The sequence below is a fragment of the Astatotilapia calliptera genome, chromosome 15, assembly GCF_900246225.1.
Source record: "Astatotilapia calliptera chromosome 15, fAstCal1.2, whole genome shotgun sequence".
Taxonomy (NCBI): Eukaryota; Metazoa; Chordata; class Actinopteri; order Cichliformes; family Cichlidae; genus Astatotilapia; species Astatotilapia calliptera.
In genome coordinates this window covers 23,992,700-24,117,758 of record NC_039316.1, presented here as the reverse complement: position 1 = coordinate 24,117,758, position 125,059 = coordinate 23,992,700, and the positions used below count along the sequence as shown (strand labels likewise).

Here is a 125,059-nt window from a genome sequence, read left to right as displayed (position 1 = left end):
AACTAAGCATCTGGCTTATCTTGAGTTTTACATTATAAAAGAAACCTTTGAGCCAAACACATAAAGCCTGCGTATTTTCAGTTTTCTAGGCAGAAGTGGCTCTACAAAACCAGTTCCTCAGTTAGAAGCGGTATAACTCTGTGGTGTCACACGGGTGGCCAGAGTCGTATCATTTGTTATTTTGGTGGTGGCACATAAACAGATTTTTCCCTGCTGGAAATTACTGTGGACCAAGTAGTATATTTACATATTTACATACAGTAGTTCATATAGCCTATTTTATGTATTTTCTATATAATCTACATTAATAAAAAATCTGAAGGAGCTGCTAAAGTTTAAAGGTGTCAATAAAGGTTCTAAGATTACAATTTAAATGTACTACAAGAGCAGTTGCTGTGAGATATAAGCTCTAAGACCTTCCATCCGAATAACAGGCCAGTCATTGTGAGGTGGCCAGCATTTTCCAAGTTTCTTTTCATTGTGTTAGTTCTCAGAAGTCTCTTTATAATCCCAACATTCTATAAAAATTGTTATTCATGATTTATGCTTTTGTTTTGAAGGGGTCAGGGTCAGAGGCACCCATGGCCACCCCTTAGCTGCGCTTCTGGCCAAACCGGTGCAAACAAACTTCACTTTTCCAATATTTAACAAACAAATGAGCCAAGCACTTCTGAGCACTGCTTTGTGAAACAGGATTCTGGCGTGCTGAAGTCTGTCTTTATACCTCAGTGTGGTTATGTTTGATTGAGACTACATGTTGGACTGAAAGATTGCTATAAGACAAAGTTTATTCAGCCATTAGTCAGTTCCAAATTTAAAAAATATCCTTTCTTGTGCTGAAATTCAGGCTTTACTCTCTTCTTCTTTCTTTCTTTGTTATCTTAAACAACACACACAAGTACACACACATATGCATATACATACACACACATATGCATATGTGTGTGTGTGTGTGTGTGTGTGTGTGTGTGTGTGTGTGTGTGTGTGTGTGTGTGTGTGTAGCTGCCTGCTGCTGCTGAAGTTCTGCCTCTGTTTGCGTGTCATCATGACCTGAGCTTCTAACTAAAGCACTTGCAGACTTTGTGACCCTGTCTCTGGGTGTGGATGTACATTTGTAAAGAAAGGTTACAAGTAAACACATTTAATTACATGTAAAAGTGAAGATTAGATCATATTTGTGGCTTTCTGGTTGTGTTATTAGTTCTTTAACCACTGTTTGCAGATTTTTTTTGCTTCTGGTCAAGTACAGTTGTTCTTTTTAAATTTGAGTCACAAAATTATCATTAAAATATCACTAACTCAAACAGGTGAGTTTGAGTTGCTTGAATTTTGATTTTTCAAATAAAAGAAAGTTTCAGTTGTTATTTTTGAAAACAAAAAATGTACAAGAAAAACAATTAAGTGTATTTACATGCATATGAAGAGACGTATCTTAATTTTACACGCGTTTGATCACTTCTACTGAAACACCAAATGACTAATAGGCTGACTTTTATTTTGAAAGTAACCTACGGATGTTCAGCTTTCCATTATTTGTGAATTGGCCGACTGCTGACCTACACATATATCGACATAACCAAATACAACTTTTTTCTTTTTTTTAAAAGGCATTTATCCTGAATCCGTGTTTTATAGATGTTCACTCACAGATTACCACTTAGTAAAAATAAAAGTAATGAATTAGTAATAAAACAATAAAATAAAATAAAAACCCGGCAGGTATCCCAATTTTAAACAAGGCAGTATAAAATAAAAATAAAACAAAACAAAACAAAATAAAATAAAATGATTGTAATTCTGAAACCAGAATTTAAGAAAAGAAAAGCTTCTAGACTGAGGTAATGTGACAAAAATATGACTTCATTTTAAATTTCTATAACAATTCTTGTCAGAGACAGGTGTGTTGATTAATGATTTATCCTGATAGGTCAAAAGATAAGATTTCCCGCTTCCCCTTTTATTCTTCATGCTGTGCACTCTGTAGTTTCATGAAGAGACGGCGACGATAGCTAGATGGCGATGTTCCTCATAGATCTGAGACAAATTATGATGTCATTGCAAAAATTCCTGCACAGTGATTTCACACTCTGCCGCACATACAGTCAGAGGCACTTTAAACTCCTCGTTTTCAGATTTAAAGATGTAGCTGTATTTGACTATAATACTAATAGATTTTCAAAATAAACTTTACAACCCTCTTAAAATTAAAATAAATAAATGTCGTGACTGTGAGACCTCTTCTCTGTGAAATTTAAACAGTAGAATGAAGGGAAAAGAGGCAAAAGGTTGCCCATCCTTCCATCCAGCCTTTCATCGATCCAGAGCCGGCCCAAGGTTTTATGGGGCGTAAAGCAGAAACTGATTTTGGTCCTGCTTCTAAACCTACCATCAGAAATCTACCCCAGCACTACCAATACGTGTCAAGGGCTGTGTGCGGCAGGCAGGAATGGACCCAAAATGCAGACTCCAGGAGGCAAATGTGAACTCAAATTTAGATTTATTGCTACACGGCAGAAAACGAACTAAACTGTGACTACAAATAACTAAACAGGCAGGCTGGCAGACACAACACACAGTTTAGAATGATGGAGATTGTGACACAGACCAAGGAAAACACAGGGCTTAAATACACAAAGTTGGTAACACAGCCTGGACAAATCAGAGCTAACAAGACACATGAAGCAAAGCAGACTTAGCTGACAAAGGACAAGGACTATCAAAGTAGACAGGAAACACACAGACTGAACCAAAGACATGGCTAGACGCTGAGAGAGGTAAAATTTAATCACTAAATGCAAGGAATAAACAACCTAACATGAACCACTCAGATAACCTAAACTTGGAATATTCCTTTAACCCACTAGACAAAGAAAACTAGAACATAATAAAATAAACAAAATCAAACAACCAAAAACACGAAACACTGGGTCGACGACCCAGGCAACCTAACAATACAGATCATATGTACTGTTAATGCATTACACATCAAACACAACCGTTATCATGGATGACTAATGAGAGAAATGAAATAAACCTGAAGATGATACATTTTAAAAACAAGTTCACTGTTTTAATTGTTTTATGAGTGGTGGAAAAGACAGAAGATCCATCCAGGAGTTTGAGCACAGAAACCCAGGCTTCCCTCACCCCGGGCACCTCTTCCAGCTCACTGAGTCATTCCCAGGCCAGTCAAGACATGTAATCCCTCCAGCGAGTTCTGGGTCTTGAAGCTCTGAGTCCCAGCCAACTGAGCTCCTAATCTTATCTCTAAGGGAGAGTAGGAAACTAATTTCAACCACTTGTACCTACGGTTTAATTTTTAGTCACTACCCAGAACTCATGACCATAGGGGAGGGTGGTCCCCCCTGTGAATCGCCACCTTATTGGAGTGGAGGGGTTTGTGTATATTGTCAGAGGCAATTTGTCCTTGGCAGGGTCTTCAAAGGCAGATTGAGATAAAGTTCTTTGTCTGGGTGAGGGGACAGACAAAGAGCAACTTATATCACCCAATGAAATAACAGAAAATATGAAACTAATTAAAAGAATTTACTGACTGGATCACTAACAGGAGGTTTTAAAGCATAATGCCTGTGGTTTCCATACAACATCACCTGAGCTCATTACATGTTCAGTGAACTGAAGGCATGGTTGATGCTTTTGTTGAACTGATTTCATGAGACTTAATCTCTCCAGCTGAACAAACCCAAGCATTTCATCTAAGAGGCTTCCAAAGGGCATCTTGGACAATTTCAATTTCAATTTTATTTATACAGCACCAAATCACAACAACATTTGCCTCAAAGCACATTATATTGTAAGGTAGATCCTACAATAATACATAAGACAAAAACCCAACAATCATATGACCAAACACTGGGTGGGAAGGAAAAACACCCTTTTAACAGGAAGAAACCTCAGAACCAGGCTCAGGGAGGGGCGGCCATCTGCCACGGCTGGTTGGGGAGAGAGAAGGAAGACAGGAAGAGAGTGGAAGAGAGCCAGAGATTAATAACAAGTATGATTCAGTGCAGAGAGGTCTATTAACACATAGTTAAAGAAGAAGAAACACTCAGTGCATCATGGGAATCCCCCAGCAGCCTACACCTATTGCAGCATAACTAAGGGAGGATTCAGGGTCACCTGATCCAACCCTAACTATTTGCTTTAGCAAAAAGGAAAGTTTTAAGCCAAATCTTAAAAGTAGAAATAGTGTCTGTCTCCTGAATCCAAACTGGAAGCTGGTTCCACAGAAGAGGGGCCTGAAAACTGAAGGCTCTCCCTCCCATTCTACTTTTAAATACTCTAGGAACAACAAGTAAGCCTGCAGTGTGAAAGCAAAGTGCTCTAATGGGGTGATATGGTACTACAAGGTCATTAAGATAAGATGGGGCCTGATTATTTAAGGCCTTGTATGTGGGTCAGATGTTCAAACCACCACAGCTGATGTGGAGAAGCAGAATCTGTACTGTGAGCTTGTACTAATCACCATCCTATGATGGTGCAGTGGCTTGTGTGCCTGAGTGTTCCCTGGAGATATGATGTCGTGGGAAATTTCCCCCTGGTAGAGTCTTCCAAGGCAAGATGGGCCTCGGTGAGGAACCCAGACTAAGCCAGTCCTGGTGGTTGTTCCTGGCCAGCTCAGTCTGAACAAACAAGGGGGGTGGCATCATCCGTCCTGTGGACCCGGCCTTACAAGTCATTAAGTGTTTATTTTTTTGTTTTATAACCACATATTTTATCTTTTATTTTGAGACCAATACCATTTTAACCCAAAGCAAAGCAATATTTGCTTATAATATACACAACATTGTGTTTTCTAAGCAAATATTTGCTAAAAATGTGTAAAATGCAGCAAAAATTTCTTTGTATAACTGCATAATGTATCCGTGTGCTAGTTTAAGAAAAACAAGATGATCAGTGAGTTTCGGTTGGTGTCATTTCATGTTGGTTGGACCTTACTGTGAAACTGTTTTTGAAGGATATTAAAAAATGTAATTCCCAAAAAATGTTCCAGCAAATTTTGATATCTCCAGCTGTCCTGCCACGATCCTATTCCTCCTCAGGTGAAAAAAGAAAAGGTTATTACCTCAGTCACCTGAAGTATATTTAGTCCTCTGCAGCCCTGGTTATCCACAGCGATGTTCAGAGCTCATTACAGTAAATTGAGTCACTGCCTTCCTCTGTGTGGAAGCAGTGAGATGATTATCACATGGCAGCAGTTCTCTCGTTCATCTGCGGTCCCCGCAGAGGTTCAAATTAATGGAACATTACAGATAAAACACGAGCTGTGGCACCAAACTGTGTGAGTGCAGGAGGAAGGTTGGGTGTGACGAATGAGTGAGCGACGGCGCTGTACCAGTATCATGATGCAAAGATAAACCACAGCATCTTTAACACTTTCCCCACCAGCGTCTTGTGTTGAACTTACCAGCGATTTCTTCGATTTGTTGTGCTGGAATATCTCACCACTCGCAGTGATAATGTTAACGTCAACCTATTCTTCTTATTTCCACGAAAGTTGCTTTGCATGATTCAAGGTTCAAGATAACCCTTCGTTACCTTACACTGACCCTGTTCCATTGCAGCAGTGTTTCCATGGGACTATATAAGGAAAGCAGAAGACATTTATTTTAGCAAGTAACTTCTATGACATGCAAGCTAATTATAGATGAGTGCATCCACACATCAGGTGGCAGTATGGCTGGTTTGAGTCAGACTCGTGAACGTGGCCCAGAGATAGCTGCCGATGTGGGCCACATTTGGACCGGACGTTCCTTGCTGTCTGCAGAGCGCACTCAGACATCCATTAGAGTCAAGGCCTCGCTTCTGAGCTTTAAAGAAAGAGATCCAGGTCTGCACCAAAAGGTCTAATAGGTTCTCTTCTCCACCTGCTTTGAGGTAATCTTACCAACAAACACGTGTGAGACTACATACCTCTTAAGGCATGAAATAAGTTCCCACATCTCAAAGGGTCATGACTGGATTTGGATTAGAACTTTCTAAACTCTTTCAGTTTGACATGTATTTGAGAAGATGTTTTCAGTTTTTCTCCATCTTCCAAAAATTAAAACTTCTAAGCTGAACTAACTCAGTTCTTGTAAAAGTCTCACACAAATCCATCTGTATCTTTTTGAGTGATCCCACTAAGAAACAAATTCGAAATCATACGTTGACGTAACCTGAATTAAATGGGATCTAAACTGCACACCAGAGTGACTTTAGACCTGCTGATGTGTGTCTGGATGACAGACACACATCAGCATGACTTTCGGTTTTTTGTTGACTACTTCATAGTTTATGTACCTGGAAAAAAACAACTCCTTGCAGCATTTTCTTTCTTTTTCTTTTTTTTTTTTTTAAATCTGGTTAATTTGATTGGCTGTGCTACAGCTCACGCACACATACGTACGGAGTGTGGTTTGAATAAATGAAGTGAATTAATGGTAGACACTTTCCATATAATATGAGTGTTCAATTTTATATTTGGGGTGAAATATCAAGTCTTTTCAAGTAAACCGGTTCAAGTCCAATTCATGTCCCAGGTCATTGGTGTAAAAGTCCAAGTCAAGTCACAAGTCTTAGAACATTTTTTCAAGTCAAGTTTAAGGTCATAAAATTAATGACTCGAGTCTGACTCGAGTCCAAGTCATGTGACTCGAGTCCACACCTCTGCCGGATGACTCCTGAAACAAAAATGGACTGACGCTTACCTCCTTTCAGTGTGTGGGTGTGTGAACATGTCACCGTCCAGCAACTGTTTTATTTCATGGATTGATCCTTCACATGTATTTGGCACATTTATAAGACTGAATATTTCCAGGAAGACCAGGCTGATCTCCAGAACATGAACGTGTGTGTGTGTGTGTGTGTGTGTGTGTAATTATGCAAGCCGTTTTGGCTTCGCTTTTATGAAAGGCGCTGACAGGATTCAATATGTTGAAGGATAAAACTAAAGCTCCTTTAACAATGTTTGTTCATGAAAACATCTCAGAGAGATCACTCCCTGATAAGAAAATCACTTTTCTTAAAAGCACAAACTCAGCTGTGTTGTGTCTGCTGAAGCTGGTTGTCAAACTTTGCAACAACACGCAGCTCCGGTTCTCACTCTTCCTCATTGATAAAGTCAAACTCAGAGCTGCTTTATTAGGAACAAATGTTGCTGTGTTCACAGCCCTGAATAAATCACGTCGTGTTTGAAAAGCCTGGTCTGATCCAGCCTCAGGATGGCTGTTGAAACAGTGATTTTACTTTACATCTGAAAACAATCAATGACGAGAAATTAGCGCGCAAACACGCCCATTGTTGTACACAGCTGAGCCAGACTCAAGCTGAGCCGAAGATCACTGAAAAAATAACATTTACAACCTCATTGCTGACTACAATAAACCACAACATGATTAATAACACTATTACAAAGCAGTCGGTCCAAAAAGTGTTTGTTTTCCTGTTTCAATTGAGTCATATTACAAATACATGAACTCAAATATTTTCCATATGCACATCTTTAAAAGGCTGTTAAAGGTCTTAAATTGATTCTTAGAAATTCTCAGACCTTTAAAGTTTTGTCTGCTTACGTTAATGTTGGTCATATCCCGTAGCTTTAAGGGAACAAAGGGATATTTGGTGGAAAAATGTTAATAGTTTTTTACGTGTGCTAGTTAGAAGGTCTAATTTTTGTAACCCTATTAACAAGATTCTCAAGGGCAAATTTCAAACTGTGAAAAATCACATTTTCTGAGAACTTAGAGTTAGTTTAAGGTTACCAGGTAGGGCTTGTGTTCAGCATTAAGGTTCAGGGGTTACTTAGGGATTAAGTTGTGTAACCAATGAGAATATTAAGTAGTATAAATAAACATATACATGTGCCCACAGATTGGATATGCATTGATTTAGAGGTACATGGAAACACATCTTAAAAGCACGGGAACAGTATTATAAATTAGAGCAACTCTTCCTACACATGGACATAGAACCTGAACGAAGAGCCTAAAACACACAGATTAGGATTAAAGATTAGGGGTAAAGATGACTTTGCAGACGTTCCAGGCACTGGTTGCCTAGGTAACCCTCTAATGCATCAACAACATCCTCCACTCTTATTGGTAGTTACTCTTGTTTACCTGAGGACTTGCCCACTTTGAGTGTATCATTACACTGCAGCTCCATCTGAATCTGCACAGGTGCAGTTCAGCAAAGTCCGCTGACTTGGTTCAACATTACTTGGCAACAGGGAAAGTGAGGCAGGTTGCACTGGTGCATTTGTGACAGCTTCACTTGAAATGCCTTCACTGCATCATACATGCCATGTCCATGAACTGACAGATTTCCTTGCTGAGCTCAAAAACTTTATTGAGAATTTTTATCCCAACTCAGCCAACGGACCTCTGTCTGATAAGGAATGTGGGCAAACTCTGAATCTATTTCCCACATAAAAGACTGAAATTGACGGTGATTTAAACTTTTAGCTCAGATAAAATTTACGGTCTGCGTTACGGTGATCATTACATGCTCCATTTTTAGGACTTTACCTTTCCTGGTGTATGATGCAGTGATATGCTGTTAACTCACTGGTACAGTTCTCCTCCTGCATCTTTACTCGCATCCTGCTGACTAGCAGATGGAGCGCCGGTGTTGTGTGGCTTATTTCACCGCACAACACCGGCGCTCCATCTGTTGTAAGTCCAACAAGTTTGTCCCAGGGCAGTTTCTTTTCCTGTCGTTGTCCCGTGCATTGATTTAATGTTCAATATTTCCTCTCCACGGATGAAGATGGCCAGCTGTGCAATGTCCATCATGTCTGTACTTTCATCCACAGCAAGAGAGTATGCAATAAAGTTTTTGCTTCTTTCACACAACTGTGTTCTTAAATCAGTGGCCATCTCACAAACCCGATCAGCAATCGTATTTCTCCTCAGGCTCACATTTGCCAAAATCTGCGTTTTGTCAGGACACAAGACAACGCACAGCTTCATCATGCAGCTCTTCAGAGTGGTACCGGGCTGATTTGGCTGTCTCCTCTGCTACAATAAAATTTTCTTTCACAACAGCTTCACTTTGTGATTTTGCTCTGGTGGAAAACGTCTGCTGAAATGTCAGATTCTTCTTTAGCTCTTCTACTTCTGTAGTTTCTGATCTGCATTTAGGTTTTTCAGCTTATCCTGACGTTTTGTCTCGTAGTGCCGTCTTAAATTAAATTCCTTAATTACAGCCACATTAGCTCCACTAATAAGACACACAGGTTTACCAGCAATGTCTGTAAACATATATTCAGTCACCCATTGGCGCTGAAAGGCTCTGCTTTCAGAATCAACTTTTCTCTCCACCATTGTGAGCGGCTAGCTTCGCAATAACAGAAGTTTGACTTGATTGACGCAGGAATGTTCCCAGTTAGCCTAGCGTTCAGCAAGGAGGCTGCAGCGCTGCATTATGGGAAGATGCTGGATCTAGGTTTAGGGGTTAGATTCATGGGGGTTAGGGTCAGTGATTGTGGATAAATTTCAGGGGGTCAGGATTAAAAATTAGGAGTCAGATTAGAGATGGTGGCACTGTTGCATTACCAAGTTCCTGCTCTGAATGTTTAACTTGTTTAAATAGAGAATACATGATATATGTTTGTGTTTGTGTACAGACATATTCACATAAATAAAATTATATTTAGCAGCAGTCGGGCAATTCTGTATTCAGAATTATTCAATGTGAGCAGGACAAAAGTGGGTCTAAAAAGCTAAACGTTACATAAATTATTAAAAAAGAGGTCAAGTTTAGTAAAAGTGTGAGGATTAGAAAGGTTGGGAATAAAACTGAGGTTAGAGAAGGGGTGAGAAGGTCAAAGAAATGATTGTCAAAGACACTCGTTAGGGTTAGGGAAAGGTGAGAAGATGGTGTGTTCAAGTTTAGGGTTAGGGTTAGGAAATAAAGAAGATGGGGAGTGCTTGGAAGAAGTGAATGAGACAAACTGACTATTTAAGGTAAAAACACATGAAAACAAAGCAAATCTGAGAGCTGATAGTTCACCATGAATACCAGAAGTTTACTGATCTTGTTTATTCAAGTTAAATCCACTTAATTTTGAGTGATCAACTCAAGTACAGTGATGTCACATTAACAGAGGGGCAGGAACATCTGGGTTTCATGCTGTTAAGAATAAAAATATTTTGGAGTGAAACAAAACAAACCACAACTCAAGCCAAACGCACCCAAACCTAGTCCTTTGGCTGTGAGAGGAGGAGAAGGTGTGGTCAGGGCTGATAGCTCAGCTGTTGGGGGTTTGGACGAGCCTCAGTCAGTCCGTCAGTCAGTTGAGCTGCTAACACAGAGTGAGAGCACGGGTTAAATATAGAGCAGAGCCTCAGTGCTGATGACCGGGAACAAGCAGGCGTAAAGAGAGAGGCTGAACATCCTGCGGCAAAAAGAGAACTTATTTTATTTCAGCTCAGAGAAAGAGTCTGTTTATTCTCATCTCTGCCCTCGCACGATCCCCTCCCCTCTCTCTCTGTCTTTAGTTCTCACTCATACTCTCTCGGCCAGTGAGCATACAGCCCAAACTTGGAGAGGACAAAGCTTCACCATGCTCCAACTTTGGCAGAAAAGGAGACACAGTGAAGGCTGGATTTAAGATTTAAAGGAAAGAAGACAGACACGCTGGTGTGGTGAGTGCTGGAGAAGAAGTGAAGTATTAATAAGGACTGGAGTCATTTTGGGACCGAACAGCTGTGACACTAAGAGCTACCAGGTTTGTAACTCTGATTTCTGGCTTGTTTTGATATATTTGTTTTAATTTGCCACAAAGAAATCTAGAAAAACATCTGACCACTACTGAAATGGGTATGTGCCATCATATTTGCCAACATGCCAATATCATAGACCGATAATTTTGAAAATATATTGGCGTATACCATTACTGAAACACCTTACACTGATGGAAGCAAAACAGTATTTATAATTTTTTTGCGCATTTATTTATTGTTTGCAGTTATTATACAAAAAACAGGACAATCATATAAAAACATACTTTTTCCTCAAATATTCAGAAATGCAAAGATACAGAGATCTGTATAAAGAGTTGGTGAATCACAACTGCTATTAAAGAAAAAAAAAATCCAGACAAGATCATCTGAACTAAATTAAATGTCAGCTAACAGAAAAACTGAGATAAATATAGGTTTTATATCACCAAGTAAACAGTATGAGAAGTTATCAAAATGTTTATTTGAAATTAAAAAAAACTCCACAACAAATAAATATCCAGAGTCCAAATATAATGATTAAAATAAAGAAATCAGGATATTTCAATAAATAAAGCAGTTTACATTAAAGATTTGTTACAGTAGTTTATATCAGCTAATTACTTAAGGTAGTTTTGAAGTGTTGTTCCATATTATTGGCAGCTGAATTATTTCCCGTTTTTTCATCAGAAAAAAATCAGACAAGCTTGGTGTTCTGCTTCCTTGTAACTTCATTCACTAAATAATCAAAAATACTAATAATCAGAAGTGTGGAAATGTTATATTTAAAATGTGTCTTGTCGATGCACAGCAACATCAGTCATACAAATGACGTTGCAGAACCAAATAGTCAGCTGAGGGAGGAGGTCAGGGTGGATGGACGGGTCAACAAAACATCAGCAGTGACTCAAACCAAGCTATTTATGGAAGCCTGACTCATGACGGTGGATTTGATCTGTAATGGAGTGAAAAACGTGATCTAAGCTAAGTGTGATGTGTGTGCGTTCAGTTTAGAAATGATAACATTATTAGTTATTATTAGGCAAAAATATTTTAAGGTCATTGCTGTAAATCCAGTTAAGATGGTCACTAATTAACATTTGCTGCTTTGCGACTTTTATAATACTGAAAAATCAACAGGATTTCCAACTACCTTAAGACCTCAGAGACAAAAATATGAAGCACATTTTTATGAGGTTGGGGTCAGGTTTGAGCTCACAGGCTAATAAACCTCTTCATGAACCTTTTACCTCACCTGTAAATGTTTTATCAATTAAAGCATATCCAAATAATTCATGATGAATGATTAAACTTACTCAGAATTACTGAAAGCGGTAAAATGTTTTTTGTTTACAATTTAACGGGTTTAAAGGCCTTCCTTTCCAAACTTGATTATTTCATCACATACTGCACATTCATGATGCAAATTCTAGACTCTAAAAGGAGAGTGGGAGGCCATGCTCTGGTTTCCCACACGGATCACTTTAATAAATGTCCAAAGAAAAACTGTACTCTTATCCCATGCCAGGTTTTTCTAATAGATTTATTAATATAACCCCCAAATCATAAATTTGTTTGCACAATCTCTTCAACAAACAACATCCTTTAACCTAGAAATGGAAAATATGACAGAAGCAGATGATGCAGTAGATGTCTGCGCGAAGCTGGCAAAAATAGAAAGCGTGTGGAGTTACAAAACAGAGACACAGAAAGGCTCAAGTGTCACAAATAACATTCAGAGTTCAGTTTGTGCAGCATACCACACCCTGCATCCCCCAACCCTTGACTCTGATGGGAAATCTGGCCGAACAGTAGAGGGGACAGATGTGTGCACAGAGAAACAGTGTAGTAGATTTGCACCATCAACAGTTGAGAAAGAACTGTTGTGAAAATGATTGTGTAGGACCTAAACACCTACTGCAAACCAACCACACAATTCAGGTATTTAATGGACAAAAGGATGACGGTGCTGCTAGACAAAGATTGAGATCAAAAACATCTGAATGACCCATGATACCTGATGGTCCACCATGGAGAACTGAAAGAGGAAAAGAGTGAAAAGAAAAATGACAGATGGCGATGTGACTAAATCTTGGGTGGACAAGTGTTCGAGTATTTAAAAAGTCTAGGAAACAGACTGTAGTGTCACTGACTGAAACCATAGTCTTCATAGCAAACACCAGGGTCTCACTATGTTATAAACTCAGGGATGGGATTAGTAAGACTGGCACAGTCACTGATCCTAACTCATAGGTTTTCGTGCAGGGTTAATGTTGTGAAGAGGTGCATGTTAACTCAAACCACCATCTTCAAACCTAACGTTGTAGCAAAGAAGTCAAATGGCAAGTCGGGGGAAAAAAAGTAGAAAACAAAAATCTCCAAACCAGATGTTTGGCTGTTTGGCTGAGAAACCTGCGGGTTAATACTACCCCCATGCTTTTAACCTTCCAAAACTGGCGTGGTACATCTTTAATACAAGACTGTTGTCTCCACCTAAACACAGGGAGGAGCTAAAATCCTGCAACATAGTGATTTGATGGTCAACAATCAGGAGGAGGAGCAGGCCATCCGCTAACTGGAAAGTTGGTGGTTCGATCCCTGGCTGCTCCTCTCTGCATGCCAAAGTATGCCAACATACTTCTGGTTCTGGAGCATGAAGCCAACAATCTGCATAAACCTGCATGGTTTTTAAAGGCCAGCAGGGGGTGACTCCTCTGATGGCAAAAAGAAATCTGTCCTTAACTTGGTTTCTGTGTGAGCTTAGTAAACACTTTCCTGATGAGTTTATGGTCTCCGTCTCTAGTTTCAAGTCTTACTTAGTGCAGGAGGATTTTCAGTTTGTGCCTTTTGGTCCCACTTGAGTTAAAAAAGCAGGGTTTGGTTAATGACTGGCCTACACTGACACGTATTGTCCCTGAGGTTCTGAGGCACCCCTTGCTAGTCAGCTGAGTTTTTGAAACTGAAAAGACTCAGGGCTTCTTAAACTCTCTCGAATTCTTGAATTTGATTGGTTGACAGATTATACAGCCAAAATTGATCTTAAATGCAACAAAAGCGAAGTGACCTTAATCATCTCCTTTCCAGGTCCTGCTGTTACACTTGGGATCTATTAGAGCAGCTTTGTATGATTCACAGTTCAAAATAATCCTTATTTATTTCATACTGGGCCTCAGTACAACCTCTCATTTCATGTCATTTCTGTAACAAGCCATTTTGGCTCTTCCCCCTTTGAGACAACTTGATTCTGATTGGCTGTCTCTTGCAAACAGAGGGATTTAAGATGGGATCATCAGGGATATCCACTTCCTGTGGCATCATAGGGGATTGCAGGGATTTCTTGAACATGCTGTACGCTGACTTCTTCATTTGGAGCAAGAGATACATGACAGAGAATAAGGAAAAGCAGACTCGGCTCAGCTTTGTGTAGGTGCTGTGTGTAAACGAGAAATTATCAACCTTTTAAATAAGGCTGAAGTGGGGCCAAAATAAAACCTTCAGAACTAAAGTGTAAGTGTGATCAGTTAAATGCTTTCAGGCGTCATTTAGATGTATAGTGACGGCTTCAATAATGAGTTACTGGAATGGAGCGACACCCACTGAGCCACGCTGAGTGTGTCGTTACTGAGTCATGAAAGGATCGTCTGTGAGACACTCGCTCAGTGAATCAGTGAGTTATGACTCCCTTATTCACAGCCCAGTAAAGGCTGGTTTCAGGAAGCAGTACATCAGGAGGCATTAATTTAATAGATGTTTTACCAGAGTGCTTAAGCGCCGCTCAGCTGAGAGACAAGCTCTGCTCTTTCCGACACAGTTTCTACAGCAGCTGGGCGGAGATGCTGCAGCAGGAAAACAATTTTCAGTCACACAAGGTTTGTTGTGTCCAGACTGAAATATCTATAAGCAGCTAATGAATGGAAAACATGAACGTTTGTGCAAGTATGCTCTGCAGTCAAGTGCCATTAGTTTTCCTGAATGAAAGAAAACTTGTGTTACACTAATAGTAGTAAAGATGTACTGTGTTATGGTTTTATGGTATTCCAGAGATGTAATGGGATCATTATGAGGGGAACGTAATTGTAAAACGTTTTTTGAATTATAGCATGTTACTTCTGGTGGAGGGAAAAGCCCCGCTGGGTTGGTTCAAGCCTGCCCAGGACCTTCGTGCTGCACCCCCCTCCTCGTCTTCCTCTTGCTCCTCCTTGTCCTTGTCGTCCTCTTCATCCTACTTCTTCACCTCCACGTCCTCTTCCTCGGCCTCCTCTACTTCTCACTCTTTCTGCTCCCTCCATTGTACTCCGCACACACAGCTTACCTGTATTATAGTGCTTAGACTGATTGCAAAGTGAACTAATTATCTAAAGAGGTTTTCACATGTGAAAGTGTGCCAGACAGTTGGCAAATTAGTGTTAATGATAGCCATACATGTGTATACTTTTGCTAGGAGTGTGTTGGAAATTTGGTAATTGAGTGTTGTGCAGTGAATTGTGCCTACAGTTTAGCAAAGTGTGTGTTACAAAATTGCAAACTGAGTGCAAAGCAGTTTTTGTGCTTTTAGTTTTGCAAACTCAGTGAGTGGTTTTGCTATAAGTCTGAATAGTTTTAGAGGTTGTGCTACAGGAATCACAGTTAGGGTTTAAGCATTCAGAAAAAACTGTAAGCAATCAGAAAAAACTGTAATCATTGAGAGTCAGTGAGAAGTGTTTAGCAGTGGTGCAGGCTTGTTGGTCTGACTGGCACTGACTGTATAAAAAATGCACATAGCGATAGTGATGTCACTCATTGGTGTAGTACCCCTTATTGTGTAGCTTCAGTGTTTTAGGATTCTGGTTGCATCATGTCAGGTGCAGTAGGCAGAATGAAGGACCCAAATGCAGGACTTGTACTTGGAATGTAAACTTAAAGCAGCAGCTTTTTTCGTTGGGAAAAATCCTCCATAAAATAACTTACAAAAACCAAAACCCTGAACATGGAAACTAAGAACTTAACACTTGGAAACAAGGAGCAGGGAACTAAGAATAATAGAAACCAGAAACCTGGAGAAACTTACAGCACATAGAGTATTACAACAACAGACAGAGGAAAACACAGGGCTTAAATTCACAACGGAGTAACGAGGGAATAGGAAACAGGAGGAAAACAGAGCTTGGACTAATCTGACATAACGAGACGTGGAGGAAGCAAAACCAAATGCACTGAACACAGGACAAGGAACTATCAAAATAAACAGGAAACCTTCACAAAGATGCAGACTTGACACTGTGACATGGAGACACGACTGACTAGGAACATGAAACACAGAGACTAGAGTAACTAAACATGGAACACAGGGAAGGCATAGAGACAGAAAACTAGAAACTAGGAATTATAAATATAACACACATAAAAAAAATTAAAGAGAACCAAACCCATGAAAAACAACAAATCAAATAATATAACTTAACCCAGAATTACACAGACCCAGTAGTGTAACACCTCCATGTTGGTTTGTGAAACAAAAAGGGAAAAAACTGTACATACACAACACACCAGCGCATCCGGATGACATTGAGAGAAAATCCTGGAATTTTAATTTCCAAAACTAGAGCACAAAACAGCAGATGTCTGTGAAGGCTCTCAGTCATCCAGGTCATCGTAGTCTAAGGAGCTTGGAAAGAAAAGCGTCTGGACTTCTTTAAGTGGCTTGAAGACGTTTCACCTCTCATCCAAGAAGCTTCTTCTGTTCTAGGGTCAAATGGTGGAGAGTCCCAGATTTAAGCCCTGTGGGAGTATCCCATCGAGAGGCACAATCAATCCCCTAATGATCCTCTACCTAATCACATGAGTAGGTCACAATCAGCCAAGGTTTCGGGTGAGCTCATGGTGAAACCTAGCCCCACCCTATCATGTGATTTCCTGAGGTCAGATGGCCCGGGATGTGGGGGTTAAGGCGTCTGGGAAGGGATCTCAAAACTGTATTATAGATGGCAGACAGTTGGTGTCTTAAGCCACCACCTCTGTTCAAAGATAGTCGCTCACTGTGGACATAAATTGCTTCTTGTGACCTTTGTCCTTAAGATGCAGATGGACAGCTGAGTCTTGTCCTGTGGAGGTGGCTCTTCTATGTTGTACCATGCGTTTGTGAAGTGGCTGTTTGGTCTCTCCAATGTAGAGGTCTGGGCATTCCTCGCTACACTGTACAGCACACACTACATTGTTAAGTTTGTGTTTAGGAGTTTGTGTAAGCGTTCTCGGACATTGAAACGGCTGAAAACGCTTACGCTCCAGTCATGCGCATGCGTGCAATGCAAAACGATTCGACCTGCCTCATTTCTGTCTGCCGTTTATTTACTTTCCGGCTCTTTGAAACATTACGGTAAAATGTTGAGGAAAAGCACCGAGTTTTTTAAATGGACTTACAATGAGGTGGAGTTGTTGCTGCGAGTAACACAAAAGTACAAAGTTGGAAAAGCAAGTGAGAATTAAAGAATTTGAAGAAAAGCTATCTGGAGCATGTACAAAGAGATATTAATATTTAATAGGGCTGTCAAAATTGAGAGCAAACAAAACAACTGCTGTATAATGCCCTCCGTCAATGTCATCGTTTTCGAAAAGGCTCCAGGTTCGCTGTCCACACTGCGAAGTGAAAACGGCGTTTTCAAATGTATCCGTTTTGGAGAGCGTTTTCAAAACGCTGCGTTTTCCTTTACAAAAAACGGCGTCTCAGTGTGGACGGAAGGTCAAAACGGAGAGAAAAAGATGCATTTTCGCAATACCGTAGTGTAGTAGTGAACATAAGTTGGTGGGAGAAAGAAACCACGGGACACGTGGCAGTATCAAACCAGGATAGAGGGAGGAAGGAAGGGCAGTCCTGTATTGGTGTAATGTGGATCCATCCCTGTGGCGACCCCTTGGAAAATAAGGGAGTGGCCAAAAGTGCTCAGTCAGCTGTGTGGAGTTAGTGTTCTTTCTGCACACACACGGGTGCTATGGGTGCTTCCTCCCACAGTCCAAAGACGTACGCATTATTTTAACCAGTGATTCTAAATTTGTTGCTGGTGTGAACGTTTTGTCTGTGTTAGCCTTGCGCTGACAGATGACCCTCAATGACTCTAAGCTGGATGAACATCCATCCATCCATCCATCCATCCATCTTCGTTCGCTTTATCCAAGGGGCAGCAGCCTAAGCAGAGAGGCCCAGACCTCCCTCTCCCCAGCCACCTCCTCCAGGTTATCTGGGGGAACCCCAAGGCGTTCCCAGGCCAGCCGAGAGATATAATCTCTCCAGCGTGTCCTGGGTCTGCCCCGGGGCCTACTCCCGGAGCAGACCCAGGACAAGCTGGATGAACAGTTTTGAAAAATGGTTGAATGGAAGAAAACAGATTTTCTGTAGCACCTTCTTAGGATTAAACCCACAGTAGCATAAAACATGGTGGGTTATGTGGAACTGCCTGGACCCAGGACACTGTCGTAAAAGAGAGTTTTAATCTCAAAAATGTATTTGTTTAGTAAAACCTTAACAACAGAAAGAAAAGGGTGCTCATCTTACTCTTTCTGGTGGCTAACAAAAATGTAAAAAAATAAAATAAAAATAACCCTAAAAAAAATTCCAGGTAAAACAAAATTAAAAAACAGAAAAAAGTAAAAAATGAATACAAAAAATTCCTTCATTTTAAAATCTTACATTGTACTGTATTTTAACATTTTGTTTCTGCACATAAAAAAAATGAAGATTGGAAACCATCTGAAAATATTTTAATCATGTATTATCAGATGAAGTCTGCATATTTGTGAAATCTGGACCGATGTGCACTATATAAGAAGCTTATATATTGTTCCTTTACTCCTTAATGTTTGTGCACTGGACTCCTCGGGCACAGCCGGACCTGACACAGGCTACAAACCTTCACATGTTTCCTTTGGATTAATTTCATGGTTTTGCTTTGGTTCTGATTTTGCTTTGAGGATTGAACTATACATCAGACGTCTCTTCTTCTATTTAAAAATGTTCCCGCTTTTATGTGTTTCAGAGCTGAACATTAAACAGAGAAGGTCTTTAACTCGACCTCCTCTCTGTTGTTGTACTCAGCATACTCCGACCCTGCCCAGATCTCCTGGGACCTTCCCTTTGCTTTGCTAGCTATTTTAAAAAGTGTGCATACAGGCAGCAAAAAACAACAACAAAAAAACAAACAAAAACCAACGGATGGGAATAAAAAGCAGCATAATTAAATTTTTGAATGTGGAAATTGTTTGCTTGACCCGTCCGTCAGCACGTTATTTTTCAAAATTATCAAACATAATCTGCAACATGAAACCACTGATTAGAGTTTGGTGGCGATCCAGATGTTTGATTTGCACCAGTTGTTTCAAATCCTAACAGGATATTAAATGGGTCAACATATGTCTCCTCTAAACTGTTATGATGAAAGAGCGGATGTGTTTGGGTGTAACGGTTTGTGAACGCAGCGCTGATGATGACCAGGATCCCAACAAACATTCGAACCATGCAATTCATAAAAAAGATCTCATCTCAACCCAGCTTTCACAACTCAAGAGTTTCTTCTTATTGTGTCATTTCATCATCTTCTGTGTCTCTTTCCTTTTAATTTCCCAATAACTGGAATCTTTGGGTTTCAGAAGGGGTGGTTCTTCTGAGATTCCTCAGTCATAATCTGGTGCAAAATCAAAAAGTAACTAGTCAGAAAAAAGTTTTGAGAAATCACGTTTTTGACTTCTGCTTCAGGGTTATTGTGCTTTGTGTTGCAAAATAGATCTTAGTTCCTTACATAACAGTGGTACATACATTTGATGCTCCTGGAAGATTTCACCAAGAGGTAAAAAAAAAACTAAAAGAGTTTTGAGGTACACCACAAGCAAACATGGACTGATACACTGACGACGAGGTGGGATGTGAGAGTTTGCATGAAGCTATGTTTCTAAGCAGTGCGAAACATTTATAAATGCAGCTGAATGACAAATAAAGTAGTTGTATATGTTAATAAGAAGTTTATAAATTGAGTATTTTCCAGAACTGGTCAAACAGTCGATTATAGGTATCTCCTTAATGATTTAAAGAGCTGAAAATGACAAATTTAGTGTTTCTTATTAATGTCTTGTAGTTGTGAGGAATTAATCAGTCCCTAAGCATTATTAGATCTTGTAATTCTCCATTATAATCCTTTGATAGATCAGAAACTTGTACCCAAAATCCTTACTGCCTGGGCTCCGTGCCATAGGGTAGGATTACTCCGTTATCTGGATAAGTGAAGTGAATAAAACTTGATGTTTCCAAGTTTGACTCAGCAAACGTAGATAATGGAAAAGATTTGCTTCTAGGAATAGCTCCAATGTTTCCAGTACATTTATAGGTGGACATCAGAGGTGAAAATCGCTTTGCAGATCCAAAGCAAACACAATTAAAGCAAAAGATTAATCCCTCATTTCTTTTTGGCTGTTTTAAAATACCCTCCTGGTGGTTGTGAAAACTTGATCAAATGTTTGACTTGAATTTGGATTCAAGAAAAAAAAATGAGGAAAAACTATAACTGATTTCTAAAACCGTTGCAGATTCTGGTCACATTAGCCTTTAAATTCTCAGCTTCAGCTTGTAACAGTGTGACCGTATCTTCCATTTGCAACCCAAGGCCAACTGATAAGACAGGAACTATGAGATCATTCTGCTAATTCAGCTCACTAATCTGTGTGGGACCAGCGTCCGCCGTCATGTTTGGTTTCATAACAACAACTGCTGTTCCCATGACAGCATAACAGGGAGCAGAGGCGAGCACTGCATTTGTTTGGCTACACTTTTCTGTAGCAATGAGGAGGGCATATCAAACAGCTGATAACATCAAGATGGATCACGCTGGGAAAGATGGGATGTTGATGTTGTGGCAAGCTGTCTGAGCTCAGCCTTGAATTTGCCATCATATTACAAGGTAGACATACTGCACTCTTATCCAAGTTTGAATCATATTTATTTTTACTCTTTCAGAAACCCTGAAGTAGGGACATAATGTCCTCCAATATCTGGACTGAGACTTTGTCTGTTTGATGCATTTGATGTGTGATCTGAACCTTAATATTTACTGCAAAGGCTTCCTTATGACCCAGGTTGTCACACTGTAAAATCCCCCTCTTTGACACTCCTTTGGGTGCTGAAATCCAGCAAGTTTGTTCCCCTCATTCACCTTACACAGTGATTGCTTCAATAGATTAGTCCTAAAAACAGCAGAACCAAAGAAAACTGGTGAGAACCCTAAAATAAGTTAAAAGATCCATCGATCCATCCATGCACCCATCCACCCATTCTCAGGCCAGATGAGATAGTTTGTCTCCAGGGTTTCCTCCCACTTGGATGGTACTGGAAAACCCAGTCCATTCTCATCCACAGGGCATTGGTTTTCTATACATGCTGTAACACAGCGGTGTGATCTGCAACATACAAAGATGGATGTAACTTCTGGGTCTGAAACTAATTTGCAAACAACTGAAATCTTCATTCTTTCTAGGGGCCAGTAGGAGGTGACTCCAGTACTTGCATAAAAAACTTCTGCTTAAATCGTGGAAGTCTGTGGGAAAATGACCCAGTGCTCCCTCATATTTACCTCAGTAAACACTTTCCTGCTAGTTTCCAGGCTTCTGAATAAAACACGAGGTTATTTTTGTAAATAAGGGTCTTTATTCAAGTTAAACTGGAGGATTACTGTGGTTGTGCTCATTGTCAAGGGTTTCACAGTGAGATGGACTGCTGTTCATCACATATGGTTTCAAAATAAACACAAAATGATGCAAGAAACGTCAGCTTAAGCTCACAACAGGACTTCACTAACCAGTGGATGAGCCATGGTGTGTAACTCTATGCTCTGCACTTACCAGTGAATGAAGTGATAACGGCCTCCTCGTTGGCTGAAGAAGCCACATGCTGGCAAAAGACTGATAACGACTGATAACAGCCATTCAGCCGGCTGATAACAGGTATCAGTAATTCAAGGCTCTCATTAAATGTTGATTTAGTTATTCAGGTTCTCCTATCCCAGATTTTCTATTTAAATGTAGATCTTCTTCATTGATGTGAGAAGCCTTACGCATACTTAATAAATCTCTGTCCCCTTTAGTCAGTATGGCTGTTTGTGATGCGGTGGGAGTCTTATGATACGGTCCAAACTTATTCCTCTCTCATGACTCATTTCTCGAGTCATGCATGTGGTGGGCTGACCACCAACCACTTGAGATTGGTCAACGCTCAGGAGCTAAACGGCTTGTAAAAATTTAAAGCGACGTAAAATGAGCAGTGTTCAAACCCTCGTGATATCCTGCCTCGCTCTCACTTCACCCGCACCCTCCCCCTCCTCCTCCTCTCAGAGTTTATGAGTCAAGTGACTTCATACTCAGTCCATTTGAAAGGCATGTGGGACTTGGCTGCTGGCCTACTGCATGTTGGGATGATGTCAGCTCTCTGGACTGGTCACCACTGATTAGAGCTCACGCACAAACTCCTGGGAGGAAACCTGCCTCATATAAACCCGAAGAATTTTAGCCTCGATGACTGACGAGGTCCGAGAATGCACCAGGATTTGGATGGTTAAAACCTCCTAATTTAGGAGTTTTATGGTAGAAGCAACAAGAGATTAGATTTCAGTATGATCATTTATGGTGAAACTACAGCAAACAAACTAAATTCTCCATGAAGCTGAGAGCATCTCAGCTATTTAAGCTTGAGCAGAATTATTAAGTGGATAAAAGCTCCCAGAGAGGAGGAAAAGAGGAGGAGGAAAGTGAAACTGACTGAGAAGATTTGTTAGGTAACAAAATATTTTTTTAATCTAATCTGCTGTCCAAAAACCATAACATTTTAATGATAATTAAAGGGTTCTGACAAATATGTTTAAAAAGAATAACTACCTTGATTATGTTCAGTGCAATCATTTCCTCCTTTCATGAACTGCTGCTTCAACTCAGAAGATGATCAGAACGATAGTCTGTTAATTTCACAACTGACTCTTTGCAAGGCCACCGTAATTATCTAAGGTTACGTGATTTCACTTGGACATGTTGTTAATAGAATTTCAATTCTTCCTCACCTTTATCAGCTGATGTTACAAAGCTTTGCTGTTATAAAGCAGTAGCACATTATATAGTAATTGGAAGGAAGGAAGTTTGGGGAGTGAAAGTACAGTTTATGCTATGTTAATAACTACATAAAATCTTGAGTAATTTACGTTTACATTAAAAAAATACGAGGTACAGACCAGCTTAGAGCTCCTGGTCCTGGAGTCCTTTGGGCCAACGTGTCTGTTTACTCATTGAATAACGTATACATTTTTTTTACATGGTAAATCCTTTTACCATGTTTACACATCATGTTATATGCTATCCGGTCGTTAAGTCTGACGTCACTAGCCGTGTCTGGGTCTAAACTCCGTTGCAGGTCCATATATCAAATGATCACTATGGCATTACTGAGAGTTGAAAAACTGTCTAGTCTTTCATCTTTAATAAAATGATCAGCGTTCTGCTCTACCAGGTGTAACAATTGAGTTTAACATCCAGCCATCCATGAAAACGGAATTTATGATATTTAACGGAGTTAGAAGTTAGCAGGGAGTTAGCTCGCTAGCTTCTATCTAAATACAATATAGCATGTCCTGACTGCGGGGTTTTGGAAACAAATTAAAACGTACAGCTCTGTTATCACTTCCAGCATAAATGAAGACAGGAAACTAAACAGCAGTGACGTTTGTAGGGTTACTGAAGTTTGGCTAGCTGGTATGTAATGATTAGGGTTGCCAAACGTCCCTTAAAATATGGAATCGTCCCGTATTTCGAAACAAAAGTACACGTCCCGTATTGAGCTAATAAGGGACGCACTTTGTCCCGTAATACAGTGAGAATCAAAAGTAGTCTATAACTTTTAATGGAATTAACGCTTTGTTTGAAAACATAATTCCCAGCCCCTCTCCTGCTTTGTGACCAATGAGCTGACAGCACACTTACGAGTATGACAATTCAGATTACCGCTCATCTCATTGGTCAAGGAAAGGTCGCTTACGGAGAAAATACCGGAAGACAACAGATGACCACAACAAGAAGCATGGCCAACAGGGAAACAAACGCCGACACTGCGGTGCAAGTCTCGGACGACAGTACACCTAAAGCTGGGCAGACACTGTGCGATTTTTTCAGTCACGTTATTCAGCTCCTGCTCAAACTGCACGATTGACTCGCAGGGGTTAGAAGTTCATAGGTCACGATGCAGGTCTCACACTATACCGCCCGATGCTCTGATGCGACCTGAGTGCTCACACTGTGCCTCCATAACATGAAGGTTATAACAGAGAATCTGTCGCGCTCTCTCTCTCAGTCTTTCACTCACACAGACACACCACCACCATCAACTTTGCTAAATTGCTAATGAAAAACATTGATCAGGCAGCTGTGATTGAGCAGCAGTGTAGATCCAACTATTTTCACGGTTGTTGTGTCGTGATAATTTCTGAGGCCACATCGAAAAGGCTCGGATGAGCTTTCCAAAGTTCTACAAGTTGTACCTCCATCACTTGTGTCCAGATCACACGCTGCACTGCTGTGTTGCGGCGTCTTTTTCGCCGACATTTGTGTTTGCGCGTGAGCAGTGTGACAAACTGCGGTGACACCCTCCCGACCAAGCGATTGATGATCGGGAGCTGGTCGTGAGGTGTTAATCGCGTCTCGTTACCCCACGTATACTACACGATACACGACGCACGATGAAGGCCAAAATCGGGCCGATCGCCAAAACGGTCGCACGACTCAAAAATCGGCTCAAAATGGGCCAAAAATCGCACAGTGTAAGCCCAGCATTACACTCACACAGACACACACACCACCACCATCAACTTTGCTAAATTGCTAATGAAAAACATTGATCGGGCAGCTGTGACTGAGCAGCAATGTAAATCCAACTATTTTCACGGTTGTGTGCCTCCATCGCTTGTGTCCAGATCACACGCTGCACAGCCGTGCTGCTCCATCTTTTACACCAACGTTTACGTGTTTGCGCGCGAGCAGTGTGAGCGGCTGTGGTGAGACCCTCACGAGCGATTGATGATCGGGAGTTGGTCGTGAGGTGTTAATCACTTCTCGTTACCCCACGTATACTACACGATGCACGATGAAGGCCAAAATCGGTCCGATCACTCAAAAATCGGCTCAAAATGGGCCTAAAACCGCACAGTGTAAGCCCAGCATTAGAGCAGCAATGTTTGTTCAGAGAAAGGGAAAAATGGGAAAAGGAAAACACCTGGCTGGAAAAAGTTAATATGGGCATGTGCAGTGAATATCAGTGCTATGTGGCCAGAAGTGTGATAATATAATTTATTTTGTGTAATAAACAACTGCAAGGATAGATGATTACAACAAATAGATGACTAATACATAAAAGTAATACATAGATGAATAATGATGATGAGTTAAGATGCGTAATCATGGGAACAAGCGGGTTTACAAAGAGGAGCAGCTGATTAGCATTAAGCCAATTGTACTAAATGCACTAAATGTGCACTGTTACAAGAATGTTTTTCTTTCTATTGTTTTCTATTATTTTAAGTTAAGCAGGACAGAGTTCTTTTAAAGAAAGATTTACTTATATTCTCAAAAGTTAAGCATGACAGGCTTCTGTTTAAGAAGGAGACCTGTTTTATTGTGTTAATGTTGTCATTTTGAGCTAAAAATAAATGGCTAAATGATCATTTGTTTCACATGTGTTCATATCACAAAGAATACACATCTACTTAAATCAAATTCAAGTCAAATGGTTAAAAAAATAATTTCACACACAAAAAAAGAGCTAGAAAATTCACCACACTGGGAAGGGTGAAGACAACTGGGTCGCCCGGCCCTGGCCACGAGGTGTCCCTTATTTATTTTTCAGGGAGTTGGCAACCCTAGTAATGATGTGCTACATGACCGCTAGCGACACAGCTATGTTAGCATAATATAAAAAGCTAACTTTTTTCCCACTCGATAAAAGTTAACGTGAGTGTTGTCGGTGGTCAGGAACAAATGTAATCGCATGGCAGGATGCTGTAAAAAGACCAAACTTCAGCCAGGAGAACAACTGAGATAATCCATCCACAATACGAGGTTAGTCATTCATATACTGCTGCATGGGCTGGGCTGTAGTTACATCCTAAGGTTTTAAAAACTGAGCTTAAATAAATGATTAGAGAGAGGTCAACAGTGATCACTGACTGTTTTAGGAACTTTTTGAGACTAAATAGAAGAAAATACAAAACACTAAACATGTTAACAACACAAAAGCCATATTAAACGCAGACTACTTTAGGCCCGGAAGTAGGATTTGTCACGTCATCACTTAACGACTGGATAGCATGTAGGACATTTTTTTACCCAAACGCAAAGCAGAGTTAAAAAACAAAGAAAGCCCCAAAACATAGATCCAGAGACAGACTGGAAACAGCTGGATGATAAGTCACCAGTGACAACAATCAAGACAGTGATAGGGGAGATGAATTAATACTAAACACAAGATACCAGTGAGAAAGAGCTATCAAAGTCAAACAGGAAACTAATAATGTCATAACAGGAACAAGAATTTAACAGAGAGAAAATGCGGACAACTTCAATGTCAAACTAATACCAGAGAGACAGAAAGAGTAAACTAGGCAAACCAAACGTAACAATGTAAAGGACACAGTCATGAATAAGAAAAGAAACCCAAGGACCCAGAAACAAATTAAAAAAACATTTACAAAACCCACAAACTCAACAAAGCTCAAAACCCAAGGATAATCGCATGTTTGGAGTTTCTGTTGCTCAGAGAGCAAACAACATTTCATGATCTTTTTACAAAAAATGAAAATAGAAAAAAATAATTTACATATTGGATTTGATTCAGGAACACGTCTGCGTCATGTAGAGTTTACATCAGTGAAAGTTACAGATACAAACATTTAAGCCACAGTCAGTCTTCAGGTGTAGAATATACCTTGTGCAGACATGTTAGTGAAATCCTTCCTTTGCTTTCATAATATTCCATAATACACAGTATGCTTCTTCTCCTGACTCCTGAATAAAAGATAAAAGTAAGTCATGGATGCTCTGTGATAACCGAACTGCCGATGAGGGCTGTCGGCTGTAAATGAATGGATGAATTACTAAAGCCAGAGGAAGGCGTGTGCAGAGGATGCCTGTGGCTCCTGCCTCACCTAGATGGGTGAGCAGGCTGGAGCGAGCAGGTTAAACTGGGCTGCATTTACGATTTCTATTTTTGTAGCAGCTTCTTTGTGGCTCTGCTGCTCACTTACCAGAGCGGCCTTAAGACTCCATGTAAGGCAGCAGGCAGCGATGGAGAGGATGGATAAAACATGACGATCTAAGAAACATTACCTTTTACTCTGTTCTGCTGGGTGTAAAAACTGAACATTTCCTTTATTTTTCAGCTGGAAAAATGAGGGTAGGATAGATTTAGTGATTTAAAAAGGCCATATTTTGTTCAATAACACACAAAAACAGTGAATATATTCAGTGTATTTGGGCTGAGCTGTCTGTTTACACACCTTATTTCATAATCTATTTAGTCATTCTGGGATGAAACCAAAGGTCAGCCTTTCAGTATTTACAGTGCATACTTTAGACAAAATTACTTTTCCCTCATCTGTTTGTATGTTATTTGTCCCACAATTCACAGACGGCAAGACAATAAGAACACATGCATCTGTGTGCAGCACAACATTCAGTAAAATCACATATACTACATAAATACTACATGAATACTACATAAAGTAAATGTATAAGAGGAAAAGGATGCAGAAGAAGATATGTTAATTTACGTGTCTCCTTTTCTGCAGATTTGTGTAGGATTCTCTGGGTCTATGTAGGAATTTAGAAGTGTAGGAAACATTGGTTAATAATTTTTCAGGCTTGAAGTATGAAAATAAGGATACTTTCAATAAAAACAAGTAAAACAGGTAACAAATATCTTTCTTTTTATACCGACTCAAACACTGAAATACTTACGTAAGAAAAAATATAGATAAGTTTTACTCACACTGGTTGAGTGTGCTGTTTTAAGAAGGATCAGTCACCTGAACTTGACAGTATAGCCACACACTTAAGATTCACTTTATGCAAGCTGAGATTTGCAAAGTGTCTTTGTCTTTGCAAATGCAAACGTGTCTGAACTTAGAAAAACCAGGTATAAATTATTAAATAAAACAAGTGTATGAAGCTATACTCCTCGGTGAGCAGTTAATAAAATAATCTTTAAAACGTTATAAAAACCTACAAATTCTTGTAATTTAAATTAAGTAAGGATACAGTTTGCATTCATAGTGAATTAATGTTCCTTCATAACAGCAACATCTGTGTCCTCAGTGAACTGCCCAGATGTGCATGTATTCTGTCATAGTCCAAGTTATCCATGAATAGCTGTTCCCATGTTGGAGCAGGTTTGGATTATTGTGTCTTTTATTTGCTGTGTTAAGTGTAAAAAAATGACCCTTCATGCTATCAGATTCATCCATATGGCATCTCAAGAAAACCTTATCAGAGTTTGTCCAACAGATTATTTTTTAAAATCACCCACTGATTAAAATGATGGATGCTGATTAATAAAGTGAACTAAGGCTGAATAATGGCTGTGTCAAAAACCATGAACATTAAGATGAGTTCACCTTGGCTGCTCGTTTGCTTGTCATATCTGTGACTTCAGGACAAGGTCAAAGCAAGAAAGTTGCTAATTTAAGCAGCTATGTGGAAGGTATAGAAACAGCATTAAGGATGTGGTTGTAAGGGCACGTGCTGGCTGTCGAGTGCTGCTTATAATTGTTCTATTTCTGATGTGGCTTTGACTGCCTGGTAATAAGGAGGTAATATGAGCCTGCAGCAGCGCTGAAACCAACTGTAAGTGTCACTATTATAAGCACAAGAGCTTGATGGGCTGATATTAGTCAAGCATTTTATCCCAGCCTGCCTTGCTCAGTGATTTTCCATGGACTGAAGCGGAGAATGACACGCTGAGTTAGTGCTTTGATTTTTGTGTTACACGGTCAATTTATGTGGGGATTTTTGTATGCGTGACAGCAAATTAGAGAAAGTGCACTTTGATTGGAGCAGAGTTACTGTGAGGTCATTTGAGTGCATGTGACCCCACCCGACTTGACTGGCTAACATGAGCCAAGTCTGCAGTGCAGGAAATTTTACCCACAGGGAAAAGTGGGTTCATACCACAGACTGTGTATAAGAGGTGGACATAGCCACTGTGACGTCAGTCGTTAACATTTCAATGCTAAGAGAAGAATGAAATCAAAGAACTTCATTAAAATATTAATGACTACCTTTAATGCACCACCAACACTGCAATCATTTTTGAGACCCTACAAGCAAATTTTGTGTCATTAAGTGTGATGGACAGGAAACAAATCCAGGGCTCACACGCAGACAAAGTAACAAAGGGCGAGTCATTTATTACGCTGTTGACATGGCGAGTCGATCCAAGTTGGTACTAATGGAAAAGGGGGTCAAGAGAGATACAAGAGAACGAAGGCTTTACCACACTGGGTAAAATGAACAAATGGATAAAAACAGCGGGAGTCAAAACAAAAACAAAAATAATAGTAATAAAATTTTCAGGAAATTTTCAGTAAACATGTCAGATCATGTAAGACTAACATGAACAGGTAAGACCCCATTATAACAATATTACAAAACAAATAAAAGTAATACAAAGTTATACTATAACATCACCCCATGTGTGATATATTGTTTTAGTAATGTTAGTAAAACACTTAATGTCTGCGTGGTTTCTGTGACGTTAACGCTGTGTTGCAGAAAAACTCTCTGTGTGGATCGTTGTCACATCGTCTCACAAATTACACACCTCTAATTTAAAACCTTCCCTGGATGAGTCACACAATAATTCACATTCACGTGTTTATTTGTATAGTTGGACATTTTAACATATCGTCTGTGAAGACCGACTCCCTGTCTGGCCAGCCTCTAGTGGACATCAGAGGAACTGCAGCTCACCTCAGTGATTTTTATGATACTGCTCCAGTGTTCATTTCATCATAACTTATCTTTCTCTATAAAGGAGACCAGAACCATACATCTTTTAATGACACCCCCGTGATCCTTTTTATGTCTTGTATAAAGTGCTGTGAATGGCCTTGCATTATTGATAGGCCTTACACAAATAAACACTTCTTTGCCTCTTCAGTATGAGCCGAATCCCACATAGTAAAGGATGGAGTTTTATTGGGAATCCAGAGGTTTGTGAGCTCAGCTGGCAGGAAGCCACGGACTTTTCGCAGGATTATTTCTTCACAGCTGAGCTCGTAAAACAGAGCAAGTGGTGAGAGATCTGTGAGGCAACGGCTACTGCTGCCAGTGGACGAGAAAGTTAGCTTCTGATGAAATATCAGCAGTCACCTCTGTGATTATTAGCTACTCAAATATTATGTTCAGCAGTCTGAGCTTCACAAACAGGTCAAACAGCCTTTGAAAGACTGCATTCAAATTTTTCACAAAAAGATTCATGTGACTTCCTGGTTCATCAGCATTTGGAATTATTAATCTATCCTTGAAGTTTAGCTAAGAAAAAATTATACTCTCTGCTTCACACATAAACAAACTTGTTCTTGTCGTTACTGTTATATTCTTAATCCACCCTGCAACACACACAAAACTAAAGAAACCAAAATTAGAGCTAGAGTGGAAAAGAAGGAAACTTAAATATTACACATAAACATTTTACGCAGTGTTCACACAAAAACAGCTTCACTCCTGTCCAGTAGAGTCTTGATGCATGCTCCATCATCCAGGTGAGGAAATCCCAGAAAGTTGATTCAGTTCATCTGGATGTCACGTTTTCAGTGGGAGGAACATTTCATCATCCATCCAAGTGGCTTCTTCAGTCTCAGCTGACTGCAGGTTTCAGTACATTTGCCTAATGACCAACATATATGCAGATGCACTGTCCATAAACCAATTCAAAATCTACAAAAAGTCTTTTCGGAATCAGCCGAGAAAACTGCAGTTGGTGGGGGTTAGGGCGGGTTAAAGCTCTGTGCATGAAGAACAAGACTGAGAATCAATAATAGATATTCATGATCTTTGGTCCTCAGGCAGCGCTGCATTAAAAACATGACTCTGGAAGGAGATCAGTGCACAGGCTCAGGAACACTTCAGGAATCACCGTCTGAGAACTGCTCAGTGTGGTGCTCACACACACGCAGGTTAAAGCTCCATCATGCAGTGAAGAAGCCAGACTGACTGTGACTGTGATGGAGAAACAGCGCCGGTTCCTGTGGACCAAAGCTTGTTAAAATGGACTGAGGCAAAGAGGATCCCAAGAGGATCCCAAAAAAGACACCAGGTCCTCCAAACTAAAGAGTAGAGGGATCATCCTCCTCGTTATCAGTGCGCAGTTCAAAATCCTGCATCTCTGATGCTATGGTGGGGGTGGATCAATGCTGAGAGGTATATACTGGTTTTAGAGCAACACATGCTCCTATCCAGATGATGTGCGATTTTAGGGAGGCCTGCATATTACAGCAGGATGATGCTAAACCACAGACTGCATCTATTCCAGCGGCACGGCTTTGTAAGAGAAAAGTCCGGGTGCTGAGTTGGTCTGCAGGTAGTCCAGACCTTCAACCAGCTGAGAACATCTGGAGCATCATGAAACCCACAACAGGACAAAGCAGAGACAGGACTGCTGAGCAGCTAGAATCCTCCTCAGACCAGAACAGGACAACGTTCCTCTGTTAAAGTCCACAGCTACTCTCCTCAGCTCACAGAGGTTTACAGTCTAATGTTAAAATAAGACGGGATGCTGCACAGTTGGAAACTTTTTTGAGATGTGTTGCTGCCTTAAAATTCAAAATTCTAAAAAGTTTTTTCAAAATGGTACATTTAAACATTTGATATGTTTTCTATGGTCTTTTTGGTTTCTGAGATTTGCAAATCATTTGTAAATCATAGTCTCCCAACTTTGTCAGGTTTGTGTTTGCATGACAGCACTTGTGGTGTTTGTTTCTAATCCATTTAATGAACAAGAGACCACATGAAGTTGTCAGTATGATCTATATTTACTCTCGGACACATCTTTACAATATGAAACCCGAGCCGGTGGCTGTTTGCTAACTGCTCTGGTGTTTTCATCCAAATGTGACCTCTGCTAACTTGGAGGCGCTTCAAGCTCGCCTGATTAACGGGCACTTTGTTTACAACAAATGCTGTTGTGGATGTGTGCGAGAGCTGCAGCTGTGAAGCGAAGTTGAGGTTCAGGCATCTCTGAGATTGCTGATGGCTCATAAAGTGATAGCCCCAGAGTCTCCCCTTGTTGGACCCTGGACATGAGTGGGGACACCCTAAAAATACCTCTTTAAGTTTCACCAAACAAACAGCTGAGACTGCTGCAAGGACGCCCATTAGCTGTATTTACACTGTTAGCGGGCTGCATAGCACATGAGTGACATATCAGGCCTCAGATTAAGTTACACCTGCCCCCGATCAGAGAGCGCTGCATTCGTGCAGCATCAACAGACTTAAAAACTTCAATTTTTCAATGCACACGAGTTAGTGCCTTTTTCCAAGCTATCCCACGCTAACCCCTGTCGGCAACATTAGTGAGTGTCTCCTACCTGACTTCATGTTTGGGGTTCTTATGTGACACAAAAGGTTTTAAATCTGGACTTTTACATTAAATGTAGGGTTATTATTTAATAACACAACAGAAGTGCTCACATTAAAGATTATCTCCTAAAATGCTTTGGAAACAGTTGTCGATCACAGGGTCAATGCTGTGACCTTGTCATTATTGGACGATCTTCTTAAGCACCGTGCTTCCACTCATCCACACAGTCTCATGTGTCAGTCCACAGCTGTCAGAGGTTTTATCCACACCGTCTTGTAAATCAGAGAACATCTTAGACTCATCATGTGTCCAGAAATATGGCTCACAACAGAGGACTGAAAATCGGAAACACTGTTTATTCAGGACCCAGTTTTGTCAGATTTATTTACGTTTGTAGTGTATTGTGGAGGACTTTCTCATCGAAGTGGTTGCTTCCATTAGAGTACATCCTTGGCCCTATGCTTTAGTAAAGCTCTAGTAAACTTATGCATGTCTGCTTACATGTCAGAGGTGTTGTGCAGTCGTTCATGACTTCATGCAGGGCCACATGTGAAAGAAATGAAATGTTTTTATAACCAGAATATAATTCTGTTGAAAAAAGGGTGGAATGGGAGACACTGATAACGTAAGAAAATGAGGAGCTTTAATCAAGCACCGTGCCTCGCCCCTCTCTGAATGACTGCTCTGTGAAGTGTACAGGGAGTGCAGAATTATTAGGCAAATGAGTATTTTGTCCACATCATCCTCTTCATGCATGTTGTCTTACTCCAAGCTGTATAGGCTCGAAAGCCTACTACCAATTAAGCATATTAGGTGATGTGCATCTCTGTAATGAGAAGGGGTGTGGTCTAATGACATCAACACCCTATATCAGGTGTGCATAATTATTAGGCAACTTCCTTTCCTTTGGCAAAATGGGTCAAAAGAAGGACTTGACAGGCTCAGAAAAGTCAAAAATAGTGAGATATCTTGCAGAGGGATGCAGCAGTCTCAAAATTGCAAAGCTTCTGAAGCGTGATCATCGAACAATCAAGCGTTTCATTCAAAATAGTCAACAGGGTCGCAAGAAGCGTGTGGAAAAACCAAGGTGCAAAATAACTGCCCATGAACTGAGAAAAGTCAAGCGTGCAGCTGCCAAGATGCCACTTGCCACCAGTTTGGCCATATTTCAGAGCTGCAACATCACTGGAGTGCCCAAAAGCACAAGGTGTGCAATACTCAGAGACATGGCCAAGGTAAGAAAGGCTGAAAGACGACCACCACTGAACAAGACACACAAGCTGAAACGTCAAGACTGGACCAAGAAATATCTCAAGACTGGTTTTTCTAAGGTTTTATGGACTGATGAAATGAGAGTGAGTCTTGATGGGCCAGACGGATGGGCCCGTTGCTGGATTGGTAAAGGGCAGAGAGCTCCAGTCAGACGCCAGCAAGGTGGAGGTGGAGTACTGGTTTGGGCTGGTATCATCAAAGATGAGCTTGTGGGGCCTTTTCGGGTTGAGGATGGAGTCAAGCTCAACTCCCAGTCCTACTGCCAGTTTCTGGAAGACACCTTCTTCAAGCAGTGGTACAGGAAGAAGTCTGCATCCTTCAAGAAAAACATGATTTTCATGCAGGACAATGCTCCATCACACGCGTCAAAGTACTCCACAGCGTGGCTGGCAAGAAAGGGTATAAAAGAAGAAAAACTAATGACATGGCCTCCTTGTTCACCTGATCTGAACCCCATTGAAAACCTGTGGTCCATCATCAAATGTGAGATTTACAAGGAGGGAAAACAGTACACCTCTCTGAACAGTGTCTGGGAGGCTGTGGTTGCTGCTGCACGCAATGTTGATGGTGAACAGATCAAAACACTGACAGAATCCATGGATGGCAGGCTTTTGAGTGTCCTAGCAAAGAAAGGTGGCTATATTGGTTGCTGATTTGTTTTTGTTTTGTTTTTGAATGTCAGAAATGTATATTTGTGAATGTGGAGATGTTATATTGGTTTCACTGGTAAAAATAAATAATTGAAATGGGTATATATTTGTTTTTTGTTAAGTTGCCTAATAATTATGCACAGTAATAGTCACCTGCACACACAGATATCCCCCTAAAATAGCTAAAACTAAAAACTACTTCCAAAAACATTCAGCTTTGATATTAATGAGTTTTTTGGGTTCATTGAGAACATGGTTGTTGTTCAATAATAAAATTATTCCTCAAAAATACAACTTGCCTAATAATTCTGCACTCCCTGTATGTGGAAGTGAGATCACCAGTTCTGGAAAGTTACAGATGGTGGACGACACACTGCAGGCGACATTAAAGAGGAAGAGGTTTCTAATAATACTCGAGAAATAAATCTGTTTTTCTGTGCTGAAGACGTTCAGTGATGGAAAACTCTTTGAGTAGACTTTTCATCGGTGCTTCATCAGGATGTGATGCTGATAAGGTCACAGTGAAATCATGACTCAGAGCTCCTTCTGGGGAGGTAAACTGTTTATAGGGATGGCTTTACTTATCTGGGACTCGGTGCAACAGTGTGTCGGTATCTGACGAGTGAGAGTCCATCAGAAGCCTGCAAAAGTCTTTGATGTGACATGTAGCAACAGAAATGAAAACAACATGACCTGTAAACAGAGCATCTCTGCTTACAGACGCCGTACGCGCCGCTTCCAGTGAAAGGCCTGCTGAACGTCAGCAACATGTCCCAGGAGCTTCATTGTCCTGTGAGCTTGATATCAGTGCAGGTTTCAGAGTTAGGATTGAAATTAAACCTTGTGGACAAAAACTTTCTGACTTCCATCGATTTTATGCTATTGGTTAAATTTTGGTCTGTTTGTTGCCAAGAGTACACAAAAATTAGAAATAATGTGTTTTTCTTGGTGGTGATCTGCCTGTGGATCCTTTGTGAGTCATGACACACTCGTATTGGGCATTTAGTGTCATATCTGAACTAAAATAGGAAAAAGTGGGAGAGATTGTGTTGGTGTTTTAATGTTGTGTCTATGTACAGTACCATCAACGCTGCTCAAGCAGTTCCTCCTGGGACAGTTTTTCAATGCAGACTGGCAGAATAAGCATTTAACAAAATAAAACTCTACAGGTTAAAAGAATATATCCTTCGAATTTGAATTTTATTATCTCAACTTCTTACTAGCATAACTAGAATTTAGCTTGTTTTTATGGTCTTGTGGTGCAATAGTTGTTTTACTCTCAACGACAGACATAAGAGTAACTGTTAAAACTGTGAACTGCTGTTTGCTTTCTTAAACATGAGCTACATGCTTCAGTCACGTGTAAATGAACCAGCTTTAGATTCAGATTAAAGAACTTGTGATATAGATTAACTCCAGATTGACGATAGAGAATTCATCCTATGAACTGACTCCAGAATCACATCAGAATTCATCATATGGATTGACTGCACATTCTGAGTGTTGAACTCTTCATTTTTAATCCAAATTCAGTATTTAATTTTATGATATAAACTAACTCCAGATGAAGGGTAGAAGAAGAATAAATCATACGGACTGACTCCGGATTCAAGGCACACTTTTTAATGTGGAGTGACACCATATTTGTGGTTTGGAATCCATGATATGTTGATTAAATCCAGATTTGGGGCAGCGGATATAATCTGAATGGATTTAAGATCAGATTCTTTCCCTGAACTTGTCGAAATGTTCTCCATCTGACACCTGGACCTCCAGCTACTGAGATGAGCTTGTCTTGGCTTTAGATTTTGACCCCCTGGTTGAGCCTTTTCTTTTCAGCTCTGTGGTTTTGACACATGGGAAATTTTGGCATCTACCCTGAAACAACTATTAATAACGGGTATCGGTAACGTGGTTGCTACTTCTGGCCTGCCAGGATTCTCTTTGGCTTAGTCACGACCTGCTTTCATCCAGACATCATGAACTTTGGCCTCATTCAGATTCAATTGGTTTTAACTTGTTTTTGTTTTTTTAATTATGCGTATGAATGAAGGTAGAAGTCACAGCCAGGTGACTGCATTTATCTTCCTGTGATGTGATGCCGAAGCTACTTTTCACTTTCACAGTGAGCACAATAGTTTAACCTGGCTTTGGTCGTAGAGGAGATTTGCTCAGACATGGGAAGGTCGGGCTCTCCAAAGCTTTCCCCCATCGAAAATGCACAAAGAACGAAACTCAGTATTCAGTGCAGCAGTAAAGCTTAAATTGTGGCTCATCAAAGTGTGACTTTTTTCTGCCATCATTGCATTTCTGTTGTCTCACTGCAAAGAGCAGAAAAGCTTTCACCTAGTTCACCATTTATGAGGTTTCAACAAGAAAATAAAAGACAGATCTGATTGTTTGAAATTGTTTTGGAAAAATTATATAAAGATAAGATGAAAAATACTGAAAGGATCAATTCAATTGGTTTATTATTTTGTTAAGTAAGTTGAAAAAAAGTTCAACAAACAAGTAAATAAAGAAACAAGGTAAAACAAAGTAAGAACCAAAAGTTAAAGAAACAAGTAAATAAAAAAACAGGGTAAAGGAGAGAAAACCCCAACAATCCCCTCTGAGCAAGCACTGGGCGACAGTGGGGAGGAAAAACTGCCTTTTAACGGGCGGAAACATCTGGCAGAACCAGGCTGGGGGGGATGTCCCTCCTCTGGAACAAGTGGAAGCTTTTTTTCAGGCACTTTTCCACAAGCGCTTTTTTCTCCAGGATGAGGATTTTCAACTCATCAGTTGTTTCAGCATTTTGCTTCTCGGGTTTCTGGTATATTTGCTGCACATCTTCTAATGTTGCTTGTGTGTCTTCAAGCTTTTATCTCAGTTCTTTGGATGTTGCCTCGTGCATTAGAGTCATCTTGTGCATGTCTGTACTTCTCTCTTGTGCTTTGTTGTGCATGTCTTCTAACTGCTCATTTCTTCTTTGGATTTCTTGAAGCGTACGCTGCAGGTCTTCATTTACTTTCTCTTGTTGTTGCTTTTGTGCCTGCATTTCTGTGTTTTCACTCTTGAAGTCACTGAAGTTCAACAACATCCCCTTAATGAGCTCTGAGTTGTTTCTCGCTATTCCGTTGATCCTACGCTGCATCTCTGAACATCGTTTTTCCAGTTTTTCCTTTTCTCCTTTTCTCCTTTTCTCCTTTCAGTTCAGTTGTTTTGTCCTTCATTTCATCACAGAATTGTTGCAGTTGTAGGTTTTTCCTCTCAAAGTCCTGGAGAATAAATTCTTCTTCTTCCTGTCTTTTCTTTTCAGTGTGTGAATGTGTGTGTGAATGGGTGGATGACTGGATGTGTAAAGCGCTTTGGGGTCCTTAGGGACTAGTAAAGCGCTATATAAATACAGGCCATTTACCATTTACCATTTTCTTCTGTTGCTCTTTTTCTTGAAGAAGCTCTTCATTGTTTCACAGTGTTTGATCAAGCCTGACTTTCAGCACTTTGTTTTCTCCCTCCACGCCTTTGAATTTGCGCTCCATTTCTCTCTGCTTTTTGTCCTGTTCTTCCTTCTGTTGGAGGATTTCTTTATTTTTTTCCCAGCGCTTCATCAAGCTTTGCTTCTTCTCTTGGAGAAATGTATCACCTCAGGCAGCGTAATCTTTTTTGCTTAGTTGGCGTTTTTGTGGATACATAGTCTGTACACAGCGACTCTGAGAAGGTTTCCAAATGTATCTTTGGTCAAACGTTTGAAGGCTGCGAACACAACTGCTGTGAACAAATCAACTAAAAATGCTGCGTCTCACTCCCCTTTTGTCCTTGTGACATCATCACTCTGTAAGCCAATGAGATTGTCCCATAACATTTTGGAATGGGAATATTTTTTTAAACTGTTTTTTAAAGTTAACTTAATATGGTCACTTAATATGGATGGACCATCACTGGTCATCAGGTGTATCAATTTACCGTTGAAGAGCCGCGAGCTTCTCCAAGATCTTTCCATTAATGGGTTTAAGAAACCTCGTTACAGGATGCAGTTTCATAAATTGAGGCATGAATGTGACTTCTTCCTCCTACTAAGGATACTTAAATGTCCTCATTGTCTACGAGGGTCACAAAAAACAAACTGTTTGAAAAAGTGTTTAAACCTTTCTAAATTGTTAATTCATTGTATTATATCTTGTTTTTCTTTTTCTCATGAGTCATGTAAAAAGTCCTGAGAGGAATGTGAATCGTTTTTCTTGGTTCATTCAATTGGTGATTGTCTAATCGATGACTGAGCAACATCATTTGCACAGTTCCACCTACAAACCAATCATTGTCAAATACAGGGTAATGCAAGCCACATATGTGAGAATGTGACATGATGCTCTTTGGGATGTTTGCATGATTGCAATATGAAACCAATATGATGAAGATATGAACCTTAGTTCTCACCAACTCAACTCAGCTGCAGTTCCTATAATGGCCACTAGAGGTTGGCTCCCAAAGCCAATTCCCATAGACTCTCATGTTAAAATGTTCAACTTTCAGCAGAAATGAACATTTTTACAGCCTGCTGCAGAAACATTTGGACGTCTAAAGCTTAGATGATGAGTAAATATTTATATGAGTCACCTGTTGTTATTGTATCACCAATGCTGTGCATCACTGAAGGCGTCCGCTATATGACGGCCAAAACGTCAAACTTGAGAAGCCTTCCAAATGTCGTTCGACAAGCCACTGGGTGATCTGTAGTCTGGTGGCCATGATCATCTTTTATATACAGTTAGTGGTTTGGACTTTCCAGGCAGCTGCTGCATCGCTGCCAGTTAGTTTGAATACTATGAAAATCATCTTTGCAGTGGTTGAAATTCTGAAAGGTGAGCTGGGTAATCCATCATGGTTAATATTTCACTGCCTTTATTTTGTTGTCATGCTTTCATCACTTGCTAATGTCTTTGTTGTGCATACAGCTGGAATTTGAGGCTGAGCTGCAAATACAATGATCCTGTTAATGTTGTAGGTGTCCAAAGCAAACCTTCAAGCCAAGTAAATGGGGTGGCTGTAGCTCAGGTGGCAGAGCAGGTCAGCCACTAATCGATCCCAGGCTGCATCCTGGCTGCATGCCAAATATCCTTAGGCAGGATACTAACCCCGTGTTTGCCTACTGGTGGTGGTCAGAGGGCCCGGTGGCGCCAGTGTCCGGCAGCCTCGCCTCTGTCAGTGCGCCCCAGGGTGGCTGTGGCTACAATGTAGCTTGCTACCGCCAGTGTGTGAAAGTGTGTGCGAATGGGTGAATGACTGAATGTAGTGTAAAGGGCTTTGGGGTCCTATGGACTAGAAAAGCGCTATACAAATGCAGGCCATTTTTACCATTTTTAAATCTTTACAAGCTGAAACCCAACACTGATATAAAAAGACAAACATCTGGCTTCCTTGGGTCTTTTTTTTAAACTTAATGGTCTCCAATTTTTTTCCCCTTTCCCACAGGTAAAAACATGCGATCCAGGACCTGCACCATGGAAGGTCCAGATGATGGACACATCCAGCCCAGTAAAGGTTTCATCAAGCAGGAAGATGAAAACATGTCGGAGCTGACGAAGAGGAAGATGAAAGTTCACCGAGAGGAGAAGGATGGGAGGACGGGGGTGTCGGGCTCAGTGAAGAAACCTCAGAAAGCTGCAGAGAGCCAGAAGCCAGCAACACCAGATCTGTCCAAGAAGGACCTGCTTCACCTGCTAGGAGTCATGGAGGGAGAAGTTCAGGTATGAATGACATCAAGGTCATGTGACATATTTTTGTTAATTTGTCCCTTTTTGTTTGCCCCTTGCAGCAGTTGCATTGAAAAATCACCCTTTCCCATTTTTTCCAGTTTGATTTGATTTAATTTAACTGCACGTTTGTGATTATGGTCATGAACATTTCCATACTGTACAGTGATCACATGTTCATACGTATGTTCACATGCATATTATTGCACACCATCTGTACACATTTATGTGTCTGGCAACCAACTTCATGCAAATCTCTAATGAACTGATGGCTTGAGCGCTGCCAACTACATCTGAGAGGGAATACGTGCATTCAGATGGTGGCTGGTTAAAGTTCAAAGAAATGTCCTTATTTAATGAGAAAGCTCAGTAACTCGATTTGGTTATTCATATTTAACCATGTTCCCTAAAAGAAAGTGTATTTTCAACCAAACCTTTGACTCGTTCTCATTCACGGGGCAAAAAGTAGTTTGTCAAAGCCGCTGGTGTGGCTCATTAATACAGACAGCGAAGACTGAGTGGTCACTTTGAACCTGCTTTGGGCAGGGATAGCTCAGTAGGTAGAGTGGTGGCCCCATGATCGGAAGGTTGGGGGTTCCACTGAACGGCTACCCTGAGGTACCCCTGAGCAAGGTACCATCCCTACACACTGCTCCCCGGGCGCCCAATGGCTGCCCACTGCTTCACAGGGTGAATGGGTTAAATGCAGAGAGGAATTTCCCCACGAGGATCAATAAAGTACACATTTATTTATTTAATCTTGTTTACAGGTCCAAAGACATGCATGCCAGGTTAAGTGATGATTCTTTATTGGTTGTGGATGTGAAGTAGATCAAGTGCTTAAAGAGTGCAGCGTTGCATGAATGTATAGTTAAATGTGGCTCATAGTCTAAAGCTCTTTGAGTTGTCTGATTGGTTAGAAAAGCATTCTGTTAACGGTGGGGCTTCATTACATCAAAGACGCCTAATTACTCCATTTGGTTTTAATGGATCCAGCCCTGAGGTGGAGGAGAGGTCACCAGGTGAAGCCTTCCCAGAGTGGTTACTGCCCATCTCCTCCAGGCTTTTTTATTGCTTATACCACAACCAGCTGGAGACTCTTTCTGCTGCTTCTTTTAGCCATTGGACAGCTGTTTTCCTCTTATCTGTAATGTAATGTAAATATGCACATAGCTTGAAAAGTGTTCATTATATTTAAAAGCACATGCTCTGGTAATCCTAGTGTGTCTGTGTCTGACTGAACTTCAATCGTGCATGGAAACAGTGTCAACATCTTTTCATGTACGGGTTTAGCCATCATACCATCAGACAGTAATAATGTCTGCCATGGCTGTGGCGTTATACCTGCAGCACCTCTGAGAACATGCTGGACACCTGACTGAATCAGCTGAGTTTGATTACAGTAGGATCAGTTGTCTTAATAATTAATTGTATTGGTTGAGATGGTGCAGTAGTGTTTATTTGACAGCTCAGTCGTTTAAGCTGAAGTGTTGATTATTTCCTTTCTTTTTCTTTGCCTGAAGCTGTTTGGGGATGTGAAAGCCATAAATGCAGTGGAGTTTTTCCATCATCGCTGAGACATATTGATGTTTCACAGCATGTGATGGGTGAGATTTTTGTGGAAACAGCCCACCAGCTGCTTCTGGGTTCCACTCTGATAATGATTTTCTAATGGAGGCACATTTATAAAGCTCTCTCCGGAGAGGCAGGATGCTGCTGCCTCGCCCTCTGTTTCCATCCTGCTCATCTGTTTGGGCGTGTTGAATATTTTCCATCAGGCAGAGAAATAATCAGCACAGAGCAATGTCTCGCACAGGAAGAGCTGCTTTTCTTCTGCTTTGTTTCACGTGTCAGGTGCTCAGGAATAGAAAACAGATCAAGATTTTAGACACAAAAGGAGAGTTTGCTGCAGCATGACAGAGCCAGAAATACAACAAGCATCATCATGTGTTTTCTCCAAGTCGACAAATCTCATAAATATACCTAAACTAACGCTGATCACATGCCACTACTGTGGATTAAACCTTTATATATCTTATTCCTCTGAGCTCCGTTATCGTCCAAGAACTATTAAAAACACATCAGTGAGCCGCACTCTTCCCTCGGGTGATATGATACTTCATCACTATGAACACACACACTGCAGTTTATTTAAACCAGACCCACATACAACCTCACAGGAGTATCAAATGTGGATTAACCACTGCTGAAAATACTCCCCATCATACACACTCCTTTTCTTCCTGTTTGAGAAAGGAACGTTGCCAGGTTACTGGTGACCTATTTAGGGTCAGGCTTTGCTTTAGATTCAAGCTAAATAAGCACATTTTTAACCATGACAAGAGCATCCTTTTATTTTTTTATTTTTATTTTTATTTTTTTAAATGACATCAGAAACAGCAGTATGCGACATTACGTGATGGCAGAGCTTCAGTTCATCCTTTGTCATTTTTTTTTTTTTTTTTTTAATAAATAGGACAGGGGGAATGAATGAGAGAGAGAGGGGGAGAGAAAGAAAGAAAACCAAAGGGGAGAAGAGACGGTGAGAAGGGGGGGGAAGAGAGACAAAAAAAAAAAAAAAAAAAAAAACTCCTGGGTCACCTGTATGGAGAAAAAAACAAACAAACAAACAAACAAACAAACAAACAAACAAACAAACAAACAAACAAACAAACAAACAAACAAACAAACAAACAAACAAACAAACAAACAAACAGAGGAGACAGCAAACAACAAAGAGCAACATAATAATAGAGAAAACAAAGCACCATCACAATAAACTAGCTAGTCATAGATATCAGTATTTACTAAGTAATAAACGATATTGTGCAGCACGCAAGATAGACAGCGCACAGTGTGCTTTGAGGCAGCAGCCAGGAAAGCTTTAGTCCGCGTCTGTGAATACCCATGTGTGCATACCTGTGTGGATCAGCATGCTTGCATTCCAAAGGTTTCTCCATGTAATGATCTGCTAGGGAGTGTGGGGGGGCCACAGCCCCGTCCTCCAGGGTGTGAAGCGGGTATGGAGGAGATCAAAACTCCAGACATCCAGAGGCCCCCAGAACACAAGAGACCATGGAAGACCAACAGAGGGGCAGCCGCGCCACTGTCTCAGTAAGAGCTGAGGAGAGTCCCAGATGAGGGCTCGCCCAGCAGCCGCGGAGCAGAAGTCAGGGGGAGTTGCAGTGACGCGCCCGTGAGCTCCGCCGGCCCCCAGCTGCGCCTGAGTGACCGAGCCCTAGGCCGAGAGGCCGGGGGCACCCCACCTCCAAAGGGGCCCGAGCGAGCCCCAGGCCCCAGGCCCCGACAAGCGGCCGCCAAGGAGTGAGCCGGTGTGTACCCGGACGCCCACCCCCAGACACAAAGAACCACCAACACACCGACACCTGAGGGAGTCCGCCACTGGCAGGGGAAGTGGTGGTGGGTGGAGATAGGCCTCCAAACCTTGGAGGGCCTGAGGTGTCCCCAGAGAGGTGGCGTCTGATACCCAACCTGACATATAGACACAGACATACAGGCACACACAGACACAAACATCCATTCCCACCCTCATGCTCTCATATGCACTCACTCCACACTCAACCAACGTGGAGACAGACATAAAGAGACGCTGTACACACAATCACACTCCCCAAGCGTACTCTACAAACCGGGTCTAGGTACCCTTGCCCCTGGAGGGGGGAATTGCACCCAGACCCAGGTGGTGTTACCCTTTTCCCTGCGGTGGGGAGAGGCAGACCACCCCGACTCCGCAGCAGCAGGGAGGCCCCACACCCCAGACCGCAGTCGGACGGCCAACTCCTCCTACTAGCCCTCCCGCTCCAGCAGGCCGCAGAGAATGGGGGTGGGAGAAGACTCCAAACCTCCCTCCACCCGCTCATTGTAGTGTTGATGCATATGTGTTCTAAGGTGCAATTAAAACCCAGGAGGGCATGGAGAGCATCCTTTTAAATAAAGTCTCATTTATGCATTTCAACCATAGACTGTAAATAAAAGATGGGTGTAGCCACTATGATGTCATCCACTGATTTCTAATCTCTGAGAAATTAAGAATGAAATAAAAAATGCTCTTAAAGTCACTGACAGAACAAACACAGCCCAGAGGTCCAGTTTAGCTGAGGTGAAGCCCAGCAGACAGCTAGCAGCTACAGCTAGGACACCAATCGAGTGGCCACATGTCAACTTTCAAGCCGCAACAGAATCCCGAGTTATATCGATTTTTAACTGAGCAGCAACTCCGGGAGCTGAAAAACCGAGCCGGTGTTAAAGTGCAGTTCCTCCAATGGTCACTAGAGGTCGGCTTCAACTGTGTGGCAGTCCCCATAGACTTCCATGTTGGGATGTTTAACTTTAACATATTTACGTGATTAAGACTGCTGCATGTGGTCTCTATCAAAAGTTAATTTTTCTGGAGGTCAATTTTTTTTAAACTTATCCACCTGATTTTTGTCATTACTTAAAGTTCAGGGCGTAGCTACTTTGATTGACAGGAGGACGCTCCTCCAGACATCTGCAGCCCCAAAAGCTGTAACTCACTTTTAGCGTCAGTCTTGAGTGGACATGTGGGGAAATGCAGTTTTTGGCGGGTTGTTTTCAGCTGCACACGCTGCAGTTTGACTTTCTGTCCTTCTGCTGTGCTTTTGTGCTTTTCCTCACTGTTTGTCAGTTTGTGAACCTATCTGCATTTTTTCAGCCGTTCCTTGTCTTTTTGATCTTGTTGCTTTCTCCTTTAATTTAGTTCCTCTCTTGCTTACTTTCTGGACTTCTATTATGCACATTTATCCTGCTCATCTCAGCACCACCATGTGTTGGTCTAAATAGCTCACTAGTGACATGTAGGGTAAAGACAGAAAATAATAGGACAGAGATTTGATGCTTTCTATGAGATCACAACTATAATCTTCAGGATCCACAGCTGGCTGCGATAACAGCTGTATGAGATATACAAAGTAAGAACACAGGCTCTGAATTAGATGTCACAGCACACACTGAGACGGTGGAGCAGCAGACTACAGAGCCCTCTTTGGTGAAGGTGTGCGGATGTTTTAAATGGCTGTAATGTAAAAACAGCTTTTTAAATCAATGTATATTTCCAGTGCTGTGAAAATAGAGGTGATTGTGATGCTTTTAATAAACCAAGCAGGCTTCATAGCTGTTGATCTGTGAAATGAAATGCTGTATGAAGGAAACAGCACTCTCTGCTGGCACAAACCTGGAAGGTCAGGGATGAGACTGCACATAAAACTAGAAGGGCATCTGCTCTGCCTCTTAGTTCCTGTCAAACGGATGCTGTTCAAACAGTGGCTGCTCGTATTAAACATGCCCAAAGTTTCAAATAATGATGTCAGTCTATGTGCAAATAATTCCTGCAGGGTTTTTCTATTTATACATGTCATGGAGACCAGTTTTGCCTACTACTGACAGAAGCCCCTCCCATTTGCTGTTTAAACCTTCTGTTTACAAGGTCAGCCTATCAGAGAAACGCTAGCTTAAAAGGGGAGGGGTTATTGTATTTTAAACAAATGATGACTAGAGAAGCTGCACCAAGGCTTGGTATAAAATAAAGAACGATTATTTTGAACTGTGCATCATGCAAAGCTGTGTGCTAATGTTTGTTACTGAAGCTGATGGCAGTTGATGATGTTTTATTTTTTGCGTTAGCATTTGGGGCGACCGTGATTCAGGGGGTTGGGAAGCTCATCTGTTACTGGAAGGTTGCTGGTTCAATCCCCCAGCTCTCTCTGTTGTGGTCGTTGTGTCCTTGGGCAAGACACTTTACCCTACTGGTGTTGGCCAGAGCGGCCGATGGCACAATATGGCAGCCTCGCTTCTGTCAGTCTACCCCAGGGCAGCTGTGGGTAGAATGACAGACTACTCACACCAGTGTGTGAGAGTGAATGAATAGTGGAATTGTAAAGCGCTATATAAATGCAATCCATTATTATTTTATTGGAGAGCTTATTTTAGATTAAAATGATCAAATCATGTGATATGTTTTATAATCTGTATTTTTATTGCATCATTCCAGCTTTTTTGACGCAAAGCTTTTTTTGACGCAAAGCTTTTTGCATGCTGTTTTATTTGGAGTCAGCTTTGTCTCATTTGAGTGTCTCAGCTCTCTCTCTCTGTCAGGAAGTGCTGACCAAACCTCTGAAAAGAAATATTCACAGTATAATATATGAATGAGGTGGATGTATGCAATACGCCTTCGTTGTTGTGTCTCCTCAGGCCAGAGAGGACATCATCGGGCTGCTGAAGTCCGAGAGAACCCGTCCTGAGACTCTGGAGGCCCACTATGGCTCGGCTGTGCCCACCAAACCCCTGCAGGCCCTGCAGAGAGACGCCCTGCTCACCCACAGTGGCAGCAGCACAGATGATGTGTACGAGAAGCCCATGGCTGAGGTCAGTGAGCACACTGATAACTTTCATTTCATCATTTAAAAGGAAATGACAAGTTTTTTACACTGGATCAGAGCACACAGTGGCAAAAAAAGTGCATTAATCTCAAAGGTACCGAGCTATTTTAGGAATAAATAATAATAATAAAAACAATTATTTGATGATACACTGTTGTAAATGAGACTGTGAACTGAACCTAAACTAAAAAGGAAACGTCGAAGCTTTGACTGTTGAATACAGAGACAACACATGATTTATAGAGGAAGGTGGAGTAACCACAGCTTGAAATAATGTCCTCACTGTGCTCAGTCAGACACACACAGAGTAAATTAAACTTATATCCAGCTATAAAACAGTTATTGTAAAACTTTGGTTTGGAGTTCTTGAAAAAAAAGAAATATTGAAATTAGATCCTAAAGTGATTCTCTGGTGAGCAGAATGGCAGCAAAACCTGATTTTCCATGCTCGGTGAAATCTGCGGGTGCAGTGGAGGAAGAAAGGCTGAACAAATGTGCAGTAAGCGTGACAAGTTTTGAATTGTGTGCAGAGAGTCTCTCCCACAAGTACAATCTCACCATAACCATGGCTAATGGTTTGTGATATTGTGCTGGCAGATGCGATGTTAGAGAGCGGGTTGTTGTCCATAATGAGTGTTGACGCGTTTTGCCCTTAGTTGGACCGTCTGGAGGACAAACAGAAGGATACGTACAGACGGATGCTGGAGCAGCTGCTGCTGGCTGAGAAATGCCACCGCCGCACCGTCATGGAGCTGGACAACGAGAAGCAAAAGCACACCGACTTCATCAACAAGAGTGACGACTTCACCAACCTGCTGGAGCAGGAGAGAGAGAGGTGAGTTCAGGCTGGCTGGACAAAAGTACCTGTTTTCTTTTAGATTGCTTACTTTGGCATGAAAAGAGCTCAACAGTCTCAAATATTGAAGAAAAAAGTTAGTTAGTCTGCCAAAACCAACAAAATGAGTCCATCTCTAAAACTCAAAGCCATGTGGTCCCTGAAGAAGATAAAAGAAAACATTTAAAATCAGCTCAAACTATGATGTTTAAAATGAAGCTGGAGGTGGATTACTGCACCTTTTATAAGCTGCTGTGAACTATTTTTAGCAGCGGTTTAATCAACATTTTGTGGTCTTGTGAGCCAAAAACATAATCTATAACAACTGAATCTTTATTGCTTTTTAAAGTAATGCATTACTCTGCCTACTCATATTTCTCTGCTTTTATTAGTTTTGCATTATTCCACGGCCCCGTTGTAACTTTTGTGCCTCTTTGCGTCCCCTTCTGCCTTTGTGATCCTTCTTCAGGTTAGTTCCTGTTTTATTTTGAAGGTTAGCTTTTGTGCCTCGTCAGCTGATAATGAAAATGCTAATAAAATGCCCACATTGCTGATTATTGTAAATTATTGGACTAACAACTAAGCCCTTGTTAGTTATAGCAGCTTGGAACATCTGTACCAAGATGCCAAGAGCGCACGAACCAATTCAATTTTCAATTGAATTTTATTTATACAGCGCCAAATCACAACAAAAGTCGCCTCAAGATGCTTTATATTCCAAGGTAGACCCTACAATAATAGAATATGTGAAAACCCAACAATCATATGACCCCCTATGAACATGCACTTTGGCGACAGTGGGAAGGAAAAACTTCTCTTTAACAGGAAGAAACCTCCGCCAGAACCAGGCTCAGGGTGGGGCGGCCATCTGCTGCGACCGGTTGGGGCAGAGAGTAGGAAGACAGGATAGAAGGCATGCTGTGGAAGAGAGCCAGAGATTAATAACAAGTATGATTCACTGCAAAGAGGTCTATTAACACATAGTTAGTGAAGAAGAAACACTCAATGCATCATGGGAATCCCCCAGCAGCCTACACTTATTGCAGCATAACTAAGGGAGGATTCGGGGTCACCTGATCCAGCCCTAACTACATGCTTTAGCAAAAAGAAAGGTTTTAAAGTTTTAAGACTAATTTTAAAAGTAGAGATAGTGTCTGTCTCCTGAATCCAAACTGGAAGCTGGTTCCACAGAAGAGGGGCCGGAAAACTTAAGGCTCTGCCTCCCATTCTACTTTTAAATGCTCTAGGAACAACAAGTAAGCCTGCAGTGTGAAAGTGAAGTGCTCTAATGGGGTGATATGGTACTACAAGGTCATTAAGATAAGATGGGGCCTGATTATTTAAGACCGTGTATGTGAGGAGCAGGATTCTGACTTCAGTTCTGGATTCAGCTCAATTAAAACCTGCAAACTCGCTGTAAGCGTTCATGGTGTGGTTTCAGATGGGTTGTTTATGCCTGAATTTGCTGTGTATTGTGAAGGTGGCGCATTAATCTCTCCCTTTTCTTTTAAAAAATAAACACCCCGCTGTTAAAGTTGATCCAGGCCATCTGTTCTCAGGCGCTGCTGCATTCTATCAAATGACCAGCAGGGGGCAGCTCATCGGAACTCCAGTTATTCATGGGAACACAACGGCCAGCGATTATGATGAGTTAATGGCTTTGGTTACACAGGCCTACAAACCACTCTGCAATCTCCCTGGCCACCACTTGATTACTCGCTTTTCCCCTAGCAACCAGTGGGTTGCCAGGTGGTCGCAAACCAATCTCTAGGCCTGTGTGATTTAAATACAACATAAATTTTACCTTAGAGTGACAGAGGGTTATGCTCATTGGCTAATGACTTGAAAATCACAAGCTCTTATCCAATGAGCACGCAGTCACCTCAGTTTCTAGTCAGATCCGCCTCTCTGCATGTCAAATCCTGTTTCAAAACACCTAGATGGTGGTGGGGAAAACGGTCAGCTCAAGACTTCATGACCTGAATTAAGGGGTGACTATGAATATTTTTTCATATACATTCAGTTTCTGTTGGTTTTTCACCCTGTGTTTCTGATTGTTTGCTCCACCTTAACTGTTTCCACCTGTGTCTTGTTTCCTAGCTCCTCTCGTCCTCTCTGTCTTTGTTTGATCAACTGTGTTCCTGTTAACTTTGTCCCCAGTGTGGTGTTTGGATCTTTGTTGATTTTTAAATTAAGCTTTTCTGCTTTTATTAGCTAGCTGAATCTGCACAAATTTTCTTTCAGTAGTTTTTAGTATTGGGACAAAGCTGATAGTAAAGTGGGTGAAAACAAGGCCACGGAGCAGAAAAATGGTGAGATTCTATTGTAGAAAGCAGTAAAGCTGGGACTGCATCATCACGCTTACAAGCCTGTCCATATCTGCCTTGGTTACCTGCTGAAAATGAAAGCTAAATTGCTAAGAGAGGGTCAGCGTTGCTTTCTATTGAGCTTTGATGTCATGTGGCTTACAGAAAAAGCCCTGAAGTTCAGTTGAAGTTCACCCTGAAGTTAGTGATGCAAGTGCATATGGACACACACACACAAAGTATTCTGCAAAAAAACAAAGAGCAAATGGAAGGATCTGCATCACAGATGTTTCTCAGAAAAATTGTTATCATGAGCTGAAGCTGCTCAGCTCTGCTAAAGAAAACCCCAAACTTTTTAATAGAAAAACTTAAATTTCAATCCTGTGCTCAGTTTGCTGTGCTGAACAGCTTCAGCTTCTAGCCACACTCTTCAAACTAGAAGTGCTCATCACCCCTTTTTGTTCCATCTCCCACATGGATTTTTAAAACATTTTGAAATCAAGCTATCATGACAAAAGTAATGCGATTACACCAAACACTGCCGGATGCTGAAATCATTTGATGTTATGTGTAATGTTTGTATTTTTAGAAGTCCACCAAGCTGTGATCTTTCACTCCATGGGATTAGAAAGATTTGCAGACTCTAGGGATACGTTTCTTAAAAGATGATGAGAGATGAGTTGTTCTTGAAAGAACGTGTGTTCTGCAGATGCATGTTTATTTGGCCAGGTCAGATAAAACCTAGAGCGGGGTTTTAGATGCTGTCTGATAGGCAAGGTGGTGAAACATGCCTTACAGAGTCATCGCAAAAACAGAACACGCAGCAGCGACTGATGTGAACTGATGTGCTGCATTGCTTTAAATACTGTTAAAGCAGCAACTTTGCTTCCGACATAAAACTGCAAAAGTGAGTTAATCCCCATAATCTCCCAGTTTTTAAAATGTCCAAATTAATGTCTTCCTCATTCACTTGGTTCTCATTAGCTTTGCTTTTAGATGCAGCAGGTAAGAGGAAAAAGTCAGTGTAGCTGATAAACAACATTTGCTGTTTTGTTTTTTTTTTCTTTTGTTTTTTTTCTTGGAAAATGGTGTGGGAGGCGGAGGAGACCAAAACTGGAGCTAAAAGAGATTGAATATTACTCCAAATGAAAATGTCAGTACACTTAATGTGGCTCAAAAAAGCCTCTTCACAAAGTGGTTCCAACTGTTTGATCTCCATGAATGATTTCCTCCTTCATAACAATTATGTTAAATGAGTTTTTAAAAAACAAAAAAACAAAAAACAAAATAAAACAAAAAAAAAATCATCAAGAATTGGCCACCCGTGTCAGTAAAAATATGAATTTTTACATAAATGGTGGTACTAAAAGAACAAACAGGATTTCTGTGCTTCATTTTTAGTGAGTGAAACTCAACTTTTATATAACTGTTGGTCTGTTTCTTGGCAGTAATTAGCAGATAACTGTTTTTGTACCTGCACATTTTATGATGGCAGCTTTCTTTTGGTTATAAAATCAAGCAATGGGTGGCACTGTGGTGTCTTTCCATCCATCCTTATAGTCTGATTGGAGGCCTTATCTGTACAATAAGAACATTTTTTTTCTTTCTTTTTCTTTTCTTTTACATAATGGAATTTTTTTTTAATTTCAGTTTGCAACAATCACTAAATCCAACTAAATAGCTTGTGTAAGACTATTTAAAAAAAACAAGGAAATGATGACTGAAAAGGTTCAAATTCTGACTTTATGACATTTTGCACATTGTAATTCACGTCTGGGCTGCTTATGGTTATGAATGCTCCAAATAAAAGCAGAATTTATGATGATACAGTAGGTTTTATACATGGTGGAAAATGGTTGTCACTCGTGAGCTTGTTTGGTTTGGAAAGTTTAACTCTGGCCTCCCAAACTGAGCATCAGAAAACGTGTGCAGTGATCTGATAAGGTCTTTGTTTGAGGTGTGCTGATGGCTCCAGTGACTGACCTCCATTACCCAACATCAAAACAGCCCAAATGTGAGAGATGGCATAAGAAGATCTGCACAATAGAAGATTTCAGCTGCTCCTCATGCTCCATAAAAACTCTTAACAGCCCGAATGTGGAGAAATGCTTCACCGAGTCTCAGATCTGTCTGCATGGCTCATAGCAGCATCTTTCTGCTTGCTTTCATATTTTCAGTGATGGTTTAAGAATCATAAATATGTGTGATACTGGCTGTCTTCATTATTGTGGGGCTTTTCCATTCCTTTTTTTTCTTCCTCATTCACTTTTTTCTCATCAGCTTCCTTAAGATGCAGCAGGTTAAAGGAAAAGTCATAAAAACCTGATTCACTTAGGTTTGTAGCTGATAAACTGATTTAACTGTTGGTTTTCTCAGAAAATGGTGGAGGAGGAGACCTAAACGAGAGTTAAAAGAGAGTGAATGTTACTGCAAATTAACATTCAAGTAAACAGAATATGGCTCAAAAAAAGAGAAAAGACCATCTAAATGAATTAAACTCTGAAGCAGTGGTGCCTGCTCAGTGGTCTGCAGGTTGAAGGACAGACCTGAAGTATAACAGTGAAGATGTTCAGATGTATTCAATTTTTTTTTTTAGAGAGCTGTTGGTTCAGTTTCATGGTCGTTAGGAAGTTTTCAGACTCTGTGTCTCTAACGTCGCCCTGATCTCACCTCTCCCCTTGCTCTGATAACACATTCCTGCTGGCTGCAGTAAGCGTGTGGATTCGCATCACCAACATGTCGACCCTGATGATGTCATTCCCAGCAGAGATCCCGCTGGCCGATTACAAGGCTCTGTTTGCGTAACAACGGTCACAGACCACTACAGCTACACAAAATAAGTGTCGAGAGACCAGCTTATGAATCTGTTGACTCTGGAAGGCCCCCACCAAAAACAAGCTAAGATCCTTCAATGAAAACATGTCCACCACAGTGCACCAGCAGGGTTTACATCCATTTACTTTGAGCTACGGCTGAGTGTTTTGCCGAAAAACCTGCCATTTAGAGACTTGATCTAAGCAATAAATTTAATTCATTTGGCTAAAATAAAACAAACCAGGGCTGCAACCAACCAAATGTTTATTAACTAATGAAGGAAGAAATGTCCAAAAGGTTGTGATGTAAAAGTTAACTTTACCTCACAGAATCCAAGCTCCAGCTCTTGTTTTGACCTGTTGCCTGCTGGATGATTTTCATTAATTTTTTTAAAATGTATTTATGGAAACGACTTGTCATCATGACTGGTATGTACTATAGAAATACAAATTTCAGTGGCTTTGATGAAGGGGAAAACTGTTATCCATATAATATCGTCGATCTGCATCGATTCCTGATGGGGGAATCCAACAGTCTCGGCAACATGGATTTGTCAGTTTTTGTCATGACCACCCAGAGGGCCCTGAGCCCAGTGTGGTTATGGGTTAATGTGGTTTGAGACATCGACGTTTTGACCGATAAATCAGGCTTGTCTTTAGAAAAATGTAGGTTTGATTCTCTGTAATTTCACAGTGGTGGAGATTTTCCAGTTTGTGTCAGAACATGAACTGTGCCTCCTCTGTATCAAAGCGTGCCTGTTGACGCGTCTGTTCAGCACGTTAATGGTAATTACTGCAACTATTATTAGCTTGAGATCAGCATCTCCTGGCCCGATGTTTGCTGTGGGCTCAGCCATGCTCTGGTTTATGGTTGTTTGGGGCTCTCTTCCTTCTCTGTGACAGGCTTCGGTTAGTGCTGAGGCTATGAATAGACCCAAACACAGAGAGAGGCTTTCTGCAGAGCCATCATCTGCCAACAAGGCAGCAATGACAGATACTGTGTCCTGTGAGCATGGGGGAGCAATCGGAGTAAAATTTGGGAGGAAGGGAAGAATTTTAATGTGCAAACACGCATTCAAAAGCTGCACTTTTGAATGCGTGGTACGATTTTAATCTGAAACAAATTTGTTTTAAGTCTAAATGGTGTAAAAGCCTCAGAGCTTTTCTCATGTAGGCTCAGGATAGATGGTTGATATCTAAATGGATGTTCAAAGCAGTGGAAACTCCCAAGATGGTTAAAACCAGGGCTTTTCATATACTGGGGTACAGCAGGTGAAGTGACACTTCAAACCTGAGTGGAGCTCTTAGCTAACATTGGCAGCAGGATTGCTATGCTCGCTAACCACAGATGGTCAAAAAGATGGAGGTGAAAAGTGAAGGCAGAAGTGTCTTGAACTAGGCAGACGTTGTAAAAAGACTTGAGCTCTTAGTCTCTGGCCTTCAGTAAAAACTTTATGGGCTCAGTTTTTTTTTTTTTTTTTTTTTTTTTTAAATCTTACAAAATGTGGTTTTGTATTTTACCAAGATTTATTTAAAAAAGCGAATTTTAAAAAGAATTAAACCTTAATAAACATTTGCTTGCCAGATGTTTGGATTTGAGGAATTGGTGCAGAGTCTGTAATGATGCGAATGCTGCGTTGAAGGTGAAGCTTTGGTTTTTACTGGTTATTGAATGTTTCCAGTGACTGTAAGAACGAAACTGTGGATGTGAGCATGCTTCCTGTCAAGGATGTCTGGACTCCTCCTTAGACACCGGGTCAGAAGCTCAGAGTAGATCTCCTATTTTACTTTAAGGTACCCGCGGAGGTGGTTCAGCATCTGACCGGGACACCTCCCAGGTGAGGTATTTTAGGCATGTTGAGGTGGGATGAGGCCTGGTGGCAGTGACCAGAGAGACTGTATCTCTCAGATGGCTGAGGGACATCTCGGTGAGAAATTGATAACGCATCAGCTCTTTGAGCAGAACTTATTAAAAAGTCCTTGGTGATATTAATCCCTAATCACATGAGAGTACTTCCTCATTTTCCTCTAGTATTTCCTACACTGAATGGCAGGATAGGCATTTGCTTTTTCTGAACTTAAAAAGAAAGATTACATTCATGGTTTTTATTCATTTAAAATACAAAGCTGAGAAAGCAATTTCCCAGATCTCTAAATTACAAACATCCAACAAAAGTGTAAGTATCGAAGCCACAAAACACAGGCAGTTACTGTACAGTGTGGCTTCTTGTTCCTGTGGTATTTATGTATCACATGCATTTGGAATAATGAAGAGCTGTAAGCATCTGTTAGCTCTTTGCACTGCTCATATTTGGCTCATTTAGCAGCCTCTGCAGTGCAAACCACAGGCCTTTTCTGTCTGGAACACACACACACCCACACCCACCCTTTAGCCACTATGGAGAAATATATTATTATATCTATGTCCTTTCGCTTTGCACGATACCAGGGGATTATAATGAGAAAGGCTGTGCAACTCTGGCATTGTCCTCTCCCAAACAAAAACTCCCGCCTTGCATTGTTGTCTTGTTTCTGTGGAAATGCTGCAGGGCTGCATGGTGGGTAGCAGAGGGTTAAAACTGGAGCCAAAGTAAAGATGAGGAAAAAGAAATCTGAACTTGAAAGTGGACACGTTACGTGAGTCATGTCACCTGCTGTCTAGTCGTGCCTCCTTCCCCAGAGGGAAAGCAAAACAGTGAAGAAGATTTGAGCCTTTCCTCCTCCCCCCACTTTGGTGTCCAAACAAGGGCAGGGCCTCTGTGTCCATATATGGATGGGTGGATGACATCACCATCCAGCAGAGCAGTGCTGTTTAGCACGACATCCACCTTTCTCATTGTCCTCCAATGAGCTGTTTGGAATGTGATGCCTAATTTCCAGTGGAGTTGGGGCCCCTCCTTCCTTCCCTTCCCTCTCTGACCCCCCCAGGAGACGCTGAGCTGCAGTCTGGCTGCTACTTTTAAAAACACCCTCAGAGATGGATCAGCAAGCACTGCAGCCCAGCCGGTGGGTAAGTTCAGTTTGGAGGGGAAGAAGTTTTTGACCCTGGAGGATAAAGCTGTGAAGGTGTATGCGTAGAGGTTGGAAGTTTGTTTTTTGATCCAGAGCTCAGCTGATGTATCCCAGTGTCTTATGTAACTGCTGTAAAGCGTCTTTCTCAGACCTGCAGGGACTCATGCAGAGATCAGTTAAACATCTACAAATAAAAGCTCAGTTCTCAGTTTTGTAGGCCACTGTGCAGTGCTGTGCTGATGCCATTTTTAAATCTGTGAAATTGCTCCATTTATCTTCCCGTCTTTGCAAACTGTGTTCAAAATAAAAATTAAAGGCAACTATTAGTTTGTAATTTTTAGGGGTGATGAGGTGAAAATGTATCCACATAGAATGGAAAATGTTTGTTATCAAAAGGAAAAGTTTTACTCGACTTGATCTACTTTACAAACTCGCGGAGTTAAAACAATCCTGGAATAAAATGACATGAAAAAATGAATTCATAACTAAAAGTAGACTTAAAAAAACATATTTTTCTCACTTTCGAGAAACAAAAAACCTAACTAAAAACAATATTGTGCACTTACAAAACTAAAGTACAATATACAAATGACAAATTATCTATTTGATCAGAAATACAAGCTTTAGGAGATGCAGATAATGCTTGAGACTTGCATGTCCGTATGACGGGGATGTCTGTGAGTGTGTTTTATAATGCCTCTTAAGAACATCTTATATATTCCCCATAGATGTGTTTACATGTGTACACATTTGAAATAATAATAATAATAATAATAATAATAATAATAATAAATTATTGTTTTTAAGGAAACAAACTACATTTAAAAAGTGTAAACCCAATGTAGTAACTTACTGAAAAATTAAATTGCCAAATCTAAACTGCCATCTCATAGCTGGCATTCATGCACTTGGATCTTTTTGGACTACCATCCCAAGAATATTACAATTGAATTGGCTTTTTTTCTTCTTCTTTTTTTTTAAACAAACAATTCACATTTGGTCCATGAAAGCAAGTGCTCCAAAAAAATTTTTTTTTAGCAGAGATTAACTAAGATCTTTCACTGTCTTTGTTTTTCAGACTCAAAAGGCTTTTGGAGCAGGAGAAGGCTTACCAGGCTCGTAAGGACAAGGAGCACAGCAGAAGGCTAGAGAAGGTCAGAGCAGAGCTGGTGAAGCTCAAGTCCTTTGCCCTGATGTTGGTAGACGAGCGACAGCTGCACATTGAGCAGATCGACCAGCAGAGCCAGAAGATCCAGGATCTCACTCAGAAGCTTCAGGAAAAAGAGCAGCGACTGGCGTCTGTCAGCGACACCGCCAAGGAAAGCAGCCAGAAGGTCCTAAAGCTGGAGGCCGAGCTAGAGCAGAGAGCAGCAAAGTTCACACAGGAGCATGAGGAGATGACCGCCAAGCTGGCGAACCAGGAGTCCCAGAGCCGGCAGCTGAGGCTGAAGCTGGCTGGACTGACACGCAAGATTGAAGAGCTGGAAGAGAGCAACAAAGTCCTGCAGAAATCAGAGGAGGACCTGCAGGAGCTGAGGGAGAAGATCAGCAAAGGAGAGTGTGGGAACTCTTCACTCATGGCCGAGCTGGAGAATCTGCGTAAGAAAGTGTTGGAGATGGAGGGCAAAGATGAGGAGATTACCAAAACAGAGACTCAGTGCAGGGAGCTGAGGAAGAAGCTGCAGGAAGAGGAGAACCACAGCAAGGAGCTGAAGTTGGAAGTTGAGAAACTCCAGAAGAGAATGGCTGAATTGGAGAAACTGGAGGCAATCTTTAACAGGAGCAAAACGGAGTGCTCACAGCTTCACGCAAACCTGGAAAAAGAGAGACGTGTCGTGAAGGATTTGGCCGGTGAGCTGGAGATGGTGAAAACCCGGATGAAGGAACTCGAGTCCTCAGAGTCAAAGTTCGAAAAAGCGGAAATGGCCCTTAAAGACGAGCTCATAAAGCTGAAGTCCTTCACGGTTATTCTGGTAGATGAACGCAAAAACATGGCAGAAAGACTCAAACAGGAAGAGCTGAAAAGTGATGATTTAAGTAAGATGTTCAAAGCAGAGCAGGGGAAGGTGACAGAGGTCACAGAGAAGCTGATAGAGGAGAGCAAAAAAGTTCTGAAATACAAATCGGAGATGGAGATCCAGGTGACGACGCTTACCAAAGAGAGAGATGAGTTAAAGAATAAACTGGCAGGTGAAGAGGAAAAGTGTAGGGAGCTAAATGGCAAGCTGAGTGGGATGAAGATGACGATAGACAGACTTGAGGAAACGGAGAGGGAAATGCAGAGAAAGCGGGCCAGCAAGGAAAATAACCAAAATCCAGAAGAGGATAACAAAGTAACAGAGCTCACGCTAGAAATCGAAAGACTGAAGAGCCGGCTCAAACATCTTGAGGTGGTTGAGGGCGATTTGATGAAAACTGAAGATGAGTATGATCTGCTTGAAAAGAAATTCAGGACAGAGCAGGATAAAGCAAATGCTCTATCAAAGCTTCTGGAAGAGATGAAAAGTCAGATTGCCCGAAACAAAGCCATAGAGAAAGGAGAAGTCATGAGTCCTGAGGCTGAGCTGAGAATTCGCTGCAAGATGGAGGAGGCCAAAACCAAAGATCTGCAGGCAGATGTTCTGGCTTTAAAGGAGAAAATCCACGAGCTGATGAACAAAGAGGACCAGCTCTCCCAGCTGCAGGTTGACTTCTCTGTCCTCCAGCAGAGATTTATGGAGGAGGAAGAGAAGAATAAGAGCATGAGCCAAGAAATGCAGAACCTCAACAAGGAGCTTGAAGCTGCCAAGCGGTACAGTCGTGCCTTGAGGCCAAGCATGAATGGCAGGAGGATGGTGGATGTCCCGGTTACCTCCACAGCCGTCCAGACAGATATGATGGCCAGCGAGCCCGCAGAGGACGAGACGGCAGCGGGCTTTATCCGGAAATCAGTTCTTGAGGAGAACCACTTGATGAGTAACCTCAGGCAACACAGTCTCAAGAAGCCAACAGTTCTCGAACGATACCCTCCAGCTTCAGCGGAACTTGGAGCCAAAAAGTCTTGGATACCCTGGATGAAAAAGAAGGAGGCCATCACAATCACGCAGACCACTCCTGAGAAGATCCACGGGGTCTCTTTGCTTCATCCACCGGAGGCAACCATGTCCCAAAAACCGGGTCAGCCACTTCATATCAGAGTGACCCCAGATCACGGGAACAGCACTGCCACCTTGGAGATCACCAGCCCTCGAGCTGAAGATTTCTTCTCCAGCACCACCATCATCCCGACTCTCGGTCTTCAGAAACCCCGCATCACAATCGTCCCTAAACCCACGACCGTGACCTCAAAGACCAAAACCTGTGACGGAATGGAAGGTCTCAATCGAGCCAAATCTCCTGTCACAATCACCACCATCTCCAGAGCAAAGAGTCCAGAGAGGAATGGTGGGAGCAGCCATCAGTCACCAGTGTCCATCATCACGGTCAGCACCACCCCTGTGGCTGAAGCGTGTGCTTTATCTGAGCCTCACGAAGTTTCCACAGGCTGCACAGTAATCAAGGTGACCCCAGAGAAGCAGCCTGGAACTGCACCTGTCAGGAAATACAACAGCAACATCATCACAACGGAGGACAACAAGATCCACATCCACCTGGGTCCACAGTTTAAGAGGCCATCTGAGGCCTGCAGCAGTCCTGTGCTGACACTCAGGCCAACTGGCCTGAGTTCAGAAAGCAGAGAAACGGGAACAGTTCTCCGCTCTCCACGCCAAGCGGGGAAAACCACTCCGAGCAAAATGACAAGCAGCATAACGATCACGCCTATCACCTCGGCCGCCTCCAGGCCGACGCAGTCAGTGGTGAGATCATTAGCTCTAATGACCTCCATCTGTCTCTCTCCCTGAATACAAACCTAGAGGCATGAATATCTTCCTCTTTGTTTCCAGCAATGGCTGAAGTGTTTCAATTGTTTTTTACGTTTCAGTTGCTTCTGAAATGTTTCAAAATGAAAACAGGTGGTCTGTGCTTCCTAGATAGCACTCTGTCCAGGTATTAAACACTGAATTTGTGAATATATAATCTGAACTAACCCCAGAATGCTTTACCCAGAACTGCTCAACACTGTAGAGAGGCTTTTCCTACACAAGAATAAATTTACAAACTGACAAGTTCACTTTTTCAAACTAAGTTAAAGCAGCTACTGAGCACTGAAGGTTTGACTTTTGAGCACTTAAGATTTACATTTACCAAAGTCACCTCAACATAACCCTAACAAACTGGTGCGAAAAGGTCCAGTAAGCGCTGATTTGGTCAAATCAATACATTCAGGTGAAAATCAGGTTTTGTGGACATTCAGGTTAAACTGCTAAACAACTTTACCTGAAAAGATATCAATAAATGTTTAAATTAGGATTTATACATAAAGAATCGGTAAGAAAACAGTACATCTGTACAACTGAGACACAAAGAAGATCCCGATAACTGATGGACAAAGAAAAAACTAATATTTAACGATGCTAAAAACGCAACAGCTGATTCCTAAGAGTGTATTTAAGTACAACCAAACCACTCCCTTAAATATGCATAATTAAACCTTTGGACAGTTTAAATGGGTGTGTTAGTAGTTCTTATTTTAACCTTTGCGTCTGAGTGACTCACCATTAGAGCCAGCCTCAAGTGGTCACTACAGGAACTGCAGCTTTCTGGTACTTGGGCTTGATTTTATTTTTTTTTGGCCCAGAGGTGCAGAATGATGAACGCCAGCAGCAGTGAACTACATAATTTCATAATATAACAGAAATGGAAAAGTTATCACAAAGCAATACAAACTTCAGTGTACTGTATTTTCCGCACTATAAGGTGTACTTAAAATTTTATCATTTTCTCAAAAATCAACAGTCCACCTTATAATCCGGTACGCCTTATGTATGAATGCTGGTTGCGCTTACTGACCTCGAATGTTTTAGTACAACTTTGGTAAGCTTGATGGATTGTCAGAGCATTATGGCTACCGTAGTCAGGAGCCTCGCGGAGTACTCTGGGTACAAAACTCCATCCGTTTCAGGTCGCAAAGTCAAACGAACACAGCGGCATCACTGAGATTTAAAAACTGTAAATTCTTTCATCTTTGATTAAAATGATAAGCGTTGCTTCGTTAACAGGTGTAACAATGAAGTTTAACATCCAGGCATCCATAAAAACAGAATTTATTAAATTTAATGGCGTTAGAAGTTGGCAGGAGGTTAGCTTGCTAGTTTCCACCTAAACATGATATACCATGTCCTGACTGAGAGATTTCTGAAAAAATTAAAACGTACAGCTCTGCTATCACTTCCAACATAAATAAAGACAGAAAACTAAACGGCAGTAACAGTTGTATGGTTACTGAAGTTGGGCTAGCTGGTATATAATGATGTGCTACGTGATCACTAGCTATATTAGCATAACATAAACGCAGGGAAGCTGGAGACCGAACGCTAACTTTTAACGCAATAACGTGAGGGTTCCCGATGGTTGGGGACAAATGCAATCTCGTGGCAGGATGCTGTAAACGGACCGAAGCAAGAAGAATGAGTTGAGTAAAGTTTGACTTATCTGACTGTTTTGTTTCGCTTGATGCACCTTATAATCCAGTGCGCCTTATGGTCCGAAAAATACGGTGCTTTATGTACCTAGTCGTTAGGAGTTTCTCCCCTTTCCCCGAAATGACCCACCATCACTCAGTCCACTGATCGTGTATCAGAGCCACCAAAAGCATGCTTACTGGGGAGCTCACATTCTCACCATCCCTGCTTCAGTGAAATTAGTGACACAGTTAATAAAACGATTAAAAGATCCTTGTCTCTGTCTCATGCTGGCTTTTGTCTTTTTTTTTTTTTCTTCTTCTTCTTTTTGTAGCCCAGTGCAGATGTGCAGTACAGTCGGAGCACCGCAACACGGATCCCTGTGTCAAAAGGTATGAAACCAAGCAGCAAAGCGGTCCTGGGCGTGTCCACGGTGACAAGGTTAGAGTCACGGGCCGAGAGCCACGCGATGAAAATCGAGCTGAGGAAGCCGACTGTGTGTGGCTTGGCCTCTGCAGCAGCAGGAAAGAGCTGAGTGCCGGTTCACCACCAAATCCCCAAATCTGCTGCCAGAATAGAGACGCAGAACACATCTGTGTGCATTCACCATGGGACTGTGTGTGATGTTGCCTTTTACCACAGCTTAGCTTTACAAACATCATTTAATGTGCTACCACTCATGTTTTCAGATAATATTCATGTCATTTGAACGGCCGGTTAATTGCACGAGAAAGCTTTGCTGATTTGATTAACTCCATCTCGCCGCTCCTTCATAGATGGTTCAGATTTTTAATGTCATCATCGTATTTTTATAGCATGTGTTTATTTCACCGCAGCTCATGGAGGTTTCTGGTGACCGAGGCGCTGACTGTGAATTGTTTGTGACACGCACCAAAATAAAAACTATTTATCTCTGAACCAAGTACGGCTTTGCTTCGTAACTTCCATCTTTGTGACTGCGTGGTGCCCGTGCTGCTTCCCAGAGCACTCCCGGGAAACCATGAAAACTAATTCTCTGAACTTGATTCCACATCCTGTATAGAAGTAAAAATTCATTTCATGTAAGATATTTGTACTCCTCACCTTTAAGTAGCCTGGATTTTGCCTTCATCACAGGTGTGCAGAGTAATGGTTTCTTATTCCGGTTTCAACTAAATTGCATTTGAGAATGTGAGCAGTTGGACAGATGCATGTGGACCTCAGCCCGAGAAGTAAAGAAAAACAAGAATAAAATTTAGACACTAAAGATAATTGAAGTTACCTGGTAAAGGGATTTATTGAGTTGTATGATGTAAATATTGGTACCGTGGCAACAGAGGGACAAGGTACATCATGAGTTGGCGACCTGTGAGTCAGTTTGGCTCTAATGGGATCATTTACTAAATGAGCATCATATATAAATAGCAGCTGAGATCATAAACTCATCAGGAAAGTGTTCAGCTGGGTGAAGTCGACCCATTTCTCACTGACTTCTCTTTCTAATCGTAGGAGTCGCCCCCTGCTGGCCATTATTCAGAATGGTTTCCACACAGACCTGTGAGCGTTAGTCCACATTGTGAACGTTCACCTCCCTCTTGTGGACAAGTGCACATAAACCGACTGAGTTGAGATTCACTTCAGCAACAAACTGATCACATTTAGAAATCTGACATCTCTAAACTGCCTCAGTGAGGCAGCAGCAGCCTCACGCTTCCTCTAATGATTGTCTCAGCGCAGGCTGAACAAAACAGCCAACACAATTACCTGCTGATTGTGTAATCTGTCAGGAGATGTGGAGAGATGCGGTGATATGAACAAGCAACTGTGCTACCACTTAATTAGAGTGATTCAGGAAGATGGAGAGTGTGAGATATGCTGATGTAAGGAGGAAAGAGGAAGATGGCAGGATATTAAAGACTGCAGCTGGAAAACAGAAGGGTAAACATGATCAATCACAGAGCCTGCTGCTTAGAGATTTGGGGGGGATCAAGTCCTTTCTGGGAACAACATCAGAGGCTGAACAGGATTATGAAAATCATAGCTGGGCTGAGCCGGGCACACTCCTCAGAGAAAACTGCTCAGAACCGACATGCGGGACTTTTCTGCTGCAGTCCAGCTGCAGAGCTGAAAAACTGCCGGGAGTGGGCCGGCCATTACAGTGTCTAACAACTAACAATCATTTACAGCTCGGACTCATCTGATTGTGTCTTCTTTTACTCATTTATAACTAGATTTATATAATATATCCAACTATATCCAGGCTACACTCGAATAAAACAGATAAAAAATTGACAGATTCCTCAGTATATATATTGTCACTTGATTTAATGGACTGGTTTTTATAAAGTGCTTTATTTACTCTATTTGAGCACTTGGAGCCCTTTACACATCTTTCACACCCTTTCACACATATTCACACTCTGATGAGCACATCAGGAAGAACTGAGAGTTCAGTATCGTGCCCAAGGATACCAGGGATTGAACAACCAACCTTCAGTAGATCACCCGCTGAGCCACAGCCATTCCTGATTAACAGACTTATTATCATAATAGGATGATACAAATAAAATGGTCAAGAATTGAAAAAGAGCGAGAGCTAGTCTGAAGCAATACAGCGGCTTTTAAAACCAATCCGGAGTCTAACAGGTAGCCCCTTTAAAGGCCCAGTGTAGGTGCAATTTGTGCACTTCCATTTATGCAAGTAAGCACCCATACAGCTGATTTGTTGCACTCCTCAGTAACCCAGAAAGCAGGGTGGGACAAGAGTCTGGCCTCCTGTTATATAGCGTGTTTCAGTCACTCTGATGTGTGCTATTATAGCCTGCAGCAAAGTCACTGCACCGCTTTAGTGCAGATGAGGAATGTTTACTGTTTTTCCAGACTTTAGATCAAGGTGACAATATTTTCATGCCAAAGAGAGCAGGATGCATTTTCGATGTTGTTACCTAAGACGGAGATAGAGATGCACTCACGGATATTGTGCTGTGCTCATTTTTCAGATATTTGTCCTCCTGTATTTGCTTCTACTGATTGATCTTCTCACACCCTGTGCACATGTGAAGTATTCAGTAACTCAAAACAACTTTATTTATGAAGCACATTTACAAGCAACTGATGCTGACAAAAGACAAAATTGACAAAACCAAACACGATAATAGATAAAAAAAAAATACACAAAAAACACGCAGAGAGCTGCATCTGCTGATGGGTGCTAAACATATAGCTGTGGAAGACAAAGAGACAAGAGACACAGTGAACAGTATCCATCCATCCATCCATCCATCCATTCAGTCCAGGTCCTGTTCTAAGTAGACCCTTTCTTCATGTAAATATAATAACTGAATAAATATAATAACTGTCACTATAACTACAAAATAATCACTTCCTTTATCTTCATTAAGTTACAAGTCGAACAGGAAGTAAATGGTTTCATTTATGTAAGCTGTAAGTTTAAAACAAGTTAGAGGTAGAGCTCGGACGAAAGCAAATCTCTGTTTCATTTCTAAAATCTTTTATACATATGAAACTGCCTACTGCTCTAAAGTTGATGAGCTGTCTAAGGGGAGCGTGATGACTCAAATGAAGGTTTTCTTGTCTGTGTGTTTTCCACCACAGGTTCACTGATGGATGCTGGCACAGTAAACTGGCACCGCTGAGCCATGAAGAATGGTGAAGATGATGGGAGACTTTTAACAACAAAAACAAAAACAAAAAAAAAATCAGAAGCTTCAGTACATGATGCAAACAGTCACACCTCCCACTTCTGATGATTCCCATTCCCCCCCTTTGTGTTCACAAACAAACACCTTCCATTAGTGGAATAAATTAACACCATAAAATGGAATTATTATTATTTGGGGGCTTTTTATCCTTTTTTATAACAGGGAAGCCAGGAGAGAGAGGAGTGGGAAAACACTCAGTTAATTCAGATGTGGGGCTTGGCAATCGCCTTGTGGCTTATTTGTATCTGCTCAACCCAGTGAGGTGTACTGGCACGCTGTTTTACCTGCTTTAATACATTTTAAATGACAAATATTCAAAAGTTTAAAACACATTTGAGGCTTTTGAAGTTACATTTATGATTATTAGGCATCAAATCATTAACAATTTTAGTCTGTATTGCCAGGCAGGAGCAGAGGAAGGTTTCAGAGAAGATTCATGGATGTAGTGAAAAAGGACATACAGAGGATTGGTGTGAAAGGGAATGATAGGATGAGATGGGATGATGTAGAGGCACTGTGGTAATCCACTGAGGTGACCCTTAAAGGGAACAGTGGAAAGAAGAAGTTTTTCTTTTCTTTTTTTTGCTAAATCAGTTTTAAAACATATATGAAATGAAATAAAAACAAAACAAACAAACATGTTTTGAAAGTTGCTGAATATCCTGCAGTTGGACATGAAGATAATGAATGACATACAGTGTCTCTGATGGTTTATTTGCCATATTATTTATGTGGATGTGAACATATGCAAACAGTGCTTGGAAATTTCAATTCGAATCCTTGAACATCTCGCTTTTTGTTATTCTTTTTCAATATACATGATGTATGCTGTTTGAAGCCTACGTGATGGCTTTCTGAGACTTTATTCACACACACGGATATTCTCAGTGAAGAACTTCTTTATGTTGATAGAATTAAATCTGTCAATAAAATTCTACTAGCAGTGAAATGAAACTTATTTATTTCTGATTTTTGGACGTTGTATGACTAATAACGATGCCTTTAGGTGATTCACGTACATCTTAATCTCATCTTTGGAAATTGAAAACAATTATTCGCCATTCCAGCGAGAAATAATAAAACCATTGCTGTATCACTCGTAGAATAAAATAATTGTAATTAGATACTAAACAGATTTCCATCTTCTTATGTTACACCAATCCACGTGTCCTTTCAATACAGCACTGACTGAATCTTTTGTTTCCGCAGCGGTCACTGAATGCAGCAGTAGCCACCACAAGAGTTACGTCACTGGGTGTTGTTGACAAACCTGTTTGTACACTTCCGGGAAAGGAAGTGCTAGCCGTTTTTAGCTAGCCTCTCCGTGGTTTAGAGATGAACTAACAGAACTTTGATTAGCATAAATAACACTCAAATTAGCAACAAGCTAATGACGACGTCGTTTAAGACCGGCGCCTTTTAAAAACAACTGTCGTCGAGAAGCTAGCCCCGTTAGCTTGCTACGGTCAGCTGGATAAATCACAGATCCGAAGTTATGATGGCGTCCAGTTACAGCGCCAAAGACGAGGACGGTCACATCACCGTGTCTGGACCCGGTGGCGGGACTCTGCGGAACAAGAAGCCCGAAAACACCGCCTTTAAGCAGCAGAGGCTCCCCGCGTGGCAGCCCATCCTCACCGCGGGCACTGTCCTCCCGGCCTTCTTCATCATCGGGCTCATCTTCATCCCCATCGGCATCGGCCTGTACGTGACGTCTAACAACATCAAGGAGTTTGAGGTAAACTGAGCTGATTTTTCTGTGTCACGAGTATTGCATTAATATTGTATTTGTCCACATAGTGTAACTCCCATCAAATGGCACAAACACAATTTGATCATTATCTGGTAAAGCTCTTCCAAAACAGGGTTAAACATTTTATTGAGCTAAATGATTCTGTTAATACTGACATTTTCTCCAAAACGCTCATATTCATGATATAATTGTATCTTGAATATCTCTTCATTCACATATCTTAAATAAATAAAGCTGTCAGTATCATGAAATATATTGAGCTAACTTTATTTATTTATCATATTTATTTTCTTCGTGCTTACAGATCGATTATACCGGAGATGACACGTCCAGTCCCTGCTACAACTGTGCAAAGAACTTCAGCTGGAACAACACGAAGTCCTGCACCTGCACAATCCCCTTCCAGCTGGATCAGCCTTATGAGGTAAGATGCATCCAGGACTACAGCCCAGCGGCAGCCAGTTTGATTAAGCTAACCTTTACACATCTTTCTCTCAATCAAACAGAGCAACGTCTTCATGTATTATGGCCTCTCCAACTTTTACCAAAATCACAGACGTTACGTGAAGTCAAGAGATGACAGCCAGCTGAACGGAAACATCGATTCCCTCAAGGTAGGAGCTTCATCTCCAATGGCAAGCAGGAAAAAGAAGGTGAACTCATATCAAGGACAAAATGTTTTAGGTCACAGACCAAGAAAACAACAAGGGAAAATGGGTTTAAATGCAGTTAAAACTTAGATTTCAAAAACATATTTAGTTTTTTATATATACGCTAATTTTCAGGCATGAGTCAAAGAAACGAAGAGCAACAGGTGAATAAATAAATAAACAAACCAAAACATGGTGGTGATCTCAACATTTGAAGACAAGTATGGAGAACCAAACCTGGAGCCCAGACTTGGGCCTCATTGGTCCATTAGCACATTTAACGGGAGAGGATGACATAACGTTTGTCAGATGATAATATTAAACACGCTTCAGACAGCAGCACAAACACATTGTTCAAGCTGCCTGTGTGAGCACATCTATCAGTCCAAGCAGCTACGCCCCCAATTTTATAGGGGTGTCATCCTGTAAAACCTTTATGAAGTGTCCAGAAAGGCCAAAATGCATTTTTTTTAAAAAAATCTTGACTGTAAACATGCTCATTTTTGCTTTAAAACTGAACCTTTTAACATAGGAGTCTGTGGGGACTGTGTCACATTTGGAGCCAGCCTCGGTCAACATTAGAGGAAGTTCTACTTGGTTGTTGCTGGGTTATATCCTTGCTTACAGCTCTAAATGCTGCGCTACGTGCTGCCACTTCTCTCTCGTCACCTTTTCCTTCTCCGTCTTTTACAGAAGCCCAGCAAGGAGTGTGAACCATATGCTTCCATTGATAATAAGCCAATTGCTCCGTGTGGGGCCATCGCCAACAGCATGTTTAACGGTGAGACCATTTTTTTTCTTGCAGATTAACAACAAAGAGAAAATGAAGAAAACATAAAAAAATGACTGTTAGTAAATGATTATGGTCACAGATCATCACAGATCAGTTTGTGTGAACGTGTCTTTGAAGGACTCACGTTTCTCTTATCAGCCGTCTTTGCTTTCTTTGCAGACACTTTGAAGCTGTTTTACAACGACCCCAACGGCACAAGTGTCCCGATCCCGCTGACGTCCACAGGAATTGCCTGGTGGACGGACAAACATGTGAAGTTCAGGAACCCTGTAGGCACCAACTCAAACCTCACGGCTGTTTTTCAAGGTATCGCCAGTCAGCTACGTCTGCTGCACTCCCTCTCTCTGAGGGAGAGGCTGTCTGTTTTTCTTATTGCAGACAAGTCTTAAAAAAGGATTCGTTCTCCTGTGCACAGAGCTGCACTGTTTCCGTGTTATAAACACAGGAAATAAAACAGCTGAAATAAAGCATAAACCTAAAAGTGGCTCAATAAATAAATGAATATGCAGTAACATGCACCATAATGAGATTAGAAGTAAATATTGATGACTGGCAGAAATAAATTCTGCATTTATTTACCTTTATTTTTTACATTTTTTTTTATTTTTTATTAAGTAACATTTATTTTTTTTTAGATTGTATTAATTAGTTTTTAATATTTGTATTTTTATAATTTAACAACACACTTTTTATATTTTATTGTGTGGTTAGATTAGATAGATTTTTATTATTTTATATATTTGATTGTTTAATAGTAATCCTCTGTTACTAATATTACTAGTAAATACTGGTAATGCTACAATATCAGAAACTCTGACCATTTTTAAGATAATCATCAACGTCTATTCCGTTTTTATTTTTGTTTGTTTTTTCACTTCCGCTTCAGGAACAGTGAAGCCGGTGAACTGGCACCGGCCTGTGTACGAGCTGGACACTGATCCGGAGAACAACGGCTTCATCAATGAGGACTTCATCGTGTGGATGAGAACTGCCGCTCTGCCCACCTTCCGCAAACTCTACCGCATCATCCAAAAGAAGAACAATATGGCCCCCACCCTCCCCCGAGGAAACTACACCTTAGTGGTGGACTACAGTATCCTTAACGTGAAAGTCGTGACAGCAAAACTGCATGAAAAAAACAGAAACAGATTCTTATAAAATTTAAATGAAGGTTTAAAAGAAAAATAAGTGGTTGTCGTACCTTTAACCTGATAAAACCAGATTACCCTGTTCGCAGCTTTGAGGGCAGGAAGCGGATGATCCTGAGCACCATCTCCTGGATGGGAGGCAAGAACCCATTCTTGGGCATCGCCTACATCACCGTGGGCTCCGTCTGCTTCTTCCTGGGCGTCGTGCTGCTGGTCATCCACCACAAATACGGGAACCGCAACAACAGCGCTAACATCTCAAACTGAGGTGCCGGCTGCGCTCCAGCTCGCCTCCACCGCCATAAATGTGATGCGATGATGAATCTGAGGAAACGGGTGACGATGGTAGATTCATCTTCAGCTGTAGTGCAGAGTTCATGTTCTAAAGTCACACTAAAATGCCAATCTTAAAGAAATCAGCTGAAAATGTGCTCATTCCTCTCCTAACTATACAAGTCTAACAAAAACGATTGTGTCAGAGATTCAAGTCAGCACGCAGAACGACCTAAAGCCCAGCCAGGCTCTTCAAATATTAAAAAAAATAATAATAAAAAATTAACAGGGAGGAGTCTGGAAAGTTTTTTACGTCACTTTAGGATCTCTGATGGTGAAGTGGAAGTGAGCGGGAGTATAAGTGTGTGAGCTGCATGCTGCTGAGATGTTGTTATCACCGCGCTGCTCGGGTGTATGATGGTGTGTTAGGCCCACCGAAGGCAGAAAATGTGGCTAAAGTTGTAAATTTACCAGAAAAAGTGGCAAAATTAATAGTAAAAATGTATGAGACTGTCAGAATGTGAAAATGTAAAAAAGAAATTTGGCAAGTTCATGGGAAACAAAATGTGCAAATATGACAGAATTAATATAAGGAAAAAACTAAAAAAAGAGACCCTCTCGCGGTCTCTTTCTGCCCCTCGTTGGTTCTGGTACGGCGTTGAACGGGTGGCTTGTCTTTGTGCCTCCTTTTTGTCGTTGTCCTAAATCTTTAACTGCGCTTTAACTGTGTTGTAGCAATTTCAAGGGAACACACAGAGTACTGCAGCTAAAAAAAAAGAGTGTTTATTTTTTGTATTTACATGAACAGTTTTATGAGATGTTTGCTTGCTAGAGTAAAGCCAGTATTTGCACGTGAGACCTCAGGGTTGCAGAGTCTGAAACAGGTTTAAATTTGAGTGAGTATCCAGAGAAATTTGCACTGATGCGTAGTTTCATCCACTGTGGTTTACATGCAGTAACAACAGAGCAGCATGACTCAGCACTACATGTGATTAAATGTTTTCTGTGCTACGAGTGAATTTATGTCGTTTTACAGCCATTTTTAAGCTACGAGGAGCTGCAGCTGCTTCCACCTGCTCGTTAAATAGATGCTGCATGTTCAGATGTGCCGAGATATATTATGCTTTTTATTTTTTAACATAGAAATGAATTTATTACCTGCATTTGTGTCTGGTTGGATTTGACTTTTGTGTTTTTGATACTTCACCTGTGTTTTGTTGTTTTTGCTTTAAAAGAATAAATTTGTGATTTAAAAAAAAAAATGATGAGTCGTTTTAATTCGTCAGCCGGAAATGATAAGTGTGGAAATAGTTTTATTTTTCTCATAAGTTTTATGTCATAAAACACTTTTACTGTATTTTATTCTCCAATCCAAAAGGGAGGGAGTGTGTAGTCAGTATCTTAGCACTCTAGCATCCACAGTTTTCAAGATCTCATTTTCAGATTTTGTGTGATGGTAAACACCGATAATGGCTCAAGCTGCTTCCAGTTTGGTGAAAATCTGGTCTAGATCAAACGAAATGTTAAAAAAATTAGTAAAAATATATTTTTATTATATTACCAACAAATTTTGAATGGATCATCTTCAAACTGGCTTCAGCTTGTTCAGCAGCAGCGGCGTCTTTAAACATTGGAAGACAGTGAGGCAGTGAGGGGCTCAATGCTCTGGTACCTCTTGACAGAAGTGTGTGTGTGAGGGCTGCATGGGGTCCTCCACAATGCCAGTGGCTTTGCAGATGCAGCGGGTGCGATAGGTGTCCGTGATGGAGAGAAGAGAGGCTCCGATGATCTCAGCTGTTCTCACTATCCTTTGTAGGGTATTGCAATCTGATATGGTGCAGTGATGGTGTACCAGACAGTAATGTAGCTGCTTAGGAAGCTCTCTTTAGTCCCACTGTAGGAGGTGGTGAGAATGGATGATGGGAGATGGGCTTTTCTCAGCTTCTACAGGAACTAGAGATGCTGTTGGGCTTTCTTAGTTATGGAGCTGGTGTTGAGGGCCCAGAAGAGGTTCTTTAACAGAAAGCAAATATGAAGTTATATGATATATGATATGATAATATGTATAATATATTTATTAATATATGAACCAGTTCATTCTAAATTCTATAATTTCGTTTGATTACAGTTTTTTCTGAATGCTTAAACCCTAACTGTGATTCCTGTAGCACAATCTCTAAAACGATTCAGACTTATAGCAAAACCACTCACTGAGTTTGCAAAACTAAAAGCACAAAAACTGCTTTGCACTCAGTTTGCAATTTTGTAACACACACTTTGCAAAACTGTAGGCACAATTCACTGCACAACACTCAATTACCAAATTTCCAACACACTGCTAGCAAAAGTATACACATGTATGGCTATCATTAACACTAATTTGCCAACTGTCTGGCACACTTTCACATGTGAAAACTTCTTTAGATAATCAGTTCACTTTGCAATCAGCCTAAGCACTATAATACAGGTAAGCTGTGTGTGCGGAGTACAATGGAGGGAGCAGGAAGAGTGAGAAGTAGAGGAGGCCGAGGAAGAGGACGTGGAGGTGAAGAAGTAGGATGAAGAGGACGACAAGGACAAGGAGGAGCAAGAGGAAGACGAGGAGGGGGAGAGGAAGATGAGGAGGGGGGAGAGGAAGGGTAGGAAGAGTAAGAAATAGAATTGCTGATGACATCAGAGCTACAATAGTGGACCATGTAATCAACCGTCGAATGACCCTGAGGGTAGCTGGCCAACGGGTCCAGCCTAACTCGAGCCGCTACACTGTAGCAAGTACCATAAGGACATCTTGAAATGAGAATCGGTTAGTACAGTCACTTTGCACAAAGATTTGTAGCACTGCCATATGCCAATGAGAAACACACCAATACCATTGATGTAAAAATACTGAAATTGTTACTTTACAGAATTGCTAGATGACCAGATGCTGGGGCAGAGGAAGCATGTTCACTGCAGACCAAGTAACCCATATAGTCATTATGGCGATTGCAAATAATCCTATACTTGGAAATAAACACTTGTGTTTGTTTTGATGTGTGTGAATAAACACCAGTACTTGAAGTTTGGATTCCTCTATGCTTATGGATCTATGACAGAAGTATGAGCTCAAACTGACATAGCCTACCTTGTGCACAGAGAAAGCAAAAGCCAGATGTGTTTTGTATTCATACCATCAGTGTGCAGTTGGCGCATTGTGTGCTTAGTAGATGATGGCTTGTGTGTACTGTTTGATACGGAAACACCATTTTTACGAAGGTGTGAAGAGTTAATCTAGGTGTGTTTGCTTTTGCAAGAGAACTACAATGTTTTGATTATTGGGTGACAGGTTTTCTTATTTGTGTGAAGAGTTTTGCAAAATTAGCCAATAGTTACAAAAAATGTGCTTAGGCATTCAGAAAAAACTGTAAATCTGCTCTCATGCTTGACTGTGGGTACCTGACGCTCATGTAGGGGGCAGCAGCGCGCAGCATGAGCACAGTTAATGATAGCGAAGAAGATTTCAGTGGAAACGGAAGTAAAGGTTTCCTGTGCCCTTGTGACAGACAGCGGACTGTAGACGGACGATGAGCATGTACAGACAATTTTATGTAAGTTTATTTTCTATTTACAAGTTTCTCTTGGGTGTTGTTTTTTAAACTAGTGAGCTGGATAAATGCGATGGATGAGCCACCGGGGTAAAAACAGTCGGCTATATTTAGCTTAGAACGGTTAGCAGGGGTCAACACCGGGAAGAGTTAGCATTAGCTTTGCAGAGGAGTTGTATTTAGCGGTGGTGTCCGGCCTCTCGGTGTTTGTTTTCTGTGTATTCAAGACTGGGTTCTTATATTTTCATTAAATGAGTGTTTCTCCGTGTCCTTGCGCTGCTGTTTTCCAGGCGCTTCAGCAGGTGGCGCGGCGGAGCATCTCCAGCTCCGTCCGGCGGCAGGTTGAGAACAAAGTCCCCCAGAAACAGAAGGTGTTCCAGGTAAAGGTCACACAGACAGACCGCTGCACTTCCAACTGTTCCATAAAACCCTGTCATCATCGAAGGCCTCCTTTGTGTTTCTGTTGTCGGCCTTAAATTCAGAATACGACCGTTTCCTACTTCCTGTATACCTATAATATTAATTATTATTTGAACTGAGGCTCTGTCCTGTGATCCAAACCTCATATCTTTGTATTGGGAGTGCGCTGGGAAATTTTAAAGGATACAGGAGCATTGAAAACATTCTAATATGTCAAAAAAATAATTCCTGTGTGTGTGTGTGTGTGTGTGTGTGTGTCTGTCTCTATGTAGAAAGCTGAATTAATGATGATGGAATTGTTAATGTGTTCATTCTGTGTGATTAGTTCAAGGGATCCACACTGAATAATATAAGTTGGAGGTCCTTTAAGTTTTTAATGTAATTTTTTTTGGTGGCTATCTAAGGTCACTATGGTGTCACATCTGTTCATATTTGTAGATATTTATCACAGTTAAGCATATTTTCTTCACCTTGCTGACAACAGATCTGCTCTGTTCATTTTAAATTTAGCAACCAAAGGAAGGAGTCAGAGGACACCAAAGCCCCTCAACAATCACCCACCTAACTTGTGTCATTGACTTAAAACAACAAAAACCCAAAGTTCTGTTATCTCCCTTCAGTAGGTGTTTATTTTAAAGGAAATATGTTCTCATGGTCTCTTGTTTTGGTGTGTACTCAGTTATCTGAACGTCAACCTTCAGGCGCTCCTAACGTGATCTGGGATCAATCATTTTTAAAGCTTGGGGAAGCTAAGGTCCCCTCAGAGCTGCAGTCAATTATCTGGATCTTTTATTTTTGTTTTAACTTTGCATTCAGACCATGAAAACATGATTTGAACAGTATAACTGTTTCTTTTTAACCAATATCAGATTTGCTTTAGAGCCAGAAGTACAGTGAATAAGAAATAAATAAAACAAAAACCTTTAATATCTAAGTTTTCAGTCATGGTCTGAATTTAAGTTTAAATGGGCTCTTAAAAAAATAGCAATGACTTGATCCAGTGTTAAATGCAAGCTTGAATGGTGACCTCTGCTGGCCAAAATCTGGAGCTGCAATTGAATCAAGTTGAGACCTCTAAAGATGAGATTCTATAGCTTTTTTTTTTTTCTTAAAAAAAATTAGCTAAACATACCACTTTAAAAACCTGTGACACCTCTCAGTGCTTACAAATCCTTAAGATGTTCTTAAAACGTCTTATTTTGGCTTAAATTAAAAAGTATTTAATATGAAGGCAATGCCTTTAATTACTTGTGGTTTGCTAATTTTTATTAGATTTGTTTTATATAAATATCATAGATATAAATGCCATAAATAAGGAGTAAGTTTAACTTTAAACATTATCGTAGAGTAAATTCTGCATGTCCAGTCAGCCTGCAGCAATGTTTTAAAGAAAGAACAAGCAGTTTTACTATAAACTAAAAGTTTTCCTATCAGCTTATTTATTCTTTAGCTATAAAATGAGACAGTGGAGGAAACCCTGAAGAAGTAGATGAGAAGAACAGGGAAAAATGCAGTTGCTGGAAATGTTTATGTCAGAACTGTTTTTAGTTGGTTGGTTTTGCTTTCACTTTTGGATGGCGTCCTTAAACTCAGTAAATACTTCAGTTTGAGCTTCAGAAATCCTCAGTGAATAAAATGTTCATTTAAGATTTGTGTAATTGCAAAAAACGTAGACGATAATTTTTTTTAAATTGCAGAGATCAGACATTAAAACCGTATTTGTAGTCTCTGAGCAGTGTGGAGACGAGCGTCCATCCGAGTTTCTTGGTTTTCTTTGTGTTTAATTTTGAAAGAGTTAGATTTTGGTGTCCGGTCTGTCTACACAAAGATGGATTATTATTTATGTGTTCCTCTTGCAGTTTTGTGGTCAATGGTGCTTTTTTTTTTTTTTTTTTTTCTTTAGCAGCGGTTCTTCTAATGAGGACACCTCAGTCAGTTTAGCTCCACAGATAAGTCTCCGAACTGAGTGGAGTACTAATTCTGCATGTTTAACCTGCAGTAAATCAGCCGCTAACAGCAGCACTAGCTGGGCTTCAGTAGTTTTTTAGCTTTCAGGAAAAGGACGAGCTGGTGCTGAAGCAGATCATCGGTGTGAAAATGAAGAACATGTAGATGATTTGAACAGCTTCCAGTGTGTGCTGCAGACTAAACTAGTTTCCAGCTGGTTTGTTCTCCTGCACTGCTGTTGGCTGCTCCAGTCTGCTACTTATGTGTTGTATGATTAAACAGCTGCAAACATAATTGCATACTTTAATACAAGAGGACAAAATTAGACCTGAACTTTCAAAAGGTCCGTTTTCAATCTGTAACTCAGACCAGTGATAAAAATGAATATCCTAAAACGTCCTCCTGTGTCTTAAGAATATATTTTTATTGCAGCACTTTTCGGATAGTAGATATATTTAATATTTTTTTAACACATCTTAAAGATTTACTGTAAAGAAAGTGGATCTATTTTTAAATGTTAGCTTTGATCTGAGTAACAGATTTTTTTTATTTTTTTTTTTATTTTTTTTAAGCGTCAGGTAATTTTGTTGGCTTCATAACTTTTTAAAAAAAAAGATTATTTTTGCTTTGTGGATTTATTTATTGACACAAGGTTAAAAAAAGCGAGGGCTTTATTCCACCTTTTTCTTGATAAATTCATATTTTCTTGGAAAAAAGTATTCTTCTGTTATTTTTGGTTATTTTATAACAAAGATTGTTTGCTTTTTCTAAAAATTTTTTACATGAAATGCAGATTTCTAACTTACCCAGATTCCTGATGGACATGAACATTATGGTCATGTTATGTCACTTTGGTATGGTGATTTAGAAGTGGGGGGAAAAGATCAGTCAAATCCCCAAAATGTGTAAAACAAAAGTCTTTGTGCCATGTTGGAATAGAAGCAGATATCACTTTTATAGAATAAAACACCCTTATTGTGAAAAAATTTATTTATTTATATATAGAGATGTTGAAAAGTTGTTCTTTTGTTTTTGATGCTCACTCATCAGCAGGCTTTCTTGCAAACTGCTGCTGCTCTTCACTGTGTTTAATCTTTGTCGGTGTCTGGATGAGTTCTGGTTAAAGCAGGGCTTACAAACCTGATTGTTCCCCTCCATCTTCTGTTGCAGGAGGATAACGGTATGCCGGTTCATTTAAAGGGAGGCAGTGCCGACGCCCTGCTCTACAGGACAACGATGGCACTCACCGTCCTGGGTAAGTACACCTGTCTTTGTAACTGCTTTAAACTCTGAGCTACTTTGAAAAATCCAGCCTGATAATTTAGCCTCAGGTGGTACACAAGTTTAGTACCATGGTAGTTGATATTTGATACCTTTCAGATAAACAAATAGAAAGAATCTTGCTGGGATTAAGTAATGGTAACTCTTACTGCTATTAACAAATGGTGTTCTTTCCACAGACCACAGAACATGAAGTAGTACATATGAGGATACAGATCCATTGGAAAATAATGGGACCTTATCCTTAGTGAAGCACTTTGAAATCCATTTTAATCTTCGTCTTTTTGCTCTTCCTTCCAGGTGTTGGATATGTGCTGTTTGAGCTGGTGAAGGCAGCCTTCCCTCAGAAGAAATAACTTCTCTGCTTCAGCTGTTTACTTCCACTTTCCAAAAACCGGCCAGCTGTTCTATATTGTGTAAGAAGATGAAAATACTCCGTCTGTGCCGGACCGCGTTTCATGTCGTGGTGCGATTCTATTGTGGTGTTCATTGGATCACTATTTATTTCTTGTAGTCTCTGGTGCCCTGAGGATCAATAAAGAAATGCCTCTCATGACCAAGAACCTTCTCGTGCCTCTTCCTTTTTAGTTTTCTGATGGTGGTAAACTGTGAAAAGCTACTGAAGTAATGGAATTAAACTTTAAACTATTAGTAAAGCAACATGAGGCTCTGCAAGCGTAAACCTTTTTCCTCCAGTGTGAGGATTTCCCATCGTCAGTCTCAGTTTTATAGAGTTTTAAACTTGCACAAGTAATGAAATCTCACTCTGTCACAATTTTGGCTTCTCACAGTTAATAAAAATTATATAAAGCCTTCAGCCTCTAGCCTTTGTTTGCTATTTTGTAAAGCGTGCACTAGAGGGTATATTGGACAGTAAATTTATGTGTATGACAAGTAATCCATTTTTGTGTTTTTCATATGAAGGAAAAAAAAAATCCTAAATATTCTAAAACCATTCTTGGTCACCGCTACCACTTCTCCATAAATCCTGCCAAAAAACAAGCAATTTTTGTTGGCAGAGGTAATCAGAATCAGAATCAGAATGGGGTTTATTGCCAAATGTTGAGCAGGTTTACAACATTAGGAAATTGCTGCGGTGCTTCAGTGCAAACATAGTGTCATAAATAGCACTTAAATAGACATGGAAAAAAAATAAAAGTAGGGATAAGAATTAAAAGTGCTACGTGGAAAGATATGTGCATGAGATATACATGAGATATATACATGAGAATAAGAATTAAGAGTGCTACGTAGAAAGATATATACATGAGTGCAGGTGGTGATCAGTGCCAAACATGGAATGATGCAGTGACACAGCGTAGGGTCATGTGTTAGTGGCGGGTACAGTCATATGGTTATTGTTCATGTGTCCAACAGCAGAGGGGAAGAAACTGTTCTTATGGCGAGAGGTTCTGGTGCGAATGGACCGGAGCCTCCTGCCTGAGGGGAGCAGGTCAAACAGACTGTGTCCAGGGTGAGAAGGGTCAGCTGAGATCCGAGCTGCACGCCCCAGTGTCCTGGAGGTGTACAGGTCCTGCAGAGATGGGAGTCTGCAGCCAATCACCTTCTCAGCAGAGCGCACAACACGCTGCAGTCTCTGTTTGTCCCTGATAGTGGCTCCAGCGTACCACACGGTGATGGAGGAGGTGAGGATGGACTCGATGATTGCAGTGTAGAACTGCATCATCGTCCGTGTTGGCAGGTTGAATTTCTTCAGCTGCCTCAGGAAGTACATCCTCTGCTGGGCTTTCTTGATGACGGAGGTGATGGTGGGCTCCCACTTCAGGTCCTGGGTGATGGTGGTACCCAGGAAGCGGAATGAGTCCACAGAGGTGATGGGGGTGTCAGTCAGGAATGTGTAATGTATGTAATGTAATGAATGTGTGCTCCTGTACTATCTATGAGGGCCACATTTTAGTGGCCGGCTCTGTTAAAGAGCAACATAGTAAATTTCACAGAGAGTGAAAACAATGTTTCTGCAGTGTGTTAAAGATGCCTTAAAGTAGCTCTGGACCTGTCGAAAAAACTGAATCAAAGCCTGCTGTGTGAGAGCTGCAGGTTAGCGAGGAAGTCTGTCCCTGTGTGTGGTTCCTGCAAGTACGGGAACTTCTGCCAGGTTCAGCGTGTCATCTGAGTCTGATGGGAATCACAACACAAATCTTTTTCATAGGAAAAAAGTCTAAGTGTAAACAGCTCTGACACACCATAGAAATGGGAAATAGGTACTTTTTCATGACTAAATACATGTTTGGTCAACATACTCACAAATGACTCGTATACAGCCTGTTCTCCAAGAGCCTTTGCAAGACTAACCTCACCTGTTGACTGATTCCCTCCAACTTACAGGAATATTAAGAATGTAATTGGTGAAAAAGATGAAATTGTTAAGAAAATCATCCACTTGGCTTATGTGGAGTGGGTGATAGACCTTATGGAGATCCAGTTTGGAAAAATGTTGTAGTTTCAAAATTTGGAACTGACTACTTGTGCTAGATATATTTCCACAGTAATCTATAAAATGCCATAGTGTATTATTCATTTTTGCCACAAGGAAAAAAGCAGCAAGAGGAAAGGAAGATGGATGTATAACACCATTATACCATAAAAATTGTTGAAAATCGGTTCAGGTCTCTATTATGTAAATTACACATTCTTGACCCTTTTCAGTCTGGGCTTCAAAAGCAGCACTCTACAGAGACCGCTCTCTTAAAAGTCTATAATGATCTGTTAATGGCATCTGATGCAGGGAATTATTCTGTGATCATTTTGCTTGAACATTAAAATTAGTCTCTTTTGACTGCCACAAACAGTGTTATCCAGAAGTTACTGTTTGAATATACCTCCCTCTTGTGGCAGGACACCATCGACCACAAAATCCTACTTAACAGGCTCAAGGTTTTGGCTGGTGTATCTGGCTCTGCCCTAGACTGGTTTTCTTCCTATTTATCAGACAGGACCTTTTCTGTTAGGACTGACAGGTTCACCTCTGACATTGCTGCCCTGACCTGTGGGGTCCCACAGGATTCAGTTTTAGGTCCATTATTATTTTCTTTTTATATTTTTATATTCAAGCAACTACCTCGTTCTAAATACCAACAAGACCGAGACCATGATCATAGCTCCTCCTGAGCTACATTAGTCAGGTTCTTACCTCTTTCTGTTCATCTGTCAAGTCAAATATTCGAAATCTTGGAGTAATATTTGACTCTTCTCTGGGCCTTGACTCTCATGTAAAATCTTTGTCTCGTTCCTGTTTCTATCATTTAAGAAACATCTCTAAACTGCGACATATGGTCTCTTCAGTTGAACTGGAAAAACTGATTCATGCATTTGTGTCATCACGCTTAGATTACTGTAATTCCCTGTTTACTAGCTTGGATAAATCATCTCTCTCTCGCCTCCAGGCGATACAAAAGGCAGCAGCCAGGCTACTAACTCGTTCTACCAAGCGTGTTCACATTACTCCCATCTTATATTCTTTACATTGGCTCCCAATAGAGTTTAGAATTCGCTTTAAAATTCTTGTTTTAACATACAGAGCACTAAATAATGACTAGGCTCCAGATTATTTATCCAAGCTTCTTATAAAATACACTGCTGCTCTTCATCTCCGCTCATAGACTCAGAGTCTGTTGGTTGTATTGTTTATTTTAATATTTGTGTACAGCGCTTTGTGACTGTCTGTGAAAAGCGCTTAATAAATAAATTTTACTTACTTACTTTACTTACTTTACCTATAACCAGAAAATCCAAGCTAGATTTCTTCATAGCCTCTTGTTCCAGTAAGGATGGTTGCACAAACGGTTGAAGGGAAGGGGTACACCACATAAAAACAATCAGTAGCAGTCATACAGTCAGTGAGGTGAAAGATTTTATTCTTTTCTAAACACCTCTGCCAGACCTTGATGTAAACCTACAGCCATGAATGTCCAAGAGTCAGAGCAGCACAAGGATATTCAAACCCAAAGAATTCATGATTACCAGACAGGGACAAGTAAATGGGAATAGTTTGGTGGGTAACAAGGGCTGAAGCTTTCCCATAAACCGCAGTTACTTGTAGAAGTTCAACAAGTAACATGGTGGAAATACTAATGTATGTCTCATTTGAAGAGTTTCAGTCAGGTTTCAGAGCCCATCACAGCACAGAAACAGCTTTAGTGAAGGTTACAAATGATCTTCTTATGGCCTCTGACAGTGGACTCATCTCTGTGCTTGTCCTACTAGACTTCAGTGCAGCGTTCGATGCTGTCAACTATAATATCCTGAGCAATTAGAGCATGCTGTAGGTATTACAGGTACTGCGCTGCAGTGGTTTAAATTATATATGTAATAGACTCCAATTTGTTCATGACAATGGAGAGTCCTCTTCACACACTGAGGTTAATGATGGAGTTCCACAGGGTTCAGTGCTAGGACCTTAGTATCATCAGAAGGCATAGCAAACATTTTCACTGCTATGCAGATGACACCCAGCTCTATCTGTCCACGAAGCTAGATAACACACACCAATTAGTTAAATTGCATGAATGTCTTAAAGACATAAAGACCTGGATGACCTCTACTTTTCTGCTTCTAAGTTCAGATAAAACTGAGGTTATTGTACTCGGCCCTGAAAATCTTATAAATATGGTATCTAACCAGATTCTTACTCTGGATGGCATTACCTTGGCCTCCAGTAACACTGCGAGGAACCTTGGAGTCATTTTTGACCAGGATATGTCCTCCAATTAAGATATTAAACAAATATGTAAGACTGCGTTCTTCCATTTGTATAATATCTCTAAAATGAGAAATATCCTGTCTCAGAGTGACGCTGAAAAACTAGTTCATTCATTTATTACTTCCAGGCTGGACTTCTGTAATTCATTATTATCAGGATGTCCTAAAAACTCCCTGAAAAGTCTTCAGTTGATCTAAACTACTGTATAGCTCTGTGTAAATAATCATTCTGTACATTCGATAATCTTTAATGCTACAACTGTTTACAACTTCCATAGTTCCCATTTCTGTATAGCTGTATATCTCAGATTCTGTAAAGTTATTTATTTCATATTCTGTATAGTTTTTCATATTTATATCCTGTTCATAGCCTGTACATAGCTTGTACTCGCTACAGCCTGTACATACTTATAGTTATAGAATATTCACAACATACTTCATACCGTGTACATTATAACATACCATAATAGACTCATTTCTGTAATATACTCACATATCTATATTATTGCTAATATATATTGTAATATATCTATATCACTAAAGCACTTCTGGATGGATGCAAACTGCATTTCGTTGCCCTGTACCTGTGCATGTGCAATGACAATAAAGTTGAATTCTATTCTATTCTATTCTATTCTATTCTATTCTATTCTAAAATGCTGCAGCAAGAGTACTGACAGGGACTAGAAAGAGAAAGCAGATTTCTCCTTTATTGGCTTCCCTTCACTCCTGTTAAATCCAGAATTGAATTCAAAATCCTGCTCCTCACATACAAGGTCTTAAATAATCAGGCCCCATCTTATCTTAATGACCTTGTAGTACCATTATCACCCTATTAGAGCACTTCGCTCCCACACTGTAGGCTCGCTTGTGTTTCCTAAGAAACACAAGAGCCTTAGATCATATAGTTAGGGTTTTAAAGTTTTAGTTATTATCAATCTTTGACTCTCTTCCACAGCATGAGTTTTCCTGTTTTCCTCCCCTCATTGTGACAGAGGTTTCTTCCTGTTAAAAAGGAGTTTTTCCTTTCCACTGTTGCCAAAGCGCTTTTTCATAAGGGTTAATTGATTGTTCGGGTTTTTTCTGTTTCTTTTGTATTACTGTATTATTGTATTATTGAGTCTTGACCTTACAATATAAAGTGCCTTGAGGCAACTGTTGTGATTTGCCCTGTATAAGTAAAATCGAATTGAATTAAACTGAAAATTAATTCTTTGATCTTAATGTGATCAATCGATCTCTGTTAACGAGCCTTGTCCATGGCTTTTAAGGTGGCAGGAATTAAGCCACTGTTTAAAAAGCATTGTTTATTGACCCAGCCGTCTAACTATAGGCCAGTGTCCAGCCTTCATTAGATCACTTTTCACTCATCCAGATATTAAAATAAAAAGCAGCTGCACAACAGTTTAAACCCAACCTTTTTAATAAGTGGTGAAACTCGTATTTATTCTGCCCTGAAGGGAAACTGACATTAAAAATTATCCTCTGCGTTTTTGATATTTTTTAATAATTCTTTCCCCAGTCCTGAACTCCACCATCACTTTGTTCCTGCCCACTTCTCAACCACTCGGCATTGTCCAGTAAGGCGCGGTTAGAACTTTGGAAACTGCACGGAAACACGTTAACGTTGGCTGAAAGCTCATCTCTGTAGACAAACATCTACAAAAACGGACAATGTCGTAAGAGCTCGCGGTGGGGCAGGCAGAACTGGGAGCAGCCGCCCCTCCGACCTCCTCGTTAAGTAACAGATTGTTTGGAGACTCTTCACACTTGGAAGAAGGCTGCAGTCTAGGACCGACCACCTCACTCCCACTTTTCTCTGGCCGGAGTCTACAGCGAAGCCTTTTTAAATTTTACGCTTGTTTAAGAAAAAGACATTTGTGTCCATCTCATCTGAAGGTCAGCTGTTTGGGTGCAATTTAAGGGGGATTGATTTACACGCCTTAATTTATCACCCGTTTAAAATCTGTGTGCTTTTTAAATTCTGCAATATTACTTTTTGTTGTTTTCGTTGTTGTTGTTTTTCATTCGGATTATATCTCTGATGTGCGTAATTGCGCACAGTGCCATGGCTTGATCCTCCATTACGCAAGACAGTGGGAAGACTGTGTCCTAATAGGAGTGAATATTGACAATACACAATACAATACAATTTCATTTATATAGCACGTTTACACTGAACAGTAAGCCGTTAAAACAAGGTAAAATAGATAAAACAGAGGAAACAAGCAAAAAGCATTAGTAAGTAGAGATGGGGAGAAATCATGATTATCCAGAGAAATGAGTAGCGATACGGCAGTTAATGAGCGTTGAGAATTAGCGAGGCTGAATAGGTAAGTTTTCAAGCGTGCTTTAAAGGACTGAATGGAGTCAGAGGCATGAATGGTAGCATGAAGATTATTCCAGAGGTTTGGTGCTACAAAAGTACGATCACCCCTAGTCTTCAGACAGAGCCTGGGCTGGGCCAGAAGTAACTGACCAGAAGATCGTAATAACGGCTGGGAGTATAGAGCGTATTTCTCATCATGCAGAAATATTAAAGGCATGACTTTACTCTGAGAGGAAATAATATGAGCCACAGAAAGGAGAGAAAAAGAAAATAACGCAGAGACAGAAGAAAGATTCTTTTCTTAAATATTTTGTAGATTTTGGTGAATTTTAGTCTTTTATATACAATAAAGCTTATCATGTGATCTTATTGCTGCTCGTGGAATAATCATGTGACATATTTCTCTCTTCAAAGCTGCGTTTTCTGGTTGTTTTAAGCATCATGTAGATTTAAATGAAGATGAAGGTGCATTAATGAGATCTGAGGGTTCATGTTCAGGGAGTAATAATAGTCTCATGAAGTCCAGAGGATGCCTGACTGCCTCCTTGGTTTCTCTCGCAGCTTTCTTCATACTGCTGAGACCAGCAGAGTTGAAGATGAAGAACAGGCTCTCTCTGGCAGTGGTTGCTGCCCTCATGGCACTGCTGCTGTCCTCCTCTCAGGCCCAGGAGATAGGTAAAACCGCTCTTCCACCTCCCCTCTTCCTCCTCCTCTTCCTCCTCTTTGATCCAACACATCTGACTTCTTCCATCTCCCCTCTCCTCTTTCTGTCCTCTGCCTGCTGTGTGTAGCTGCACGTTTAGTCTAAATTAAAATAATGACTGAAGCGAATGTGTGCCTGTGAAGTGTTTTGCTTAAACTTCAGATTTTATCTCACGCGTATGATGATCCAATAATTCCATCAAAACTTAAACCTAGTTTTATTTTCACGATAGGAGCTTTTTATTTTGTATTTTTAAAAGACATTTAAACCATTAAATATAGCCTACTGTGTGAATGTGTGTGTGAATGGGTGGATGACTGATTGTGTAAAGCGCTTTGAAGTCCTTAGGGACTAGAAAAGCGCTATGCAAATACAGGCCATTTACCATTTTACTGAGAGCAGTAATGCAGCTTAAACTTGAATGTATAGTTAAATGTGGCTTTGTGCTTGTGATTAAGATTTACAGTCAGAATTTTTCCTATGAAAGGTTCTCATGTAATGCTTCCCATCAGAGCCAAAGGATGTGCTAATCCTTGACAGAAGTTCCTGTTGTAACTCGAAAAAGACAAAAAGTGACTGCCTTCCCAACTCTGAGATCCTTGGATCCACAGCAGGATCCAAAAATGGATCCTTGGATCCATTATTCAGTGTTTTCGACAGGTCCATGTGGTCAGGCAGAGCTGCTGTAAGGCATTTTTAACATGCTGCAGAAACATAATGCTAAAATGCTGCTCTTTAAAAACAGCTGAGGGGGTTTAGGACTGATCAACAGTCATTCAGTGTGGATTTGGAATATTTGTGAGGATTTTTGTTTTTTCCACTGTGAGACATCTGGTTTGTCATTATGCATTACAACCTACACTGAGACATGTGAAATTTAAATTTTAAACAGGGGCATAGGTTACACAGTGTGTTAGGTGTGTGGATTATTTGTGTTTTGTAATGTAAATCTGCTTTCTGAGTTTTTGTGATGTACTCCTCTCTCCTCTTGATGTATTTCCTCTGACTCTTTCTCACTTTTCCCTCACACAATAAGACTTTAAAGACATTGTGTCTGTTGTGAACCAGATGTCTGACCCCCCCCACTACTGCCCACCCCACCACCACCACTGTTTCTGTGCAGACACTCAGTGTAACACTACAGCGAAGGCCGACATCGTGCTGCTGCTTGATGGCTCCTGGAGCATTGGCCAAATCAATTTCCAAACCATCCGCAACTTCATCGCTCACATGGTCAGCGTGTTTAACATCGGCCCAGACAGTGTCCAGATTGGTAAAGCTTTCACTGCTGCTATCGTATACTGTATCGTATTATCATACATCGGGTCTTAGTTCTGCCCCTCAGTTCATTGTTTGAAAAAAAAAAAGAAGCTGTTGCAGCTCCTTCTCCCTTTAATTTTTTTCTGATCAGTTTATAAAGAACAAGTCATGTCAGTTTATTTATCTGACACGTTTAAAAACAGAAAATCGAGCAAGCAGCTGATATTAGAGATGCCATGATGGAATGATAACAATACTTTGGTTCAAAGTATCTGCTGATACTGAGTACTAATCAGTACTTTAAAAAACTTAAAGTAATAAGCTGGATTCTGTACTGTGAGAACAAAAGTGAGAAATTCATACATTAAACAACAATAATATAATAACTGTTTTAGATGTGTGACAACATCAGGCTAAATTTAAACACTGGTGTCTGAAATCTACTGAATTGATGTTCTGATCAGTCTTTGAGTCACAGGGTGCTGCATGCTGCTGTTATTTTTGAGAACAAATCAATTTAAAGAAGTAAAATTACACACTAGATAAAAGAAATTGGTTGCATTTTTTGAAGTTGACTTAATTATTTTTAGATGTCATATCTTGGTATATTTTTGGAAAAGTCAGAGTTGCTGTATCTTTGGTGTTTTTCTACATTGTTTCTGCAGGTCTGACTCAGTACAGCAATAAACCAAAGACTGAATGGAACCTTAACGCCCACCCCACCAAAGAATCCCTGCTGCGTGCTGTTGCCGCCCTGCCATATAGAGGAGGAAACACGCTGACAGGTAATTTTTAATTTAAAATTATTATTATTATTATTATTATTATTATTATTATTATTATTATTATTATTATTATTATTATTATTATTATTATTATTATTATTATTATTATTATTATTATCATTTTTACCAGCACTACCAGCACTCACAGGGTTCAGACTGATCTAGGGGCCAGCTTGGGAGCAAACTTTGATTCATTGTTATATCACAATTTATACAAGTATAGTTTCAAGGCACTTTATACAGTGAGGTTGAAGTATGTTACAGAGAGTTGGACGCTGTGGGAAAGAAAGATTCCCTTTTAACAAGAAGAACTGGGAGCAGAAACTGAGCTTAAAATTTGGCAGGAGGGCTGGAGTTGATATATTGAAGATGATGCGCTTCCATAGGAATCGATAGCTTCCATTCAAACACAAATTAATCAAGGAAAAGTTAAAGACACATTCAGTATCACCTGATCTAACAGTAAGGTTTCTGAAAAAGAAATGTTTGAAGCCTAATCCTAAAGTAGACAGTTTCCGTATCCTAAACACAAATGAGCAGCTGGTTCCATAGGAGAGGGGTCTGATAGCTGAAGGATCTCCTTTTAGAAACTCCAGGAACCACAAGCCTGCAGCCTAAGGGTAAAGTGCTTGGCTGGGATAGCAGGAGGCCTCTAAAAGGATGGATATGATAAATCCCCGAAGGCTGAAGATTTAGTCTCCTTTAAAGCTTTCCATCAGTAATGGGGGACATCTAAAAGCTGACGTGTACCGTGAACCTACACATACGGATCAGTATCTAAGGTTTGACTCTCATCATCCACTGGAGCACAAACTGGGTGTCATCAGGGAAACTTCACATCCAAATACAAACTGGGTGTCATCAGGACGCTACAACACAGAGCGAACACCTTCCCCACTGACACAGCGGCCAGGGAGGCAGAAGAACAGCACATCAAGAAGGCCCTGAGTAAATGTGGTTATCCCAGCTGGGCTTCTGTCAAAGCGGGAAAGGCACCTAAAGAAAGCTCCAGCTAATCCAGGAGAGAAGGACAACCACTGCCCAAGCAGAAACCTGTAGTGATCCCATATGTGTCAGGAGTATCGGAGCAGTTGAGACGGATTTTTTCTAAACACCAGGTCTCTGTGGCTTTTAAACCCCAAAACACGCTGCGCCAAAAATTGGTCCACCCCAAGGATCGGGTCCCCCGACACAAACAGAGTAACATAGTGTACACTGTTAAGTGCCAGGAGGATTGCCAGGATTTATACATCGGGGAAACCAAACAACCTCTGGCGAAGCGGACGGCACAACACAGAAGAGCTACCTCATCAGGCCAGGACTCTGCAGTATATTTACACCTACAGGCCAGTGGACACTCTTTCAAGGATGAGGATGTGCACATCCTGGACAGAGAGGAACGCTGGTTTGAGCGCGGAGTCAAGGAGGCCATTTACGTGAAAAGGGAAAGACCATCTCTGAATCAAGGAGGGGGCCCAAGGGTACATCTTTCGCCATCTTACAATGCTGTGATTGCAGCCATTCCCCAACTCTCTGTGAATGGTACTCATGGTCTTTGATCAGTGGGTTTTGGTCAGTGGTTGTTGATCAATTCTCATGGGAATTTGCATAATTAAGATTAAGGAACTGACCTCCCAGCCCATTGTTCCTTCAGTGGGCTGGTTTCAGTCATTATGCAAATGTACTGTTTATAAGATTGGAGAAACAGTCAGCTGAGACTGAAGAAGTCACTTGGATGAGTGACGAAACGTTTCTCCCACAAAAACACTAAGTCCAGATGAACAGATTCAACTTTTGGAGATTCTTTCAGTTTAGGTAAAAATACATTGACAAGGGCCATATTTATTCCTCTCATTTGTGGAGCAAAGTGTCAGAGAAGCATTCCTTGTTGTTTCCCTCAGATGGGTCAGGCTTGTTTCAGAAGGGCTAAACAACAGAAAAGCAGCATGCAGTGCTTTGGGATCTGCACACATAACTGAAACTTCTTCCTCACTGTGGTACAGGAATGGCTCTAAACTATATCCTCAAGAACAGCTTCAAACCCAAAGTAGGGTTGCGTCCAGACTCCCACAAAATCGGCGTCCTGATCACTGATGGAAAGTCACAGGATGAAGTCATCTTAGCTTCACAGAACCTGAGAGACAGCGGCATTGAGCTCTATGCTATCGGTGAGTGAGCTTCACTGGTTTGAAGAAAAGGAAATGAAAACACATTTAAACCTTTGGATGATTGCTACCTGCATGCAGCAATCAGGAAAAGTACCTGACTTTACTAGAATGGGCTGAAAATGATCAACCAGCAGCCACTTTAGTCATCTTCCTTCATCAAACTCATGGTTTATTTTTCTCACAGGTGTAAAAAATGCTGATGAGAATGAGCTGAGGTCCATCGCCTCTGACCCAGATGACATTCACATCTACAACGTCAAAGACTTCCAGTTCCTGGTGGACATCGTTAACGAACTCTCTGTCAACCTGTGTAACAGTGTTAAGGGCTCAGGTAGGGAAGGAGCCATTTCAGCATTGTCAGAACAATTTTAAAGATGGGCCAGTAATCCAAAAGGCTGCTCAGAGAATCTAGTTTGCATCTGATCTGGACAAGACTTCTGAGACATTTTACATTTTCTTAAATCAAATAGTGATTTATTAATATTGCTGTCTCAGAGATGTCAGTCATTGGTTTGTGGACCCTTCAACTTTACCTCTATGCTTGTCATGGGAGTTAGAAGTGACCACATTTGGATAAGAGAAAGAAGTTGTCAGCTAATGTAAATAAGATGCAACCATAAAATGTACATGCTCAGAACACTGAGTAAATAATCAGTGAGTAATCAGATCATCTTAATTATTTAATGTTATCAAGGTGCATCCATGGACCTAAACATAAACTAAGTTTTGCTATGAACAACAAACTCACCAAAACTGAAGTACAGACTTCTGGGACAGTCTGTTATTGTAATTAGCTGCACAGCAGATAATTTCATTAAAATGCTCCAAGAAGCACCAACAGCACAAGCTGTTCTAGAGGTCTACTTTAGTGATTTGAATTAGCATAGGTGAAGCCAAGTGGAGACAGCTAGTAACTACGACCGCTTGTGTCTGCACCATCCCGTTAGCCATAATGGCCACATCCTTAACTTTAAGCCTTAACAAAATCCAAAGGGGTGACTTATCCAAACAGTTGTTATCGACTTATCCCAAAGTTTTATTGTACATGTACAATGACAATAAAAGGTTTTTCTGTTGTGTTCACCACCTGTACAGATTTTATCAGAACAAGTTTAAAGAAGGATCCAAATTTTTTATCCTCCTTTTTTCAAAGCACTATTGTAGTGATTCATTAATATTGTTGGCTCATAGATGTCAGTGGTTGGCTTTTGAACACTGAATACTTGCTACCCACTAATTTATGGGATCCTTTTTGAAGCCTCAATTTTAACACTATTGCATCACCATCTGAGTTGTTATGAACTAGAGTAGACTTAGTAGAAGGGCTGCTAGTTCAGTTAATGCCACAATAAGCCACATTATTTGTGATGTGACTCGTTTTTGGAGCCAGCCCCAAGTGGGCATCGGGGGAACTGCAGATTTGAGCATTTTTCAGCCCTGCAGGTTTCTACTTTAAAACAAACCCTGGATAAGTCAAATATACTTTGTTTAGGTTTCCCCAGGAACAATTTAAAGGGGAACTGGTACAACTAGTTTCTCTTTAACGATACTGAATTATGTTGTTGCAGTATTAAAAGTGCATTCTATGTTTTCAGGCTCTGCAGATGGGAAAAGACTGAGAGTGTCAGACGAGACAGAGAAAACCATGAGAGTCACGTGGACGCCGGCGCTGGGCAAGCTGCTCAACTACCGGCTGAAGTACGTTCCCCACAACGGAGGCAAAGAAGTGGTCCAGAAAATCCCTGCAAAGGCCACTTGTACCATCATGAAGAATCTGAAGCCTGCGACCACATACAATATCACCGTTCTGCCCATCTACAAGCGCAGCGAAGGAAAAGCAAAGCAAGGAGTAGGAACGACACGTACGTTGGTCCATAGTTCAACCCTCTGAGAGACAGCACACTGCAGAAACATGTCCATCTTAGCTAAGACGTTTATACCTGTGCTCAGTCTAAAAATATGATCGCTGCTGGAACTGAACGATTAAAAAAATCTGCTGTTGGGTGGTCCCTTATTAAAAATGTAGAAGCCCTGCTTATCCATAGTTAGTAAAGTTCAAGTCTACTGAGATCAGATGTTCTCAGTAGATGCTGGATGCAATGGGCACATAGTCACTCATTCAAAGTCAATTTTTGTAAGCTTCTAATTTTAAAGGAGATCTTACATGATGAGGAAAAGTAAATCTGAGGCCCACACTAACGATGTGTGAGGATGTGTAGCCTCCAGGGTTTAATCCTCAGTACTTAAGATTGAAGAATTGTATGTATTTTCCAGGCAGCGTATAAACCTGGTATATTTGATGATTTATTCACACTTTCTCAGAGAAACCTCACACCAAGTCACGGTGCCTTGGAAAAAAAAATGTTTCTTTGTTCCAAGTTGCAGATTTTTTTCCCGTTTTACCACCAAAAACTTCATGGACTGACTTCAAGTTTAAACTACTTGTTAAGAGGAGTATTTTTCACACCACAGGTGCTGCAGCGCCTCCTCACGAGAACACTAAAATCACAGATAAACACGTGCTCAATAACACGCTAGCATTACTAACACACAGCATGACACTGGGCTTCCTAACGGTCGACACTGGGTTCAAGGAATTGTATTATGGACTAATGAGAAACTGGCTTGAATGTGGCGTGGCTGATCCTTAAAAACCTTCGCCAAGAGTTGGAGTTGTGTCGAGTTTAGTTCTAGGTTAGTTTGTCCTGAATTTCCTGCTGATTTCTTCTATTTCAGTGTCACCGTACAAGAGTCCTTGGAACCTTCTGACCTCAGAGCCCACCAGGACCAGTTTCAGAGTGTCCTGGGATCCAGCACCTGGGGATGTCAGTGGCTATAAAGTCACCTTTCACTCAAGGAATAATATTGACCTTAAGGAGCTCTTTATCGGCCCCGACGTTAACACAATTGTTGTAGAGAAACTCAGGTAAGCTTTCAGAGTTATTTCATGCCATACGTAGAGGATTTCATTTAAAAGGAAACAACAAATATGCGACAGTGAAGAAGACAATCAACAGGAAAAGGCTTAGATGGACACTATGGTAGCAGAACTCATTAAGTGCGCCTATGCCAAAAGGCACACTTATTATTATTTCTATAACTTGTGAACAGGATTTCTCATGGTTTGCTGTGTGGCAGGCATGATGACCCAAATGCAGAACTCATAAACAGAGGAGTAAATTCAAAATAGCGGCTTTAATGCTGGGAAACTTCACATCCAAATACAAAGCAAAGGAAGAAACTAGAAACAAGTAACAAACTAAAACACTTAAACATAGCTGGGACTAATTAGATATGATAAGATATGATAAGACAAGGGGAAGCAAAAATAGATACAAGGACATGAAACAAGGGACCATCGAAGTAAAACAAGCAAGAAGAAAAACAGAGTCCAAGGCACAAAACTAGGCACAAGAGTCCAAATAACAAGGAAGGTGGCAGTGTTGTGGGTGAATCAAATCTGGAGGCCGACAGCGTGGAAAACGGTGGCAGCGCAGGCAAAGAAGATCCGGAGGCCAACTGATGGTGGAGTGGCTACCACAGGCAGTTGATTGGTGGTTGAGTGATTGATGGAGTTGATGGTTTGACACATTCTCAAGAGTCACCAGCAGAGATGGGAACCGAGCCTGAGAAGCTGGTACAAGTGCAGGGACTAGCAGAGCCTCAGCTGGCCTGGAAAATAGAGCAGGGACCAACCAGGGCCTAGCCCCCCTCACCTGGGAAACTGACTCCGGTGTAGGTGAAGGCTGGACCAGGAACAGGAACAGAGTGAGGCAGGGGACCAGGCTCGGATGCAGCGAAAATAGGTTTTAGACCTTTTCCACCACGATGAACAGTTTTGAATGTCGAGAAGAGCAAAAGAAAAATAGTCATTTTCATTAACCACTGGCAGTTGCTCAGTGAATTAAGAGTGTCGGCGGCGTAAGCACCGCTTTGTCCGGGGGACAGAATTGAGCTGTGCCTCCAGTGCGCAGGAGGATTCCCAACTGAAGTGGACGAGGTTTGGATGCTCGCGGAGCAGCAGGTGGAGTTCTATGGAAATTCTGCACACCTACGAGAGCCAGATGTAGGACTCATAAATTCAAAAGAGTTTATTAGTCCTACACTTTGAGTAAACTCAAAACGGCAGCTTTAATGCTGTAAAACCTCACATCCAAATACAAAGCAAAAGAAGAAACTAGAAACAAGAAACTCAAACTAAACCACTAGAAAATAAACCAGGAACTCAAAACTAGGAGTCGACTTGGCACATTGAGGGAAGAAACACACAGCATAGTGAGGGTGCAACACAGAAAAAAACAAGGAAAATGCATGGCTTAAATGCACAAGGGCGCAACGAGGGAATGGGAAACAGGAGGGAAACACAGCTGAGACTAATTAGACATGGGAAACGAAACTAGATACACTGACATGAAACAAGGAACCGACAAAGTAAAACAGGAAGTTTAACACAGAGACAGTGAAACAGAGAGACATGACTGACCGGGGAGACATGACTGAGGGAACAAGGAACATGGAGACAAGACATGAATCATGGAACACAGGGAGGTCATAAACTAAAAGCTAAAAAACACAACAAACTTAACATTTAAACAGAAAACCATCAAGATAACTCAAAACCATGAATAGCAATAATCAAGGAATACAAATAACACTGGATCACAGAAGGCCTTCCCTTAAAAAGACATTTGGATGGGAGCACATGTTGTTCTAAAACTTGTAAATACCTTTCAGCGTTGATGGTGCCTTTCCAGATGTGCAAGGTGCGAATTCTAAGGGCATTAAACCCTCCTCATCCTGTCAGAAATGCACATTTTTTAACTGAGTGCTGTTAACATGCGCTCCCTTTCCTCTTTAGTCTGGGGAATATGGTGTCCATGTTTTTTTTTTTTTTATTTTTAAATCACTTCTGATTCATCTGATCACATAACAGTTTCCCTCTTTGTGTCATGGTTATTGGTCCTTTCGACCCAGCATTTTGAGTTTCTTATGTTTTTATACCATTTTATGGTTTATTATTTAAGGTTCATATAGGTAATCCCAAGTTTATTCTATATTAGCTTTTGTGCATTTTGGCTCCTCTCGTGTCTTTGCCCTCTGTGGCCCCTGCTGTGTATACAGTGGGGCAAAAAAGTATTTAGTCAGCCACCGATTGTGCAAGTTCCCCCACTTAAATTGATGACAGAGGTCAGTAATTTGCACCAGAGGTACACTTCAACTGTGAGAGACAGAATGTGAAAAAAAAATCCATGAATTCACATGGTAGGATTTGTAAAGAATTTATTCGTAAATTAGGGTGGAAAATAAGTATTTGGTCACCTCAAACAAGGAAAATCTCTGGCTCTCACAGACCTGTAACATCTTCTGTAAGAAGCTTTTCTGTCCTCCACTCGTTACCTGTATGAATGGCACCTGTTTGAACTCATCATCTGTATAAAAGACACCTGTCCACAGCCTCAAACAGTCAGTCTCCAAACTCCGCCATGGCCAAGACCAAAGAGCTCTCGAAGGACACCAGGAAAAGTATTGTAGACCTGCACCAGACTGGGAAGAGTGAATCTACAATATGCAAGCAGCTTGGTGTGAAAAAATCAACTGTGGGAGCAATCATCAGAAAATGGAAGACATACAAGACCACTGATAATTTCCCTCGATCTGGGGCTCCACGCAAGATCTCATCCCGTGGGGTCAAAATGATCATGAGAACGGTGAGCAAAGATCCCAGAACCACATGGGGGGACCTGGTGAATGACCTGCAGAGAGCTGGGACCAAAGTAACAAAGGTCACCATCAGTAACACACTACAACGGCAGGGAATCAAATCCCGCAGTGCCAGACGTGTTCCGCTGCTGAAGCCAGTGCATGTCCAGGCCCGTCTGAAGTTTGCCAGAGAGCACATGGATGATACAGCAGAGGATTGGGAGAATGTCATGTGGTCAGATGAAACCAAAGTAGAACTTTTTGGTATAAACTCAACTCGTAGTGTTTGGAGGAAGAAGAATACTGAGTTGCATCCCAAGAACACCATACCTACTGTGAAGCATGGGGGTGGAAACATCATGCTATGGGGCTGTTTTTCTGCCAAGGGGACAGGACGACTGATCCGTGTTAAGGACAGAATGAATGGGGCCATGTATCGTGAGATTTTGAGCCAAAACCTCCTTCCATCAGTGAGAACTTTGAAGATGAAACGAGGCTGGGTCTTCCAACATGACAATGATCCAAAACACACCGCCTGGGCAACAAAGGAGTGGCTCCGTAAGAAGCATTTGAAAGTCCTGGAGTGGCCTAGCCAGTCTCCAGACCTCAACCCCATAGAAAATCTGTGGCGGGAGTTGAAAGTCCGTGTTGCTCGGCGACAGCCCCAAAACATCACTGCTCTCGAGAAGATCTGCATGGAGGAATGGGCCAAAATACCAGCTACTGTGTGTGCAAACCTGGTAAAGACCTATAGTAAACGTTTGACCTCTGTTATTGCCAACAAAGGTTATGTTACAAAGTATTGAGTTGTATTTTTGTTATTGACCAAATACTTATTTTCCACCCTGATTTACGAATAAATTCTTTACAAATCCTACCATGTGGATTCATGGATTTTTTTTTCACATTCTGTCTCTCACAGTTGCAGTGTACCTCTGGTGCAAATTACTGACCTCTGTCATCATTTTAGGTGGGGGAACTTGCACAATCGGTGGCTGACTAAATACTTTTTTGCCCCACTGTATGTGTTTGTGCCTTGTTTCCCTCTTCTGTGCATGTTTTCCTCCTTGTGTTCATGTCTCCTCTTTCCTGTTTCCTGTTCCCTTGCTCCCTCTTGTCTGCCTTTCCTCCACTCCTCTGTCAAACTCACGTGTCAGTCTTGTGTTCCTCCGTTTCCTGTTTTACTGTGACGGTCTCGTGGTTCTGTGTTTGGTGTGTCTAGATGTGCTTCCACTGTGGTGTCATGTTAATTTGTGTCAGCTGTGTTCTCCGTGTGTTCCCACTTCCCTCGTTATCCTCCTGTGTATTTATGTCAGCGTCTCCCACAGTTCTGTGTCGTGATCTCCCTTATGTGTCTGTGAAGGTTCTCAGTCATCCAGGTCATCGTAGTCAAAGGAGCTTGCAAAGAAAAGCGTCTGGACTTCTTTAAGTTGCTTGAAGACGTTTCACCTCTTCAAGCGATTCGCATGATAAGGTGGGGCCAGGTTTCACAATGAACACACCCGAAACTCTGGCTGATTGGGACCCACGCCCAGTTTCACACCTTGGCTCAGGCGATTAGAGGATCATCAGGGGGTCCTTTTGTCCCTCTGTGGGGGGTTACTCCCACTAGGTTTATATCTGGGACTCTCCACCATTTGACCTTAGAACTGAAGAAGCTTCTCGGATGAGAGGTGAAACGTCTTCAAGCAACTTAAAGAAGTCCAGACGCTTTTCTTTGCAAGCTCCTTTGACGATCTCCCTTATGGTTGTGTGTTTCTCCACGTGCTTCCCTGTGTGTTTTATTCATATAAATAAAGCTGTGGTTTATTTTTTTAGTTTACTTTCACCTCTCTGAGTCTGTGCTAGGGTCCTTTCCTGCCTGCTGCATAGCCAAATTATGACACTTTGTCTTAGTCCATTTTAAAAGAGCTTCGGCCCAGAGAAGACAGCAGCATTTCTGTTAACTTATAAATCTTTCTTTGTATGGTAGAGATGAATGGATGAAAAGAGGAAGTCCACAGACAAGTTTCATGGAGGACATTCAGAGGGTTGATGTGAGAGAAGATGTAAGGGATAGGGTGAGATGGAGGCAGATGATCTGCTGTGGTAAAAAAACAAAAAAATTAATGTGGTTAAAGATAAGGGTTAGATAGTGACTCTAACAACTTGCTATGAAAATACAGGTTATGGGTTCCTACAGGAAGGCTATAGCAAACTGGATACAGTACATGAAAGTAGACTACTAACCTTTTTTACAGTGTTCTTCCATATTACTTTATGATTGCACAAAGACTGATAGAAATGTACATTTTTACACTAAAATCATTCATTTTGATGTGCGGAAGTTGTGTTTCTGTGCTTAGACTTTGTGTATATGTGTTAAACACATAAACAGTGCTAATGTTTAGGTAGCAACTTAGCTAGCTGAATACAGGATACAAGGTTGATGCATAGTAATAAAAACCGTAAAGCTTTTCCAAAAATAAACTTTTGTAGTCTACATTGGTACAATGATTGCCGATTGTATTCTGATTACAGCAGGCATGCTGTAAAACAACAGGTAAAACCTCCCAAATCTGTGTTTTAGCACTTTAAGCTAATGTAACGTTTTATAGTGTATCTACTAAACTTACAATTTTCTTTTGTCTGAGTAACACTGAACACAAACACATTGTTTTCAGAGAAAACTCCTTCAAAGGGAATCTCTTAAGGGGTAAAGTTACATCTCAGTTTGGAGTTAAAAAAGTAAATATTGGTAAATGGTTTACCACTTAGGTTAGTTTTATAGATTTTATAATCCAACTTGTTGTTATTTTGTGTGTGGGTTTTTTTGTTGTTGGTTTTTTTTAAATGCAAAAATATAATAGAGCTTTTTTTTTTAGTTTAAAGTGTGCAGGAGATGAAAAGCCGACCCTCACGGATGAACCCAAATCTCCTCCTCTAGATCCTTCTGGTAAAAGCCGCCAAAAAACTTCTCACCGCACTCGTTAGCAGGCCTGCAGAGCAGACGCTCTCTGATCTCTGACATTGAAGTCAGAGATCAGATTAGTGCCAAGACTTTGATTTATATGTTCTCACGCGGAATTGAAGTCGCTGTCGCTTTGGGACTGAAACTTGGCACAGATGATTACGATTGGATGAAATTATATAGAGATGCTTGCCTCACATTACACTCACACAGGGATAGCACTATCCTTACTATCTCAGTGTGAATGTAATGTGGAGCAGAGTTATATTTGATCAAGTGTTGACATGAACATATATAAACTGCACAACTGACCCCCTCATATGCTACAGCACTGAGCTTTAATGGCATCACTATAAGCATATGTCTTCATTAGCTCCTTTTAGAGCTACATTAGATTACTCCTGAGCTCTGGATCTATTGACCAAATGTGTCTTTAGTCATGCAAAAGTAGAAATTTCCTATTGATAAGGTGTCTCACTAACCTCCTCTTCTCCCAACACCACAGTCTCTGCAGACACTCAGTGTAAGACCACAGCAAAGGCTGACATCATGCTGCTAGTCGACGGCTCATGGAGCATTGGGCGCAAAAACTTTAAAACCATCCGTAACTTCATCGCTCGCCTGGTCAGCGTGTTTGACATTGGCCCTGACAGAGTCCAGATCGGTAAAGCTTTCACTGTTGTTACTATAACAACAAGACTCACATGGAGGGATGTTTTCCTCCAGACAGCTGTCTCTCAGTATTTGCCTAACCTGAACCTCTTGTAATCTCAAGATATTCTGCTCATATCTGCCCATTTTTATTTTTTAAATTTACTAGAGTAGCTTTGCATGAGTCACAATTAAATCTACCCTAATCTAACCCTAAGCTCTGTCTGAAATAAGCTATTTAACACCAAATCAGAATTGCTTTATCTAGTGTTGTATTTTCTGCAGGTCTGGCTCAGTACAGCGGTGACCCAAAGACTGAATGGCACCTGAACACCCACCACACCAAAGAATCCCTGCTGAATGCTGTTGCCAACTTGCCATATAAAGGAGGAAACACCATGACAGGTTTTTTTTTTTTATTACTTTGGCCTTGCTATCACTGACATGGGTGCCAGTGTGGGAGACAAATTTAATTCATTTGTATATACTGTGCTTTCAAAGCACTTTACATAGGGCCAAACCCTTGGTGTGAGACTCAGCCACAGTGGAGAACGATAAGCTCACTTTTAAAAGGAAGAAACTTCAGACAGGTATGAGAAAGACAATGGACAAACTACCGGAGAGAGTAGACACAAAGTTAATGAGATGCAGCAGGGCAGAAAATTCATGGAGGTTGAAAGAGAGGCGAGACACACTAAGCATACAAGGTAATAATTCAACAAGACTTTTATGTTATTACTCAGTTTTATCGGTTGAAGGTGAATGGGTTGCGTGAAGATATAAGCAGGATGATGAGGAAGAAGTGAACCAAGGAGAGACACAGAAGTAGTACAAGTTAAAAGCGACAATACACTGGGAGCAGAAGCTGAGATGAAGCTGAGCATTGAACAGCTAGAAGGAAAATCTGATATATTGCAAGATGATGATCTTCCATGGGAATCCATACCTACAACTCAAATACACCCACATAGATTAATAAAGGTCCCTCTATGAATTGCTACCTTGTTGTGATGGAGGGGTTTTAATATAATTCATTTTTATTCTATATTAATCACATTTCTTTTTGCATGAGGAAACAGACTGGAGAAAAAGGGGAAAATATATGCACTTAACATGTTTATCAAACATCATGAACATTCACGTCAACAAAAAACTCTGTAAACATTTATCCACTCTCTCTCTGTTACTCTTGCACTTCAAGTCCTTGAAACGAGGAACCAAAGCTATGTAAAGCGCATGTTCTCGCATTAATATAGGACGTATATTAATAGGTCTGCAATCTACTTGGCAATTGTGTCAGTTAATATTTTTGAGGTAGACTTACTGTGTCCCCGATGCTCTGTGAGTGGTTTGTCGCAGGCTGGATGACGCGTTAGCCAAAGTCCTAGCTGCATCCCCGACTAACGTATGCTTTGCGTCAATGTGATATTTTATGATGGAAGCGCTTTGGTGAAAGAAAATGCGCAATGTGCATGATACTTTATGTCGGTCAACTTTTCCTTCTTATTTTTTTTCATACTCAAATTTCCCATTGAGAGGGCCAATGTGCGTTTATCATCTTCCATATTGAGTTGATTGGTTCAGCAGTCACTACCAGATCAACAGCCCATTTGCGCGTGTGTGAAGGTGCTTGGACAAACTGCCCGAAATGCATTGACAGAAACATTTCAGGGATTTTGAGTTATTCTGCACTCCAGATGCGTTAATATGCGTTAGAAATTTTAATCGTGTTGACCGTGATGGCGGATTAATTTGCTTTAATGCGTTAATTTTTACAGCACTAATATATATAAATAAGTAAACTATATACACAGTGTATGAGTCACAGAAACATTATATTGGTGCGTAGAAAGGCAGTAATACAATATAATATATAAGTAAGGATTGAAGGGCTATGGTCATTTAGCATGGGGATAGTAATTGCACATCTGCCAGACCAAAATATTGCACATATTGCACAGGGGCCAAAATATTGCACAGAAAAAGGGAAGACCAAAATACTGCATATGGAATGGTAGCAACATAGTCAATAGCAGCGACAGAGTGATTGTGTGGGAGAAGTTTGTTCACACTCTTAATTTGCATTGAGAGTTGTGATAGCTGACAGGAAGACGCTCTTTTTTTAGTCTATTGTTTTTGCACCTGATGGATCTGAACCTTTTTCCAGAGGGCAGGATGTTGATGAGGTGGTGGTTTTATAATCACATTGGCTTTGGAGAGACATCTCAAGCTGGCAATGGAGTCCAGGGGGGAGAGTGGACAGCCGATCACATTCTCTGCAGTTCTGATGACTCTCTGGAGTCTCTTCTTATTGGCTGTTGTGCAACCAGCATACCACATGGAGATGGCATGCATCAACACACTTTTGATTGTGGCTCGATAGGAGGACACTAGTAGGTCAGTCTGCAGCCTCTTCCATCTCAGAACCCTCAAGAAATGGAGGCACTGCTGGGCTTTCTTCACTAGGGCTGATGTGTTTGTGGTCCAAGATAGGTCCTTGGAGATGTGGGTACAGAGGAACTTAAAGAAGGGCAGCCTTTCCACATAGTCACCCTTTATGGATAGGGGAGGGGGATCAGTTTTTGTCTTAGGAAGTCCATGACCACTTACTTGGTTTTCCTGGTGTTTAGGGTAAGGTTATTGTAGTTGCACCATTCTGTCAGATGCTGGACCTCATCTCTGTAGGCGGTGTCGTCATTGTTGGTGTTCCTGAAGGCTCTGAATGTTGTAGCACTGTCTTGGTTGACATGTCTCTACAATGATGCATGGCAGATCAGGGCAGTAGTTCCCATCTTTAAGAAGGGGGACCGGAGGGTGTGTTCCAACTATAGGGGGATCACACTCCTCACCCTCCCTGGAAAAGTCTGTGCCAGGGTGCTGGAAAGGACAGTCCATCCCTTAGTCGAACCTCGGATACAGGAGTAACAATGCAGTTTTTGTCCTGGACATGGAACACTGGACCAGCTCTTTACCTTCTCGAGGATACTTGAGGGTGCATGGGAGTTTGCCCAACCATTCTACACGTGTTTTGTGGACTTGGAGAAGGCATTCAACCATGACACTTGGAGTGTCGTGTGGGAGGTGCTTTGGGACTATGGGGTGTCTGGCTCATTGCTATGGGCCATTCAGTCCTTATACAACCATTGCAAGAGCTCCAGGCTTCCCTTGGTCACCGGACATGTTCGTAATCTTTATGGACAGAATTTTAGACGTAGCCAAGTGGCAGAAGACTTTCACTTGGTGATGGCCTTTAGCTCGCACTGGAACAGTTCGCAGCTGAGTGTGAAGTGGTGGGAATCAGCATCTCCCAATCTGAGGCCATGGTCTTCAGCCGGAACAGGGTAGAGTGCAAACTCCGGGTCAGGGCGAGCTCCTGAACAAAGTGGAGTATTTTAAGTATCTCGGGGTCTTGTTCATGAGTGACGGGAAAATGGAGTGGACAATCAATAGACGGATTGGTGCTGTGGCTGCAGTGATGCGGATGCTGCTCCGGTCCATTGTGGGGAAGAAAGAAGTTGAGTGATTTACCGGTCGATCTACATCTCTACCCTCACCTCACGAGTTTGGGTAGTGACCAAAAGATCAAGGTCGTGGATGCAAGGAGCGGAAATTAGCTTTCTCCGAAGGGTGGCTGGCTTGTCCCTTGCTCCCTTGCTGTATGAATAGGAGCTACTGCTCCTATACATCAAAAGGAGTCAGTTGAGGTGGTTGGGGCCTCTGACAAAGATGCCTCCTGGGTGAGGTGTTCTGGGCATGTTCCACCGGGAGGCTGCCCCTTTACTGCCCAGGGCAGAATCAGGACATGCTGGAGAGATAAAATCTCTTGGCTGGCCTGGGAATGTCATGGTGTTCCCCCGGGCAAGCTGGAGGATGTGGCCAGGGAGAGAGAGGTCTGGGCTTCTCTGGTTAGGCTGCTTCCTGTGTGCCCTGGCCCCAGATAAGTAGAAGAAGATGGATGGATGGAGATTAATAAAGGGTTTAACTTTAAAGCGATCATAATGCACAAGTAAAAAGGCTGCAGCCTGACAGCTCATCAGTTTGTTACCTGTTGAAGTTCAGCATCTCCCTGCTAAGTTGGGGTCAGCATTCACGGAGCTTTCACTCTGGGTTCTTGGCTAGCTTAGTGTTAGCATGTTGTCTGGCTGGCTTAGCATTAACATGCTGTCCGTGCAGATACTTGCAACAAGCCAAAGTTGTGTTAGCAGCTTGATCCAGCTGTTTCTTTCCTAGAAGCAGTCTCCACTTTGCCATCAAACTCTTGTCCCATTGTTCAATAAAAATAAGAGTAATGTCCATATCAACACTCTTAGACTGTGCCACTGTTTTCGTCCTCTGGCACGTGAACTGAAATCAGCTGATTGTGGAGCATGTGTAAGAGAAACCGCTAAGTGGGATCAATAGGGAAGCGGACTAACAATTCTGGGGAATTCAATTACAAGAAGCAGTTCTCGATTCCTATCCCTGATAATGGACACATTCAGCATCACCTGATCTAGCTGTAAGCTTTCTGATGGGTCAGGTTTGTTTCAGAAGGGTTAAAAAACAGAGAAGCAGTGCTTTGTTATCTGCACACATAAATGAAACTTCTTCCTCACTGTGGTTTAGGAATGGCTCTGAACCATATTCTCCAGTACAACTTCAAACCCAACGTGGGGTTGCGTCCAGACTCCCACAAAATCAGCATCCTGATCACTGATGGAAAGTCACAGGATGAAGTCATCGTAATTTCACAGAACCTGAGAGACAGCGGCATCGAGCTCTATGCTATCGGTGAGTGAGCTTCACTGGTTTGAAGAAAAGGAAATGAAAACACATTTCAACTTTTGGATGATTGCTACCTGCATGCAGCAATCAGGAAAAGTACCTGACTTTACTAGAATGGGCTGAAAATGATCAACCAGCAGCCACTTTAGTCATCTTCCTTCATCAAACTCATGGTTTATTTTTCTCACAGGTGTAAAAAACGCTGATGAGTATGAGCTGAGGTCCATCGCCTCTGACCCAGATGACATTCACATGTACAACGTCTACGACTTCCAGTTCCTGGTGGACATCACTGACGAACTCTCTGTCAACCTGTGTAACAGTGTTAAGGGCTCAGGTAGGGAAGGAGCCATTTCAGCATTGTCAGAACAATCTTAAAGATGGGCCAGTATTTCAAAAGGCTGCTCAGAGAATCTAGTTTGCATCTGATCTGGACAAGACTTCTGAGACATTTTACATTTTCTTAAATCAAATAGTGATTTATTAATATTGCTGTCTCAGAGATGTCAGTCATTGGTTTGTGGACCCTTCAACTTTACCTCTATGCTTGTCATGGGAGTTAGAAGTGACCACATTTGGATAAGAGAGAGAAGTTATCAGCTAATGCAAATAAGATGCAACCATAAACTGTACATGCTCACAACATAGGCAGAGATACCTGCTAATGAGCGCTAACTAACAGATAAAACATGTGAATAAGCAGGTCATCTTATTTATTTACGTTTATAGAGGTGCATCCATGGACCTAAACATAAACTAAGTTTTGCTATGAACAACAAACTCACCAAAACTGAAGTACAGACTTCTGGGACAGTCTGTTATTGTAATTAGCTGCACGGCAGATAATTTCATTAAAATGCTCCAAGAAGCACCAAACAGCGCAAGCTGTTCTAGAGGTCTACTTTAGTGATTTGAATTAGCATAGGTGAAGCCAAGTGGAGACAGCTAGTAACTACGACCGCTGTGTCTGCACCATCCCGTTAGCCATAATGGCCACATCCTTAACTTTAAGCCTTAACAAAATCCAAAGGGGTGACTTATCCAAACAGTTGTTATCGACTTATCCCAAGTCGATTGATCTTTTTTTTTTTTATATATATATATATTTATATCAATCTGTCTTTACTTCTGCTGTAAAGTTGGACATTTTATCATGGAAGTCTATAGGAACTGACTCACTTTTTGACTCTGCCTCAAGTGGACACTAGTGGAAATGCAGTTTTTGGCACCTCACACCCAGAGGCCGATGCTTGGTATTATTAGGCAAACACATATTCATCCAGGATTTAAAACAAATGAAGCAGAAAGTTTACAGCAGTGTGATTTAAATGTAAGATTTTAAAGTTTAAAACTGCAATTTTCACAAGTAAATAGCAGATCAAAGCTTTTTATACAAATCAATATTTAAATACTGCTCTGTCATTTTTAGACATTTTAGTCATCACTGGTGGTGAAGGTCACATGGAAGTGTAACCAAAACCCAGTTTTTAAGTGAAGCAGATGGTCAGGAGTCTCGCTGTCAGAAGAGTGAGAATAGCGAGGGCAGGTTTATGGCGGCAGAGTGGTAGTGGGTTTAAAAAGGAAAATACTGAACATGCTGTCCTTTCGTTCCTTTTTATGTCATACTCTAGAGGCACCCACCAATCTGGTGACCTCAGAGGTGACACAGAGCTCCTTTCGTGCCACCTGGACTCCACCCAATGGCACCGTGGAGAAATACGATGTCACTTACATGATGACAGCTGGGGAACGCATTGAGAAGGTGAGATTAAACTCTCCCCCTCATGTTAGTTTGAAACAAGAGTATGAAAGTTTCTGATTTCAACTGTCACAATAAATTTAATTCATATTGATGACAAAGCTGTTATTTAATTTATCTTTAACAATCAAAATATGAAAATGTACCCCAGAGGATATACAGCATTAACCCATGCGCTAACCCGTGTGCAAAATCAGTTATTTTGGTAGATTGTTCTAACGCTGCACCAGGAGAATCGTTAAACTTAACTCGTTAATCGAGTTCTACTAAAAATAATGTTTAAATGTCTCAACACCTGTCATGGTGCTACAGAATTAAGCAGTGAAACAAATGACTTCAAACTTCCAACTCTTTGTGGCAGCCCTCCTGTCTGGGGTGAAAAAAGTACAAAGTGTGATGTTTCTGTTTGGTACTGACTGACTTGATCTCTGTGTCAGGAATATTTCTTAATAATTCATTAACAATCGCTGGACAAGGACAATTAAAAATAGATGGTGGCACTGTTTGTTGGCCTAATGATGTCATCAAATCAATATTAATGAACAAAAAACAATAAAAGAGGCTGGGATGGACTTAGCAGTAACTGTGGACCTTACACGGTAGAGGGAGGATGAAAAGAAATAGTGTGCCAGCTTCACACCTTAAGTGCTGGCTCATCCTTCTGTAGCCAAGTCAATCAGCCTAAGGCAATGTTTAACAGTGACATAATCCGTTATCCAAGTGACGTAAATTTCATCATCAGAGCATTAACATGTTGCAAGACTCCAACCAAACATGTGTAAAACAACCAGAATATGTTTAAGAGGGCAGACTGCTCGTCCATAGCATGTGCACTTCTCTGTCCACAAATAAGCACACTGTCACCAGCTCATGAACGCAGCACAATAGATTTAGGCTCAGCAAACTATAATCATCTAATGATTAAAAGGTGAGAGCTGTAGTCCTCTCGACATCCCAAAGGTGAGTCCAGCTGTTGGTTTGAAGTATTCTTCATTAACTCGAAGAATACTTCATTAACTCGTTCACTGGTCACAGAATAAGAACCAATCCTTTATTGTTTCAGCTGCAAGTCAATGGATCGGTGAGCACGGTAGTGCTAGAAAATCTAAACCCTCTGACTGAGTACGTCATCAGTGTTTACGCTGTGGTTGGCAAGCAGAGCAGCGAGCCTCTCAGGGGCACCGAGACCACCCGTGAGTGTTTCCTCTTCTGCTTCTCTGCTGCTGGGTGTATGGACATGTTACAGTCTGTAATGTTGGTTATACAGAAAACTTAATACAAAATTAAAGAACAAAAAATAATGCATCATTTTATTTAGTACATGGAAACTATGTTTGGTGTTCAGATTAACGCGCACAAAAAAGTACATTTTAATCTTCATCTTTGAACTCTTCCTTTCAGGAGATGGATAGGTGCCATTTGAGCTGGTGGAGGCGTCATTCAGAAGGAAGTTTAACTCCTCTGCTTCAGCCGTATGGTCCCAGTTCCCCCAAACCAGTCAGCCACTTAAAAATACTCCATCTGTGTTGGACTACGTGTTTCATGTTGTGGCATTTCAAAACACATTTATAAATGTGACCACATTACAATTCTTGTACTCTCTTTATGTTGACCTGAGGATCAATAAAAACAACATGGCTCTCATGATCAACAAACCAGTTTGTGGCTCTTTGTGTGTAGAATGGCTGACTGTTGGTGGATAAAGGTAAATAAATGGTAAATGGACATAGCGCTGTGCTACTCTCCTGGGGCACTCAGAGCCTCATTCGCCCATTCATACAAACACCTTCTTCTGTGCTTTCAAGTGCTTTCTATCTAATATTCACACACAGTCATACTCCAATGGATGCATCAGAGAGCAACTTGGGGTTAGTATGTCGCCCAGGTATATTTGGCATGCAGACTGGAGCAGCCAGGGATCAAACTGCCAACCTCTAATCCCACTCTACCTCCTGAGCTACAGCCACCACATGAGTGAAATGTAGGACTCCAACAAAAATGTTTCACATTTTACCACTCAAGGTTCAAGGTTCTTTATTATTTGTCACATGCATAGTTATACAAGTATAACACACAGTGAAATGTAGCCTGACACGCTCCTCGACATGTGCAAAAATTGGGGGGGGGGGGGGGGTGGGGGGGTAGAGGAAGAACATTATATATATATATATATATATATATATATATATATATATATATATATATATATATATATATATATATACACACACATATAGTATATACACTGGGTGAATGTGCAGTAGTAGCAGCAAGCAGGTGAATTCTGTACATTAATATGGATAGATATCTGACTATTTTACAGGATAGACAATATAAACATATTTAAAATTAAAGGAATTGAAATGTACATTGTTCCTTGGTTTAGTGTCTGGAAGAGTCCTGTCTCAGTCAATTATAGATGATGTGAGAGGGCGGGTGTGTGTGTTTAGGGCACGGATGGCTTGGGGATAGAAGCTCCTCTTGAGTCTCTCTGTCCTTGCCCGGAAGATGCGGAACCTTCTACCAGATTGCAGAAGTTGGAACAGTTTGTTGCCAGAATGGGACAGGTCCTTCAGTATCTGCGCTGCTCTAGTCCGGCATCTCCTGGTGTAGGCCACTCAAGGCCAGATTTACTAGATGGGGTAAAACAGTGCGTGAGGACAATCCCTATTGCTATTCTTTAACCATAAACCCAGTCAGTTCATTTCAATATGATGAAAATAATCTAATACAGTGGGGCAAAAAAGTATTTAGTCAGCCACCGATTGTGCAAGTTCACCCACTCCTAAAATGATGACAGAGGTCAGTAATTTGCACCAGAGGTACACTTCAACTGTGAGAGACAGAATGTGAAAAAAAAAAATCCATGAATCCACATGGTAGGATTTGTAAAGAATTTATTCGTAAATCAGGGTGGAAAATAAGTATTTGGTCAATAACAAAAATACAACTCAGTACTTTGTAACATAACCTTTGTTGGCAATAACAGAGGTCAAACGTTTACTATAGGTCTTTACCAGGTTTGCACACACAGTAGCTGGTATTTTGGCCCATTCCTCCATGCAGATCTTCTCGAGAGCAGTGATGTTTTCGGGCTGTCGCCGAGCAACACGGACTTTCAACTCCCGCCACAGATTTTCTATGGGGTTGAGGTCTGGAGACTGGCTAGGCCACTCCAGGACTTTCAAATGCTTCTTACGGAGCCACTCCTTTGTTGCCCGGGCGGTGTGTTTTGGATCATTGTCATGTTGGAAGACCCAGCCTCGTTTCATCTTCAAAGTTCTCACTGATGGAAGGAGGTTTTGGCTCAAAATCTCACGATACATGGCCCCATTCATTCTGTCCTTAACACGGATCAGTCGTCCTGTCCCCTTGGCAGAAAAACAGCCCCATAGCATGATGTTTCCACCCCCATGCTTCACAGTAGGTATGGTGTTCTTGGGATGCAACTCAGTATTCTTCTTCCTCCAAACACGACGAGTTGAGTTTATACCAAAAAGTTCTACTTTGGTTTCATCTGACCACATGACATTCTCCCAATCCTCTGCTGTATCATCCATGTGCTCTCTGGCAAACTTCAGACGGGCCTGGACATGCACTGGCTTCAGCAGCGGAACATGTCTGGCACTGCGGGATTTGAGTCCCTGCCGTTGTAGTGTGTTACTGATGGTGACCTTTGTTACTTTGGTCCCAGCTCTCTGCAGGTCATTCACCAGGTCCCCCCGTGTGGTTCTGGGATCTTTGCTCACCGTTCTCATGATCATTTTGACCCCACGGGATGAGATCTTGCGTGGAGCCCCAGATCGAGGGAGATTATCAGTGGTCTTGTATGTCTTCCATTTTCTGATGATTGCTCCCACAGTTGATTTTTTCACACCAAGCTGCTTGCCTATTGTAGATTCACTCTTCCCAGTCTGGTGCAGGTCTACAATACTTTTCCTGGTGTCCTTCGAGAGCTCTTTGGTCTTGGCCATGGCGGCGTTTGGAGACTGACTGTTTGAGGCTGTGGACAGGTGTCTTTTATACAGATGATGAGTTCAAACAGGTGCCATTCATACAGGTAACGAGTGGGGGACAGAAAAGCTTCTTACAGAAGACGTTACAGGTCTGTGAGAGCCAGAGATTTTCCTTGTTTGAGGTGACCAAATACTTATTTTCCACCCTAATTTACGAATAAATTCTTTACAAATCCTACCATGTGGATTCATGGATTTTTTTTTTCACATCCTGTCTCTCACAGTTGAAGTGTACCTCTGGTGCAAATTACTGACCTCTGTCATCATTTTAGGTGGGGGAACTTGCACAATCGGTGGCTGACTAAATACTTTTTTGCCCCACTGTAAGAGCAGTGAAATTTAGCACCTAATCACAAACTAAGACATGAGTTTTGGGTAATTTACTAACAGGACAGGCGCAGCTTGCTAATTGCAGGTGGAAAAATATATAAATATAGGTCAAGCGTGTGTACGTTAAATATGATATCTGGGATATCTCATTGTATTGTTATTTTTTTTGGACAAATTTTCCTCCACCATCAGTCCTTTCTCTGTTCCTGCCCACTTGTCAACCAATCAGCATTCGGCCGTGCTATCCATGTCCAAAAAGCTGCGGTTAGAACTCTGGAGACTGCACGGAAACAGGTTGGCACTGGCTTAAAGCAAATTTCTGTGGACAAACAGATACACAAACAGACACAATAGCGGTGCCATAAATGAAGCATCATGGCTGGATGTCGTAAGAGCTCACTGTGGCGGGGCCGGCAGAGCTGGGAGCAGCACACCCCCTGTTAAGTAGCAGATTGTGTGGAGACTCTTCACACTTGGAAGAAGACTGCAGTCTACAGCGAAGACTTTTTGTTTAAGCAAACGACATTTGTGTCCGTCTCCTCTGAAGGTCAGCGCCTGAAGGTTTCTGTTTGGGTGCAATTTAAGGGGGATTGATTCACACGCCTTCATTTATCACCTGTTTAAAATCTGCGTGCTTTTTAAATTCTGAAATATTACTTTTTGTTGTTGTTGTCATTTTTTTATATGGATTATATCTCACCGTTGCTGTGCGTAATTGCGTACAGTGCCACGGCTTGATCCTCCATTACGCAAGACAGTGGGATGACTTTGTCCTCATGAGTGAATATTTCTCATCATGCAGAAATATTAAATGCATGTCTTTACTCTGAGAGGAAATAATCTGAGCCACAGAAATGACAGAAAAAGAATATATTGTAGAGACAGAAAAAAAGATTTTCTTAAATATTTTGTAGAATTTGGTGAATTTTAGTCTTTCATACAGAAGGTTGTCATGTAATCTTATTGCTGCCCATGAAATATTTATGTGAGTTATTTTTCTCTTCAAAGCTGAGTTGTTTTGTTGTTTTAAGCATAATGTAGATTTAAATGAAAATAAAGGTGCAATAATGAGCTCTGAGGTTCACGTTCAGGGAGGATTAACAGTTTTGTGAAGCCCCGAGGAAGCCTTACCGCCTCCTTGGTTCCTCTTGCAGCTTCCTTCATGCGCTGCTGAGACCAGTAGAGCTGAAGATGAAGAGCAGGCTCTCTCTGGCAACAGTTGTGGCCCTCGTGGCACTGCTGCTGTCCTCCTCTCAGGCCCAGGAGCAAGGTAAAGTCGCTCCTCCTCCCCCTCCTCTTCCTCTTTGATCCAACACATCTGACTTCCTCCACCTCCTCTCACCTCTGTCTGTCCTCTTCCTGCTGTGTGTAACTGCACTTTTTGTCTACATTAAAATAATAACTGAAGCAAACTACGTCTGTGAAGTGTTTTGCTTTAACTCATAGGCAAGAGTTTTGATGATCAGATAATCCATCAGAACTTAAATCTAGTTTGAATTTCCTGGGAGGAGCTTTTTATTTTTTAAAGACGCTTAATCCACTAAATATAGCTTACCGAGAGCAGTAATGCAGCTTGAATGTGTAGTTAAATGTGGCTTCATGTTTATTAAGATTTACAATGCAAATTTTTCCTATGAAAAAGTCTCATGCAATGCTTCCCATCAGACTCAAAGGACATGCTGATCCTTAGCAGAAGTTCCTGTTGTAATTGGAAGCAGATACAGTGACTGATTTCCCAACTCCAAGATCTTGGATCCACAGCAGGATTTAATTTAGTGTTTTTTTACAGGTCCATGTGGTCAGGCAGAGATGCTGTAAGGCATATTTAACATGCTGCAGAACAATTACTCTGAAATGCTGCTCTATAAAGAAAGTTGAGGGGGTTTAGGACTGATCAACAGTCATTCAGAATGGATTTGGAATATTTGTCATTTGTTTTTACCACTGTGAGACATCAGGTTCGTTATTATGCATCACATCCTACTCTGAGACAAATTATTTGTGTTATGTAATGTAATCTGCTTTCTGATAGTGAGTTTTTGTGATGTACTCCTCTCTCCTCCTGATGTAGTTCCTGTCTGTCTTTCTCAATTTTCCCTCACACAATAAGACTTAACAGACATTTGTCGTGAGTATCTGTTGTGTACCGATGTCACACACACACACACACCACTGTGCCTGTGCAGACACTCAGTGTAAGACCACAGCGAAGGCCGACATCGTGCTGCTGCTTGACGGCTCCTGGAGCATTGGGCGTATGAACTTCAAAACCATCCGCAGCTTCATCGCTCGCCTGGTCAGAGTGTTTGACATCGGCCCTGACAGAGTCCAGATCGGTAAAGCTTTCACTGCTGCTACTATTGTATACTGCATCATGTTATCATACAGTGGGGCAAAAAAGTATTTAGTCAGCCACCGATTGTGCAAGTTCCCCCACTTAAAATGATGACAGAGGTCAGTAATTTGCACCAGAGGTACACTTCAACTGTGAGAGACAGAATGTGAAAAAAAAATCCATGAATTCACATGGTAGGATTTGTAAAGAATTTATTCGTAAATCAGGGTGGAAAATAAGTATTTGGTCAATAACAAAAATACAACTCAATACTTTGTAACATAACCTTTGTTGGCAATAACAGAGGTCAAACGTTTACTATAGGTCTTTACCAGGTTTGCACACACAGTAGCTGGTATTTTGGCCCATTCCTCCATGCAGATCTTCTCGAGAGCAGTGATGTTTTGGGGCTGTCGCCGAGCAACACGGACTTTCAACTCCCGCCACAGATTTTCTATGAGGTTGAGGTCTGGAGACTGGCTAGGCCACTCCAGGACTTTCAAATGCTTCTTACGGAGCCACTCCTTTGTTGCCCGGGCGGTGTGTTTTGGATCATTGTCATGTTGGAAGACCCAGCCTCGTTTCATCTTCAAAGTTCTCACTGATGGAAGGAGGTTTTGGCTCAAAATCTCACGATACATGGCCCCATTCATTCTGTCCTTAACACGGATCAGTCGTCCTGTCCCCTTGGCAGAAAAACAGCCCCATAGCATGATGTTTCCACCCCCATGCTTCACAGTAGGTATGGTGTTCTTGGGATGCAACTCAGTATTCTTCGTCCTCCAAACACGACGAGTTGAGTTTATACCAAAAAGTTCTACTTTGGTTTCATCTGACCACATGACATTCTCCCAATCCTCTGCTGTATCATCCATGTGCTCTCTGGCAAACTTCAGACGGGCCTGGACATGCACTGGCTTCAGCAGCGGAACACGTCTGGCACTGCGGGATTTGATTCCCTGCCGTTGTAGTGTGTTACTGATGGTGACCTTTGTTACTTTGGTCCCAGCTCTCTGCAGGTCATTCACCAGGTCTCCCCGTGTGGTTCTGGGATCTTTGCTCACCGTTCTCATGATCATTTTGACCCCACGGGATGAGATCTTGCGTGGAGCCCCAGATCGAGGGAGATTATCAGTGGTCTTGTATGTCTTCCATTTTCTGATGATTGCTCCCACAGTTGATTTTTTCACACCAAGCTGCTTGCCTATTGTAGATTCACTCTTCCCAGTCTGGTGCAGGTCTACAATACTTTTCCTGGTGTCCTTCGAAAGCTCTTTGGTCTTGGCCCTTTGGTCCAGTTTGGAGTCTGACTGTTTGAGGCTGTGGACAGGTGTCTTTTATACAGATGATGAGTTCAAACAGGTGCCATTCATACAGGTAACGAGTGGGGGACAGAAAAGCTTCTTACAGAAGATGTTACAGGTCTGTGAGAGCCAGAGATTTTCCTTGTTTGAGGTGACCAAATACTTATTTTCCACCCTGATTTACGAATAAATTCTTTACAAATCCTACCATGTGAATTCATGGATTTTTTTTCCACATTCTGTCTCTCACAGTTGAAGTGTACCTCTGGTGCAAATTACTGACCTGTCACGGTCTGGCTAGGGCAGACCGTATGTTGCAGGGAAGGACTCAAGCGCAGACCGAAATGAGATATGAATAACAAAACAAGCCGTTTATTAAGGCAAGAAACGAGGGTACAAAATAATAGGGAATCGATGAAAACTAAACAATGACCTAAACTGGGTGAACTAAAACAAAACATAGAAAACTCTAAACATAACAAACTGACAGGGATACCTGGAGCGGAGACATAGGAAACAACGGACGAGTACAACGGGTGAATATGTTACGGAGTATAGCATGGTGGGAAAGGACGGAGAGAAAACCCCCCCCCCCCCCTTAAGTTTTGTTGGTTTTGTTTTTGAGTTTGTTTTGGATTAATTGCATGTTTTTGTGTTTATTTACGGTTGTTGCACCTGTGTGGGAGGGGAGATTTTACTCTAGCCTAGCTGCCAGTGAGGCGGAGTTGAATACAGGGAGCGGCTGATTGGAGTTCCTCTTTATAAAGGGGAGAGGAAGCAGGAAGTGTGGTTGTTGTTTTTAGTAGGACCTCGGTGAAGCAGGAGAGCCCCGGAGATCCAGGACAAAGTGTGCGCATTTTTAATAGAAAGGATTTTTTTAGCCTGGCCTGGTTTTTGCTTTTAACGAAACGGAGGATGTGGAAAGGAGGACGTATTCCTATGGAGCTGTGAGAGGACGTGCTGGAAAAGAGAGGACGTGCTGGAAAAGAGAGGACGTGCTGGAAAAGAGAGGACGTGCTGGGAAAAAAGGACGTATTGGAAAAGAGGAAAACGAGCACTAGACTGGAGACCTCCTGCGCCCCGATAAGAAGAACTGGACCAGCTCGGGGAAGTTTAACTGCCGGGAGGTAATGTGGAGACCCAGCCTCGAACAAAGTTAAAGCCCGAAAAGGTGGGTGGCAAACCTGTTTTATGGAGCTGCAGGATTGATACGGTTGGTTGCGTGTTCGTGCAGTGACCCTCTCTCCCCTGTTTGTAACTAGGCGAAGAACTCGGACCGCGGTGGTCTTTGGGCTTTGGATCCCTGGCCGGGGTTGTCTTCAGCCGGTAGTTTGCCTAGAGGAAGAACGAATAAATTTTGTGTAACCCATTGCAGTGTGTGCGTGGTGGTTTGTTGCTGGTCCTCACTAGAATTCCTATTCTTTTTGCATGGAGGCTCTCTTAACAGACCTCCTGTAACATTTGGCGTTGTCGACAGGATTTGTGACCAGTATACAAACCTACCTGCCTTAGACTGATTAATATGGCGGATGAGTTATCTGAAACCAGGAATATGGCGTCACCATTTTTTATCGGTGCGCCCTGGGTACCAAAATTTTGTGGGCTTAATACGAATTATGAAGATTGGGAGAGTCAAATTAGCGCAATGCTCCGTGCTCAAAAGTGGTCGATAGAACAGCAATGTGATTTTGTATTGAGTGCATTAGGAGGAGAATCACGACGTGAAATTCTTATTCTGGAACAAGCGGAGCGGGATACGCCAGATAAAATCTTTCTTCAGCTTAAAGAACTGTATGGGGACAAAACAGCCGTGGGTACCCTGCGTGCCATGTTTTATGAATGTAGACAAAGGACAGAAGAGCCTATTAGAAAGTTCACGTTACGCTTAAGGGAGTTGGGCCATCGCCTGCAGACAAAAGAGCCACAAGGGTTTCGGCGGGCTGACCTGCACCTGCGTGATCAGTTTGTCTTGGGTCTTAGGGAGGGTGAGATACAGCGTGATCTGCGGCGTTTATTAAGGCACGATCCTGACCTCTCATTTGAACAGGTGCGTAAAGAGGCTCTGCAATTGGAAGCGGATGCGCTGTATGGCGTACATGAGGACTCCGCTTGTGCTGTAGTAAGAGGGGATTTAAAGTGGCAGGATACTCTGAATTGGAGAGATAAGTTTAAAGTGGAGATCCTTGCAGAAATGAAGGAGCAAATTATGGATCTCAAAAATACTCTTCAGGAGGAGCTGAGGGAATTTGTCCGACCAGCACCAATGCCACGGACGTTTTCAGCTCCTAGAGGTGAGCGAGAAAGGTGGAATCTTAGTTCCCCTCAATATAGGGGAGGTGTTGAAGTGTCCGAGCCACCCCCGGTGACAAGGCAAACCCCACGGTTAGTGGAGCGACCACGGCACAAGTGGGATGAGCATGGGCAGCCTATTTGTAGTAGGTGTGGAGTTAGTGGACACATGGCAAGAGAGTGTCGGGGCACTTCATCTCAGATGGCTTTAAACGAGTAAATCCAGTCGCTATGGGCCAGGTGATTGGAAAGGATGATAGTGGTCCAACTCAGTTAAACCACCCTCAATTTTTAGGGGCATGCCGTCAAGTAGAAGTATTCATTGATGGTAAAGAAGTGACATTTTTGCTGGATACTGGGTCTAATGTAACATTAATGCCACAAGCCTGTTTTAGGAGATTGTTTGGTGAACAGGAGCCGGGGAAAGAGAGTGATCTTAATTGGCTAAAGCTGAAGGCCGCGAATGGATTGGCTATTCCTTACGTGGGCTATGTGTTAGCTGAAGTACAGGTGGGAGACATTACCCTAAAAGATATGGGAATTGTGATTTCAAAGGACGACCCCAATAATTCTAATGCATTACCTATATTAGGTATGAACATCATCGTTCCATGTTGGGATGTGTTTTTTTTGAAACCTCAGACGCAGACCCAGACCTGGCCTGTTGGCTCGACTGTAGACGCTCAACAAGCGTGGGCATCTGCTTTTCAGGACTGTCAAAGAATTCAGGCAGCTGTCCCCGTACCACAAGTAGGGACCCTGCGACCCGCTTACCGCCACCCGGTGAAGATCCCTGAACACAGTGAGCAGGTGATTTGGGCTAGGGCCCCACAGACACTGAGGAAAGGACAATGTATCTTGGTGGAGCCATTGGAAGGGCCTAGTACAGTTGCCGTTGCTCGATCGCTAGGAACTGTCTATAGAGGCCGGGTCCCTATCAAAGTAAGGAATCTCAATCCTTTTCCTATTACGTTACGACGTTATGAGGCCCTGGCTACATTCTCCACGGAAAATGTCGACATTCAGGAACCTTTTGAAGTCACGTTTGAGCAAACCAGGCCAGGCATCGTTGAAGTGGGCGTATCCCAGGTGAGCTCGGAACCATCTGGTAAAGCTCCTCACATTGAAGTTATGACACAAGGGCGGTCGAATCTATCTATGGAGGAGCAGGAAAAGTTAAATGGTCTCTTGAGGAAGTGGGGCGATGTGTTTGCTGCCGATGAAGAGGATTATGGCCACACAGATGTAATTACGCACTCTATTCCGACAGGTATGGCACCTCCTATTAGAGAGCGGTATAGGCCAATCCCCCCTAAAATGTATCAGGAAGTGCGAGAATTGCTGAATAATATGATTCGATCAGGGGTGGTGCGAGAGAGTACAAGTCCCTGGGCAGCACCCATTGTCCTGGTAAGGAAAAAGAATGGGGAATTGAGATTTTGTGTGGATTACCGCAAGTTGAATGCAGTGACACATAAAGACGCCCATCCATTACCTAGAATTGAAGAGACCTTGACGATGCTGACTAAATCAAAATACTACTCCACCCTTGATCTAGCAAGTGGGTATTGGCAAGTGAAAGTTTCTGAAGCTGACAGGGAAAAAACTGCATTTTGTACTCCTTTTGGCTTGTATGAGTTTGAAAGAATGCCTTTTGGATTGTGTAATGCTCCAGCAACATTTCAAAGGTTGATGCAGAGTTGTTTGGGAAGTCAAATCACAGAGTCCGCTTTTGTCTATCTGGATGATGTGATAGTATATTCACCGGATTTTGACAGCCACCTAGAACATCTGCAGGCAGTGTTTGCAAGATTGAAGAGCCATGGGCTGAAGTTGCGACCTGATAAATGTGTTCTTTTCCAGCAACAGGTGAAGTTCCTGGGTCACCTGGTGAACAGTGAGGGTGTGGCTCCGGACCCTGATAAGATTGCCGCTGTACAGAAGTGGCCGGCCCCGCAGACTATTCATCAGGTGCGTTCCTTCTTGGGCTTTGCCGGTTATTATCGGCGGTTCATTGCAGGGTTTGCGGGTGTTGCTAGGCCTCTTAACTCGCTGCTAGTGGGAGTACCGAAGAATAAAAAACAGAATATCCCCATAAATTGGGATGAGGATTGTCAGCAGTCCTTTGATCTTCTGAAGCAGAAATTGCTCGAGGCTCCTATTTTAGCTTTTGCTGATTTCAGATTACCCTTCCGGCTTTATACGGATGCCAGTAAAGTGGGCCTTGGTGCAGTACTGTCTCAAGTACAAGATGGGAAGGAATGTGTGATAGCCTATGCTAGCAGAAGCTTAGCACCCGCCGAAAGGGATGATGCAAACTATAGCTCCTTTAAACTGGAGCTGCTCGCTTTGAAGTGGGCGGTGACTGAGAAATTTAAAGATTATCTATGGGGGTCTCTGTTCACAGTTTATACTGATAATAATCCATTGGTCCATTTATTGACTGCAAAAGTGGGCGCAGTGGAACAACGGTGGGTAGCCCAGCTCGCAAATTATCAATTTGATATTAAGTATCGGCCTGGCCAGGAAAATGTGAATGCTGATGTTCTGTCTAGAATGCCATTGCAGGTGCAACCCCAGGATTTGGTGCCTCCACAGAGTGTGGACGAAAAAGCATGGGTTCAGGCTGTGAACATCGATTGGGATCCAGGATGCTGGCAAGGCTTACAAGAGCAGGACCCCACGTTGCATAGAGTGAGATACTACATGGCCCGAGGAAAGATGCCATCTGGGGAGGAAAGACGCCAGGAGCCTACTGCAGTCTTAAACTACATGAAACAATGGTCACGGCTGGAGTTGTTGGAGGGTGTTCTGGTCCGCAGGGGGGTGGATTCCAACACCTGTGAGGCGTACTACCAAATCCTTGTTCCTTTGGAGGAACAGCAACCAACATGGAAGGCTTTCCATGAAAGGAATGGTCATTTGGGGGTGGCAAAGACACTTTCGATGCTGCGCCGTAGTTTTTATTGGCTTCAAATGGAGAAGAGAGTGCGGGACTGGACAACATCCTGTGAACGGTGTGTACGTCATAAAGGTCGTGGTGACGGTCGGGCCCCACTTAGCCCTGTTCTTACACACGCACCTCTCCAAACCGTGGCAGTTGATTTCCTGACATTAGGTAGACCGGCAGACTCATACCAGTACATTTTGGTCGCCACTGATTTGTTTACAAAGTATGCTTGGGCAATACCTACCAGGGACCAGACCGCTGCAACTACAGCGAAGATGTTGTTGAGACATATTATTCAGCCAATTGGATGCCCAGAACAACTGCACTCGGATCAAGGGGCTAATTTCGAGTCCGCCCTCATAAAGGAGCTCTGTCAGTACTATAATTGTCAGAAAAGTCGAACTACTGCCTATCATCCTCAGGGAAATGGGGCCTGTGAGCGTTTCAATCAGACATTAATAAATATGCTGTCCACCCTAGAGGAAGAGAGGCGGACTCGGTGGGTACAATGTTTGCCCGAACTGCTCCAGGCTTATAATAACTCTGTCCATGCGTCTACAGGTTACACCCCCCATTACCTGATGTTTGGATGGAATGCTCGTCTGCCAGGCGAGCTGTTTATGGGGACGAAGAGACCCATGGAGTCAACCACGACGCAGGAGTGGGTGAGGAGACATCATGAGCGCTTGAGGCTGGCATACCAGATGGTGGAAAAGAGCAGCCAGAAGGCTGCAGGCCGGATGAAGGACAGGTATGATGTTGGGGCTAGGGCAGCACCATTGCTCCCGGGGGAAAGGGTTTTAGTCCATACGACAAGAAGGGACGGACAGGGTAAACTGGCAGCACACTGGGAGGAAGAGATCCAAATTGTAGTTGGCCAGCCAAACCCTATGAACCCAGTCTACAGAGTTCGGCCAGAAGGTAAAGATGGGCCTGTTAGAGTGGTCCATCGTAATCGCCTGCGCATATGTACTTTCTTGCCTTCCGTCAATGATAAAACAGGAGGTGGCGCCTTAGAACCAGGAACGGCAGCTGCGCATGATATAGCAACAGCCTCAGACCAGTGGTTACTTCTATGGAGTATGGCACAGCAGATGCCAGGGCCAGGTCACTATCCGTCCTCCAACAAGTCCGCCCCTGCAACTCAGGAGGGTTTAAGGAGATCGGCCCGTGAAAATCTCGGGAAGCCCCCACCTCGATATACTTAGTAGAGTGCCCGAGGACGGGCTAGGAAAAAGTTGGGGTGGGTGTTACGGAGTATAGCATGGTGGGAAAGGACGGAGAGAAACCCCCCCCCCCCCCCTTAAGTTTTGTTGGTTTTGTTTTTGAGTTTGTTTTGGATTAATTGCATGTTTTTGTGTTTATTTACGGTTGTTGCACCTGTGTGGGAGGGGAGATTTTACTCTAGCCTAGCTGCCAGTGAGGCGGAGTTGAATACAGGGAGCGGCTGATTGGAGTTCCTCTTTATAAAGGGGAGAGGAAGCAGGAAGTGTGGTTGTTGTTTTTAGTAGGACCTCGGTGAAGCAGGAGAGCCCCGGAGATCCAGGACAAAGTGTGCGCATTTTTAATAGAAAGGATTTTTTTAGCCTGGCCTGGTTTTTGCTTTTAACGAAACGGAGGATGTGGAAAGGAGGACGTATTCCTATGGAGCTGTGAGAGGACGTGCTGGAAAAGAGAGGACGTGCTGGAAAAGAGAGGACGTGCTGGAAAAGAGAGGACGTGCTGGGAAAAAAGGACGTATTGGAAAAGAGGAAAACGAGCACTAGACTGGAGACCTCCTGCGCCCCGATAAGAAGAACTGGACCAGCTCGGGGAAGTTTAACTGCCGGGAGGTAATGTGGAGACCCAGCCTCGAACAAAGTTAAAGCCCGAAAAGGTGGGTGGCAAACCTGTTTTATGGAGCTGCAGGATTGATACGGTTGGTTGCGTGTTCGTGCAGTGACCCTCTCTCCCCTGTTTGTAACTAGGCGAAGAACTCGGACCGCGGTGGTCTTTGGGCTTTGGATCCCTGGCCGGGGTTGTCTTCAGCCGGTAGTTTGCCTAGAGGAAGAACGAATAAATTTTGTGTAACCCATTGCAGTGTGTGCGTGGTGGTTTGTTGCTGGTCCTCACTAGAATTCCTATTCTTTTTGCATGGAGGCTCTCTTAACAGACCTCCTGTAACAAATACAACGGACGACCTGACAAAGAATGGCTGAGAGCACACAGACTAAATGGACACAGGAGGATAATGAGGGAAGTGGCAGCACCTGGGGAACCCAGCTGACACATGAACATAATTACGTCACAGGGGGAGAGTAACTGAACATGATGAACACAGACACACCAGACCTCTTCACAATAAAACAGGAAACACAGTGAGATATAGACATGACAACCTGAACTGACAACATAAGCCACAGACATGAAATACATGAAAAGCAGGGGAGACTTAACATAGTGGAAACACGAGGGGAAAATAACTAGAAACACCTAGGCATGATTATGATGAACTTAGGAAACCTGAAGGCTACATAAACTAAACACAAAACGCTGGGTCAGCAGACCCAGGATCATGACAGAGCCCCCCCTTCAAGGGCGGATTCCAGACGCCCAAAACCCCGAAAGACAAAACCAAAAGACAACCCACCGAGGGCGGGGGGCGGGGGCCCAGGACGGAGGGCCAGAAACAAGGCCACAAAACCAAAATGTCCACCAAAAGCACAGGAGCGCAGGGAACAGTTCATGACTCCTCAGGGGGCCGACCCGGAGGGTGACGGTCCAGAAATTCATAGTTCAGTTGATCAGGGGGCCGACGGCACAGGAGTTCATGGTCAAACAGTTCAGGTGGCCTACCTGGACGACAGCAGCACAAGAGTTCACATGGTTCAGGCGGCCGACCAGGAGGCCAACGGTCCAGTAGCCCATAGTCCACGAGCTCAGGGGGCCGACCCGGAGGCCGACAGCATAGCAGGTCATAGTTCCAAGGTTCAGGGGGCCGACCCGGAGGTCGCGAGCACCACAGGTCACAGTTCAACAGCTCAGGCGGCCGACCCCAATGGCAACAATGTCCAGCTAATGGCCCGGAAAGCGGCCGGCGATTCCAAGGGGCAAAACGCGGCTTGGGCGGCGGCAACACAGCTGCAGGACCAGGCGAGGCCGACACAGAAGCAGAGGCTGAAACTTGACCAGGCGACGGCGAAGCAGGAGCTGAGGCCGAGGCTGGACCAGACAAGGCAGAAGCAGAAGCCGGACCAGGCGAAGCAGAAGCAGAAGCCGGACCAGGCGTAGCAGAGGCAGAGGCCGAAGCCGGACCAGGCGTAGCAGAGGCCGAAGCCGGACCAGGCGTAGCAGAGGCCGAAGCCGGACCAGGCGAAGATGAAGACTCTGACGAAGCCGGACCAGGCGAAGATGAAGACTCTGACGAAGCCGGACCAGACGAGGCTGAAGGCTCTGAGGCTGGACCAGACGAGGCTGAAGACACGGAGGCTGGACCAGACGAGGCTGAAGACACGGAGGCTTGGCCAGACGAGGCTGAAGACACAGAGGCTGCAGCAGGCGAAGCACAGGCTGGAGCTGCAGCAGACGAAGCACAGGCTGGAGCTGCAGCAGACGAAGCACAGGCTGGAGCTGCAGCAGACGTGGACGAGGCTGCCGGTGGAGCAGCTGGTGGCTGAACGGGCCCCTCGGACCCTCCAGCGGAGACGGGTGGCTGAACGGGCCCCTCGGACCCTCCAGCGGAGACAGGAGGCTGAACGGGCCCCTCGGACCCTCCAGCTGACGAGGCATGAGGCTGGGCGGGCCCCTCGGGCCCTCCAGCTGTCGAGGCATGACCAGCAGGTGTAGAGACCACCGGCTGGACAGAAGGCTGAGCAGGTGATAGAGCAAATGACTGAGCTGCACAGTGGGTTAAGGGCTGGGCTAACGGAAGCACAGGAATGTAAGCTGCGGACCGGGCTGCTAACAGAGCTAATGACTGAGCTAATGACTGAAAGGCATGCAGTAGCGATGGCGGCGTGGATTGCAGACCGAATTCTCCTGAGCCCTCAGTAGAGACAGGGACGGGTGCAGGAGCATGCTGGACACTAGCCACTCCCACCCGAGGAGTAGGTACGGGTGCGGAGACGGGCTGTATCCTGGCTGCCCTCACCCTGGGGACCGGAACAGGTCCCGGCAACGGCTGGGCAACTGCCCTTCCCACCCGAGGAGCAGGAACGGGAGCAGGCTCAGATAAAACAGTCGCAGAAACGGCAGGCTCAGGGTCAACATATACAGGGTCGACAAAAACGGATCTATCAAAAATGAGCCCGCAGTCCACTTCATGTTTAGCAGTCTTAGCAATAGCAGTCTTAGTTTTAACAGTTTTCAAAATCCTTGGGTTAACAGTTGCAGAGCGGGTTGACTCGGGGATGACTGAACCGGACCTGACAAAACCCGAACAGACGGAACCGGAACTGAAGGTGTTTGACCTGGTAGAGTGGTTCACAGTTTTCCCTTTAACCGCATGTGCAGACTTAGGCGAGCGGGTATTGTTTTTCATCTCTCCCTGTGTAGAGGGAGCAAAGCAAAACGATTCTTCCCAGTCCACGTCGTCATCCATAAGGGAAGTTCCCCACGGATCAGAAGTGAGCTGATTACTTTTAATGTCAGACGGGACGTGAGAATAAAAGTCAATGTCACTCACCACCGTGAGCTCGGCATTGTCCAGTTTATGGCGACGGGCACGCCGCTTCCTTCGAGCGGAGGAAGCCGGCGGAGCGAGCGACTGAGCCCCCTGTGCACAACACGGCGACAACGAGGCTGGAGCGTGAGCGCCTGTAGCCACGCGAAAAACTCCCACTTGAAGCGGACGAGGCTTGGAAACAGGTGGGGACTTACGGCAGCTCTTGGGACCTCGGAGAGCTAGCCGAGTCCCGTGGAAAATCCGCTCATAGTCGGGGGCGCGCCACGGCTTCCAGCGGAGCTCCTCCTCCAGCTGGGCGAAGGCTGCCTCCCGACGCTCGTAAAGCTCGCGGTCTGCTGAGTCCATAGTGGTCAGGTCGTACTGTCACGGTCTGGCTAGGGCAGACCGTATGTTGCAGGGAAGGACTCAAGTGCAGACCGAAATGAGATATGAATAACAAAACAAGCCGTTTATTAAGGCAAGAAACGAGGGTACAAAATAATAGGGAATCGATGAAAACTAAACAATGACCTAAACTGGGTGAACTAAAACAAAACATAGAAAACTCTAAACATAACAAACTGACAGGGATACCTGGAGCGGAGACATAGGAAACAACGGACGAGTACAACGGGTGAATACAACGGACGACCTGACAAAGAATGGCTGAGAGCACACAGACTAAATGGACACAGGAGGATAATGAGGGAAGTGGCAGCACCTGGGTAACCCAGCTGACACATGAACATAATTACGTCACAGGGGGAGAGTAACTGAACATGATGAACACAGACACACCAGACCTCTTCACAATAAAACAGGAAACACAGTGAGATATAGACATGACAACCTGAACTGACAACATAAGCCACAGACATGAAAAACATGAAAAGCAGGGGAGACTTAACATAGTGGAAACACGAGGGGAAAATAACTAGAAACACCTAGGCATGATTATGATGAACTTAGGAAACCTGAAGGCTACATAAACTAAACACAAAACGCTGGGTCAGCAGACCCAGGATCATGACATGACCTCTGTCATCATTTTAAGTGGGGGAACTTGCACAATTGGTGGCTGACTAAATACTTTTTTGCCCCACTGTATGCAGAGCCTTTGTTCTGCCCCCTCTTAAAAAAAAGCTGTTGTAGCTCCTCCTCCCTTAAAATTTCTTCTGATCATTTATTAAAGAATAAGCCATGTCAGTTTATTTATATGACTCATTTAAGAACAGAAGATCAAAGGGCACCGATGCAACTTTTCCAGTTCCGATTGATACAGATACTTTGGTACTTTGGGTACTCTGCTGATACTGAGTACAAATCTGATATCAGGACTTTTAATCTTCCACATCAATACTTGAGCTTAAAAGGTTGATTTGTAGGATATTATCCAGCAAATACATCCATCCAAGTATTTAAAATTACTGAGTTGTTTTTTATTAGTAAGATAATAAATGACAGCACAGCAATACAAAATTAAAAACAAATATTCACTATATCCAACTAATTTATTAGCACTGATCTAATTTCAGCTCCAAGATTTCCTTTACTTATCACATTTTTGATTATTTTAATTCTCATCACTTTGTATACAGGGAGTGCAGAATTATTAGGCAAGTTGTATTTTTGAGGAATAATTTTATTATTGAACAACCACCATGTTCTCAATGAACCCAAAAAACTCATTAATATCAAAGCTGAATGTTTTTGGAAGTAGTTTTTAGTTTGTTTTTAGTTTTAGCTATTTTAGGGGGATATCTGTGTGTGCAGGTGACTATTACTGTGCATAATTATTAGGCAACTTAACAAAAAACAAATATATACCCATTTCAATGATTTATTTTTACCAGTGAAACCAATATAACATCTCCACATTCACAAATATACATTTCTGACATTCAAAAACAAAACAAAAACAAATCAGCGACCAATATAGCCACCTTTCTTTGCAAGGACACTCAAAAGCCTGCCATCCATGGATTCTGTCAGTGTTTTGATCTGTTCACCATCAACATTGCGTGCAGCAGCAACCACAGCCTCCCAGACACTGTTCAGAGAGGTGTACTGTTTTCCCTCCTTGTAAATCTCACATTTGATGATGGACCACAGGTTCTCAATGGGGTTCAGATCAGATGAACAAGGAGGCCATGTCATTAGTTTTTCTTCTTTTATACCCTTTCTTGCCAGCCACGCTGTGGAGTACTTGGACGCGTGTGATGGAGCATTGTACTGCATGAAAATCACGTTTTTCTTGAAGGATGCAGACTTCTTCCTGTACCACTGCTTGAAGAAGGTGTCTTCCAGAAACTGGCAGTAGGACTGGGAGTTGAGCTTGACTCCATCCTCAACCCAAAAAGGCCCCACAAGCTCATCTTTGATGATACCAGCCCAAACCAGTACTCCACCTCCACCTTGCTGGCGTCTGAGTTGGACTGGAGCTCTCTGCCCTTTACCAATCCAGCCACGGGCCCATCCATCTGGCCCATCAAGACTCACTCTCATTTCATCAGTCCATAAAACCTTAGAAAAACCAGTCTTGAGATATTTCTTGGCCCAGTCTTGACGTTTCAGCTTGTGTGTCTTGTTCAGTGGTGGTCGTCTTTCAGCCTTTCTTACCTTGGCCATGTCTCTGAGTATTGCACACTTTGTGCTTTTGGGCACTCCAGTGATGTTGCAGCTCTGAAATATGGCCAAACTGGTGGCAAGTGGCATCTTGGCAGCTGCACGCTTGACTTTTCTCAGTTCATGGGCAGTTATTTTGCGCCTTGGTTTTTCCACACGCTTCTTGCGACCCTGTTGACTATTTTGAATGAAACGCTTGATTGTTCGATGATCACGCTTCAGAAGCTTTGCAATTTTGAGACTGCTGCATACCTCTGCAAGATATCTCACTATTTTTGACTTTTCTGAGCCTGTCAAGTCCTTCTTTT

At 42.0% G+C, this 125,059-nt stretch overlaps 4 protein-coding genes across 7 annotated transcripts; all 4 read left to right on the top strand.

Moving 5' to 3' along the window:
• Positions 1-10,288: 10,288 nt before the first annotated feature.
• filip1b (filamin A interacting protein 1b) lies at positions 10,289-65,572 on the top strand. Of its 3 annotated transcripts, XM_026193792.1 has the most exons (7): positions 10,289-10,732; positions 39,720-39,994; positions 46,229-46,402; positions 47,073-47,251; positions 56,461-59,218; positions 61,257-61,314; positions 64,517-65,572. In XM_026193792.1, exons 2-7 carry the CDS (start codon positions 39,728-39,730, stop codon positions 64,555-64,557), a joined length of 3,477 nt encoding a protein of 1,158 aa, XP_026049577.1. In that variant the 5' UTR covers positions 10,289-10,732; positions 39,720-39,727; the 3' UTR covers positions 64,558-65,572. The 3 variants fall into 3 exon arrangements, 2 of the variants coding, with proteins under 2 accessions (XP_026049577.1, XP_026049576.1); XM_026193791.1 differs by lacking the exon at positions 64,517-65,572 and having other exon boundaries at positions 61,257-61,840; XR_003274581.1 differs by lacking the exons at positions 10,289-10,732; positions 39,720-39,994; positions 46,229-46,402; ... (1 more) ...; positions 61,257-61,314; positions 64,517-65,572 and adding an exon at positions 48,612-49,242 and having other exon boundaries at positions 56,461-56,523.
• A 284-nt stretch (positions 65,573-65,856) lies between these two features.
• On the top strand, positions 65,857-69,809 carry LOC113037120 (cell cycle control protein 50A-like). The gene is made up of 7 exons (XM_026193793.1): positions 65,857-66,361; positions 66,681-66,800; positions 66,883-66,990; positions 67,720-67,807; positions 67,979-68,125; positions 68,706-68,912; positions 69,041-69,809. Exons 1-7 carry the CDS (start codon positions 66,119-66,121, stop codon positions 69,232-69,234), a joined length of 1,107 nt encoding a protein of 368 aa, XP_026049578.1. The 5' UTR covers positions 65,857-66,118; the 3' UTR covers positions 69,235-69,809.
• A 2,895-nt stretch (positions 69,810-72,704) lies between these two features.
• cox7a2b (cytochrome c oxidase subunit 7A2b) lies at positions 72,705-77,035 on the top strand. Of its 2 annotated transcripts, XM_026143210.1 has the most exons (5): positions 72,705-72,827; positions 73,115-73,204; positions 75,148-75,193; positions 76,362-76,446; positions 76,773-77,035. In XM_026143210.1, coding segments are annotated over exons 1-5 (279 nt in total). In that variant the 5' UTR covers positions 72,705-72,825; the 3' UTR covers positions 76,829-77,035. The 2 variants fall into 2 exon arrangements, with proteins under 2 accessions (XP_025998995.1, XP_025998996.1); XM_026143211.1 differs by lacking the exon at positions 75,148-75,193 and having other exon boundaries at positions 72,711-72,827.
• Positions 77,036-82,856: 5,821 nt separating this feature from the next.
• LOC113007127 (collagen alpha-1(XII) chain-like) lies at positions 82,857-105,904 on the top strand. The gene is made up of 16 exons (XM_026143561.1): positions 82,857-83,090; positions 84,082-84,195; positions 85,347-85,496; positions 86,149-86,268; positions 88,272-88,436; positions 88,621-88,767; positions 90,032-90,298; positions 91,173-91,362; positions 97,001-97,071; positions 97,592-97,750; positions 98,023-98,142; positions 102,343-102,507; positions 102,692-102,838; positions 104,133-104,263; positions 105,324-105,453; positions 105,662-105,904. The coding sequence occupies exons 2-16, from the start codon at positions 84,117-84,119 to the stop codon at positions 105,670-105,672; spliced, it is 2,052 nt and encodes a 683-aa protein (XP_025999346.1). The 5' UTR covers positions 82,857-83,090; positions 84,082-84,116; the 3' UTR covers positions 105,673-105,904.
• The last annotated feature ends 19,155 nt before the right edge of the window (positions 105,905-125,059 follow it).

Bases quoted from the DNA above. Each gene is read 5' to 3' on its own strand.
- LOC113037120 (XM_026193793.1), top strand. From the start codon at position 66,119: ATGATGGCGTCCAGTTACAGCGCCAAAGACGAGGACGGTCACATCACC. The intron at 66,991-67,719 runs GTAGGAGCTTCA...CGTCTTTTACAG, and splicing joins GAAACATCGATTCCCTCAAG to AAGCCCAGCAAGGAGTGTGA. The intron at 68,913-69,040 runs GTATCCTTAACG...TGATAAAACCAG, and splicing joins CACCTTAGTGGTGGACTACA to ATTACCCTGTTCGCAGCTTT.
- cox7a2b (XM_026143210.1), top strand. The intron at 73,205-75,147 runs GTAAAGGTCACA...TTTTTTCTTTAG, and splicing joins AGAAACAGAAGGTGTTCCAG to CAGCGGTTCTTCTAATGAGG. The intron at 76,447-76,772 runs GTAAGTACACCT...TCTTCCTTCCAG, and splicing joins GATGGCACTCACCGTCCTGG to GTGTTGGATATGTGCTGTTT.
- LOC113007127 (XM_026143561.1), top strand. From the start codon at position 84,117: ATGAAGAACAGGCTCTCTCTGGCAGTGGTTGCTGCCCTCATGGCACTG. The intron at 86,269-88,271 runs GTAATTTTTAAT...ACTGTGGTACAG, and splicing joins AGGAGGAAACACGCTGACAG to GAATGGCTCTAAACTATATC. The intron at 98,143-102,342 runs GTTTTTTTTTTT...ACTGTGGTTTAG, and splicing joins AGGAGGAAACACCATGACAG to GAATGGCTCTGAACCATATT.
- filip1b (XM_026193791.1), top strand. From the start codon at position 39,728: ATGCGATCCAGGACCTGCACCATGGAAGGTCCAGATGATGGACACATC. The intron at 39,995-46,228 runs GTATGAATGACA...GTGTCTCCTCAG, and splicing joins TCATGGAGGGAGAAGTTCAG to GCCAGAGAGGACATCATCGG. The intron at 47,252-56,460 runs GTGAGTTCAGGC...TTTGTTTTTCAG, and splicing joins CTGGAGCAGGAGAGAGAGAG to ACTCAAAAGGCTTTTGGAGC.